Here is a 144179-nt window from a genome sequence, read left to right on the forward strand (position 1 = left end):
GGATCATGAAAATGGTATTAGAGGACTGAGCCCAATTCAATAGCAGGAATAAATGCTATCTACATGGTCCACAAGGGGTCGTGCCACAATATCACAATGCTGTGGTAATTACAATTGGTCACAGCAAAACCGTGTCGGCCATTTTTGTTTGGGTAATCAGTCAGGATACCGGCTCCCAGGGATTATTTAGAGAGAAATAATGGACAATGGAAGGTGATCGTATTTTTGGACATATAAAGGGATAAGAACCACTTCTCAAATTTAAAAAGGGGGATTATATACATATGTACAATACACATCGATAATTAGACACAGCGTATTTACAACAATTCAGTACATACTAATATTCATATTTACACAAAAGTGTATCGATATACAACAAGTATTGGTGATTGCCCGAAAATATTTCGAAGGAAATTAGTACAGAACAGGTACTTAGGTTTACAAAGATTCACAAGTGTACCACCTGTCTGTTCGTTTCTTCCAATTCATTCAGACCCCTATTGACCGTATCAAGGAGATGTATCCATTTACATTCTCTAAAGCTGAGCGTCTGGTTGAAATCACCACCCCTAGCATTGGCTGTCACTTTTTCAATAACCCACCATTTTATGCTATTTGGTTCATGTTCAAAAGAGGTGAAATGCTCCACCAACGGGGCTCCCGCAGTTTTACAACGTAACCGACTGGTATGTTGGAGGATACGGCACTTCACCCTTTGCACAAACGCTTAGTAGATCCCCCAGGAAGACCCATCATTTCGGGGTGTGGCTCCTTACTCGAACCACTGTGCAAATACATTGATGTGTTTTTAAAACCTATAGCCATCTCCACTCCTACCTACTTGCGAGACACTACTGCTACAATACAGTTAGTAGATGGACGTCCTTATGACCAAAATACATCTTTACTGCTAACTATGGACATTACTGCCCTATATACGAATATTCCACAACAGGCAGCTCTAGACTGTATTGAAATGGTTCTTAACCGCAGACCGTCCCCACATAGGGTCCCCACTGACTTCATAATTAAACTCTTGAATGTGGCTATGACCCAAAATTTGTTTGTATTTCAGGGTAATTTTTATGTCCAAACAAAAGGTGTGGCAATGGGCGCTAGCTTCGCTCCAAATCTGGCCATAATTTTTATGAGCGAATACGAGAACAACTATGTCCTAAACAGTAACAATCCTTATTTTGACAACATCTCGATGTGGGCCAGGTACATCGATGATGTGCTATTGATCTGGCAGGGCAGTAAGGACCTTTTGTCACAATTCTATGAGTGGTTAAATCGTTGCATGGTTGATATTCAATTCACGATGCAGTCGGATAACGTGACAATCAATTTCCTGGATATTCAAATTAAGGCAGATTCGGGCTGCTTGTTCACAAGTCTATATAGAAAGAGCAGTGAGCGTAATACGCTTCTAAGATATTCAAGTCATCATCCCTGCAACCTCAGAGACAATTTACCTTTTGGTCAATTTCTGAGGTTGCGGAGGAACTGCACCAAAAAAGAAGATTTCTTTGATGAATGGTCCTTACTCATTGCTAGGTTGAGTGAACGCGGGTACCCAATGGGCCTACTGAAAAAGGCACGGAAACGTGCATGGCACAATCATCGGGATAATCTGTTAATGGTCCAGGAGAAAGCACCTAAGGATGAGAGACTAGTATGTGTTACCACCTTTAATACTAAAAGCAATATGATTAAAAAAGGTGATTAATCGCCATTGGCATTTGGTAAAGGAGGCAGTTGGCAACCTGGACCCTCCTCTACATGCATTCCGAAAAGGGAGGAATATTAGAGATCACATAATAAAATCACTGCTACCCACACCGGTAAGAGTTACCCAAACCACATTATGGGGTTTCCCCCCTGTAGTGGGCCATAAGAAATGTGGCACATGTAAAGCGTGTGCTCTTACTAATGAGTGTACTACATTCACCTACAATAACCGAACGTACAACTTGAAGGAACACAGTAATTGTAATACCACAGGGGTGATCTTTGCCATCGTATGCCCCTGTGGTTTCCTGTATGTTGGTCAGACGATTGAAAGGGTGAAGTGCCGTATCCTCCAACATACGAGTCGGTTACGTTGTAAAACTGCAGGAGCCCCGTTGGTGGAGCATTTCACCTCTTTTGAACATGAACCAAATACCATAAAATGGTGGGTTATTGAAAAAGTGACAGCCAATGCTAGGGGTGGTGATTTCAACCAGACGCTCAGCCTTAGAGAATGTAAATGGATACACCTCCTTGATACGGTCAATAGGGGTCTGAATGAATTGGAAGAAACGAACAGACAGGTGGTACACTTGTGAATCTGTGTAAACCTAAGTAGCTGTTCTGTACTAATTTCCTTTGAAATATTTTCGGGCAATCACCAATACTTGTTGTATATCGGTACACTTTTGTGTAAATATGAATATTAGTATGTACTGAATTGTTGTAAATGCGCTGTGTCTAATTATCGATGTGTATTGTACATATGTATATAATCCCCCTTTTTAAATTTGAGAAGTGGTTCTTATCCTGTTATATGTCCGAAAATACGATCACCTTCCATTGTCCATTATTTCTCTCTAAATAATCCCTGGGAGCCGGTATCCTGACTGATTACCCAAACAAAAATGGCCGACACAGTTTTGCTGTGAACAATTGTAATTGCCACAGCATTGTGACATTGTGGCACGACCCCTTGTGGACCGTGTAGATAGCAGTTATTCCTGCTATTGAATTGGGCTCAGTCCTCTAATACCGTTTTCATGATCCAACATAAGATGGTCATGACGCTTTAATGTGACCTCTGTTTAATTTTGTGAAATACTTAACAATACGAACATAAGTGGGTTACGACTCTTTAAGGCGACCTCTGATTAATCTAGCGAAGGACTCGGCATATTTCTGTCTATAATTGATATGTACTAGGTTTAGTCCCCTTTCTATATCGCTGTTGTGAAGGGCAGCTTTAAAACTTACAGGGTGCTAGTCCCTTTTCTATATCCCCGCATTTAATGTCGGCTCGGTTTTCCATGGATGACCGGTAACTTTGTGCTGTCTCCGTGGACGCCTTGAAAAAGCATTTACGGTGAGTTTTTGTGTTTGGGACTCGACATAGAGCAGCATTGGGAATGAGTGTAATTGTGAAGCAATACATTAAAACATTGCTTTTCTTTTTGATACTGTTGTCTACTCGGTGCCCTGATTTTTGATTTATTGCATTTTTTGTATAGAGCTGATTAATGTATACATGCTCCTTACTTAGTTGAATTAATGAACGCTTACTGATGAACTCAGTGTATAAATTATAGAGGTCTTGGACCATTGTTTTCTAATAACGGAATACTATATGTAACATATCCCACTCTTTGCAAGTCTACCCTAGACCAGGTTTCCTGAAAGAGGCATAGTTGATGACTATCGATGAACTCACTCAAGTCAAGGAGGTCCTTTTTGCACTAAGCCCTGCTATATTCCTTGATAAGGTCTTGGGATTCTGGGGCACCTCTGGGGTCAGGGTTTCATGTAGTTGTTGTCTCCCTTCCCTAGATGTTAACTGGTGCGGGATGTTGGTCTGCTCATGGGTTCTTAAAATAATCAGGGTGTTATCAAAATCCATGCTCGTCTCAGTAGGGCAACCGGGGTTAATGCAAGTTGTTAGAAGGTCATGGCTTTTTCCAACTACCTCAACCCTGTTTTTCCACAGTTATAAGACCCCATTGTCTGATCAGTAAGGGGTGTTGGGCTTTTAGGTATAGAATTTAGTCAATCAACCAAATCCATGGAGCTAAATCTATTGCTTACTGGAATGTTGAACGACATAATATCCTCACGTCCCTGTCCCATATTATAGATAATAGCACTCTGGGCTTTCAATTCCCATTTTCTGTGTTCCTATTTCATCAACCCGCTGAGTTGGGTGGTTGAAGTAGTCCAAGGATAGTGTTTGGATGGCTCCCGTCTCCTCAGAGAATCTCCATCCCAGGATATTTTGGACCGCTCTCCTATCCCTAAAGTTTATCAAAACACAATCCCCCGGGATTCCCTTACGGGTTTGCCCCAGCCAACCAACCCCACGTACAAATAACATTTCACAGTGGTTAGGAGGGGAAGTGGTCTATATTTGTTTAACCAGTGTGTAAGTTTGTTTTTCAGTTCTGGGTATGTCTCCCCTCAACCATTTTCCAGCTCTGGCACTCCAGCTAATATGCCCACATAGGGTGTGGATGCTGGGGGCAGATCTATACGAGGGAGTGTTGAGCTCTTTTCCCTCGTCTTGGGGTGGGATGTATTCTGAATGTCTGTAGTCGTGTTTCTTTGTGACTGTTGACCTAATGGCAAATCTGAAGTATTTGCCATAGGCCTAGATTCTTGTGTATGGTCTATGGGATAAAACGGCCCATTTTGGGAACTAGCTAAGGCCTGATTTTGTTGGACGGGAGAAGCTGTCCCTGTACAAACTTGCTTATTGACAGGTTTTTCCTGTTCCCCGGGGGAGGTAATAGTGAGATTGTAGGTAGAGCTTCCAGGTTTCATGAGGAAGCAATACTACAATATGGTTGTTTGATGTGTTCAATTGTTTGGGAGAATGCATCATTTTTAGACCCCCACAAGACCATCGTTGAAGCTAGCTTCTCGACGCGTCTCATTGCCACTTCGAATTCGGATTTTATAAGGTGTTCAAATTGGACCTTGAGCTCTGTAGCCAGTTGTGTTACCCATACTAGGGGCACCAGGGGTTTAGGGCTACTTTCATTGGCCGCTTGACCGCCCACAGAGTCGTCTCCAATCACCACAGGAGTATTTTTTGCCTGTGTCCCTCTTTTATGGGCAATTGGCTTCCTAGGTCCTCCTCTCTTTTTTGCTCCCCTCCCCGTCCTGGGCCTATTGTTGGTTACCCCGGCTGAAAATTCTTGGGCACAAGCTCATTCTGGCGTAATAGGTGCCACCAGTGTTTGGGGAGAGTGGGATAGCTCTAAATCCTTGGTTGGGGAGATACTTGATATCGCCGGAGTCAATGAGAGGCGTCTCTCAGTGCGTGCGATTTCACTGGAGACGGCTCCTATTGCCTGCTGCAACATTTTATCAATAGCAGTTGGTCTAACAATCAGCGTAGGTAAAGCAGCTTTCTGCCTAGTTGTTGGCCTAGAAGGCGGAGGAGTATGTTTGCCTATAGTTGTTTAGTTTTCTAAAACCTCCCCAGCCCACAATGGATCTTGAAGCGTCTTACTACTGGGTTTGGGGGAAAGGTTAAAGTTTAGTAGAATTAGGGACTACAGCTTTACTTTACAGTATTCCCATCCCAACTTGTACCCCCAACTCAATTTGGGTATATTTCTTTCTACGTAAACAACATTAGGAGTACCTTTAGTCCTCGACCAAGGGGGTGGCCCAGCCCATCCTCAGGCAGTCTTGGACGGGCTCAGAAGGGTCCGCCCTTGGCCAGGGTGCGGCCCAGGCACATCCCGCGCCGCGGGAGCCCTGCCGATGTTTTTATGCGGGAGGCGCAAAGGCGGTGCGTGGCTCCTGCCGCGATATTTCTGGGCCCCCTGGGAGTTGAAGTCCAAGAGCGGCAAATGGCGGTGTGCGTCTCCTGCCGCGGTGGCTTAATGTGCAGGAGGTAAAGAGACCAGCGTGGGGCCAGCAAGCAACAGCACTGCAACAAAGCATATATTCAGTTTGGGTTTTTTTAGCGCAGTGGCCACATACTGAATGTGATAAAACCTGCATCACCCCATAGATACATTCCAGCAATGAGACTATCCGATATAATTTAGGGAAACACCAGGACATGTGGATTGGGTATGGCAAGCACCATAATGTACGTTATGCCCCATTTCAGAAGCAAAACACTTAATAAGCATGAATTATCGCTCTGTATAAATCCTATGCAGTTTTTACCGAGTACAATAATTATGACCCATATCACAGATGCATTCGTAATAACGGATTTAGGGCCAGATGTAGGTAATCCCCGATTACCGATTCTTAAATACCGAATCATACCGATTCAGTATTTAAGAACTGGCAATCGGGATGTAGGTATATTTACCGAATTAATTACCGAATTGGTATGATTCAGTAATTTATGAATCGGTATTTACCGAGTCTGTGACTGCCATTGTTTCCTATGGGCCTTGAGGCCCATAGGAATCAATGTCAATTACCGAATCGGTAAATACCGATTCGGTAATTGAGGGAAATATTGAAGGGTGTCACTTTGACACCCTGTTGCACCCCTCAATTGTGCATGGGTGCACATGTTGCTGACATACATGCCCTTAGGGCATGTATGTCTGCAACATGGCACTGTTTAAAATGGTTTTCTTAATTTACCACCAACTACTAATTGGTGGTAAATTAAGAATTCTTAAACCATTGTAGCACTGAAAACAGTGCTACCTACATCTGAAATTACAGAATCAGTAATTTTACCAATTCGGTATTTTACCGAATCGGTAAAATTATAGAATCGGTAAAATTACCGATTCTGTAATTTTACATGCCCCTACATACCAATGTCCAAATACCGGTCGGAAACGGCCGAAAATCGGTATTTTCGGCCGTTTCCGACCGGTATTTGGACACCTACATCTGGCTCTTAGTCTTAAGTAGCATGTCGATTGTTCGTGTTCTGTATTGCGTTCGTAACACTCTCTATAAGCAGCCACCACCGACCCCCACTGTGTGCAATCAGTTTCATTGGTCGGTTTGGCATCAAGCGGTAGTGCAGTAGAGCAAGCAATTTATGTGTGGCCGGTAGAGGCCCTTCTGCACCAGCGCCTGGCAGTGAACCATGGTGTCGGTAAACACACTGCGTTGTACACAGAGGCCTAATGAGCACTATTTATACTCACAGCGCTTGCCAGAGTACATATTTATTGCTGATGATATCCATCTATTTATAGAGCACAGACGAGTGTGCACATTTACTGCTGAATATCCTTCTATTTATAGAGCAGAGCATTGCTGCCTTTTTCATATTATTTCAGCCCACGGTTTTGGGATAATTCGGCATGAATGAGAATAATACCACATTTAGGTTTGTTAAACTTTAGGCACGGATTAGTTGTTTAAACAATATGGCGCCTTGACAAAGGGGTCACGGAAATGTTAACATTAATTATAACACTTTTTATTCGATTCTGTAATGACACTAAAGATGGAGACAGGTAACATCATTTGCCCATTTAATTGTGAAAACCGTGATATTATTACAAGATCAGAGCCGCGCCCGCCGCCCCATCCCTGTCAACACAGCATCATTATAGATCACGTTGGGACTGAAAAGGTCCGGATTGCGGCATCTGGGGACCAAGGACGCTGATGCATGAGTCATGCATCAGCGTCCTTGATACCTCTGTACTGGACCCAGTCTTTCCATATTTTGCGATGTTGACTCGGGCATTCCCTGGCAGTGCAGACCGGGCCCTCCAACCCATGCAATTGTCGAATCCTGAACGTGCAGGCCCTCTCAGCCCCGGCTACATCTCTGGAAATTTTAACAATCACTCGGTCTACGATGGATATGTAATACTTATGGGCAGAAAATATTTCAGGATCCCACTACAGTGGAGTGGTTAAGGAGGTGATTGTACATCTTTAATGTGTGTTACAGAGGTATTAAACGCAGTGGTGGCTGGTGACTTTTGAAGTTGGGAGGGTGTGAAAGTTGGGGGGGTGAGTGCTGTGCCACAAGCGAGCAAAGTGAGCAAGTCTGGCCTGAATAAATATGCCATATGTGTTATCATGATTGGTTGAATGCTCCTACAACATTAAGAATCCCATCTATCGGTGAACAAACAACTATTCTGATGCACTAAAAAGTGCATCCATTTCATACGGGACAAATTATGTGTTTTTTTAAAATACTGTATTGGGATGCCCACGTTGGGTGAGTGTTTATTCCATATGTGCTGTTGTTCAAACAAATTAATTCCATCTGCTTTTCGACACTCATTCACTACTACCATCTCAATGTGTTAGCTAGCAAGCAGTCCAAAAGAATGTAAGAATGTGACTATAATTATTAATCGAATCACGTCCAAATCATGCATTGTTTAAACGTGCCACATTCAAACATGCCAAAGCGTTGCAATGTAAAACACTCTCTAAAGTTTAACCAGCTCAATACCTAAACAATACTATCAATATTATCTGGCACCCGCATGAGTGAACGAGGCTCTGCCACTCTTCCAGCACATTTCCGACTCTCCAGGATCAAATGATGCGGCCATCGCTGACCCCCGAGATTTCCCAGCACGCACCGGATAACTACTCGACCAATGAGTATGCCACCTGAAAATCCGCCTTTTTACTAAGGGTGGAGCTCAGGCTTACTCGGTGTCTGAGGCTGGCGTGTTTAATAACCTGTGTTATTCTGACCTGCTGGCAAAGTCTTATGCTGATGGGGAACACTAAACACAAAGTAGATGGGCTCCACCTGAGCATGTCGGACACGGGATATTAAAATGGAATTGCACTTGCCTGTTGTCGAACCCTAGCCTGTCGGTAGTCACTGCTACACACACGACGATGACTGAACTGGAACACTCTAGTGACTCGTCGTCTCGTGACTCATGTACTGTAGCACAGGCACTAGCGCGCAGGGTGCGGTGACGTCAACAACAACATACAACACTAGAGGAAATGCCTGGCCAATCTACTGCATGGCTTCGCATACGCCACGGTGTGATTAGCCATGCAGTGCGACATGAGCAGCCACCACCCCACCCATGCGCGGGGGCACCATCTGTAGTCAGCGCAGTGACTCCAGCCAATCCTGGCGCAGCATTAGCAGTGCTACTGCGCCAGGATTGGCTAAGAGCAGGGGATAATCCTGCCCATAATGAGACCCGGGGGCCCGGGTCCCTGGCAATCCCTGAGTTACAATTTAGGGAGGAAGTGTAGAGTTGCCGCTTTGGTGTTCGCGCTACATCACTACGTAGCGTGAACGGCGGCCATTTTAGGTCGCGCGCGGCGAGCGCGAGAGAAAAGGTGCCGGAGCAGGGATTGTATGCAGCACGCTCGGCGCTCTCTGGGAATGCACTAAATGTTAATAAATTAACACATTCTAAGCAGCACAGCGTCCTGTCTTTATTGGGCCCAACACCATCTTCACAGTGGCGACGAGGATGGGACACAGGAAAATAAAAGGACCATTAAATAAGAAAAAAAAAACAGACACTCTGGGAAGACACCCTCAGCACAAGAAGAAGGCAACTAGACAACACCACAAGCTGGGCCACAGGAGGGGACCAGAGGAGCACAGAGAGCGTGGCAGAAGCGGCTGGGCACCAACTTCAATAAGGAGAGCTCGTGGAATCCAGGTACAAGGGCACTACACAGCCAGGGCTGCAAGGGAGGAAAACGGCGCGCCCAGGAAGGGTGAAGCAGTAGGGAGACAGATAGCCCTGGCCCAACCACTCACCAGGAAGCGCGCAAAGGGGCTACACTGCGTGGGAAGATCCCGACCGAACAGAAGCACTGCCGGAATCAGGGGGCAGAGATACAGGAGACGTGGACAGCCCCCGGCTCCATCCGGAACAGGGAGAGGAGAGCAGTGCACTAGGCAGCCCCAAGAGCCAGAGTACAGTGCCGGAAAAGCGCGAAGCCATGTGCGCACAAACATCCTCGGTGACGGCGCCGATACCATTCCTGCCCAAACCGGGAGAGCCGATGATGAAGTGGGAGGACTGGAGAGAGTACATCTCAAATTATATCGAGGTCCCGGAAGACGAGAATGAGGAGGAGTTCACGAGTAAGCAGAAAAGAAGGATTTTACTACATAATCTAGGCCCGGAAGGGCTCAGGGTATTCAAGAATCTGGTACCCAAGCCTCGGCAAAATGGAGATGATGACGTTTATGCCCATGCGATAGAAGAACTTAATGAGCACTACCGGCCGGCAGTGTGTGTGTCGATAGACCGCTACAACTTTCAGCAGTGGAAACAAGAAAATGGCGAATCGATTGACGAGTATGTGGCGGCGTTGAAGAAGCTGGCATCGACATGCAAATATGGCGCGCTCCATGACGAGTTCATCAAGGACCAAATAGTGATGCACACAACGAATAAATCGGTGCAGGACAAACTATGGGTGAGCGGAGATTCCTCATTGAAAGCAGTGATCGCGATAATGAAGAAGGCGGAACTGGCGCGGAGATGCGCAGACGCAGCCAAAAGAGAACAAGTAGTAAGGATTATGGTTAACAAGATTGATGAAGAAGAACCCAAAGGAGGGAATAAGAACGCAAATACGGCTTACAGAGGGCCCAACAAATGGCCAGCGAAGCCGGGTCCACAAGGGAAGCAATCGAAAGGAGTGAAGAATCCATGCTACCGTTGCGGCAGTTCGTCCCATGAAGCACACAACAGGAGACGCCCAGCGTTCCGCGCCAAGTGCATGTTTTGTGGGGTGATGGGACATTAGGAAAAAGTTTGTCGGAGGAAAGCGGGACGCAACACGGTGAAGTATGTAGACCAAGACCAAGAAGGCATGGAAGGAAGTTGCCAAGAGGAAGAGGACGAGGTACTATGTATAGAGGAGCAAGTTCTAAGTGTGGACACCAGGAGATCGAACAAACCGGTGCTGGACATGCTAATAGGTAGGGTGATGATAAGCATTGTGGCGGACTCAGGATCGCCGAACACGATTGTGCAAAGAACAGTGTGGACTGGGAAATTCATGCCTCAATTGGGTCCGCAGTTGGAATCGCCAGACATCAGACCAGTCACGTACCTGGAGGACCGCATCCCAATAGTGGGATTTAGACCGCTGAAATTTGAATTCAGAGGATGCAGTGCCACTTGCAAATTGTATGTAGCAGAAAAAGGCCCGTCGGTACTAGGCTGGATGGATCAAGGGGACCTGGGCATCAAGCTGGACCCCGGCGGAGAGGTCCAGGTGCTGATGACGGAGCCGGAAAAGTGGCCGGACTTAGAAAAGTGGAAATGAGACTTCCCTAAGGCGTTTGGAGGAAAAGATGGGAAATTGGAAAAGTTTTCTCACAAGATCGTCCTCAAGACAGATGCCACGCCAGTGGCACACAAGGTGAGGAATGTGCAGATCGCAGTGAGGGAAGCGGTGCAACAGGAACTGCGTGAACTGGAAAGACGTGGAATAATTGAACGCATCACGTGCGCGGAGTGGCTGGCACCCCTGGTGGTGGTCATAAAGCCCAATGGCAAGGTCCGGTTGTGCGTGGACCTGCGCGAACTAAACAAAAGTATCGTGGTGGAGAAGTTCCCGTTACCCCGCATGGAAGAAATGCTGGCGAAAACCAAACGAATGAAATGGTACTCCAAATAGCGTTACACCCAGAGAGTGGGAAGCTGACATTGTTCATAACTCCCTTCGGGTGCTACCAATTCAGCAGGATGCCGTTTGGCCTTGCGTCAGCAGTGGCCGTCTTTCAGAAATGTATGCATCGCCTCTTTAAAGACATGGAAGGGATCCAATACTTCCAAGACGACATCCTGGTAATGGGCAGGGATCAACGAGACCACGACACCAAGTTGTCCAAGGTGCTGACGGTGCTGGAGGATAAAGGACTGACAGCAGAGTGGGAGAAGTGCCGCCTAGGAATGGCCTCTGTCACCTATCTGGGACATGAAATTAGTGAACAGGGAATCACATCAAAGAAGGAAAATGTGGGAGCAATATGTGACGCTCCACCTCCTGCCAGCAAGGAAGTAGTTAGGTCCTTCCTAGGGATGGCTGAATATTATAGCAAGTTCGTACAACACTTTGCCACCAAAACCCACCACATGAGGCAGCTTACGAGGGAGAAGACGGCATTCGCATGGACGGAAGAGACACAGAAGGAGTTTGACGGTATCAAAAGGGATGTTGTCCAGGCCATACCCCTCCAAGGGTACGATCCGCTGGGCCAAACTGTGGTGACAATGGATGCCAGCGACAAGGGACTGGGAGCAGTCCTAATGCAAGATAGGGGCAGAGGAACTATGTAGACATTGAGCTTTGCATCCAGAGCCCTGACTGACACAGAAAAGAAGTTCAGTGTTATTGAAAAGGAAATGCTGGCAGTAGTCTGGGCCATGGCCAGATTTCGCCAGTTCTTATGGGGCACGAGGTTGCAACTTAAAACGGACCACAAGCCATTGGTGAGAGTTCTCACGTCCAGCCGACATGCAAGCGCCACTCCCAGGATTGCGAAAATGACCCTCAAACTGTTGGAGTATCAATATGACGTGGAATACATCCCGGGGAGCAGGAACAAGGTGGCAGTCTACCTGAGCAGAGCTGCAGCAATGGAAGCAGCAGAAGAGGAAAAGGATACGAATGAGGAGATGGTGGCACTGATGGAAGACCCGGAGAAGGTAATAAGCAATCAGGAATGGACGGATGCGTACAAGGAGGACAGGAACATCCAAGAGGTAATGGGACACATAGTCGGAGGATGGCCCGAAAAGAAACATTTAGGAGGAAACCTAAGGAAGTATTATGAAATAAGAGAGGAACTGTCCTTGGATGACAAAGGGGTGTTCGTGTACAGAGGGGATAAGGTGATATCCCCGGAGGGGCGAATCCCGAGGCTACTCGCAATCCTGCACGAGGGTCATCTCGGCATAGGAAAAACCAAACTGAGGCCCAAACAGGGATACTGGTGGCCAGGCATGGACATACAAACGGAGCGCCATGTCAGGGAGTGTGACCAATGCCAACGTGCAGACAAGACGATGACACCATTGAGGCCGGCCTTAGGAAAATTCACCACCCCGAAGAATCCATGGGAGGAACTCATATAGGGACATGTTCTGGACGATCAAGGGACCCCGAAATATCTGTGTGTCCTAGTAGACAGGTACTCAAAATGGCCTGAAGTGCACATCAAAGAGGAGATGGACACGGAGACTATACTTAGGTTCCTCACGGCTACCTTCCTCAGGGAAGGCATTCCCAAGTCCATATTGAGCGATAATGTTCCCCAATTCACCTCAGAAAAATGGCTCAAATACATGGAGAGGAACGGAATCATCTCTAAACATACGTCCATATATCACCCCGCGGGAAATGGACAAGTGGAATGGTTCAACAGAGTCCTAATGGGGTCCATTCAGGCAGCCACCATGATCGGAAAGGACTGGGAAAATGAAATCTTACATATGATTTGGGCCTATCGCATCACTCCCACGAGTACGGGGTACAGTCCCTTCCAGATTCTCAGGGGCAGAGATCCTTTCACTAAAGACAATTTGGCGTGGAAGGAGAAGGCTGTGACCAGCAAATGGTCTCCTGCTATCGTACAAGCAAATTTGGAAAAAGCTCAAACCATATACTCTGAACACTATAACAAGAGAAAAAATGTAAAGGACACGTCATTGGAAGAAGGAGAATGGGTAAGAGTCAAGTTGGCTGTGTTACAGAGGAAGGGGGACAGTAAATACAGCCGACCTCTCCAAGTCAAAGAGGTTTTCGATCGAGCAGCGCGATTGAGTGATGGGAATGTGTGGTCCCCGGATCGCATGGCTCGATGCAACAAATGGGCTCCTGAAGATTGGGAACAAGTAGCGACTGATCAGAGCACTTCAGAGAATGAGCACGTCACCCAGGAAGGAGGCAAAGAAGGTGCGGATCCAGGGTCGGAGCAAGGAGGCAGTGAGACTCCCAGGGCAGAGACAATAAGTCAAGAGAGGAGAGAGTCAACTTGCAATGAGAGGCAGTGTGTCCAAGAAGGTAGAGAGAGGGGGTCCACGATGGCTGGAGAAAGAGAAGTGACGTCCACCCCGGTAAGATGCACAAGAGGGGGGCGATTGGTGGTGAGACCCTCCAAGTTCCGGGACTATGAGATGGGTGATGGACATTGACACCCCAGGCTATGTGTACCCTAGTAGGACAACCGTGGTTACTCATTGGGACAAAAAGGGGGAGATATGTAGAGTTGCCGCTCTAGTGTTCACGCTATGTCACTACGTAGCGTGAACGGCGGCCATTTTAGGTCGCGCGCGGCGAGCGCGAGAGAAAAGGTGCCGGAGCAGGGATTGGGAGCAGGGATTGTATGCAGCACACTCGGCGCTCTCTGGGAATGCACTAAATGTTAATAAATTAACACATTCTAAGCAGCACAGCGTCCTGTCTTTATTGGGCCCAACACCATCTTCACAAGAAGCAGTACTGCGTGCGTGCATGCACGGGCCAGTCCTAAAAATGACTAGGCCTAAAATTGACATGCGCACACTGACACTCACTGCTGCAGATGCTGGCTAAGTAAATCTCCATTCTGCTGCGCTGTCACTCACTGCCGCAGCCCCGCCCCCACAGTCCTTCCGCAGCGCGTTGTCCCCGGTTCAGTCGGGCTTGTCCCGGCAGAGCTCTCTCCAGGCGAGTCATAAGTGCGTCAGTGCGCTCTCAGAAATAATTTTGAAAATGAAATAAAAGCGTGTATGAGCTGCATGACGGTCGTCCATGGCTAGTGGGGCAACGCCCCCAATGGACGCACCATTTCCCCAACAAGGATAGGTCAACTTACTTCCGGTTAGAACGCTTTGAGACACTGCAGGATTCAGAAATACTGCACTGATTTATAAAATATTCAACCGTAGTAGCCTCAAAACTCATTCATCAAAGGGCATGGGTGTAGTATTCTAATTTATCTCATATTTAGAATGGTTGCGGGTCATGGTAGAATGTACGGGGGATATGGTTCTTCTGGGCATTGGGAGTTGGTGGCTTGTTAGACGGTCGCACTGGATGCTGACTCTTCTGAGTGGTTGTTAAGCTGTTTTCAACCTTGAATAAATCTTCATTTTGGATCCTACGTATTCTCTGTCCCGTTACTACAATGGGCACGGTGGTAATTTGAGTGTAAACGTGCTGATTTACCACGTTGAGAGAAAAGGCCACCAGGCTCGTTCACATGTATACCACCTGCTATGCGGAGGCACATACAGGCCCTTGATAGCCTTCAGTTGTACCCCGGCTGTCACCAATGCCACCACTTTTTGAGAGTTCCACTGGCACATAACGTGCATTTCAACAATTTGAATCTGCTTTATCCTACTGGTCCCTGAGGGAGTGTGCGCCTTTCTTGGCAGAGCTCAGCACACTGCGCCTCTTCACACAGACCCCCGAATGAACCACCGGTGTCTGTGTAGTCATTAACCCGTTGCGTGCTGCCGTCGGCCAAAGGCCGACGGCAGCACTACCAACGTGGCCCCACCCATTTTGCAGAAGTGCCGCACTGCCGCGAAATCGCGGCCGCGGCAAAGGGGTTAAGGGGGCTGCTACGTGCCAGTATGAAAGGCATCTATACAAACTGGAGTGAGTCTATGCACCACTGGCAGAATGATGTTTGGTGAAGAAACATGACTTATTTGATCATTTGACCAGTCTGACAAGTAGCCCTGCTAGTCATGGACGTCATTTAGGGGTGGCTGCTGCGACCCTTGGCTCGCCCCTTGTAACCTCTGCCACTGCCTTTGAGACCCCTGGCCTCAGAGGTGGCACCATCTGTGCCAGGAACACAGGGGCAGCTCGTCTTTATGCACGTCGGTTGGAGCCCCACTTTCCTTGGTTTCTGTACATTTTTTATTACACTAATAGTGAATAACATTACTTCTTTATTAATAAAATTTTATTATTCACTATTAATGTAATAAAGTCGTGATTACAATTAACTAGAATATTACCTTCCCTGGCAGGAGAGGTAAGTAAAAAAAATAATTTTCAGGTAATGGTGTGTGCATGCTTGCAGATGAGAGTGTGTGTATGTGAGAGCGAGTGTGTGTATGCGTATGCATGTGTAAGAATGTGTGTGTGAGGGAAAGTAAAGGTTAAATGACATGTGATGTCAGTTCCACTACCCCTGGCATTTTGATGAATTGTCGTTCAAGTGCCTAGTATGCGCCCAAGACAAGTTGAAAAATCCATCCTATGTAGATTAACATAAAGTTCTGCGAATACTGTAGGGGACTGAAGGAAGGTGTATAGCAAGGGATAATCCCACCTCTCTTTTTAAATTTGCTGTGTCCGTTTACTTTTTGATCTGATATGAATCTTGGCAGGAGCTCATATATCGGAGAGTCAATCCATGAATCCCTGGAACAGATGACAAAGGGCCGGAGAGAGGGCCTCACGACTTGCCAAGCAGCTTGTCATCCAAGAACAGGTGTCTGCACAGCATGAGGTAGCGTGCAGTCACTATGAAAAGATGAGAGTTGTCTTTTAAGTTTACAAGCTTTGCCACTTTTGTATGCATCACATGGTGCATACTAGTATGGACATGGAATTATCTCCTCATTCCGAGCGCCAGAATGAGCGATAACATATTAATAAAACATATTTTGTCAGAAGATTTAGATATATCCCTTCACAAATTCTTTCTGGTTTCAACTTTTGAAATTTGTGAGAGCTAGAAGAGAGGTGACTTCACACTACTTGTGATGTTCCATTTCCAAGCCGGAGATTGTCACAGGAACGGAGGTAAGGCGAGATGAGCAGCATGGAGGTCACCACTGCAGCCGTTGTGGCCTGTAGGGTTTGTGAGCAGGCCGGATCGGTCTGGGCCATCAGCTCATTACTATCATCACAACCCTTCGTCTCTCCTCGAGACCGGACCAGGAAGCCATCAACAAGTCGTCAACAGGCCAACCCGCTGAGCTGACCTGCAACCAAGACAGCTATTACTGCAAGCTCCGCGCCGTCCTGGCCAGCCTCCTCATGCCCAGGAGGGGTGGAAGTACCTTCACTTCTCCTTGCTCCAGCAGATATGATTTAAGCCCAGTTCAAAGTGGCAACCCAGCCAGAGTCTGTATCCAACTCCCATCATGAACCTGCAAGACTCAACTAGAAATGAGTTCAAAGTAAGACAGGCCAGGGGTGGGGGGGCAAGAAGGGAATAGTGAGCACCACTGCCGGTGGGTGCAGCGCTGAAGCAGCGCCTTAGGAGTCTATGCAGCTTGTGCGAAGTGGCGCTTCCTTGCTACACCCCCAGGACCTCCCTGCCCCTCCACAGCCGCCGTAGTCTTATACATGTACCAGGCTGTCATCGTCAAAATGGGAGAAAAAAATGTAAACTGCTGTATATTGCTGTAAAATTGCTGCTAGAGCTTGAATTTTCAGATCCTGGGAATTTAGGAAAACGAAAAGCCAGACTTGTAAAGGTTCGATCCACAGACACTAACCTGGTAAATGTCTATAAATTCAAATAAGCACGCAGCACCTTTCCTATACCTTAGGCTGAGGTCAGGCAAATAAAGACAATTAATGGTTTTCACCACAAGGAAGCGGTGGCCAAATTATATGGCAACAATCGATAAAGTCTAAGCTAATAAAAACACGTTGACCAGCTTCAGGCTTGGTGCAGGGTCCAACGGAAACCCAAATATGAGAGATCAGAATACACCACACACTCTTTTCAATTTCTTCCACTGAGCAAAGACACTGGGGGATAGCCCCCACCACGCGATCCAAGTGGACTCATTGAGCCAGGATAGCCTTCAAAAAGAGCACTCAAAGGAGCAATCACTAATAATGTGGATTAGTGCACAAAAAAACAAATATATGGAAACGTCAACCCCAATCGATATCTACGTCCCAGAAAAATGGGCAAGGTCGAGCGCTAAGTAGCGCGCGCTGTGCAAGTATTCCATGTTATCTCCACTGGCAGGAACTTTCAAATAGCAAGTAATCACGGCCCTGTCTAGTCATCCATTTGAACCTGAGGGAACACGTAACATCCAACAGCAAAAGCTCCAGAGACTCCAGCACGTCTGTGTCAACTTTCATGTTGTAAAATACCTCATAAAAATAAGATTTCTCTGTTTGGTGCTGAAAGAATAGTAAAATAAAGTGCTGCAAAAATGCTGAAAAATCCCCATATTTGTGCCGCAATATTTCCATATTTGTGCCACAAAATATTCTAATTCATGCCACAATATCCTGGGGGACCTGATTAATAAATGCACGAGTTCCAGATTCATGACATGGAGCAATAATTACCCCTATTTTCCAAGATGGTGACAATGCATACCCAGCAAACAATCGACAGATTTCCTTGCTTGTTATCAAAGCCAAATATTCTGAATGTCTTCTCTCAAAGACCTCAAGGCATTGGCAACTAAAAATAAAATAGTTCCAATGAACGAAATGGGATTAATGTATGGGCACCTTATCTAACCTACTGTCACACTCCATTCCAATTTACAAAAAACTATAAAAAAGTTATTAACACTATTGACACCATTGCCCTTGTTAAGAGGCATTGTCCTGTTATACACCAACACATGGCTAAGAGTAAAGTTTGGGAATGGATACACAGTATTGTGAAAGATTCGGACCACCGTCGGACTAAAGCAAGTATACGTTCTATCAACGCTCTTGCTTAATATTGTAGTTGGCAAACCTATCAACATCATTAAATACAGTTTCTGTTCATCCCCCAAGAATCGGGGCCCATGCTATTAGCAGTCCTTCTATGCAGAAGATGTGCTATTATTGAGTCACACAAGAATTGGTCTCCAGCATCTGTTGAACGCTCTACACAATTATACTCTAATCATTTTGAAGTGAATCTTAAGAAACTTAAAACATTGATCATGGGAAATAAAAAATAAAAAAAACAATGGCATCTGGTTTCTGAATCTTGATCATATTAAGAGTGAATCAGAATACAAATATCTATGAGTACTGATTGACAACCGATGCTCTTTTTACCCCACAAACAATATGTCGAAAACACAGCTTCTGCCCTGCTCCATGTATTCTGCACCTTGTCGAACCAACTCAAGGGCCCGACCATGACACCTGTTTTACACATCATTCGAGCAAAACTAATTCCAACCATTCCTTATGGTTCTGTAACTCTGCTGGGAAGAGTCGTAAAACATCTGGATAATATAGGGACAAATTACAATGATGATGAGACCGCCACCAACACCCTGTCAGTGGCGGTATCACCGCCATCGTTTGCATGTTTTCTGCCCTCCATATTATAAAGACGAGCAGAAGGATGATGGTCGGAAAGCCAGACTGCCACACAACTGATAGGCTCTTTGAGACCGCCGGTGCAGTGGGAAGCCTCACATTCCCTACAGTGGTGGCGGTGCCTACCAGGCACTGCCATAGGGATTACGAATCCCTTTCCGCCCGCCTGTTCATGGTGGTTAACGTGCCATGAACAGGCATGAAGGGGACTTTGGGGGCCCGGAGCATGCCCCCCTATCACCCAGGCCCTAAGCTGTGGGCACTGGGGGGCACACATATCCCTGCACCATGTGGCAGGCACTGCATGGTGCCTGCCACGTAGTGCAGGTGTTACGAATGGGGTCTCTAGTTGGCAGAGGTAGGTACCTTTGACCAAATAGGGACCCTTGCTTCTAGTCAGGGTAAGCGGTTACACTTCTAAAATAACCTCTGCTCACCCCATTGGTAGCTTGGCACGAGCAGACAGACTTATCTCAGAGGTAGTGTGTAAAGCATTTGTGAACACATACAGTAATACAGTGACAACACTACAGATGGACACCACACAGGTTGTATTATAAAAATAAGCATTTTTATATAGACTTAACACAAGACCCCAATTCTGTAATCAAAAATAGGCTTTAAAATGGTAGAAATAGTTCAATTTAATGTAGATGGTGAATGCGTCACTTTACTCCCAAAGTGCCTTGGATGCGTCACACAATACAAAAAAAAGGGTCGCAGGGAAGGTGATGCATCAGTTCCTTGCTTCGGAGGAGGTGATGCATAGGTTCCTTACTGCAGCGCAGGGGAGGTGATGCGTCGGTTCCTTACCAGAGAGGAGGTGATGCGTCAGTTTCTTACTGTGATCCAGTGAGATGTGACAAGATGGCGCCTCGATGCGATGCGACGATCCAGTGCGATGCGAGAAAATGGCATCTTAATGCGATGCAACAATGTTGGAAGCGATGTGTGCACGCCCGATGGCTGTGCGGTGAACTTGGTAACTTCTGAGCCACGACAGGCCCTGCGACACACTTCCCCAGTGATGTGACTGCGACCTCTGCGGTGGTGACACGCTTCTCTGGTGATGCAACGCGCTTCATCGATGATGCGGCAGCAAACAGCTGCAGAGGCGACACGCTTCTTCGTGATGCCGCAGCAACTGCTGCGGCAGTGACACATTTCTCATTGCGTCGCGCTTCTAGCTCCCAGCGACTCACAGTCTTCTCAGAGAGCCCAAACAACAGTAGGCACCTCTCTGCAGGCAGAATTCCATAGCAAGGAAATTCAGGGGAGCTGGGGGTGAAGTCTTGTATCCCTGAGACTTCAGGCAGGAAGCAAGCTCAGTTCAAGCCCTTTAAGATTCTTCTTCAAGATTGCAAAAGTACACAGAAAGTTCCCTTTCTCATTTCCTTGGCAAATAAAGAAACCACTGCAGGCCAACCCCCACCAGCACAGCACTGGGGCAGTCTCCTTCTTGCAGCTTCCTTGGTTCTCCTCCTTGGCAAAGGTTCGTCTTGATTCCCAGAAGTTATCTAAAGCTCTGGGTTCTGGGTCCCCCCTTTTATACACCAAAATCCTTTGTCTCTGAAGGCAGAGAGTGTCTGTACCTAATCCAAACCGGTTCTGATCAGTCCTGGAGCACTTTGCTTACAGGACTCCTTCTCTTCCTTTGTCAGGGTGGGCCATGGTCATCAGACGCACCACAGGAGGGGGAGCCAGCATTGTGGAAGGCAGTCACAGCCCTATTCAGGTCTCAGGTGTGCCCCTCCCACCACTCTACATGCAGATGGTCTATTCAGCCCTGTACTTCCCCCCAGCCCCTCTCACTCAAAAACCAGACAAGGAATACACAACCTAGCAGAGGCGGGCTTGGATAGTTAGGCAAGAAAATCCCTACTTTCTAAAAGTGGTATTTTTAAACACAGAATGTTAAAACCAACTTCACTAAAAGAGGTATTTTATCATCCTGAGTTCAGGCATACTAAACTCAAATTTCTACCTAGTTTCCTGAGTCAGTTAGGATTATAAGATATTATAATCAAACTGCCCATTCTGGCCTATAGGGAACAGTGTCCTTGCAATAGTGAAAAACGAAAATGGCTGTAATTCACTATCAGGACATGCTACACACATCAGGGCATGTCCTACTTTTTACAATGCACCCTGCCCTTGGGCCTACCTTATGGGTGACTAATATGTAGAAAAGGGAAGGTTTAGGGCCTGGCAAGTGTATGCACTTGCCAAGTCAACATGGCAGCCCGAGGCTGCACACAGGCTCTGCATTGGCATGCCTGAGTCACATTTTACAAGCTGCTTCTGTGAGTGGGACGACCAGTGATGCAAGTCCACCAGCAGTATTTGATTTACAGGCCCTGGGCACACATGGTGCACTGTACTGGGGTCTGACAAGTAACTCAAATGAACCAATCATGGAGTCACTAATCCAATACAATACATTACAATAGGGAGCACTTGCACTGTGGCACTGAATAGCAGTGGCACAGTGCCCAAAGCATCTAGACCAGCAGAACACTTAGCAAAAACACAGGAGGCAACACCTAAAAAAATTGAAGGGAGACCCACGCCAATGGTGCCAGGTCTAACAGCAGGGATATGTTTGGTGTCGCTTTTTTACATTGCAACTGCCGTGGTGGCGGTCACATCCTAATGCCTACTGCGGGACCACTGACAGCCTGACGGGTGGTCCTGTCCGCGACAAGGTGGTGAGAGGACGGAAGTCCGCCTGCCATCCTAATCAGGCGAGACACATCGCGCACACCTGACTCCTGGAAGGACTGCAAAGCCCAGGTAGCAGCAGGGCTTGAAAGCCGACCCGCAGCCCCTCCCTTGCCTCACTGGGACATTTAAAAACAGCTCGCATCGCGCACACCTGACTCCTGGAAGGACTGCAAAGCCCAGGTAGCAGCAGGGCTTGGAAGCCGACCCGCAGCTTCTCCCTTGCCTCACTGGGACATTTCAAAACAGCTCGCATCTCCCACTTTGCGGGAGACGCATCTCGCACACCTGACTCCTGGAAGGACTGAAAGCCCAGGTAGCAGCAGGGCTTGGAAGCTGACCCGTAGCCCCTCCTTTGCCTCACTGGGACATTTAAAAACAGCTTGCGTTTCCCGCTTCGTGGGAGACACATCGCGCACACCTGACTCCTGGAAGGACTGCAAAGCCCAGGGAGCAGCAGGGCTTTGGAAGCTGACCCGCAGCCCCTCCTTTGCCTCACTAGGACATTTAAAAACAGCTTGCATCTCCCGCTTTGCGGGAGACACATCGCGCACACGCGTAGTGGGTCAAATGTGGTTGGTGTAGTGCCTAGTGCCTCTTCAATAGCAATCCAGGAGGATACTAGTTGCGCTGCATCCCTGTTGGATGCAGGAGGAAACGACAATATGGTGGCAAGGGTGAGAGGGCCCGATTCTGGGAAGCTTATTGATGCCCCGCTTGTTCTGGACGATAGTCCCAATGTAGCACTAAAGGAAACTTTGGTGAGCGTGCCTAGTGAAACTATTAAAGTTCTCTCCTGGAACTTGGCCGGGATTAAGAACAAACTGTCGTGCCCAGATTGGGGATCCTTTGCAGAGAAATGTGATCGCTGCTTATTTCAGGAGACGTGGGCGCTGGAAGATACCCAGAGGAATGGGGTCGCTACTTTCAGCACTATGGCAACCACGAAGGGCAGGGGCAGACCCTCGGGTGGATTAAGCATCTGGGTGGGTATTCACCTGGGTGCCATTGCAGTACAGATTCCAACTAGTTCTCCCGATGTGCAGTGTGTCATTTTAGTACTTCCAGATAATAGACAAACTGCTCTAATAAACATCTATTCACGGCCTACCCAGAGTGGGAAGGAGTCTGGAGCCATCGATCAACTTAGGCAGTTTATTTTAACCCTTGATCCAGGAGTCACCCTAATCATGGGAGGTGACCTTAACGGCCAGTTTGAGCCCCTTTCCGATGTAAGCTTAGACAGTCCAGATGACGAGGACCAGTACTGGTTTATTCCAGATCCTCAGATTCCGGGAGTTAGAGCATGGACACCTTTGGTGCTTCAAATTGACTCTCTTATGCTTTTGTCCTCTCTTAGGGCCTGTAATGGGAGGACTAAATCGGATAGACCAGGCCGAATGACCTTCAATAGAGAAGGCCAAAATTCTATCCTTGATTATATCCTGGTGGAAGCCCGAATGTGGGACATGGTCGAGGATTTTCAGATCCATTCTAGGAAAGACAGTGATCATAACCCTCTTGTTATGATGCTTAAACCAGGCAGTTTAGGTCTGACTAATCCGGCATCTGAGCCAAACCTACTGGACCCTCCGCTTTTGTTAATTAACAACAGGCGGAGAGTCAAATGGCCTCATATACAATGTTCCCCAGGAAAACTTGCCAACATTTACCAAATGGTTGTGCCTCTCCTAAGAGAGATGGGCGAGGTGGGGGTAATTACCCCGTACCCTGGAACAGAGGACAAGCTGCTGGAAATACATAATCAGCTAATCCTCAAACTTTCTGATGTGTTTTACCAAGAAGGAAGTAAAAAGGTAAAATCAGCTTCGGTCCATCCATGGTACAATGCTAATTGCAGGAAAGTAAAGAAAGACTTGATATCTGCCGTAAAAGCTAAGGACAGGACAAGGATAAAGCAATGCCGGCTTATCCATAAGCGGGTCATTCTTAAAGAAAAGAAAGAGCGGGAGGCGGATAACTGGGAAGATATCAGAATGGCACTCAAGACTACCCGTCGGGGGTAGCCGCGCGCTCTACAAGACTAAAGACTCGAAATTCTTTTGGCCTATTGTGAGTTGTGGGATTAGGGCGGGCAAAACAGCCACTGAACCAAATATATCTGCTGCAGCTTGGGAAGCTCATTTCTGAGCACTGTATGCACACTCAAGTGAGGAAGGCTCCGTAACCCCACTCGCAGGCCTCCTCCACGTGTACCGACTGGAGGGGGCTGGGAGATCACTGACTTGGAGGTAGAAGCTGCTATTCTTAAATTGGTACCCAACAAGGCACCCGGATTGGACAAGCTACCGGGGGATTTATTCCGGTCTGAACTGAAAATATGGGTTCCATATTTACGAGTTCTTTTTAATGCCATACTTAAAGACATGGATGCCCCGGATACCTGGCGCCGTGCCGAAATAGTCCCCATCTATAAAAAAGGCTGTCCTCTCAAACCGTCCAATTATAGACCAATCAGCCTGATTGACGTCACCCAAAAATTGATGGGAAGGATTCTTTTAGATAGAATACAGTGCTGGATGGAAGAAAACGAGATTTTAACCCCATACCAGGCCGGTTTCAGGATTTGCACATCGACCCTGGACCAGATATTTAGACTCCAGGTCTTATACTGGAAAATGGTGAGTGTGGAGGGTGGCAGCCTCTACATGATCTTCGTTGACCTGCGGTCAGCATTTGACCTGGCTCCCACGGGTAAACTATGGGGTGTACTACTGGATCTCGGTTTACCATCCTATGTTTTCAATGTGATAATTAGGCTCCATGCTGGTACCTACGCGCACGTTAGATGCGGGAAGGATGGTGAATTGTCAGCACGCATTAAGGTGAACCAGGGGGTGCGCCCTGGGTGCGTCCTGGCCCCCACCTTGTTCTCCTTATACATTAATGGGCTCATCAACCAGCTCCTTGGAGCAAAGGACATTGACGCGCAGGGGCTAGTTACGGGTCGGGTGCCCGCTTTGATGTTCGCGGACGACACCTTGTTGTCCAAGACATCAACTGGCATCCAACGAACCTTGGACAGCTTTGCTGACTTTTGTGCAACCAGGGGCCTGGAGATAAATTTAGGTAAAACTAAGTTTATGATTCTTAATCCTCCCAGGCAGACACGCCCGAATCCCATTTTGGGTGGAATTCCTCTGGAGCGAGTTAAGACCTTCGAGTATCTGGGTATCACCTTGGGAGAACATTTGGGATGGAATACCCAGATATCGAGGGCGGCACTCAAGTTCACTAAAGTGGTGGGGGGGATCCAGAAATTGCACAGAGAGTCTGTTTTCAAGCCTGCTGCTCCTGTAATCGAAATTTACAATGTACAGGCCAGATCGGCCGCATTCTATGGGGCCGAACTCTGGGGCCATCAAAAATCCACCAATCTCGTGAAGGTAGAACATGCATTCTTTAGGAACTTATTGGGTCTCCCAGTGAGTACTCCACTTGTACCCCTTCGCATGGACTTAGGGCTACTCCTCATCAAGGAGGTAACGGCATTGCGCCCCCTAATGTATCGGAGAAGACTATGGTCCGTGCCAGAACTTGTTTGTTACAAAAATGAATTCAGGGAAATTTGGGATGCTCTGAAAAGTAAGAAGATTCCGTGGCTAACCCATCTCAAGGCAACTAGTACCAGGATTGGTCTACCAGGGCTTTGGGATACTCCTGATCTAGTATGCCCAGCGATAAACAAGGCTGACTTGGTCCGCCATTTTAGGCGCCACAATTTAGCACTCTACATGCAAGTTCTGATGGGGATAGACTGACCACTGAGTTTCTGCAAGTCAAAGTGGACTATAAAAAGGAAGAATTCCTAGATCTGATCTTCCCTTCACTTGCAAGAAAGCTTTATATGCAATTTAGGTTGGGTACTCTCCCACTTAGGGTGTGCACTTGCAAATGGGACAGTAACAAGAGCACGGACTGCCCAGCTTGCAACTATCTCATGGAAAATGAAACCCATGTTCTTTTCTTCTGCCCAGAGTACCAGGCTGTACGCAAACGGTGGGTGATACCAATCTGCAGGAACCTAGGTTTCCGCCAGTGTGATCAAGCACTCAGAGTCTTAAAGTACGATACGCACCCTCCCATTATTTTCGCTGTCTCGCGTTTTTTGCACGGAATGTGGCATAGACGCAGGAAATCTATAAATGTTGTAATGGGTTATTAGGATTTCAGTTTTAGAAATGTAATGAGCTTTTCGATAATGAATTGAATGTTTAATCTAGTTTTATATTAATGGATTGAGCTTTAGTTTCATCTCTCCAAACATGTGTTTTAATGATGAGTTCAAATTTTTATTTTGTACTGGTATTTATTTTTTTAATTCCTGCTATGTATTCATTTTATTCTGCACTTTTATGGTCCCTTGCGACCTGAATAAAGTTATCGAACTAATCAGGCCAAAGATTCCAATACATATTGGAGGACCTTCCGCCTCCCAAGCCATGATTCCCCATCCTAAAATGGTCTTGAATTTAGATTAGTCAACCATACAATTGCCCATCAGGGCTTTTTTGAGGATCTGCTTTAAAGTTCGGCAAGCACAACAGGATACTTTTGTTGTGGCAAGAAATGAAGACCGCGGGTGAAAACCCTTGTTCGACAACTCTTGCAAAAAATATTCCTAGCTATGATATTAAGGAGACTGTGGGAAACACCAGTGGGCTTTGGGGCCATTAAAAGACTACTCTTGGAGAACAGGTGCGCCCGTTCCCTTTTGAAGCACAAAATTAAACTTGCAAAATGGGCCCACACCAGGACAGTGATCAACAGCGCCACTCCTTGCTCATTGCCCAACTCCATCCTGTACCCAAGTTAGTTCAAGCTCTTAAAAAAGAAATATCATGCTGTTTCTATTTGGTGGGCTCCCACCCTCTGATTTCTCCCTGAAATGGTCTAATAGTAACCCAGGAAAGTGCTGCAAGCTCTGTGATTACACCAAAGAGTCCTTTCAATATACCGTATGTACCTGTCCAGTGTTGTTAAAAAGTTCCTGTTTATACCACTGAACATTCGGATATGTAGGAACGCCATGGTGGTATACGTGTAAGGAACCAATGCCTTCCTAAGTGCCCGCTTTGCAACATTCCTGATCATTGCAGAAAAGAAATTAAGAAGGACAGGAACCAATTAAGTGTGAAATGACTTTTATCTCTAAATCTGTCTATTCTTTTATTAATCTTCTTGGTTCAGTGTGTACGCCTTGTTTTTAATATGCAATGGTTTTAGTTGATTAAACATTAATACATTTTGTACTTTTGTATAAGGTAACCAGGCAATATCGGGGGTACAGACTCTTCTCTATACACAGCAACACCACTATACTTAAGTACTGTTTTTTAGTTGTTGCTTCGCATTTGCTACAGAAACGATAATTACATAGAGAAAATACAAGCAGTTGCAATAAACAATTCGAGCATCATGCTTTTAAGGAAGTAAGCAGGACAGAAATCTCAGACATATATCCTGGCCTGCACTCCTTGGCTGCTAATTTGCTATGTGTGATAGACAGTAGAAAATTATACTAAGCACATGTGTAGCCCTTCCTCCCTTCTCTAGCAGCATCAATGGCAAGAAAGGGACCCTGGCTGTCAAAAGGTGTTCCTTCAGTGAAGGACCTTCCCAGCAGTCATCAATCATCTTCCACATCTCTGTCCACCATGGAATGTTCACTAAAGCCTAATGCTTAATGTAAATTTAGAATAGATGAGTCCACTGCCGCCAGGGAAAGGTTTTGCAGATTTTGATCACACCCTCTATGATGAGCCTTCTGTCATCCTGCCCCCTGGACCAGCATAGGGGCAAGGTGCAAACACAAACTTGGGTTAACAGGCGGCTGAGGGCCTACCATTATCACAAGAAATATCCCTCGATAGGCCTATCACTCACACACAGGAACGTCTCTCTTTTTTGCCTTATTCTTCAAGTCTTTAATCTCTACTCTCATAGACCCCATGCCGCATTAGCAAGTGTGCTCTCTTCTTTGTTTCTCTCTGTTACTTCAATACAAGTCTGGATGGAAAGTGACATTTCAAGGGTAATTCCCATGATATTTTCGAATAAGAATAATGTGGTAGCCATATGTCTAATCGCTGTACAACGTACATTGGGTCATTTTGTTTTGATTTGTGCTACTTATTCTTGATGTTATATCTGAAAGCCTAAAATGTTGCACCGGATTAGGCTCTGAGCACTGTGCTGGTTGGTTCTGTGGTCACAAACATAACTTTGTTCAGATTCCTGTTTACTTAACTTCTCCAAACCTCTCTTAAAGCCAATGGATGTTGTTCTACTCCTTTTTGAAGTGGCGAAATGAATGCCCTTTGTGACCTCCATTCACACCACAATATTTTGAGATATAAGAAAGTGCATGGCATGCAGAAAGTGAAATTTCTGACTTTCAGAATGAGTGAGGGAGAGAGTCATGCAGGCATCATACTTCAGAGATTACCTCTTTCATCTGTTTTCATCAACAGTGTGTTTAGTGTCTTAACAGGAAGCAGCTAAACGAGATATTGACACTCTGCTTTATTTTCATTATGCCTGCGCTGTCTGATCATTAAAAGTAACGTATTTCAAAATGTCTCAGCAATTCTTATAACCCTTGCCATTTTCGAAGATTTTTTAGACGATAAATGTTGACGATAGGTTAATTTTAATTTAAACACAGCCTAATGAAAATATAAAACAGCCCAATAGAGTTAAATAATTTAACAGACTGCACGTAGTTACCATTTTTCAAACTCTGTGGCATAACGTGGAAATAAAGCATATTTAATTAATTTTAACACGAGGGAACCAAACACGAGTGAAATTATCAGTAGCATAAACCCCAAATAGCTGTTATGTTGGAATATCATACACAAAATCATTTTGTATTAAATATTATTTACAAAAATATTGCCCCACTGGGTGTAGACTTTCAATAATTGACTCCAGCGGGACGATATTTTCTGAGACAATATTTAGGACAGAATATTTATATCAGACAAACCTCATGGAAACAATATTCGAGTATATGCCATATCAACTGAAAGATTTGGATAGGAAAAGGACTGGGGCAAGCGAAATAGTTTTGATTCCCTGAACAGTATTACAGCTGCTCTCAGCCACTGATGAGTTGCTGCAGCTGACCCCAAAGCTGTCCAGTTTTGTATTCACTGATTTAGATACATAGATCACAATTATATCGAGCTTTAAAAATGGTCTGACTGATTGTAAACTCAACCGATAAAACAACCAGATGTTCGCACTTTAATCTCGGTTGCTGAATATAAAAAACAAATGAAATATGCAGCTCTACCCTCCTATGTTGCTACTACCATTGAAGTTTTTGAGTACGTTTCCTTATTTCTCTCCATACAAAGGCAGCCTCCCTGTACCTAATGGTTTGACTGGATGACTTTCTTTCCCTCTTCCACACCGCTTTAATATTTACAGCAGTCTTGAAATTCCTTTCAGATTAATGTTTTGGTTCTTAATGTTGTGACATAAGACAGGCAACCATACATTAAAAGTGAATAAAGCCAAACTCGCTCAGTTAGAAGCAGGATAAAAATGCATTGGGCAGCTGCAAATATATGCTTAATTTAAGGCAGTTCCAGATGAAGAAACACGAGAAAAGACATAATATAAATTGAGTAATACCAATTGAAAGTGCTTACCCTGTGCAAGTGGGGGGTAAGGTTGTGAATCACGGAAAAGGGAACATTAAAGTAAATCATAAGCTGAAAAAACTTCCAAGGCTACTGGCTGTGACTGAAACCGATAGCCAGGAACAAACCAGTAGAAATGTTGCCAATGAAGTAATCAAATGGAACACTGGCTCAGGTAAACAACCCCTAGTGACACTGCATACAAACAAGTAAGCAATTAAAAAAGCCAAAAAAAATGGATCAACAACTAATACGAACGATTAACTAATAAAAACTACGAATGAAAGCACATGGCACCGGAATAAAAGTCCTTACTGGTACAGAAACAATTAAAAGATGCGCATGCATGTTGTATCGTTTTCTTTCTCAACTTGAAGTTCATTTAGTTTCATGTCCAAATGCCCGCCATTAGTTAAATTGCCGCAACTTCTTTCATTGCTCTTATATTTGCTGAGTGTAGTAAAGAACCACTACATTTAGGGGTTTCCAAGTATGACTTTATTTCATCATAAGTAATAGGTGCTCCCAGCTTGGCGGCAGTCACGACTCTCCGCAACGTTCTAACACACACTCCAGGAAGCAGAGTGGGCAGTACCAAGAGGGAGAGAAGGAGAGGGGTGTGAGAGGGGCAGGGAGGGAGAAGTTACAACACACCTTCCCCCCTAAAGGAAACAGAGGAGAGGAAGCTGAGAAGCTCCAGACGTGGGAGAGGGAATGACAGCGGGGGGTGCAAGGAGGAGGGGTGAAAGTAGGAGAGGTGGGAGCAGAGTGGGGAGGAGGCGGGTAGGAGAGAGAAGGACAAAGAAAGCAGGATCTAATAACAGCAACCAGAAGACAAATAACTGTGACACTAACACTAAACTAAGTGTGGAACTGACAGGAAACAGTCTAGAGCGTGTGGACCCTTTGGTCCGCTAGGATCCATAACGGGTCCTGACCTTGCCCCCCTCCCCTTAGGATGAACACCTTTTATACTACGGTAGGTGTAGCCGGTGGGGCCGGTCCCTTAAAGTCCACTTCTGCCACCCCGCCTCAGCGCCCCTATAGATAGCGGGATGAGTCTGGAGGCAGGGGTGGGAGGCAGGAAAGAGTGCAACCTCCATGTTTCCCTTAGACTCCTCTGAGTGTGAACATAATGTGCGGAAAATTCTAACTTGTAATTTTGTGCCCCTCCACAGGTCTTCATGTATCCGTCAGGAAGGGTGCATAGGCGGTACCACTGTATTAGTCCTTGGAAGTAACTGGGGCACCGACACACCCCGCCTGAACACTCAGACCTGGTAGAGCTCTCTCTCTCTCTCAATGTCATCCGCGTTGACTGGTCTGGTCCCTCTCCTACCCTCCTTACCTTTGCCGTAGGCAGAGTCCAGACCTTTTCTTACTCCGTTTCAAACAATTCCAGATCATAGTCATCAGCGTCAGCTGACCTCAGTCTCTCATCCTGCTCACTTCCTTGACTCCCCTGGAAGAACTCTGTTGTATTTCCTGGGCCACGGCATTCCCTCTTGCTGTGATTGTTATCGAGTGGACCCTTCTTCCCTGACATGCCTTTTAGTGAGATACTTTTTAGCAATTCCTGCCTTTTCCCACTCTCACCCTCCATCTCACTGCCATGATGCCATGGAAAATATTTAGCTTTATCCTCATCCTTTTCCTCCAGCCAACTTAAATCCATTACTCTTTTCTGTCCACCATAGTCCACAATTTCATCCCTTGTTTCAATAATGAACTCATCCAATGTGGAACTCTGCCTCATCTCATTGCAAATAAAGTGGTTACTCCTACATTTTATTTTCCCTCGATCGAAAGTTTCATTTTCTGTGGACTCTCCCTTTCTCTCGACTTCTCCGTTTTTCGCAAATTCACTTCCTCCGCCTTTCCTCTCGCCTTTCTTTCGTATTTCTCTTTCATCCACCCAGCTTTGGTCCGTCTCTATTTTTCTTTTTAGTACATCCTCTACTACTACTTTTCTACAACCTTTATTGCCTGCCGTGTGGGCGATCCATGTTTCACCATTGGTTGTAACCATGCCGGCCACTCTCCCTTTAACTGTTTTAATTCGCCCCTGTCTGTGGAGGTCAATAACTCTTTCTTGTTCACATTTGTGTTCATATTCCTCCATCATTTTGTTCCTGGACTCTGACGATGTGATTCTTAGCCACGTCCCTTTGTGCTTGAATAGGTTACCCTTACATTCTATCCTTTGCCGTTCATTAGTTTTAGTGATTACACTTTCTCCTTTTCTTTTGAGATCTCCTATTTCCCCACCTATTCCTTCTCTGTCATTGTTCTCATGTCTCTCAACTTCTTTTCCATACTTTTTATTATATGCAGCTTCCTCCATGTCACACGAACCCTTAGATGTCGGCGCATGAGTCTTCTGTGCTTCACTTTTAGTTCCCTGTACTCTTTGGATAAGCGCCCGTTCAATCTCATGTTCTTTTCTTCTTCCATTATCTTTTATTTTCAATTTATTTTGATCCTTCCACCCTGGTATGGTGGATCCTCTTTCCGTTATATGTAGGGCACTCCAAGTATCCTTTCCCTCGTGCATTAAATCCTTTACTGTGTAACCTATTACGTTGAAGTTCTTCTCAGAGTATGTTTTTACGGATATGTTGGTCTCCTTAAATTCTTCCCCATTTCCTTTTGCTAATTCCCTATTCCATTCTGTCTTGTTAACCAACTTATATTGCTTTCCTGGAACTGAGACCTTTTCTGTCTTCACTCCTCCTAGGGAGGTGGTACACTCCGGGTTTATTTTCCTAGTGTTAACTTCTTCTTGGCTATCCTTGATCACTTCAACCCTTTGTGCCTTTACCCACGAGACTTGTTTTCCATAACCATCCCATGCGCACGAGATGTCTTTATACACATTTCTGTGTGGCCCCTTCGTAAGCATTTTCCTCGTTTCGCAGTACTTCTTCCGTCCTTCGGTTCCTAGACTGGGAAATGCTGGTTCAGCCCTTTCCTCTGGTATGAGAGCTACATCCTCTTTCTCAACAACTGATATGTGCATCTCAACATACCCTTTCCACTCACCCCATTCTGCCATGTTCCTTTTGTTTCCCTCCATACACAGCGCTGAGGGCGGAAAATTATACCTTAGGGCTCTCTCCATGTTATTTTCTACACTATATCTGGGGATTCACGTGGAGATATGATGTCCACCTTGAGCAGATAGGTGACGGTAGAAATGCACCTTGACGAGTTCTCTGTCGCCCTGAACCAATTAATAGTAATGCATTGGCTATGTGCGCTGGGGGTTGTAAAATGTGAAGGTCAAGTTACCTACCCCACCTTCTGTTGCCCTTCTAGTTCCCCTTCTCTGGAGTCACTGAAAAAGTGTTGAACGCGCCGTCAGTAGATCTGTGGCTCTTGAGAATTCACTGTCACATATACAAGGAGTTAGGGTGTCCCTGGGAGGACGTGCCGCCTCTAGTCAGTATTGATTCTGCCACAGAGGTTCCTTGCACAACCCTCATACAGCTCCATGCACAGCTGCTGTCCAGCTTCTTATGACTACCACTTAATGTGATACGTTCCCCGCTCCTCCCAACGTTTCCAAAGCTTTATGCAACTGTGAAGTAAAGCTACTGACCCGTGGCGATCCCTTTTCTCCGAGGTTTCTCACAAGTGTACTCTCCTCATTACTCCAATAATTGCTAGAGTACTTTCGTAGTCTTAAATTTCCAGGAAGAGGGGACTAGCTCACCCAGATTACATCTTCATAACACCTTTACCTACTAGTACCAGTGGCGATCCCTTTTCTCAGATGTTTCTCACAAGTATACTCTCCTCATTACTCAGATAATTGCTAGAGTACTTTCGTATTCTTAAATTTCCAGGAAGGGTGGACTAGCTCACCCAGATTTCATCTTCATAACACCTCTATTTTCTAGTCTCAAATTTTCCTCACAAAGTCTTACCTCAACCGACAGGCTCCTTCCATGGAATAGATTCTGTCTGAGAACACTTCTCGGAGAGGTGCCGAGCACACCGTCTCCTCAGCACAGCTCACAGCAGAGGCCGTGTTCCAACCTTTTCCATTCCTCTGAAGAATTCCCCCGAATCTCAGCTGGCCCTCGTCGTCCGCTGGGCTAGGAACTGCCCTGGCTTGACCTACATGGCTATCCGCATGTCGCCTCTAACCTCTTTATCCCACGGCGGCGTGCCTCCTTTGAGAGGTTAGGTACACACCCCGGATATTCCGCCCCCTTCCGCAGCCTAAACTCCGCTGCTACACACTCAGGGACGTTTACACTTGTCCTCTTTCTTTGTCTTCGTCCTGCTTCGTGCTGTAGGGAAGTGACGCGATGCTCGGAAGAATGGCTACGATGTTCTCGGGCAGGAGTTTCTATCCTCAGGTGAGGACTTTGGCGTTTTCCTGAGCTCAATGTACTTTTTTTTTTTTTTTTTTTACTATCACCAATGTCGTCCACCGCTGAGCCCAGCACTTCACATGCGCTTGGACGGCTCACCACACAGGCTTCCGCCGCATACTTGGGTCTCACTCCTTCCCCTTACACTCGGACCTTCACCTTATCCTGTGCTCCGCTCAGCTTTTATCCTTAGTACCAACTGCTCTCCTCACGATATTTCGCCAATTTCAAAGCTCCGTATATCGGGTCTTACTCCTCTTCACCGCCTCACTCTCATTGGGACGCCCAACCTAGATCGTCACTTCATTCGCCTCAGTTGCTCAACGTAACGTACTTTCACCTACTACCTCCTAACCAAGGCTCATATTTTCACTTCAATACGCGGTGAGAACGATATCAGCAATTTCGTCTCCCGCTCCTTTCAGCTTTCCACAAAAGCTTCAGCTGCTCACCTGACGAACTTTCTTTCCTTTCATAGTTCATCCACTCGGGTCTTACTCCTTTTCAGCTTCAGAGTCTCCTTTGAACGCCCGACGCAGCTTGTTCACTCATTTCATCATCTTGTTTTCTCCAGAAACTGGTTGTACGAACCAGAAATACCAGCAGACATCAAATCAGGAAGAAACAGTTATTCCTTCACCACACAGCACCAGTTCGTTTACCCCAAACTTCACACCCGACTTCCATTTGCTTTACGGAATCGAGAATCTGACGTCCCCCGAACGGGAACACTTTAGTGGGTACAGTCTGGTTTACCGGTCTGCTCTCCAGTGAACTTCAAATTTAATCGATGAGTCCTTCATTTCAATTAACCACTCCGCTCAAGCTTAAAATTTGTCCAGGGGGGATAGACACCCAGCTGACCCTGGCTCAGCATCCCGTCCTCGTCGCCAGAAAATGTAGTAAAGAACCACTACATTTAGGGGTTTCCAAGTATGACTTTATTTCATCATAAGTAATAGGTGCTCCCAGCTTGGCGGCAGTCACGACTCTCCGCAACGTTCTAACACACACTCCAGGAAGCAGAGTGGGCAGTACCAAGAGGGAGAGAAGGAGAGGGGTGTGAGAGGGGCAGGGAGGGAGAAGTTACAACACTGAGGTACTCAGTGTAAATGTAATGTCCATTTATTTCAGCCTTCACAAAGATCTTCTTCGAGAAAAAAATGATACTAACAGGGAAGATCTGCCTGTTATGTGATCATGTTTCTGTGACGTCAGAGAAATGTCTAAAGTAGGTGTCAAATCACACAAAATGCTAGAGAACAGAGACTTCCATCTTTGTTTGGCTACAACGTGAGTCACGTAACTAGAAGCCTTCATCTTAATGGCAGCTGCCAGGACAAAATAACCTGCACTCAGAGTAAATGGACAAAGGATTCAAGGATGACTGCTCCGAAGCAACTTCTCCAATTTTTCTTGTTCAAACCACGGGGAGTAAAGGTCCAAATGGTGTACAGTTCCTACCTTCAACAGTATACAAGTAAGATACAATAGTCCACACCCTTCCCACCATGACAATGTCAAATGTCAAAGGTTCTTATATAGCGCCTTATCACCGCAAGGTCTCAAGGCGCTTGCTTTGGGAACCCGTCCTGGCTTTTTCCCTGTGAAATAACCCGTACTGGTCATCCCCAAGGTGAAAGCCAGGCATCCCGCCGCGGGGGGCCATAGTGGAGATTAAGCAAGCTATTGCCCAGAGTTGCAGAGTGTGAACCCGTGATTCGAGTAGGCACCGAAGCGAGAATTATCCAGTCTTGGACATTTGGGCTCAAGACCCTGGTCCCGGGTCTGACCTCTGCTTCAGGGTCTGCCTCCTCTAACCAGTGAGCCACCCTTCTCCACAATCAGGCTGAAAAACACATTCCCAACTTACAAGCTAGCTCTGAAACATTTCCATACTGATTGAGAGTTATTTGCAACAGGAACCATGAGAAGGTTTGAAGATGAGAAGTTATGAGTACAGATCAACCTGCGTATACAAAAAAGGGATAGTAGAAAGACTGGACATTCCACATTTGTGGCATGTAGAGGACTTCATTAGGCTTTAAAGATCGAGGGGCAGATTTACAAGCCCCTTGTGCCAATTTTGCGTCATTTTTAACATGGGAAAAGTGACCTAAAAGTGGCGCAAAGGCCTTGTAAATAAGCCTCCGAGTGTTTGGTAGTAGGCCCTCAGCTAAGGTTACAGAAATGTTTGTGTGTGAGCACGGAAACTCCACTAAGGATATGAGAACTTGCTGATTTTCGAGCTTAAGAGATAATCAGGAAGGGTTCAAATGTAACACGTTAACCTATTCACGCATCAAACATGTGCCATCTTGCTTTGATTCCTTAGAGCATGAAGTGGAGGGTAGAGCAATGTAAGTACTTAAGCTTTTTATTGTGAAGAAAAACACTCATGTATGCTTGCTTTTATACCGGGCATCCTTTGTGTGTTTTTTCCTCTAGCTTCTTGTCTTCAAACCTCCAGTTTTCGCTGACTGATTTGCTCTGCACACTTTACAAGTGCAAACCAGTGCTCAAGTGTTTGTGCTCTCTCCTTAAAACATGGTAACATTGACATATCCAATTGCCATATTTAATATACTTATAAGTCCCTTGAAAAGTGGCGCTACATGTGCCCAGGGCCTGTAAATCCAGCAGGGGGATCAGATAACTACCATTAGTGCATTTTTTACCCTTATCATATACATTGCAGAAAAAACTTATAATGAATAGCCGCCGTCGCTCTGCTAAATCTGGCTGGTTTAATGGGCCCTGTTCTTTTGCCCACCAACGTCTTAAACTAGCCCTTAGGAAGCACCCATGTGACATGACAAAGGTGAGCACAGCTAAAAAGTCTTACAAGGCCGCTGTCACAGCCAGAAAGCTTGAAATAAGGGCCAGAGCCTAGGAGGACCCGTAGTCTGCAGGGAAGCTAAAGGATTCCTGTGTGTTGTGCAGAGTAGTTAATCACCCTTGTCCCCTGATAGCGATAGGCCACAGATAGATACTTTGATCCCAGTTACTGAATGGGTTGGGCATTTTCCTAATTTTTGGCCCAAGCCCTGATAATCCAGGACCCTTTCAAAGCGAAGCACCGATTTATTACTACAAAGCAGTCATTCATTTGATTTTAGACACTCATTTGACATCAATGGCATCATTTTGGCCATTGTGAGTAACCTGTCATGGAAAGCCCTAGGCCCGGAGGGGATTCCAGTGGATTTATTTAAAAATAATCTCTTATTTTGGGGTCCCATTGTCCTGAGGGTCGTAAAGCTGCCATAGTAGGCCCACTGGTTCCACCATAGCAGGAGCAAGTTGTCATTCTCATATTTAAGAGGGGCGACAAATCCCAGCCTAGCTGTTACTGCCCTATCTCATTGTTGGAAAGCAGTTTTAAAATTTTGGGTAAGGTGGTTTTAGCAAAACTCTTAGAATGAGTTTATGAGAATAAGATTAGGTCCAGGGTGCAGCTAGGATTCTGCCTACAAGTTGGTACGGTGGAGCAAAGCCTAACCTTTACCTCATTACACAAACCTATGTATAGGTTAAGAGAGAACCAATACATCTAACTTTTATGGATCTCACCCGCGCCTTCGATTCAGTGCAATGGCCCAAGCTCTGGAATATCATGGAAGGCATGGGGTGTGATAGGGCCATTATTGATGTATTACGCTGGTTAAACTGATAAGCATCTGCTAAGAACCAATATAGAAAAAAAGATAATCTCTCTTCAAAAATAAATGATTGTGTTGGAGTACAGCAAGGGTGTGTTTTAGCGCTTTTTTGTTTTTATAGCTTACCAATGGCCTGGAAGATGGTTTGTGCAAAAGGGGTAAAGACAGGTTCTTGTCTGATTTCAGTGTTTCTATACGCAGATTGCACTATCCTTATAGCTAGAACCACCAATGGACTGCGGATGTTGCTAGATGCTTTTAATACTTTTATGTCTGATTTGGGCCTGAAGACAAACCTCTCTGACTCATTTGTTTTGACATTTGCTAAATACAGGAAGTTCACAATTTTGGGTGAAGCGATAGCCAAGGTCCCTAAATTTGCATATCTAGGAATCCCATTTGACACCACTTTTAACTGGAATTTTTTGCTAAAAATGAAGTAGCTCCAACTCCAGAAATCAGTAGGTGCAGTATTTCGGTATCTTTAAAGACTTAGGGCCAGATGTAGGTGAGGGACATTTACCGAATCTAAAATACAGAATATTAGCGATTCGGTATTTTAGAATCGGTAAAAACTATGTAGGTAAAAATTCGGTAAGTATTACCGAATCGTTAAGATTCGATATTTACCGAATCAGTATTTACCGATTCGGTATTCCCCATTCATTCCTATGGGCCTGGAGGCCCATAGGAATGAATGGGAATTACCGAATCGGTAAATACCGATTCGGTAAAAGGGGAAAACATTGAAGGGTGGCAGGGTGTCACTTTGACACCCTGTTGCACCCCTCAATTGTGTATGGGTGCACATGTGCACACATACATGCCCTAAGGGCATGTATGTCTGCCACATGGCACTGAAATAATTTGCATGAAATTGCTTTTTGTTTTTTTTCGTTATTTACCACCAACTTGTAATTGGTGGTAAATAACGAATCCTAACATGGGAAAAGCACTCATTTAAGTGCTCCCTACATTAGGAATTCGGTAATTTACCGAATCGGTATTTAAGAATTCGGTAATTTACCGATTCCTTAAATTACCGATTCGGTAAATTACCGAATCCTTAGATTAGGCCCCTACATCAGAAAAACCTAATACCCGTCGGTAACGGCCGAAATTCGGTAATTTCGGCCGTTACCGACCGGTATTAAGCTTCCTACATCTGGCCCTTAGTCATAAACCAGTCAAAGAAATTGTCCGGATCTACAAAAGTAAATGTCGGCAAGTGATCAAGTTTGGTGCTGGACTTTGGGGATATACCTATGTCAGTCCTGTACAATCGATCAATAATAGCTGCATCCGAAGGCTTCTTGCTCTCCCATAATCCTCTCCTACGATTTGTTGCTTAGCTGAGGTGAGCTTGGGTTTTGTTAAAGATTACATCAAACTGCAACCTTTATTAATATGGCTGAAAGCCTGGAGGAAACCTGAAGCCCACATCACTAAAGCAATTCTCATGGGCCGCTTAGCTCTAGAGAATGTCAGGAGAATCCCATGATTGACCTACATTAGAGAAACCTCCAATGAGTTAGGGATCCAAGGTGTGTTTTTAGACCCTGAGAATTGTTCATATTTAGTCCCTTCACACGGTAAAAAATCATTTTTTTTAAAAGTGTTTTAGGGGCCACAGGGATGCACTGCAGTCGATGGACCCTGGTCTACCTTGCTGGAATATTAGTGCAACTTTTGTGTCAGAGGAGTACCTTCAATACATTCCGAATGAAAGGCCCGGGTTTCTTCTCATGAGTCAACGTTTTAATCTTGTACTCATTTTAGTGGCTTTTACCACTCAGCGTCCCTTCTTCTCTGTCCCCGTGATGGTAGATCCTACAGAGCACCTTGCAAGTTATGTAAGCTCTTTGTAACTCACAGGGAACGTTTTAATTCCCTTGCTGCATAGTTTTAATCCCTCAACCAGCAGTGCACCAGGTGGCGTGTTTGCAGAGTGGTGATGAAAGGGAGCAGGGACTTGGCGACCTGCCGTTCTGTTTTGTTTTTGTATTAGGCGCTATTGTTTTACTTTATTCTTTAACCCCTTGCGTGCGTCTGATGGCCGCCGGCCGTCCGACGTCACGGTGGGCGTGTGCGGAGGGCGGCCATCCGAACCACGCTCACGCCATAAATCACCCGCACCGCGGCGGAATTTCCGCCGCGGTTAAAGGGTTAAAGGTTCACTACTCTGGTTTGACTGATTGGATTTTTGTTGTTTTGTTTTTATTTATTGATTTGTTCTCTTTTTTCTGACCTGGTGTGGGATCTTTTTCTGCTGTGTTTTAACTGTTTTACTGTTTGAAGGGTTGCACAAATACTTTACACATTGCCTCTAAGTTATGCCTCACTGCTCTGTGCCAAGCTACCAGGGGGTTGAGCACAGGTTAATTCGGAGTGTGTTTGTCCAGGTCTCAAATCAAAGTCAACCAAAAACCCAATTTCTCATACTTACTCATTTAGATTTTCACCTACAAAGCATTTTTTTTTTAGAGTTTATATAACGTGAACTACACCCGAGGATATCAAGTATCAAAAGAAACTGATTGTGTGGCTTCGATATTTGCTTAGTAGTGTGCCTCATATTTGTCGACTACTATTCTTTGGATCAAGCGTCTTAAAGGCGACCGACTACTACAACCTCAATATTGTGTATGTTGATTTTCACTGTCAGTCAGTCAGTCAAAACACTTTTATTTGATTATTTAAAATCATAAAAAGAGACAGGTACAAACAATTCATATCAAATAAACAGCATCCAGTTAACATTTAAAAATTTTAAAATTCTTAAAATTCATCTAAATACATCTCAAACAAGGGAACAGTGTGATAAATAGTTCATGTAATAATTCATATGATCACCCTCTAATACCTTTAAAATCAGGCAGAGGTATTCGGGGCATATAAACTCTTCTTGTTAATCCGCACACCGGCTACTAAAAAGCTTGCGACATAAAAAGTAACCAGAGCACTACTTAGCATTTGTAAATAAAGAAGGGCAGGCCTAACCTGTGTAAAACCCGCATCCCTCAGAATAGGCAACAAATATTTTTTCCTAATCTCTACGTAGTGCTTGCAAAACATAATAAAATGTAAATTGTCACACTTGCAGGGGTTAGAGTTTTCCAGAGTGCCCCATGTTGGGAAGAAGCCCAATGTAAAATGGATTAGATTAAAATGAAATCTAGTTAAAAGATACCGATGGTAGGGTCTTGTTACTAAATTAAGGTAGGGCTCTAAACCAGGAGAGGTTACTAGTACATAGTTCGCTTTTACAATGGGTTTTTTCATTTCCTGCTCCTCCCTCTCTAGTGTGAACATGTTTAACAAGGCAATTTTTGTCCAGCTCACATCCTCTCTCTTGATACAATCGGGGGAGGAAAAAAGCTCAGGTCGCCCAAGTTTTATAAAAGTTGATTTGATGTAAGCCAACCATGGGATCCTACTGGCTCTGTCCAGAGCTAAACAATCTTTTAGGATCAAGTGGTTCAATGAAATTTCCTGATTAAGCCAGGTCTTAAGCCAACAGATCAATGGGGCGATTTAAAAAAAGTCTGTAACATAGCCCAACCCCAACTCTGTGTGGATAGAAAAAGTAGGGGATTTTCACTGAATTTCACTCAGACAAGGATATGAAAGGTAAAATGACAGCATCCTGCTGGTGCCGTCAGTTTATGTGTAAAAAGTAAAATCAAAATAACAAGTAAATGCAACAAGGGGAGTGATGCATGAATTAAAAAGAATAGAGCTATGGCCAGGTCCCTGAGAAACACCGCATTTAAGTTCAGGAAAAAGGGGAGAAGGAAGGAGGCAGCACTATCTATAACTGTATTAGGCAGTATCTAAAAGCTTCCCCTTGAGAGCAAAATGTTGACAACACTTTCTGCCATCTTGGCAGAGGAAAGCAAGATGGAAATAGATAGCTAGAAGGATAGATGACTGTTGCAGCAGAGTACATTGTGGACTTTTTGCAGTCTTGTTACCGATAGCTTCATCTGTCTGTTCTAGACAGCATTGTATACAATAATACACAGAGTGGACTTTATCAGGCTGCGCTCATGATTAGATCTAATTTCTCTGCTCCATTTTTGGAAGGCTTGCCTCACTATTCTCTGTTTGTCCTGCTCATAGAGCCTATCTTGTTTACTCTTGATTTTGACTGGTATTCTTCCACTGCTGAAGTCGAGATACTACTTATATTTTTTTTAATCTCAAATGTTATTTCATGGAAGTAAATGTCTCGCTCCTAACATTTTTTAGAGTGCCTCCCCCTCACTCACCCCTTCTCTCCCTATCACCCTCCCTCTTGTTACTCCTCTGCAGCACACCAGACACCAGATTGCAGCCTTGTTGATGCCCTGGATGTTGTCCCACAATTTTCTCCTGGGCTGCTTTGTGCCCACTTTGCCAGTTCTCTCTCCATCAACCACCGCCTCTCTTCTGCTCCATGGTGGCAGCTCCTATTGTCTTTGCCATTGCAAAATGCATTTTTAACAGCCCTGCCAAGTACCACGTTTCTGGCATTAAACTAATGCATTTCAGTGCAGTAGTCCACATCTCTGCATTGGAATTCAAAGCCACGCATTTATAGTGCCTCCAGAAGCTGCCAAGCTGGAGCACTGCTAATAGCACTGAGCAAAGCAGCGCACGGTCCACACTGCTCCAGTAGAGCAGTCAGGTGATTGACAGACTTTGACTGAGCTGGAGGTTGTCACCAGTTGCCATCACTGGCTCCATTCACCTGCTGTATATTCACTTGGCATGATGGAATCACGTATTGCAACTGTGTCCCATGATTTTGCCAATGAGGATGGAGAGACAGGAGTAATAGGTGGGCCCAGGCACCGCCAAAACAAGTGGGCAGGCCAGGCAGTTATGACAACATGAAGTTTGTCTGGAGTCTGCCGCTGCTCGCATCGCTATCCATGGGCGGTATTTTGGTGGCACTGCCTGCAGCTTCTCATCAGATGCCTCAATTTAGTCCGGACCAGACCGCAGCTGCTGGAGAGAGTTTGGTGGCCCTGCAGCCTCGTGACACTGGTGGCCAATACTGTGGCTCACCAAACTGTCAGACTACTCCAGTAATTATTATCCTATATTTAATTTTTTCACTGACCAGATACTGCGCAGTGGTGTGTGCTGCCACCGGGCTGGGCAGCAGTGGCAGCCAACAGAGATGAAGACCAGTGAGGCGGGTGGAGGGGTTGCAGGGGGAGAGTGGGTTGGTGAGAAGGGTGCGGGGGAGAGCACAGCAGGGGTACTAAAAAAAACAAGATTTACCTGATGCTGTCGGCCACCTCACTCTCTTCTTTTCCCGGTCCCAGCAGTCCCTGGGACAGCATTCGATTCCCCATCAAATCCCTATGCTGCTTTTAAGGATGAGAGCAGCATGCGGGTTGGCCGGAGCGGGCTGGATTAATGCTCGCTCAGGGAGTCTGTGCTGTTTATCCAACCCGGCTGTACAATACCAAACTGACATGCGCACTTAAAAGTGCACATTTACCATACCTCCTCCCCCTTCCCATGGCCTGCCCCCAACGCTCCCTGCACACGCTGGTGTAGAGCCTAAAACCCAGGGCCTCACACCCATGAATCTCCTCGGTTTGAATAATTGAGCAGGTGAAACGTCTGTCCACCACCAGCGCAACGCCCCCCCCCCCTACTTTTGACCCTGTCTTTCCTAAAGATGACATAGTTGGGTGGGATAGCGCAGGCTATGTCAGGACTCGAGCAATCATTCAACCACGTTTCTGTTAAAACAGGCAAATAGGTTTGATCTCAGAAAGTAGAGTGTAAAGATCTAAGGCATGCTTGTTGAGAGATCTAGTATTCAGGAGTAAGCATGTGCTCGATGTAGGCAGTTTATTAGGGGAGGTGACAGGGGCATTTATAGGTAACCATCCACAGCTGGGGCACCGCCTCTTACCTCTATGCCGACTAGGAAAGACAGTGCAGCACTTCCCAGCCTTACTCCTCAGAACGAAAAGCTCAGTCGCTGTGTATTGCAGCATACTGATAGAAAAAAAGGAGCAAAGTTCCAGCCCCACCCGCCTCCGAGACGCTATAGCGTCACCGGTCCGAGTCAGCACCACTAGTCTGCCGACCTGCCGACCCGCGAGCCAACCTCCCCACAAGATGGCCGCCAAAGCTGAGAACCGGCCTACTGGTCTCCGAGTAGCCTTCAGCTCCTGATTGGCTGAAAGGATACAGGACAGTGGGAGCAGCGGAACACGGCCAAATTCACCGGAGACAGAGGAGTGAGAACTGCCATTTTGACCTGATAAGTGCACCCACTTTCCAGGCCCTAACCTTCCCTTTCTAACATGTTAGCCACCCCTAAGGTAGGCCCAAGGTACCCCTGTGGGCAGGGCGCAGAGTATGTGAAATGTAGGACGTGCCCTGATGTGTGTGGCATGTCCTGATAATGAAATACTGCCAATTTTGTTTTTCACTATTGTAAGGCTATCTGTCCACATAGGATAGAATAGGGAGTTTGCTTCTACCATCTTATAGGCATAACTGCCCATGGGAACAAGATAGGAAAATAACATTTGATATGCCTGAACTTAGAATGTTAAGATGCATCTTTTAGTGAGGGTGATTTTTACATTGTGGGTTTGAAAATACCACTTTTAGAAAGTAGGTGTTTTCTTGTCTATCTATCCAGTGTGCCTCTGCTATGGTTGTGTACTGACTGTTTGGCTTTGGAGTGACAGGGGCTGGGGATGTGCATTCTGTTCAGTCAGTCACTTGGGGGGTTGAGGTGTGTCCTGCCTTTCCAGTGTGAGTCAGGGCTGGGCTGAATAGACCTTGGCTGCATTCAGAGTAGGGAGAAAAGATTTCTTTCACACCTGAATGGGCCTGGTCTGCGAAGGTCAGTTCTGTCTCCACCCCCTGCCAGGTAGATGCACTAGAGAGGATGGAATTGGTTTTGGCTGGGTAAAGAGCGTCTCGGCCACAGAGAACAAAGAATTTTGTATCATAAAAAGAGGGGCCAGACTGTTAGATCAGTTCTGGGAATCCAGAGGAACTTTTGCCAAGGAGAAGAGCTAGAGAAATTGAGGAGGAATGCTGCCCCTCTAATGTTTGCTGTCTGGGGTTGGCCTGCAGTAGCTACTTTTTTGCCAAGGAAAGGGAAAAGGACTTTGCTGTTTGCTGTGTTCCCTGCTTGAGGAAGATATCTAAGGGCTTGAAGAAGAGCTTGCCTCCTGTTCTGAAGTATCAGGGACACAGAGACTTCACGCCCAGCTCCCCTGGATTTCCTTGCTCGAAGTTCTGACCTGCCAAGAGGTGTCTGTAGCTGTTCTGGGCCCCTGGAGGTTGTTCTGGCTGTTGGGAGCTGGAAAAGCAATGCAAAAACAAGAAGCGTGACGCATCCGTACTTGTTTACGATGCATCGGCGAAGAACCCGGCGCAGAGCCTGCCCGCGGCTTGAGAAATTGCTGCATGCTGCACCAAGTGCACTGATCTATGAAGGCCAAGATCATCACACCAATTCAGACACAAACCCTGCTGTGCGGCTGAAAGAATCCATGCATCGTCCCGGATCGTCACATCACATTGAGGCGTCAGGTCTTTTGCATTGTTGTGCACAGTAAGAAACCGCCGCATCACCTCCCATGCAGTATGAAACCAATGCATCACCTCCTCTCCGGTAATGAACTGAAACATCACCTCCCTCGCGCAGCAGTAAGGAACCGACGCATCACCTCCCCCGGAACAAGGAACCGACGCATCACCTTCCCTAATTGTAAGGAACCGACACATCACCTTCCCTGCGACTCTTTTTGTTTGTGTGCTCGACATATTCAAGGTACTTTGTGTGAAAAGTGTTGCATCTCCAATTTGCTTTGAACTGAACAATTTCTACCATTTGAAAGCCATATCTTAATTACTGTATTGTGAATTTTTGTCGTTTTAGTCTTGTTTTGTTTAGATAAAGATGACTTATTTTTCTAAACTGGTGTGGTGTTTATTTTTAGTGTTTTCATTATATTACTGTATGTGTTCACAAATGCTTTACACACTGCCTCTGAGATAAGCCTGTCTGCTTGTGCCAAGTTACCAAGGGGGTGAGCAGGGTTTATTTTAGACGTGTATCCCCCTTACCTTGACTAGGAAGAAGGGTCCCTATTTGGGCAAAGGTACCTTCCTCTACCAACTAGAGACCCCCATTTCTAACACTGACCATGGCACTAGTAAAGCCTATTTAACCCTCTTGTCATCAAAGATGTTAAACATAAAGTCAAGCATATGATCTAATTTATGGCTTGGTCCAATGCCGTCTTGCGACAGACCCAAAATAAAGCAGGAATTAGAAGACTCTGGGCCGCAGTGTGGATGATTCGGCACAGATTGCTAAATCATATAACATCATACAGCATGTATGTCAGAAAAGTGTGACATAAATATTGTGTCCTAAACATCATTTACACAATATTTATGTCAGGCAATATTCTGACAATATTATGGCATCACACCCATCACCCATGAGGTACTCTGATAGCAAAAAAAGATAATATTTTAGCAGAAGCTGAGCAAACTTTAGCAGCTGCAATTCATTGAGATCTTTGGTGTGAGTGAAATGCAAAGTATGTTCACTAAAGTAAAAGTGAGAGTAGAGATATGGGACATATAAGTCTTCTCATTATAGACAATGACTAACCCTCACTTGTAATGTATTAGTTTATGCACAGAAACCACTCCAAAAGTTTATATGATGGGGATCAATAGTTGCCACCATGGGTCAGAATTCCAGGTTCATAGCCTCATAAGCTCTCAGACAATGAACTACTAAAAATCTGGGGACTCAGAGAAAGTTGGATACAAGTGGATAGTATTAGACTTGGTTCACCTTGCAATCATAAAAGTAACCCCCTAGGAGTAAAGACCGGACCAGCCAAATCGAGTGCCCTCGAGTCCGAAACTCTCTTGCAGGTGATACGGCAAAGAAACAGTGCCAATTTACCCAATAATTCCTTCCTCAAAAGGGCAAGATTATCTGCCCAAGAAGAAAACACATTTTGAGCCAAATTGACAACCCAAAGAATGGAATATCTGAATTAATGAAGTGTAGAAATACAGCAAAGTGTCAAGCACAAAGGAGTCAGGCATTGTAAAACCCTTTTCCACCCCTGCTATTCCTTGGTATATTGAAAGAGTTATTAGCATGAATGTCTTTTTCACCAACAAAATTGATGCAACTATACTGACCTTGCCAGATACCACAACACAGCAACTACACTCACCGCTTTCTTCCATCTCCACTGGAGATACGCTAACGTCATTCCTTCCAGATAATCTATGACCTGGTCAGCATCCTCCAATAACCAACTCCATCATCAAATAATTTTCCTCATTCCTCTCAAAAAGACAACTGTACACTTAAATGCCCTCTTCTCTATTCATACTTGGTCCTAGTCAAATTTAAAGTCCCAAAGGGCTTTTTTCCATGGGACCCCCTTTACTTCTAGCCCAACATGACATCGACAGTCATCAGAATGTAATTTGCTACTGAGAAACAGTCTCAAACACTGCTTACACACAATATAACCACTGATTTGCAATATTTACCTCAAGATAATCCTGGATACAAATGGAATTCATAAGCAGCATGATGCATCTGCAAATCAAGGATTAACTAAACTGAAAGTAAATTGAGAGATTCCCCAGCACCTGTCATACAATTGAATCAGATGATGTTCTCCCACTGGCAAAGCCTCAACTGGTTGATGCCCACTGAAACAGCGAACCAAGCAGCATTCACGGTTCAGTAGGCCAGGCCCTTCTTTTCAATGCAGACACATAGATAGCTACATACAGTAGGTCCCATTGTATATTCCAACGGGACAACTTTCACCAAGCGGTTCTATACCTCTTACTGCTTCTGTCTGCCCAGGTTCTCCTGATGAGGCTGTGAGCATTTCTTTAAAGACCTGGCACTGACCAGTGACCCCTTAAATCTGACATATCATTAGACGGATGATACCCATAGGCCTTGATAATGTGGTAGTCCTTCATTCCAACAGAATGTTGGGAACATGGTGAAGAAGAGTCAGAAATTCCAGAGAAAGTCTCATTAGCATTGGGAACCAAGACTGAGCTCTTTAGAGGAGAGTCACCAGGACCACTTTTGCGTTCCACCTGCATACATGGGCTGCTGTCCTCATATTCATCTCGAACGGAGAGAATGCATAGTTGCAATTCTTTCCCTAGTCTTGACGAAGGTCATCCATTGCTAAAGTCCTGGGTCAGGGTGCCAGCCAAAATACCTCCCATTTGATAAGTCAAACATGAGGCAAAGAGATCCACTTCAAATGGACCCAGAGAGGTCCGCAACCTGCTAAAACTGATTCAACTTCCAGTCACTGAAGTGCTTCAGATATCCGGAAAGCCAGTCTGACACTACGTTGATCATCCCCAGTAAGATTTCTGCTACTAATCAAAAGCAGAAATGCCAGAAATCCATAGCTAATTCCACCAGCATCTTGGATCTCGTTCCTACCAATTGATTGATGTATTGTCCCGCTGAGATATTATCCATTTTAAGCAGAATGCAACACAAAGCTCAATCTCTCACCAGACACCTCGCTCCAAAATACCCCACCAGCAGCTTGAGGCAATTGATATGCAGTTGTAATTCCATCCCTGACCATCTTCCACTGGTAGACACACCTCAGCAACTGGTGCACCAAATCAAACCACTGGGAAGTGTTTTGATAACAAGGTGCAGGCATCTCTGAAAATGACCCTCTGGTTCCAAGTCTCGATAATGTCCAGCTACCATTAGGGTTCCATCCTGACTTATGGTGCTAGCGTAACAAGGTCTGAGTACCAAGACTTTTCCACAGATGGAGATGCCATGAGCCTCTGAAGAACCCAGTAATGCAAAGACCATGGAAAATTTGACTGAATTGATGATGACAAGAGACCTACAATTCTGGCCACTTTGCAGAGGGAGATCCTGCCTGAGAGGAGAGCCTTCCTCATCTCATTCCTTCAGGACCTCGTCTTGCATTGTAGGATGTGCAAGGATGCTGTGGTTGACATGATCACAAACCCCAGAAAAAAGATGGTCTGGGTGGGCTCCAAATCTGACTTCTCCTTGTTGATTAGGAATCCAAGCCTTTGTAAAAGATTGACTATCAATGCCAGGTGAGAAAGAAGACAGTTTTGATCTCAGTCCATCAGTGGGATGTTGTCCACATAAACAATCATCTTGAGTCCGCTGGCCATGAGAAACACCTGACACAGGAGCTTGATGTACCACCATAGTGCCGATGACAAGCCAAATGGGAGAACCACAAACTCGAAAATCTGGCTACGCCAACAAAACTAAAGAAAGCGACGGTGAGACTCGTACATCGGTACCATTGGATACGTGTCCTTCAGGTCTAACCTTACCATCCAGTCACCCTGCTGAGGGGTATCCCTCAGAAGGTGAATACCCTTTCTCTTAAATGGCAGTATACCAGCCAACTGTTGTCCTTTTTTAAGTGGATCATAAGACAAAGACCCTCTTTTTGTTTTTTGGACCAAAAACAAAATACTTAGAAACCCCCAGGGGTGAAGGGTTGACCTTATAATTGCCTCTGTGGCCTCCAATTCTGTGACCTCCATATCCACTACCATATGTGGGTGTGTTTTGTTATGTTATGTGTATTTTGTAAAGTGTGTTATAACCTGATGAGGGAATCCTAATACTGATCCTTAGAGAACTTTAGGGGCCTTGGAAGCAAGAATTGTTTAGGAGAGCCATAGAATTCCAAGAGAAAGCCCACCACAATTTGCAGGGCACATGCATTGTTTGTCAATTGGTGCCAGGTTGGTAAAAACTCTGCCAGTCTTCCCCTCATTCTTAGGTAGAAAGAAGGGTTAACCCCTTCCAGAAACCCCATTTGGGGTGCTTGCAGCTACTCTGAAGGCCCCTTGCACTCTGTATCTTCCTCACCCAGAGGGGATGAAATTCCAAAACTTGGCTCGGTCCTTAACCTGAAACTGTCATGGGTTTCTGGTGAGGCATTTGGGGCTGAAATTGTATTAAATGGACCATTGTGCCTTGTCCAGGAAGGTAAAGGTTGTGGCGAACCTACTTGTCTCTGTGAAGAAGGGCTTACATTTTGTGAGATTTGTACATGTAAGCAACAGCCTTTGAAACTTGAATTTCATCTTCATACTAGTCATGATGAATCTACAATTTTGACCTCAAAACCCTTGTCTTATTTGGAATGTTTTTCTGGAGGACTTCGCCTCCTGTGCCATCTGCAGTAACATGGTGAGAGGGCCTACCAAATCTAGGATTTTATCTTGAGAGGTTTGAAAATACCAGTGGATCTCCTTCTTTTGATTCTTCACAAACTCAGTCAAGAAAGTTGGCATTTTGCTGTCAATTTCTGGGGTCTTGGAAACCTTCCCTTTCAGAGAGGAACTTGGAAACTCACAAGTGTCTCCTCACCTTCTTATCAGGAGGCTTGCAAATTCTTTGGGAAACATGCTAGGCCACCTTCTCTGAGGGCATCTACTCTGAGGACCTGGGGTGGTTCAATCTTCATCTCAAGCATGTCAGAGTCTCTGACAAGGTATGAAGCCAGGTCCATCATTTTGGGGAGCTGAGTAGGATTGACAGTCTGCAAGGTCTACTAGGCCTGGACTTCTCATCAGGTGGGTCTGAAACCTCTGAATCCACACCAGCCTTTAAGTCGTCTTCAACAGAAAATGGGGCATGACCCCCACCCACTTCCAAGCTGAAGGGAAAAGGACTTGCTAGATGGACGTTCTTCATCCTCTGCCTCTGAAAAGCATCCTGAGGAGCATCTATTCCTCTCTTGGTTTAAGCCCTCATCTTACCCCTTAACTGTGTGGCAGAAGCCCACTCACCGTAGGGATCTGGGTCCAAAGGTATCATGTTGAGGGAGTACCTCCAAAGAAGGGGTTTGGGTTGGCAAGCGGTCAAAAAAAGTACCTGTTAGTCCAAAAGCTGTAGAGCATCTTACACTGCCTTCCTGAGAGAGGACAAAACAAAATAGGTCCCCTTGAACAAGCAACACCTTTATGGCACTTAAATCTGTCAATCATAAAATTAACAACTATATTTAAAAAACATCAGTTTATTCAAATTACAGTTTAATTATTTTTTTTGAATATCAAGTTAAAAACACAATACAAGGATAAAAATTGATAAACAGTACACTAAAAAAAACCAGAAGAAATACAATTCAATTACAAGTTAATCACATATACCAAAGATTATAACCCGCATAATCACTTGAAAGGACAGAAAAAGGTAAGACATCAGAATTGTGCAATCCAATAAGTACACTCAGTATCCTACTTCTCACCCCTAATACAACACACTACTAGATCTGTGCTAATATTAAGGTACTGGATTCTTTGAGGTGTACGAGAGAAGTCCGTCAACGCGTTTCGGTGGAAAATACTGTTCACTCCATCTTTATCAAGACAAAAAAATATTTAGCTCTGTCCTGCATGCAGGGTCATGTACAATTATTCGCCCTACAATAATCATACATAGTATTAGTACAATCAACAATCAAAGGGTACATCACAGTGCATTCTAAATATCATAAGAATACTACAGTGTCAGAGTATCGTTTTATATCCAATATATCATCATCCCCATAGTTTACTTCATGGTGAATTCAATCCACCTCTTTTGTATAAGTAAATTACCACCTCGTTTATTCCTATATGCGAGGGAGGAGGCTACCTGGGTTATCCTCTTTCTCTTGCCTCGATGTCCTTAACTCATAATTAAGTACTATAGCTACCATATTGTCCTATATGTTACACCAGTATGTGTTTTGGATCTGTGAAACTATTTTCAAGCCCGTTGGTCATGGCCCCTAGTTCCCTTTTTACATGAGATATATTGGTAATTCAGATTAAGGACTACAACATCTTCTCCTCATTTAAGATTAGGTTCCTGTATTAGTCTACGTACTATGAATCATGGAAGCGCAAATTAATCATTCCTTTGATCCTTCCCCTGCCTGTAGGTAGAGCGGCATATATGAAGTGGCGCTCCCAATTCTATATTTGTTTCTCAAGAATGTATATATCTCTGAAGAATCCACCATTCGGGGAATCTGGATCTATTTAATAGAGAAAATAATACAAATATACTGGGTTCTATCTTGATTCGATGTCTAGGCAACATCGCGCCTAATGCAAATAACATAGTGCTAGTATTTGAACATACTTCCTGTTCGATGTAATAGAGCCGAAGGTTCTCAATGTTCTCAATTATGTCGTTGAAGGCTTTTTTAATAATATAATTCAGTTATCTGGAGAAACATCCCGCATCAATCTATATTAGGGTCAAGTACATCAGAAAGATAAGTTTAGAATTATTGCGCCCTTATCCGATTTTAAATAAATAAATCAATAAATCGAAACAAAGGCACGGTATCTTGTATTTCTTACCGTGCTGGCCCAATATAATTACCAAAAGGATTGGTCGAATTTCCTTAAATGACGGTCTCTGCGTCTAGTGCTCTATGTAATTTGGCATCTACCGGTCCAAATGAAATCCTAATGGGTTTCTAGAAAAACGATAAGAAGACACAGAGCAAAGCCTTCAATTAGTTAACTTTCTGCTCCATAGTGTCAGAATACCAAGGAGCGGCGTAGTCCCTATCAGCCTCTAACTACTCTTACCTTTACCACCTTGGTCTGGCGTTCACGAGTGGGGTGCCGAGTTGAATCGCGGAGATTGCGTCCAACTCGGCGATATTTAAACCACTCCCTGCTCATGCTATTGGCTACTCATGAGAGAGGAGTCAATGGCCTTAGTATTGTTCACTTTGGAGTAAAAAACCTCCTCCTTAACCTCTTTGTAAAGGTCTTCATAAAATGTGTCTGCTATGCTACTCAGAGAGAGATGGGCCGGGCAACACATTCCCAAGCAATGCTGAGGATGGAACCTGCACTAAAACCTACAGGACAGTGAGTACCCTGACCATGCATTGCTAACCTTGCTTGACTGAACTCGCAGCCTTACAGCAACTCTAATCTGATTGGTAAATTTGAGCTAACTGGTCTCTACGGAAGAGTGTGAAAGAAGTGTTGAGCATGTTGCCTCCGCCATTCCCTGGCAGAAGAAGGACCACAGTGCGGGCAATGCTACAACCAAACTGGAAAGACGGACTGTTAGCACACTACCTCTGGCAGCCTCTGGAAAATGGCAGACCACACCATGGCCTACACTGCCCAAACTGGCAGATGCATTGAGAAACCCCAAAAGTAGACGACTGTCGCGCAAGCTGTGATGGCAAAAGCATGGATTAAATCCAAAGTAAAGTCTATAACAGAGCCAAAAAGGAAGAAAACACAATTAGGAAAGAGAGGAAGTCCTGGCAAGGACATGGCACCTGATTGGTGGACTTGACAGGAAGTGAGGAGTGTTGTAGTTGCAATGGACTCTATAAGAATTTGGGTTGGTTGACTGGGGTGTGAGCAACAGCCACAGGTTCTTGCAGGGTGAACCACAAACAGCCACTAAATTAACCTGAGCTTAACCAAGCAAAAAGCAGTCAGACTTAGCTTAGAGTCAATGTGAAAAGTATTTATAGAGCATAAAAAAACATTAATAAAATGAAAACGCAATGCAAGAGAAATCTCACACCAATTTTGGAAAATAGAGTAATTTGTAATAAATTATTTGACACCAAAATGGCATAAAATCCAATAAGTAGAACCAGAGTTTTGAATTTTTTATGTTTTTAGTAAAACAAGCACTTAAAAGATCAAAGCATCAACTGCAGACATCTAGTCGCTTGAGATCGAGTCAAAGTCGAACAATTTTGCCAAACCATATAGATCGCGGATCGGATACAAGAAGTGGATTGGGTTTGGTAAGCGCTTACCTTCAGACATAAGAAAAATTTCTAAGGAAAATGTCTTGAGAAGGGTGAATAGGCAAGCATGTTGGCCCGGCCTCTTCCCACTTTTGGATTTTGGCTATCTGTGCACCTTTAGCGCCACTTCCAAGGGTCCAGTATGGGAGAGACACCACTTGGAGTGTCAGGACTCACTCAGTTTGGGTCCAGGTGTGGGTTTAAGATGTAGGAAGATTCTTGTGTTGCTGAGGCTCTGTATAGGAGCCAAGCAAACTAGCCTTGTGAGCCCCCGAAGTGGTCCTGGGACCGTTTAAGATCCAGTCTTTGTACCAGGCAGAAGGTAGAAGAGCAGCAGGACAACAGGGCAGCAATCTAGCAGGGCAGCAGTCCTTCAGAGAAGCAGTCTAGCAGAGTGGCAATCCTTTTAGCAGCACAGCAGTCCTTGCTCCTAGAAGAGTATACCCAGGTCCAGAACAACTGAAGTGAAGAGTTGTTGTCTGTGGTCCTCTGTTTATACTCTGGAGCCCTCCTTCTAGAAGGTTAGAGAAGCTTCTAGATAGTGACTTTGAAGAACATGGTATTTCCTAACTCACCTCCCCTGGCTCCAAGCTGGCTGCAGTGACAATGTGAGGTCATTGAGCTATTTGTTTGAAGGCAGAGAATACGCTATTGAGTTTTAAGTGGGGCTGTTCTCAGCTCCAACCCCCATTCTGCCAGCAGATGACCCATTCAGGTACACCTAATCCCTCTATTGTGTGACTGTCTGGGAGGAATTCACAAAGTCCAACTGTCAGTTACACCCATCCATGTGACCCAGGTCAGGCTGTACAAACGGTCTAAAGGCAGAAAAATTGCAACTTTTTAAAAGTGGCTTTTTTACAATTGTAATCAAATACCCAACTTTACCATTAAGTAGGGTATTTCACTACAATTCCAAAAGACACCAAACATGACACACCTGCCATCTCCCAACAGGAAATTACAGCATATTAAATGTCATAAATGATCTCCAATGGGAGTGGTAGACCTCACAGTAGTGAAAACACATTTTGGAGTATCTCAACTACCAGGACATGTAAAACTTAAAAGTACATGCCCAACCTTTTAATTACACAGCACCCTGCCCCATATGCTACCTAGGACCTACCTTAGTGAGGACGTATGTAATAAAAAAGGAGTTTAAAGCTTGGCAAGGGGGCTTTAATGGCAAGTCGACTTGGCAGTTTAAACTGCATTAAGGCTGCAATGGCAGGGTGTGGCCTAACGGCTAGAGTGGTCAACCTTGAAGCTGGGGAGCCGGGCTCAACATCCTGTGATTCTGGGAAAATCATTAATCTCTGCGTGCCTAACAAAAAAAAATAATGTGTCTGTCTGTAACGAAACAGGTGCTCATTTAAAGTGGTCTGATACCTATTATCTTTGGGTCGTGTTTGCGCTATGTAAACTCCTTTAAGAAAATGGCAGGCAAGTGTCATGTTTTAAAGTGCTACTTAAGTTTGTGGTGCAATAAGTGCTGCAGGCCCACTGGTAGTAATTAAGTTACAGGCTCTGGATAAATAGTATACTACTTTACAAGGAACTTATAAGTAAATTAAATATGCCAATTGGGTAACCATGCTTGAGGAGAGTGAGCATAACACCTTAGCACTGGTTACCAGTGTTAAAGTGCACAAAGCCCTAAGGCCAACAAATATAGGTTAAACAAAATGGAGGAGATGAGGTGAAATGGTAGTGGGAACACCATCCTAAGGCTGACAGGTTTAACAGGCTCATTTAATATGTTGTCTATGGTTCTTACATTTCCGACTGGAAGAACTTTGTAGTGGTTCGTAAAGATTTAAGAAGATTAAGCATAATCCTCATCTCTTGTCCTGACATAGAATACCAGCACTCAGTATCTCACCCCCAGCATCCAATCAATCGGTTTGGTCAGCCCCAATTGCTGAAGTCACATTTACCCTTTTCCTGCTTTAAGGTCTACGGAACAGGAACAGGAGAATGTCCTCACACTTGGATCCTGTATTTTGCTGCACTGGACAGAAAACAATATTGTATAAAGTTATTAGGAATCAGTCAGAAGCTGCAGTAATGTATCTTTAGTTCTTTCAGCAGGAAATTTGCTTGAGGTCAACTTGCATTGCAAATCTTTTAGCCACCAAGTAGTAGACGATGTAGAAATCCTTCTCTGGCTTTAATACCACGAGCAACAGAAAAGATGCATGAATAACTTAAATCTAAACAATCTAAACACCATCCCTATTAGTCAGCATCAGAAATGAGGCTAAGAACCTCATGTTAGTAAAGATCTGCACTAGGACTAGCACATTCTTACTTACTAATCAACACACTTAGGCCTATCAGTGTAAAAACAAGATCATGTTATCATAGCCTATGGAACATATACGTTGTCAAACATATAGAAAAGTGTGCACACATGCAACAGTTTCGAAGTTCCAGCTCACAGCTGACCACTTTTGGCAGTTTAGAATGTTGAGACAATGAGGGACAAAAAGATGACAAGAGCTACAATAATACAGATGGGAAAGACTACAGAGAGCTTAAATGATAGATAGATCAGAATATAGACAAATGTTATGCATATGCCTGAGACATATCATATAACACATCTTTCACAAAAGGTAAAAACATAATTATATTGACAAAGCAATTTGGTACACTGCAATTCGGTATGTCACAGAAATACAATATAGCTCATTGTACAGCATGTGACGAAAAATGTGTGCATAGACCTGTCACCAATACAAGTTGCTGCATTTGCATCCTGATGGCAGATAGTCAAATTTATAAGCATTTTTGGTACTTGATTTTCGTAAGGATGACAGTAATGTGAATATTCTCTTCTCAGCTTGTCCTCAACTTGAATAAATATGTGCCATATGCCCACGGAGAGTGTCCCAGTAATGTGGATTGGACCTTGATGTCCAATGCTGCCCCTCTGGGCTATGTAAGTGAGTTTCTCCCTCTAGCTGGGGGTTTTGAATAGCACTAGATGCAAGACAGACACATGGGTGAACAGTGGAGATGGTGCTCAATGCGTATTTAAGTGAGCAAATTGATTTTGAGAATGTGTATCTTTATTTATGTTTTTATTTATGTTATCACACACTTTGGATTTTTATAGAGATTGTTTCATTGGCACAGACCTAGAAAAAAGAATGTCATCACTGTTCTTGGGAGGCATACGATGTAGTAGCTCTGTGCAAGTTTTGTGTCTGATAGGTGGGTGTATTCACTTTGGGAATTGGGTGTATACGTACACACTTGGAATTATTATTTCATCATTTTTTTAGGATTCATCAGCACGTTGATTAAATGCGGTGTAGGCAACTGATGTTTAGTTTGGTTCATTGTTTTTGGTGTGTTCCTCATACCCTTGTCCTGATGAGGCCCAGATGAAAGGGCCGAAACGCGTCGACAGCATGAATAAAGAGGAGTCCATTGAATAAAATATTTGCCATTAAAAATTTTACATACACGCTGTGGATGGATTCAGAGGTGGAAGTTTTTACCTCTTGTGTGTACAGGATTACCTAGTAGTGGATTGCTGTTAGTTATAGAGCAAACACGAAACCTCTAGTTTGGGGTAGGAAGGAATATAAGACTATGGGCCCGATGTAGGTCGGTCGGTAACGGCCGAAAATCGGTATTTTCGGCCGTTACCGACCGGTATTTGAGCTTTGGTATGTAGGGACAGAATCGGTAAATTTACCGATCGGTAAATTTACTGATTCTGTAAAATACCAAATCGGTATTTCTACCGATTAGGTAAATTTGGTATGTAGGTGGGACTCTTCTGAGTCCCACAAGCCTTACCGATTCGGTATTTTAGCATCAAATTCAATTTGATGTTAAAATACCGATTCAGGTGTGCATGCACATGTGTGCATGCACACCTGTGCCATATGACAGGCAGACCTGCCCTTAGGGCAGGTATGCCTGCCACATGGCCCCCGAACCTTTTTTGGGGGTGCTAGAGGGTGTCAAAGTGACACCCCCTGCACCCTTGTCAAAATCGGTATTTACCGATTCGGTAAATACCGACCGGTATTGCCCCATTCATTCCTATGGGCTTCAAAGCCCATAGGAATGAATGGAGCATTACCGGTCGGTATTTACCGAATCGGTAAATACAGATATTTACCGATTCGGTAAATGGAACATCTGGATGTTCCTACATACCCCCCCTTCTTATTTACCGATTCTTAATTACCGAATCGGTAAAATTCGGTAATCAAAAATCGGTAAATAAGTCCTACCTACATCGGGCCCTATGTGTATTAGTATGTACAATTGTATGTAATTGGTTTTTGTGGCTGTTGTAATTATTTATGTATGTAATTATGCCTGTACTGATATGTCATGCATGGTGTTGTGTCTACATAAATTTGAGGACAATTAAAAGAATTTACTAATTGTTCCTATTTGGAATCAGAGCTAGTATGTGCCTTAATGCGAATACATACAAATAGACAGGGGCTGTGTACCACAGAATAGGATTGAATTTACTGTGTCCTATAGTTAATTTTATCGTATTATTTCCTTCACATCACTGTTTTTGTATAGTTTGATGTGTTTGCATCCTGAGCAGCAAAAGGCAGTAGAACATAGGTCTAGATATTATTTGCCTTTGATGTGGTAGCATTTTCTAGGATTGTCCATTTCCTGCATACATTTTCCTTTCCTCGAACATTTCCCCAACATTTTTCTTCACTTAAAATATTTTTCATGGTTGACAGAACTTGAGAGACTTTCCTTAGCACAATAAAGGATTTTCAAGGCAAACAAGGTTGCTCTCCCCCTATGGAAATCTTTTCCACACTTCAAGCTTTTGTAACGTGTCACATATTAATCTAAATTTGTCATCACACTTTCACCAATATGTCCCCTATGTAGCCCAACCTGATTCCTACTGGTCGCCCAACAAGGTGTAATGTTGGTCCTAATTTGTCCGCCATTACGGGGGATCAAAAGGGACCACAGGCCAACCATTACTCACCAACCCTCTTGTAATAGTATACTCAATATCCATTGGTTCACTAACCTCCAAATCTGTTTTAATTTATTTATTCTTTGATTATAGCTAGAACAACCTCTTCACACATCTCCTCTGTCCAGGCAGAGTTAAAGGTAGGCACGTAAGTACAACATTCTCATGAAGGAGATATATAATTGACACATTGCCACAATGAGAAGGTCGGTGAGTGCAGTGAATGGCACTTCTAAGTATCCCTAATAAGGAGATTTAAGGAGCTCATTACAATTTTTGTGTGATGGTACACTGCCTTGTCATCTTTTCCTGAAATATGAATGAAGCATATACATCTAATCTCTATGTGGAGGAATCAAACACTTTGTAACTTAGGCAAAATAGCTATTAAAGGGAAATTAACTTCGACTGTATTAAAATGTAATATTAAAAGTAATATTTTCAAAGGTGTTGTTTACTCCTCCTATTATGTTGGATTTTTACACAAGTAAAACAGTCAACTGTGAGGTCCCTTAGTTTGGGAAGGTACGCTATCCTTAACTTATCACCTTCTAGTCCAACTAACCACTATGCCTCATGTGCTGTTGAGAGTTCTGCCCTTTTTGTGGTGAAGGAAAATATCAAAGTTTTGTGATTCATGTGCACACAAAAGGCATTCTCTAAAGAAAGATTTATAGACTTCAAAATGATGTATGGCCGGAAAACATGCCGAAGCTTTACATTCTTCAAAATATTTTGTTTCCTGCTCCTTTCGGGATATGTGTAGCAAAGCCAACTATCCTTTCCTTCGCCCCAACAACTTGTTGGCATTGGTAGTGAGAATGGTGTTTGGAAGTAACAATGTCCTGTACCCCCAGTCTGGGAGCTTTATGAGTTTCCTACTTGAAACTTTGTAAAGCTCTTGACAGTCAACCGATCAAACAAACTAGACCCCTTCTTTCGTGAAAGCCTTTTAGGTTTCTGCAATACTAGGAATCCATTGGCAAATTTAGAGTATTATTCAAACAGGTCAAGGAAAGGATTTAAGCTTGGCTTTTTTTCTGGTGCTGGTACTTTCTTGAGTGCTTCAAAAAGATCCATCTTTAGTCATATACCATCCTTAGTATGCCCCCATATGACATTTTACAATTTGGCATTTATTCCTCTTTAAGCTCTGTCCTGCCTCCCTCAACTTCACCTCAATATGAATTCCAAAACTCAGAATTTTGATTTGTTAGCAGACCTTCCAAGATCTTTTGCATAAGACCTGTAGGCTCTTAGGTGGTTAATGAATGAAGTAGGGAGGCTTGAGTCAAACTATAACTCAACTTGTTAGTGGACCAAGAATAAAACAATAACACTGAAATAGCTATCCTGACCAATTGTGTTAAATGTTTCAGCTTTACTGTCACAGTCACAATCGACCCGTATAAAGGAGTTTAATTATTACAGGTCTATTTGCATGCAAAGTGCTTCACCACCAAGTTAAGCTGCAAGGACAATCAGAGTTAACCACTCTGAACTTTGAATGCTCTCTATGACCCCTGGTACAACAATTAATTCAGCTCAGCCTCAAGTGGTTTCTTTGTGAAGTATGGAACAGGTTGCACCTTAAACATCAAAAAGGTATTTTAATAACCAAGGATATGTGAGAACTTCTCAAGGTAATTTTTAATATATTCTTACTTGGTGTCGTGCATTATTGCGAAATGATGTGTATGACTCAACAACGTTTCAGCTGTATATGACAGAGGAAGCGTAGAAGAACTGACATGACATGCAAGCTGTGCATTTCTAACCACCACTGAGAGACTTTTGTGTAGGCCCGGGTGGAAAACTCCGCTCTCGTCCTGGAATGTTCAGAATTCGGGCACTCTGAGCTATGTGCAGTAGTGCACACTTCCTGGATTCCACCTTCCAGCTTGAAGCGGAAATACTGTTTTCGTTTGTGTGCTCAAGCTTTGTTTTGGCGCTCACGAGCGAGCACCATGATATTCTTGGGCCACTAGAGAGCGAACAGGAAATTTTGCGTCCGCTCACACTGCTTCCGTCCATGACAACGCCAATATAGTGCCACTCGAGAATGCACCTTGAGTAGATTTTCTGCTCAAGAAGCAGCTAAATCTACTCAAAAAGAGGCTTTAAAGTAGATTTTTATCACGTTGTTTTTAGTGCAAGGAGCCCTTTTTAAACCTTTTTTTCCAACAGGAAGGAAGTGTCCCAGAGACTCCAACTTCCTGTTCTTGTCTACCATGCTACTCCCAGTGCTTTGTCCATTTCCTGGCCACAGTTAATTTGTCTTCTTTTGTAAAGGAACAATGTTCACAGTTCAGTACATTTTCTCCATGTTTGTTAAATTTACAATATTTATTTATTTTACTATGTGGCCTAGTCTGCCGATAGGCCATTCAGTCAGTAGGCCCAAGCAATTACTTGTCATGGGTGCATGAAACAACTGTTTCTGTGGTATATGTTGTTTTAAAACATCATTTAGTGCTGGGATGGCATTATATTACAGTTAAAAATGTGGTGGTTTTGTTTTTGTATTTCACCTTTTTTGTGTTTCAAAAGTGTTTATGTTGGGTAATATTGATGATTTGGGAGGATGTGGGTAGTTTTTATAGCTCAGTTAATTTTCGTTTTTGGCATTGCTGAATTAATGGTAGTGTTTTCTTCAGTGTTACCATGCCTCCTTTATCTGGCCAGTGGGTGTGCTTGCCGTAGGCCACCATTTTTCTTTGTTCTACATGCCATGTGGCCAAGTGCCATTTTGTGAAGCGTGTGTTTATTGGCCTGAATGTGTTCTTTGTCCCCATGCCTCCTAGCTCGCTGCTGTTGTTTGACCATGTAGCTAGCGGCTATTTTATGCATCCAGCCAGCGTGCCTTTGCCATAGGCTTGCATGTGTTCTTTGTCCCCCTTGCCTCCTTGCTAACTGTTGCTGTTTGACCATATGGCTGGTGGCCATTTTGTGCATCCAGCCAGTGTGCCTTTGCCATAGGCTTGCATGTGTTCTTTGTTCCCCATGCCTACTTTCTCCGTGTTGTTGTAGCCTTTATGTGCATTCAACCAGTGTGTTTTTGTAATAGGCTTGCCTGTGTTCTTTGTTCCCCATCCCTCCTTGCTCGCTGCTGTTGTCTAACCATGTGGCTGGTGGCCATTTTGTGCACCCAGCCAGTGTTCCTTTGCCATGGGCTTGCATGTGTTCTTTGTTTCCCATGCCGCCTTGCTTGCTGTTGTTGTCTGACCATGTGCCTGGTGGCCATTTTGTGCATCCAGCCAGTGTGTCTTTGCCACAGGTTTGCATGTGTTCTTTGTTCCCCTTGCCTCCTTGCTCACTGTTGTTGTTTGACTATGTGTCTGGCGGCCATTTTGTGCATCCAGCCAGTGTGCCTTTGCCATTGGCTTGCATGGGTACTTTGTTCCCCATGCCTCCTTGCTCGCTGTTGTTGTTTGGCCATGTGGCTGGTGGCCATTTTGTGCATCCAGCCAGTGTGCCTTTGCCATAGGCTTGCATGTGTTCTTTGTTCCCCATGCCTACTTGCTCCGTGTTGTTGTAGCCTTTATGTGCATTCAACCAGTGTGTTTTTGCAATAGGCTTGCATGTGTTCTTTGTTCCCCATGCCTCCTTGCTTGCTGTTGTTGTCTGACCATGTGCCTGGTGGCCATTTTGTGCATCCAGTCAGAGTGCCTTCGCCATAGGCTTGGCTGGATTTATGTGATATCAGTTTAATAATATGCTTGACGATTATTGTAGTATATGTATATTAAGACTATGATTTTGATGAACAGTGCTTCTATATTACATGCATTTTTTGCATTTTTTATTTCGCACCTCATAATAGGTTTCTTCTCATCCTTCCATCAAAACATCTGCAATAATTGATCTTCTTCTGCATTTAAATTGGTATCTTTTATTTTTTCATTTCAATGTTATTGTTATTTTTTCATTTTTTTGGGGGGTATTCATTTTTGTATTTTTTTATTTAAGTTGTTTTTTGTTTTTTGATTTTGATTGTTCTCATTTTATTTTTTTATTTTACTTTTTAAAAATGTCTTAATACATTTGTTTCTTGCATTTTGCCTTGAGTCATCCATCCTCCATTGGTGCACAGCTTTGCAACAGCATTCATTTTTTTCAGTAGAAATCCATTTCCTCCTGGACACCTTGGCTGTGGTGCCCTGCAGACCCATCAGCATCATACATTTTTTATTGATTATTCAATTTCCCCCTGGACCACATTGCCTGCCATAGGAGCACTCTAACCATAATTGTTATAAAGATTATTATTTCATTTACCCTTGCACTTCCCTGAGCGCCACAGGTGTCTCCTTTAGAATAGATGGGCATAGATCTATATGTGTATGTTGTGTTATCATTATTGGAAATTACATTTTATGATATGGTTTGGCTTCAAAGTGGTTGATTTGTTGTTACCTAGGTAACCAACCACACTAATATTGCCTTTGTCTGTAATAATTCAAACTGCAACAATGCTGCATTTCACTAAATGTTCTTCTTGCTTGTTTGCTTTTAGGTGCACAAGAGATGAACAGACAACATCACCTGCAGTAATGCCAAACATAAGTCCTGCAGTGAGTCAGTCCTCCAACCCCTATTGTTTGTGCAGCTTAGTGCCACTGCCAACGGAGAGCTTTAAGATGGCCCCAAAGAAAGTTGCTCCCAAAAAAGTGATCAGTGAGAAGAATTAGATTTCCACCAGTGGTGTGCCGACCACAACCTTTTTAGGGAGCCATGTACCTGCCAGACCAGTAGGGTGACCAGTCGTCCGTATATTTCACATATTTCATTTTGATTTGGATCTCACGTCCATTGACTGTAAAGATCCCTCTTACTGATGCCTTTTGTCCTTAAGTTTGGGCATTGCAGGGTGCAGCGTTGTTGTCTTGCAAGAAGCCTCAGCTCCCTGAAGGGGCCGCCTCACACGCATCCTCAGAGCACAAGAGCAGCCCCACCTCCCCATTGTCATTCTGTATGCCGGGTGATTGTCACATACAGAATGACAATGGGCCAGTCTGTGCTGTTAAAGCATGTGGTGGGGCTCTGCCTGTCTCGGCTAGGGCAGGGAATTCTTTGTTAACTGTACATAAAGAAAAATGTTGCACCTCACCAGATGGAAGAAATTTAAAGAATCTGATTCATGAAAAGAAGCCAGCAAAATAAGTTAAAAAGAAGGGGTTAAACTTCTTTCCAACTCTCATCATTTTAGAACTGAAGCACATTCAAGATTATATTCAACGTAGCTGTAGTTGCTGCTTTTTTTATTTTATGCAACTAACAACCATTGACAAAGCCAATAGCCCTGGCTTGTTGTAGATGTAATGCATTATGGGCCAGATGTAGGTAAATATCATTTACCGATTCTAAAATACCGAATTTTACCGATTCGGTATTGTAGAATCGGTAGATGATATGTAGCTAATGATTCGGTAAATTTTACCGAATCGGTAAAATTCGGTAAATACCGATTCGGTATTTACCGAATCAGTATTCCCCATTCATTCCTATGGGTCTGGAGGCCCATAGGAATGAATGACAATTACCGATTCGGTAAATACCGAATCGGTAAAAGGGGGTAGACTTACAAGGGTGGCAGGGTGTCACATTGATGGGAAACATCCTTTACAACGCAACTTTTACCACGCAGTGCTATTACAACGCAGGTTTTACAACGAAAACCATTACAACGCATTGCGCTGGGGGCGCTCTAGGATAGGGAATAGATTTAATTTACTATCCAACACCTTCCCTAGTGTCCACGGGGACTGGAGTTGGAATAGTAAATTAAACTATTCACTATCCAGCACCCCAAAGCGCTATGCGTTGTAATGGTATGCGCTGTAAAAACTGCGTTGTAAAAGCATGCGTGGTAAAAGCATGCGTTGTAACGTCATACGTCCCACATTGACACCCTGTTGCACCCTTGTATAGTGCATGGGTGCACATATGGCACACATACATGCGTCTGCCACATGGCACGGTTGAAAAAAGCATAACATTGCTTTTTTTAAGGTTTTCGTATTTACCACCAACTTGTAGTTGGTGGTAAATAACGAATCCTCATAAGTGAAAAGCACTCACTTGAGTGCTTACTACATTAAGAATTCGGTAATTTACCAATTCCTTAAATTACCGATTCGGTAAATTACCGAATCCTTAAATTAGGCCCCTACATCTGAAAAGCCTAATACTGGTCGGTAACGGCCGAAATTACCGAATTTCGGCTGTTACCGACCGGTATTAGGCTTCCTATATCTGGCCCTATATATCTAAATGCAATAACAGAAGTAGTAGAATACCTCGTCGGGAAGCACACTACGCTAAGCACAGATATTTAGCTTATGTGTTTTAAGCCATGCCTTTAATTACATCGGACACGCCCTTTGGAGAGACCCAAAAGTTTTTCAACCCACTTAAAGCCCTGGAAACAACACCATGTCACAGTTACCTCACGTTCTAGCACTGTGCATCATGCAAGACTCATGAATTCCAAAATATTCAGATTGCCTATGTGCAGGGGATAGTGAACCCTCCACCACCCCTTGCTTTAGGAACTACAGCAGGGGTGAAGTTCTTGATGGGACTTTTCTGTCTGCAACTCTGCATACAAAGGCTCAGCTCATAATTAATGTGAAAAGGTGGGTGCCTAAGTAAGTGAAGGAATGGGTGAGAGGCTGTATTGATTAGTGAAAGGATGAATGGATGAGTGAATGGGTGAATGGATGTTTAGTGAAAGGATGGATGAGTAAGTGGAAGGATGGATGAGAGAAAGGGTCAATAAATAAATATATGGGTGGAATGGTGGATGTATAGATAAAAGGGTGGATGGATGGGTACAAGGGTAGATGGATGAGTGAAAGGATGGATGAATGAGTGAAAGGGTGGACGATGTATGATTAAATGGGTGGATGGATGAGTGAAATGATGGATGGATTGATGAATTGATAAGTGAAAGGGTGAATGGATGGACGGATTAGTAAAAGAGTGGATGCAAGGTTGGATGGTTGAGTGAAAGGAAAGGTAGATAGGCAAAAGGATGGAAGGATGAGTGGATGAGAGAAATAATGGATGGATGATAGAAAGGATGGATGAGTGATAGGTTCAATGGATGGATTCATGAGTTGATGGGCGAGTGGGTGGTTGGGTGAAGGGATGGCTAAGTGAAAGGGGGATGGAAGAGAAAGGGAGGATAAATGGATGAGTGAAAAGCATAAATGGATGATTGACAGGATGGATGGGCGAATGGATGGATGGATGAATGAAAACAAGGATGTAAGAATGGATGATTGAAAGAATGCATAGATGAGTGAAAGGGAGCGTGAAGAGCTGAAAGGAAGGATGGATGGGTGAGTGAAATGGTAAATGGATGGACGAATGGACAGATGAGTGACTGGGTGAATGGATGGATGAGTAAGTGAAAGGATGGCTGGATGGGTGAAAGGGTAAATGGTTGGATTGATGAGTGAATGGATGGATGGGTGGAAGTGTGGAGAGATGAGTGAAAGGAGGGATTGATGATGGATGGATGAGTCAACGGGTGGATGGAGGATGGGTGAGTGAAACGATGGATGGAAGGATAGAGGATGGATACATTTGGAAATGGTTAAATAGGTTTGGCTATGGATGAGCACACAGATGGAAGGACAGAATCAATGGTGAAATACTGAAAGATGTATGAAAAAATGAATGCCACACCCCTGGGAGACTCAACCAACCATCCCAAACTGACACATGACGTCAAGCAGCAAGTGCAGAACTTGGGCTTGAAATGCTTCTTCTGCCTGCCAAAAAGCAGAAACGAATTCCTTGTACGGCACCATGGTACCACAAGAGACGTTCCGCTGTTGTGCCGCTTGGTGGCGCTGCTCCCATGCCACCAAGAAGCAGCACGAGAAGCCCTCCACCTGCCCCGAGGCCATAAGAGATGCATGAGGACATGGCTCTGTGTAGCCCTTGTGCAGAGAAAGGCAAGACAACATAATCTGCACTTACAACCAGCAGCACCGACGTGACTCGAGTCCCTTCCCCACAAATGTTTTTTCTTTTAAAATTTTGCACCCCTTCGAATATTGTGCCTGGGGCAACCGCTCCTATGCCCCTCCCATGCTACACCAATGTCTGCCAGTATGGAAGACATCTGGCTCTTACACCTTGTAGCCTTCATAGTCTTAAGTAACATTTCCTATACATTAACTTTCACATTTATGAGTCATTGTCTCTAAATATTATGTGTGTGATGTAACTCACTCCGAGACACTGCCGTACATACTACAGATGAGTAGCACTATAAAAGAAATTAAATACACATGAAAGAGGGTCTATGTGAAGATAATGGGCACCATTGGAGGGTGGTAGCAAGGCCGGACTGGCCTACTCAGCATAGGGCGCCTCCCTGGGACGCTGGAAGGCTGGGGGCGGGGGTGTTTTTTTTATTGGGGGCTTGCACTGCATAGTTCTTTGTATAGCCAGCAGTTTCAGGCAACAATAAAAGTGTCATGATAACTCTGGTGACTAACGTACCCACTGTATAGAGATGGGAGTTTTGTTTAGTGGCAGTTTTGAATCATCTAATGGAGCATAGAGAGTTAATATGCCTGCTGTAAAGAATATGTACCATGCATATCAAAGAACAGTATTTTATGTGCAGAGATCAGTGGGTTATTGCTTTTGTCACTGAGATTCTTTTGTTACTGTGCATTTCGTAAGGTACATAAGTAATGTAGCACAGTGAGCTATGAACTGCCATCAAAGAGCTGCATGCAAGCTGCATGGTACAGGTCACAAAATTATGTTATCTTCCCGGTTTTTCCTTATCCTGATAATGCTAAAAAGGGGTTTTTGGGTAGAAATAAATTCTTATCATTAAAGTGAACTGTAACTACTGTGTTATGTTCTGGATCGTGAGATTGGGCTTCTTCAAACCAAGCACTCTTACAAAATGCTACCAGTATGGTTAACGTGCACCCTACGCCTTGTAGTCCCTGTTGCCTTATGCAACATTTTCTATACACTGATTTTCACGGTATGATTCATTGTCTCTGTATGTGTGTGTGATGTAAAGTGCTCCAGAACCCTACACTGGTTTGAGAGGTGCTATAATACAAATAAAATAGATGTGCGAGAGAGGTGCTGTTGGTGATAGTGAGGGAATCATTGAAGAGCCCCGTCAAAGATTGTCATAACCTGGTGCACAATAAGGTCATCATTTACTATGCTTTCAAATCTAATACAATTGAAAATAGAATTTCTGCAAATGAACTGTGCAAATGTTTCAAACATATCAGCAGTTAGGAAACCACAAATGGACCACTTGTTTGTAATTTAGAAGTGTGCTGGAAACAGAGTTTTAATTGGATCAAAACAATCAAGACACTTTAATTGGTAATGTTCAAATGATACATATTTGCCTAAATCACATTTCTATATATTAGTATTTGTGCACTGTATAGTTTTATCAGTAAAACTGCATGTTGGCATATTGCTTCTATTTAATAGAACATGTTTTGCATGTAAAAGACAGTGCCTCCTTCTGACCTACAATAATGCCTCAACAACATATAAAGTTTCTAGTCTGTAGCACACTTCTGTGCATCAATGCGAATCTGCAGTTTACAGCTCACAGAAATGAAACAGCCCAAGCAGTATACTATTTCCTATATGCAGGTAAAATAAGAAGGGGGTGTTATGGCTAGCCAGGGCATTATATAGTAATGTCAACTTCTAGCTAACCATTCTAACCCACAATAATATCATAACACTCAATAGTGTGCAGCCATTTATTGTGAATGCAGGCTGGTTAATAACTCCTTTTTCCTGCTTCATGCTCTTACCCACACACAAGACCTGTCCGCCACGGTTCCTATCCATCACCCAGTATTGTACCAGCCCCTTACCCAATCCTCACCAGCTGAACAGGCATGCAATACCTAAAGCGATCTGACACATAAAGCTGTCCACTCAGAGGACTGCACTCTAGTCCAGCACTGCAGGTCCCAAGTAGCTACATCCAATGCGTGCCACTTTACATCTTACAATGGCACTTATGTGTCTGTTAAACCTACCTTTTGTCCCAAAGTTTTTTCCTGAATTTTGACCTTCTGTCCTGAATTTTGGTCCTGAATTTTGCCCCTGTGTCCTGAATTTTTACACTCACCATCCTGAATTTGCACCCATGTCAGTTGGTCACCCTACAGACCAATCACAGGCACAAATATGGTGACAATCACATAGAGATGCTGCAACATGCTGGGATGAAAACTCCCGCATCACAGCACCACCCCATACTAAGCAAAAGACCATGTCTGTCACTGAGGCAATCGCTACAATCATGCTCAACGCCAATGAGCAGTGACACTGAATTTGATTTGTCCCTTTCACAAAATAGTACTCAATCGTTTCAGGGAACAGGGAAAAGTGGCTACCAGATCTCCAAAAAGGAAAAGGAATGGTACTATTCCACCATCTTCTCCAAGCACCACTTCTGATGGTGATGATGATAGGGACATGGAGTGGACCTCAGCAGAGTCTGGGGGATGCCTGGAGAGGCAAATGAAAAGAAAAGTTCCTGAACGCCTTCGAATTATGGAAGGGGATGATGAAGAGGATGACATCAACAAGCTAGTCATTGTGTAAACTGGCACAGAGGAGTCTGACATCACTATTCAACCTGGCAGAGGGATGTGGCACAGGTAGCACCACCAGCTCCCATTTTTGCAAAGCCTCAGCTAAAACCTGCACCAACCCCTACCTCAGTAGAAGTATGCACTGCAGAGAGGCAATCGATGACACGCCCACCGATTTCTAGTTCTTCTTCAGACATTGGCAGTGGCACAGTAAGAAAGTACTTTTCCCCAGTTTGGGACATCTTTACAATTAGCAAACATGTGGAGAAGATTGCAATATGCACCATATGCCACATGATTGTTTGTTGTGGTAAGCCTGGTTCACATTATGGTACTGGAGGCCAAACGTTCCATATGAAGAAAAAAATCATGGGATCTGATGGGCGGAGCGCCTCAAAACAATTGCTCAACATGGTCGCGAAAGAGAGGACAGCAGGGAAACATCAGCTACAAGTCCACTCACGGTGGGAGGTGATGAGGAAGAAGAGGGTGACATCCTCACAGAAAGCAGCCCTGCCTCCAGCAGTGTGGCAGCAGAATCACCTGCCTCAGTGAGTTCACAATGGCACAAGAAGACTCAGAGTCAGAGAGAGACACCACTATATACAGTGACTGTCCCACCACGATGCACACTGAGTCTACCACCACCTAGTTCTCAAATGTGACCGCGTCAGTGGACCCAGAATAGAAAAAAATACAGACTACTATTACAGGTATGTTTAGGCAGGAGGGGCACTACGACAGTAACCACCCAATGGCATAGTTGTACAATTGGACCGCTGCACCTCCTCCCTTTTTCTTTTGTGGAAAGAGTGGGATTCTTAGAATTTGTGGCAGCCATCTGCCTAAAATGGAAGGTTCAAGATGGACCTATTTTGCCAGAGTTACTGTTCCAGCATTGCATCATGATGTGCTGCAATTGGTTAGACAAGCTTTGCAACAAAGTGTTGTTCACACTATCCACCTTAGGACAAACATGTGGACCAGTTATCAGGTGACTGTTACATGTGCATCACTGCACAATGGTTCTCTTTTGCGGGGGTAAAGCAAAAGCTATTTACAAGTCTTGGCCCTGAAAAAGGTTTTAAGAGCATTTAGTGGCATGCAACAGTGGCCATTTTTGTCATCGAGAAATCACATATAGCTGCAACAATCTTGGATGAATTTAACAGGAAGGAGTCTGAATGCCTACAACCAAGAGGACTCAGAATTGGATTTGGATTTGTTACCATAGACAATGGCAGTAACGTAGTCAAGCCCATGGCAGGCAGTGGCAATTTAAGGGCCCTGTGTTTGGAGCATTGCATCAACATGGTTGTGCAAGACTTTCTAAAAAAAAAGAAGCTACAGTCAGCAACATACTGACCACTTGCAGAAGAATCTCCACTCATTTCAGCCATTCTTTTAAAGCCCGAAAGCAGTTGTGGATTATTTTGCATGCTGATAGAGTACCAATTAAAGCCTTGTTACAGGAGGTGCCTGCACGTTGGAACTCAATCTATTATATGTTGCAACACCTGTTTGAGCAGTACAGACCAATCAATGACTATGTCTTTCAAAGAAGAGGCGATGCAATTGGGAAAGCTATGACCATGGATGCAGGACATTGGGTCCTAATAAAATGCCTGACACAGATGCTACTCCCTTTTGAGTTTTTCACACGGAAGTTAGCAAGGAGGACAATACGATGGAACAAGCTATCCCATTGTTGCATATGCTACGGGACCAGCTAAACAAGGTGGCTGAAAGGTTTGCACTCGCTGATGTGAACGAAAACCCAGAAGTGCATGCTTTGGTTGAGAAATTTATCTTTCACTTAGGTTGTAATGCAAGACTGACACATGAAATCATCTTGTTCAAAGAGTACATCTTTGCCACACTACTTTATTCAGGGCACAAAAATATTCTTCCCACTTTCATTCCTTTTTCTGAAAGGGATGTTTCAAAATGCAAGCGGTGGATTGTTAAGCAAGCAGGAAACCTGGAAGAAGAAGGGGTGGAACTCAGAGGCCCACTCCACAGTTCTGGGATGCTCCCTTTAATTTCCAGAGAGGGTAGTCCTGTTGTTTCACAGCCGCCAACACCAGCAACAAGAACACCTGCAGCAGAAACAAATGGAACACAAGAATCGTCCACAACCTCTGATTTAACATGGTTTCATATGGCATGGCTTACGCCAGGTGCAGAGGCAAAAGAGGTCTAGCAAGTGGCATCACCAATGGCCATTCACAAGATATTCCAGAAGTACCTGGATGACCCAAAAGAGGTCTATGTGGTTTAAAACCCATTGATGTATTGGTATGGGAAGATCCGCCAATGACCAGAACTCAGCAGGCTGGTAATAAATTATCTGGCTTATCTTGTAGTCAGTGTGTCTTCTGAGCGTGTGTTTAGGACAACTGACAAAGTTGTCACAGTGAGAAGGACCAGTCTCTCACCTCAAAACATGGAGAGATTGACCATGACCACAATTAGTCAACGTTTTACACAACACTATTACATTATTCCTTAAACAGCACAAGAGGATGATTGGCCAGAATCAAGTGTGTCAGCTTGCCATCTTCTGGATGAACCACCTGAGTTTGAGGACAAACTCTACTTCCGGGACTGAGCCACCATAGAACTATTTCTCATTAAACTTTTTTATTTGCAACACAAAAAGTAGCTAGTGGAACATCATGTGTGTGTCAGATTTATGCTCCCCACCAATTTTCAGTCACATATATGGCTGAATTGGACTTGGGATAGTGTGCAGTGAAGAAACCTGCACAATTCCTCAGGACATTAGAAACAATGCTTGCCTCCTTCACATGCCTATACTTTCTTTTGCCTCACTTAGCATGGCTGCCCCAGAAGTTCCCTGATTTACGAGTGCCAATACCAAATTTCAATGTGTTGCCTGCTTCAAAGATACAATTGTGTACCTACTACCTAACCTAACCGTGCTTAGATTGGAAGAGGTAACTACAGCTATTGCAACAATGAGTGAGTAATTGTGAGTGATGATTGATGATTTATGTGGTGGCAGACTGTGAGGGAGGGTGTTCAATTAGTAGTAAACTTGATTTTGATGAATTGCAATGTTGATGCCAGATGGGTGATCAGCTTAGCTGAGGGAGATTGGACTTTGCAAACTTACTCAGCAAAAATGTCCCTATACGGCCCATTCCTTTTTTCTGGTTCTTCAGAGACCACCAGATCAGTTAGTTTTGTTAACAAACACAAATCTATATAAAACACTGCTTCTCTACTTGTTCTTCAACAGCAGTGTACTTCAAGTCTATCTTGCTGTACTCAGGACTTAGACCGAGATATTCAGAGTCAGGAGGAGGATTGAAGGACTCAGGGCGGGACTACCACATCAACAGCTAGAAGAAGGAAGTTTTCAACTTCAAAGGGAACCATGACTCTGCAGCCTAATACTCAGCTATGTGGAATGGAGAGAGGAAGGTTGATTTGGGAAATGCTGCTGAGTGTGTGTGTGTTGCACTGGTGGCAAAAGTGAAACTCCGAGTCCTCTTGCTTTTTGCTCTGCCTCTTAGTATTCTTGGTGCATGTCTCATGAAGCTGATCTTCCTTTTTCTTGACTCTACAATGCAGTTTCCGTTTTACAATCTGCAGGCCTTCTCCTCTTCTGCATGAACGAAGTGTGATAGCTGAGCTCAACACTCCTGTTTACCTACCGGACTGGTTAGAACAGGCACTCAAGAGTGACCTACATTTCAGAGAAGAATACAGATGCACTGCCCAATTTGGCAATACAGCATCATTTTTCTGTTAGCAATCTTATTTTTAGAACTGGGTGTGTTCAGTTCACTCCTCCATAATCTGATTTTTCCAAGCCTAGAAGACAGAACATTTAGATATCTAATAACTATAGTTTCTGGGGCAGGACAGCTCACAATGCATTTCACTGAACAGTGTCATACTAATTTCTTCTTTTCCTTCCACAATAGATTGATGATAATGATGTGCTACTCATCGCCCTGATGAATATTGTTCGTATGTTAGTCTTTGTCACACCTTACCCCAAATTGTCTTTCCCATCCATTCATCAAACCCCTAACCCTCTTTCCTCGGGATTGTGTGATTTTTTTTAGTTGGGTATTAATTTACCCAAAAATAGATCAAATTCTTAGTGGGGCAGCACCAACTCACTGCGTTTTGTTATGTGTAAATAAAACACTAAACCTTGTCAACTACAGAGTATAGACTTTGAGTGCTTTTTACCTGAGTTGAGGATTTCATAACTTTGGTTTTAAAATTCTCACCATTGCTCAGAATAATTAACTATTGCTAATTTTTGTTTATAAAATGTGGTGTTCTTTAATGTGTCATGGTGGTAGTGGTCTGTCTTCAGTTATCCTAAAGCTATAATATAAATGTACATGTATAATCTACTAACTCTCAGTTTTTCTTTCAATTTAGTTGCCTGTGAGCCTTTCGATTAATCCTATATTTGGAGATCACCTAGGTGGGAGTGGGACCTTGCTGTGATGCCTTCCCTGTTAGCACACTATGACTATCATAAAGAAGGCACATTGGGAAACCCTCCAGTAAGGTGTTGGAAGATTGACAGAGGGAACAGCCGCCAGCCATCACTTCATATATTCAGGTGAGAGAACTATGGTGGGAAGTGAAATACTTTACTTAGTACGTAACTAACTTGCTTATATTTTAAATTGTATATCTATGTTTCTGTAGGTAATATAGAGAATGACAGCATACCCTCCTAACTGGCATACACTAGATAAAAAAAGACAGGCTGCACGAAAAGGCATCAGTGCAAAAACACACAAAAAAACTTCAGACATCAAGTGGATTATAAAAGATATGCACTTTACTGACATATAACAAATAAAACCATCCTCCCCACCCGCAAAAGCCCAACCCTATCCCACACCTTTCCCCATTCCCGACCAATGTCCAAAATAAATAAAACTCATGTCCATGTGAAATTGTCCATAAAAAAGAAAAATGTCCTGCCCAAATTCCCACCTCTCCCCCCCAATAACTCCCTCCCACCAAAACAAAAAAATAAAAAAGGGTTAATAGAGGGCATTCTCTATGAGTGTCTCAAGATGTTGAATGTGGGCCTTGAGGCATACCATCTGACGGCCCAAGTGTCCCCGCTCGTGCAGCACACAGCAGTGGTGGAACCGGTCAGAGAGGGGGGCAGCACGCACAGCTCTAAGCTGCTGTTGATACTGGTGTGACCTGTAAGCTGGAGACGCAGGTGGTTGGTTGGTGGAACTGGGCCCAGGAGTAGGGGCATGTGCCCGGCACTCATCATTCACCAGTCATTGAGAGTGTGCCCTGGTGGTCTCTAGCCTCTGCCTCAGAGCCGGACCTTGATGTCCTGCCGGGTCAGTGGTGGTAGTAGTGGACCAGCAGGAGAAGCTATAGCAAGAAAGAAGAGAAAAAAACAAATTCTAAAGAATGCTCTGTGCATCCACTTTAAAAAAAATGATATAGTGGCACAGATCAAGTACATTGCTGGTCCCCTCAGGCCATTGGAATATTTGCTGTGATTTGAAAAGTTAGTCACATGGACATGGTTTTAACAACACATGCTTCCCATAGAAGCACTGACTGGCTGAAAGGGGGCAGCATAAGATTAAAAAAACTGAGTGATTTTTTTCCTTGTAAAGGATTTCCTAAAAACCTGAAACCACACAGACCCTTGGTGTGGAAAAAAATAAAAAGAACTATGTTTAACGAGTAAGGCATCATCTACTATAGAGTGCAAGTATTCTATTCTAGTTGTGCTAAATGACTGGAAGAGTGCTACCTAGTGCATCAGGTACAAATTTGCTACTCTCTATATTCTGCAGCTGGGACAGCTGCAATGGGGAAAACATTACCTTGGATTCCAATGAGTGTGATTTTCTCCAAATGGCTAAGTTTTAATTCTACCCTAACTCCAAAGAGGCAGATGATTAATATGTCACACACGTCATGTATAACATGCGGATAACAGATATCCTGTCTGCCATTAGTAGACAGTGGAAAAAATGATGCACTGCAGTACATAGAAAGGAATGGGCACGTTCACCACAGAATATCTCACCCTCAAAACACGAAATCACATACACTTAATACCACTTTACTTCCTGGACTCATCAGCAAACACAAATTCTTTAAGCACATCCATTAGCTTTACAATAAGGAAAAGAAAAACTTTTTTCCAGAGTTTTATATAGTGTGAACTAGACCCGAAGGTATCAGAGGGCTTTACATGAAACCAGTTGCTTTACAGACGGACACATTCATGTATGGGGAGATTGAGTGATTTGCCCAGAATCACAGGATGTTGAGCATCCCTGCCGAGACTCGAAGCCGGTTCTCCAGCTTTCAGGTCGAACGCTCTAGCCCTTAGGCTAGACTTAGGGACTGATTTAGACTAGAGTTCAGCGGAGGGGTTACTCCAAAACAAACGTGACAGTTATCCCATGCACCGCACTACCGTTCGTAATACGGTGGATGGGATATCAGTTACGTTTGTGATAGTGTAAACCCCTCTGTCCAAACTCTAAAAATCAGGCCCATATCCTTAGTCTGCTGCAGCAGGGTAAGGTATGGTAGAGGTTTTGCTATAGAATTGTGGGTGGAGGGGTACATTGATGAGGTAGTTTAGGCTTAGTCACCCGGTCACTGTAGTTGAAACTGAAAGTTGATGAATGTCAATTTGAACAGGCGTAAATCCATTATGGAAGCCAAATTATGAACCACTTGTCCCGCAACATGAGGCACATTCCAAAAATGTTTTTTTCTCTCAATGTTTTTGGTAGACTGGGACAGAATTTAGGAATGAATAAAGGAGTGCAGCACCAGGAGGTGACTGAGTAGGCACTGGGATGGAAGAGAAAGACAACCTGTTTTCATTTCGGTTTGCAATCCTTTGCAAGCTTTGTAAATGTTACATTATCAGAAGTAGATGCACATTGCGCATCCAACAATGCAGTGCCGGATTGAACCATGCTGCATTAGGGTGGGGTCATGGCTCTTGGGTGGCGACTCATAAAGTGCCATGAGCAGGGAGGTCTTGGGTGAAAGATGATGGTGAGATGTGCCTCACTTAACAAATACAGTGGGTATACTAAACCAAGCAATTTGACTTTCCTTTCCCCATCTCTGTCCCTGCAGAGACTTACCCATCAGCTGCTGCTGGTGCACTGGTTCTGCTGGCCACATCAACGGTGGTCTGTTTGGCTAGAAAAAACATTACACATTTTAGATGCCAGATACACCTTCCCCTTTTTGTTTTTTTTTAAACAAAATAAATCAGCAGCACATGATTACAGTTCAGTTTGCAGTATCTCGTCTCCCATCTAAAACATCACTTTGGGCATTTTTCTGGTTGCCAATGTTAGAAAAGCCAGCAGTCAAGCCAACCGTAATGGGGGACAGAGATATGATGATGAGTCTATGAAGTGCAATGAATAGGTAGAATAAATTGGTCAATGAAGGACATATGGTTTTGGTTGGCAAATGCATTGGGAACATCCTCATATGACTTTCCTGCCATGCTGTACTGTCATCAAAACTGCTGGCATGCTGAATACAACACAGCATGGGGGGGTTCACTATAACCATGGACACTCTTGTCAATTGAGCATGAGCAAAAAATAGAAAGCCTTCTTAACAAACAAGCGTAGAAGAGCTTGTTTTGGTCTGCAAACTCTGCAATCTTCACAGTAGATTAGCTAATCTAGTGTCTTATTCTTACTGTACCAGTCCGCAGGGTATAAAGTTAGGGGAGAGGGACAGAATAACCAAGCAGAAGAAAGCTGAAGCTATAGATTGGTACATACACAGGAGGACGTCAGGTACAGAAACTAGAAATATAGAAAAAAGGAAAATGCAGGGAGTGATAACAAGAATAAACATTAAATAGAACGAAGAGCATTTAAGTCATAGTATAAGAGAAAGGAGGAAAATTAGTCTAATGGGGAGAAGTAAAAGTTAGGGAAATAAATAATATTAACAATAACTTTCTGGGGCCAGCAAAGCCATCTAGAGGAGCCGCAGCACTGGTGGGGGCTGTAGAAAATTCACCCGCCAGGGTTATAATGATGGCACCCTCTTTAGCCTGGCTCTCTGATGCCCTCTCTTGCCCTTGAGTGCTGATGTGAGAAATAAAGATAAAAAAATAGATTAGTGGTACAGTTAACCTCTCCTAGAAAATATTTTTACAGGCAAATGTAGTAACATATTGACTTTATACTTTTCTAAATCAGATTGCCTATATATATATAATGGATTTTCCGAAACCTTATCTAAGCCCTATTTCGAATTTCCTAAACCACATTTGGATCACATAATATCAGTAGTGTTACGTTACATGACCTTAACTTACCTCTGAGTGTGAGCAGCATGCTATTTGAAAAACAAATTGGATTATGGGATAGATCATAACAAAATGAAAAATAATTAATTACTAGTACTCACTAAGCCCCACAAACTGGACGTCCAGCAGGCAAGCAGGTCCCTCTCCTGGTCCAGGATATCTGCCCAGTGGTGCATCAGCTGCTGCTGGGTGCGCTGAACCCCAGTACATTAGCGAAGGCAGCAGCGCACCTTCCCCACAGCAGTCAATGCTCCCGTGGGCTGTAACCACTGGAGGGGAGGTGGCACTGCACAAAAATAAGTGCGGCCACCTCCTCCTCACTAAAAATGGCACATAGCTGCACCCCCTGGAGGCTGCAGCTTGCTGCACACCATGCACTGGCGCCGCCTCTCCCACGCTCTGCAGTGGCGCTGGGTGAAAATTAAAAAAAGAGAATGACAGAAGGAATAGAAGGTATAGAAGTTTGGAAGTTAGCGGCAGTTAGGGGAAAAAAATAAAGGAATAAAAAAGACACTGAAAATAAAAACAAGGCAAAAACGTGAAACACACCAACACAAACACACACTAAGGAAATAAATGTTAAACAAGGGGGGATAAGTTGTATAAAGTTTGTATGGCAAAGAAATAAACAGTATAAAAAATTAGGCCCAACACCATCCACAGAATAGGAAATTCAAAATGGCCGCATGTGCGGGTGCCTGCGGGGTGCCGTTTTTCCTCATGTTGCTACATGGAGCTTGCTGCTCACACCAATCAGTACGATCAGGCGGCCGAGCACAACCCCGCCCGCTCGCACAGATTTGGGCGTAGTCCACAGAGCTTTTTTTCACCCTGTGGAATTCCGCATAGCGGAACTCTGTGAACTCCTCCCACACCTTTCGTGTGGAACAAGGGTGGAAGGGCTTCTTGATGCTGGAGTACAGTATCAGCTGTGTTGGTAAATTAGCAAAATCATACTGGACCATAAATATTGGACTGAGAAACCACTAACCAATTATCAGTCTCTCAAGCAGAATGTTTACTGGAACATTTATAACTAAAACTACTAAGCAAACACTTTTATGTGAGCAGTGTAAAAAGGAGGCAAGACTTTTAAACTTATTCTTTTCCAAAACTGGCATCTTTGCATACCGGTTCAATCCCGTGTTCAATCTTACATTTCCCTGCATAAATATAAAAACAAATAAACTTTTAGGCACTTGGAAAGTCAATATTCAACATCTCGAACCTGCACCGATGATAATGTATGCTTATTTATATTCTGTTTGAGTTGCATTCTAGAGAGTGGTAGAATGCCATGTATTGGTGCAGCAAGATATGGGTAGCGAAGCACTACACTGCAGATCAAAATCACAAGGCAAAACTGTCATTTTATAGCCCTCTCTGCAACTTTAGGCAGTGGGAGTTACAGTGGAAAGGGGATCAGAGAAGTGGAACCTCTGCTACCTCGAGTCTTTTGCATGAAGAAACTTCAACTCTTAATATCCGTATGTCCCCAATTCAATTCAACTGGCAAATTAATGTTTTGTCATAAGCATTCTCTCATCACATTGATGACAAATTAATATATATTATCTAATTGTTATGAGCTATATACTGATTTGCTCTTAAGGTTGGAATCAATCATTAATTACTGACCTCACCCTGAGTAAGATTTGACCTGCCCTCCATCCTAGGATGCCAGTGGGGATTCAGAAGCATAGAAGGACCTCACCCAGAAGTTCCAAAGGGGCAGATGTATCATCATTGAATTTTGCATGTCCTTAATAGCAAATTTTACCTATTCGCTATTAAGGACTCACAAAATGCAATAATAATAATAATATTCCAAATTTGTAAAGCACGAACAATCACCCGTAAGGGTCTCCATGCGTTGGGGACCGTCAGGAAGATTAAGCAAGCTATTGGCCAGAGTCACATGGTGCTGGGCTAATCTGCCGCGGGCGCCGGGGATCGAACTGTGATCCCCAGATCCCAGCATCAGTCACCCTGGCCGCTGCGCCACACCTCTCCCTGAACCTACAATGTGTGTAGGTTTTGCAATTTAAATAGCGATTCCTACGCATTCCTTATTTGCGAGTCGCAAATAAGAAATGGCTTCCCATAGAAATGAATGGGAATTGCATGCGCAATTTGCCACTACCCAATAGGTACTCGCAAATTGCGAATGCAATTTCAAGGGTGCAAGGGTGCCAAAAGGACACCCTGTTGCACCCCTGAAATATGTATGTGTGCACATGCGGCACACATAGGGCATGTATGTGCGCCACAAGGCACTTTGAAAAATACAAAAAAGTGAATTTTTCTAGGAAATCGCAAATTACCACCAACTTTAAGTTGGTGGTAATTTGCGATTTCTTAAGGCCAGATCGCAAATTTTGGGTGCTTCCAGAATTGCATTTAAGGAATCGCAATTTGCGATTCCTTAAATGCATTCGCAAAATAGGGAATCGCAAATTTTGCTATTCCTTATTTTGCGATGGTTTTTTGGGATGATAAATCCCAAAAGTCTTTTTCCCATTGGCAAATGAGCCAATTCTGTATATCACCCCGTTCTCGAATGGGAAAACCCTTGATACATCTGGCCCTAAGTTCTCAAAAGCACCAAGACGGACATTTCAGGGGTGACACATCCTTCTGAAACTCTCTTGCACCTACCTTTTCAAAAATACGTAACCTCCCACCTCTTTAGGTTAATTCTGGATAAACTTGGTCTTCAACTTGAATTGACATTATTTCTGACCTACCTAGCTGTAATCCGGAAACCCCATTCTGTCCTATATAAACCGAGTTTCCTTTTCACGACTTTTGCACTTTTCATATGGCTCTATTTCCTCATAGAAGTGCAGTCCCATCACATCAGATGATCTGGTCTTTAACGCTGAAGGAACATCAGACTATATTTTATAGAAATGTATTTAATGTAATTTGGTACAAGAGCACTCTAGAAAGTTATAAAATAAATGCAAAAAAAATGTCATAAAGATAATACCTTTCAGGCAGTTGCATTAGGCTTGACATCAAACCCCCTTGATTCTAGGTCTAAAGGTCCACATGGAAGGAAACATGACCTTTTTAGTAGTGGGTTGTTAATAATTGCATGTTCAATGAAGATGGTTTGGACAGCAGTGTGTTTTATTACCAGGCATTCATATGAGGTGTATCATCCTCCAGTTACTCCTATTTCGAAGGCAGAGCTGAAAAACATTACTATGTACTTCTTGAGTATTAGAAAGGAAGTTCTGATTGGTTGGAATTGGTGCTGATATATCAGTGAAAGTGGTCTCAGTGAAGTGATGTATGATGTCTTTTATGAGGCTGTGAATGTTACAAACCATTGTGCAAGTTGATCTAGTATCGATGAGAGCTTCCGAAAAGCAGCAGCGGCCGGCACAGGTAAGCGAGGTGGGACGGGGCAGGGCATGGCAGGGAGGAGTCGAAAGATGAAGGAATAGGTGTTTATTTATTTATTTAATTATACCTATTCCACCGTCTGTCGACTTCCCCCTTCCCACCCTGTACCGCCAGCCCCTCCACATTCACCTGTTCCGGCCGCCACTGCCGAAAAGTAAATTTAGGAGAAAGGGGCTTCACTGCTTTTAGAGGAATTAGGTCCCATTTTATGATAGTCCCGGAAGGGAGGGTAAACTGAGGGTATGTTTTGGACCTGAATTGCAAATTGCTATTTAGAGCAGGCCTGCAATCCCATTCCTGTCCCAATTACCTTTGACAAATTGCAGCTGAAATCAGAAGTCACATTCAGGCAATGCTTATCCTGGGTCTATAGCTGAGGAATCTGCATGTACAAAGCAATGCACTTATTAGTGATATACTCCAACCCAGCACAAGATAAGCAAATATTGTTGACTTGAAAAAGCACACAGTGCCATAGTTGAGAATCTTGTCAGTACTCTTCCTGATGCATTCACACACAGGATTTTCCCCATATAAGAAACAATGATTGCACTCTGGGAAATATAAAATTTAGCAGCTTGTTATTCGAGGAGGATGATAGAGTAAGACTTAAAAAGAAAATTCCACTACACATACTTTTATGGACTATAATGAGTCATAAGGAAACAATCTGACCGAATCGCAAAACGTTCACACATTTTTCACTGATGCTATATCATGTCCTTGGTGGTAAGTTAAGACAGTACTTACTTCAAAGAATGTGTGTGCATATTTGTTGTGGTGGTGATGTGCTCTGTATTTGTACTGCATTATTGCAATTTGAAGTTTCTGTGATGTACTGCATGTTTTATGTTGCGTTAGTTTTTGTCTGTTTTGTATGGTCAGGGACTACCGACCATACCCCTCCCTGCCTTGGGCACCACCACAAATTAAACGATTAAAGCAATTGGACATGAGAGGAGTTTCCTTGGAAGGCGGGGTTCTCGCGGCCCCACAGCCGTATTTATTAAAACATGAAAACAAATTATAAATTGAAATAAACAATATTTACAAAAGCATATATGCAGAAACATGTTTGACATTAGATTACAATCAATGTAGACAGGTATCAAAGGGCTAACCTTAACAAATGTCTAATACAGGGTGTTTCATAACCAAATCTAACATCCTACTTATGATTTTTTCTGCATATCCTAGTTTTGAGCCTACGGCAAGGTCGCTAACCGGTGTCAAATTCTTAATATCCAGCTACGCCCTCACGTATGAGTGCGCATGCGCAGAGGGCCCGTTTACCAAGAGGGTACTTCCCCCCCTCCCGGTTACCCCCATACGCTCCATGAACTCCATTAACCAAAAAGGGGGCCCTTGCACTCTGCGCCGTTTAATGATGTCATAGTGCACTTGCGGGGTGGCAAACCAGCCCAAAGAAAGCGTGACTCCCCCCTCCCCAGCACCCATTCAACCAAAGCAGATGTACCGCCCCTGGAGTTCTAGGAGAGACCAGTTGCCCCTCCCCCTGGGCAACCCATTCAAGAATGGTGACGCCCCCTAAGGACCTTACATTGACTGCTCACCGATCATGACCTTACCGCCTGACCAAGGACTATCAATAAATACGACAAGTATGTTACCTGCAAATGGGAAAAAAGGTCTAAGGAAAAAAGAGTTTACATAAAACGATTACTGGACAACAATGAGCATCACTTGATACAACAGCCTATAAACGGGAAAAAAGGCCTAAGGAAAAAACTCACTTCAACACAGTTAGTGTGAAAAACGACCCTAAAATTGGTACCACAACATCTGACACACAATCACAAGAGACTGCTTTAGGGGCTGGTGGGTGGGAACATTTATTTTGCGCCTCGATGAGTCGATGGGCAAGCCTGGGGAGCGCGGGAACAAGAGGGCGCCTCCCGCGCTCCCCCGGCCTTTTAACCCCTCTGGGTGCAGACCAGGTACAACTGGTCCGCCCCCTCTGGCTCTCCCCCTTTGACCCGAGATTGCTTCCGGGTCAACATGAGAGCCAGCATCAATCGGGTGTGGGGCGCGCCCGCCACGTCATCAAGACGCGGCAGAGGGGCACACCCCACCACCATGGGTGCAGGGGGAAGGAGGGGACCGGTGCCCCGCCACACGTGCGGGGGGGCCGAGTGGCCCCCTCCTTTTCTCGTGGTCAGGGACTACCGACCATCCCCCTCCCTGCCCTGGGCACCACCACAAATTAAACGATTAAAGCAATTAGACATGAGAGGAGTTTCTTTGGAAGGCGGGGGGTCTCGCGACCCCCCCGGCCGTATTTATTAAAACATGAAAACAAATAAAAAATTGAAATAAACAATATTTACAAAAGCATTTATGCTGACATTTTTTTGACATTAGATTACAATCAATGTAGACAGGTATCAAAGGGCTAACCTTAACAAATGTCTAATACAGCGTTTTTCCTAACCGAATCTAACATCCTACTTATTACTTTTTCTGCATATCCTAGTTTTGGGCCTACGGCAAAGTCGCTAACCGGTGTCAAATCCTTATTAACCAGCTACGCACTCACATATGAGTGAGCATGCGCAGAGGGCCCGTTTACCGAGAGGGTACTTCCCCATCCCGGTTACCCCCGTACGCTCCATGAACTCCATTAACTAAAAGGGGGGCCCTTGCACTCGGCGCCGTTTAATGACGTCATGGTGCACTTGCGGGGTGGCAAACCAGCCCAAAGAAAGCGTGACTCCCCCCTCCCCAGCACCCATCCAACCAAGCAGATGTACCGCCCCTGGAGTTCTAGGAGAGACCAGTTGCCCCTCCCCCTGGGCAACCCATTCAAGAATGGTGACGCCCCCTAAGGACCTTAAATTGACCGCTCACCGATCATGACCTTACCGCCTGACCAAGGACTATCAATAAATACGACAAGTATGTTACCTGCAAACGGGAAAAAAGGTCTAAGGAAAAAAGAGTTTACACAAAACGATTACTGGACAACAATGAGCATCTCTTGATACAACAGCCTCTAAACGGGAAAAAAGGTCTAAGGAAAAAACTCACTTCAACACAGTTAGTGTCAAAAACGACCCTAAAATTGTTACCACAACATCTGACACACAATCACAAGAGACTGCTTTAGGGACTGGTGGGTGGGAACATTTATTTTGTGCCTCGATGAGGACGATGGGCAAGCCTGGGGAGCGCGGGAACAAGAGAGCGCCTCTCGCGCTCCCCCGGCCTTTTAACCCCTCTGGGGGCAGACCAGGTACAACTGGTCCGCCCCCTCTGGCTTCCCCCCTTTGACCCGAGATTGCTTCAGGGTCAACGTGGGAGCCAGCATCAATCGGGTGTGGGGCGCGCCCGCCACGTCATCAAGATGCGGCAGAGGGGCACGCCCCACCACCATGGGTGCAGGGGGAAGGAGGGGGCCTGTGCCCTGCCACACGTGCGGGGGGCCGAGTGGCCCCCTCCTTTCCTTATGGTCAGGGACTACCGACCATCCCCCTCCCTGCCCTGGGCACCACCACAAATTAAACGATTAAAGCAATTAGACATGAGAGGAGTTTCTTTGGAAGGCGGGGAGTCTCGCGACCCCCCCGGCCGTATTTATTAAAACATGAAAACAAATAAAAAATTGAAATAAACAATATTTACAAAAGCATTTATGCTGAAATTTTTTTGACATTAGATTACAATCAATGTAGACAGGTATCAAAGGGCTAACCTTAACAAATGTCTAATACAGCGTGTTTCCTAAGCGAATCTAACATCCTATTTATTACTTTTTCTACATATCCTAGTTTTGGACCTACGGCAAGGTCGCTAACCGGTGTCAAATCCTTATTAACCAGCTACGCACTCACGTATGAGTGCGCATGCGCAGAGGGCCCGTTTACCGAGAGGCTACTTCCCCATCCCGGTTACCCCCGTACGCTCCATGAACTCCATTAACTAAAAGGGGGGCCATTGCACTCGGCACCGTTTAATGACGTCATAGTGCACGGGCGGTGTGGCTAACCAGCCCAAAGAAAGCGTGACTCCCTCCTCCCCCTTACCCATCCAACCAAGCGGATGTACGGCCCCTGGAGTTCTAGGAGAGACCAGTTGCGCCTCCCCCTGGGCGACCCCATTCAAGAATGGTGACGCCCCCTAAGGACCTTAAATTGACTGCTCACCGATCATGACCTTACCGCCACATGCCAGCATAGTTGACCGACTATCTGGCCCCCCGCTATCCTCGTCCTCTGAAAGGTCATGCCTACTTAGAACCCTCCCAGCCATGCCAAAATATTACCCATAAAAAGTTTGTTGCCTGCCCTAGTCAGGTGGACCCTATCTTGCAAGAAGAAATGCTCCCCCCAGATGCACTCATGTGGTATATTCTGCAGTTGAGGTGACCAAAATAATTTCTCTATCTTGTTGTTGATCCTCTTTACCGAGTGATTCAACACCTTAACAGAGTCCCCCCCCCCTCCATCTCAGCCTAGGAATCATCTGAGACCACACTATGGTGCAGCCTTGGCGTGTTTTAGCTAACCAGTTCACTACTGAGATTATCTCTTCCATCAGGGCCCTCCTGCCCAATTTTACCAGGTCGTTGCCACCAACATGTAAGATAACCACTGTGGGCGGCGGGGTGTGCCTATCGAGCAATTCTGTAAAGAACCCCCTCAACTGGCTTAGGCAAAGACCCCCCTACCATGAAAGGAAACCTTGAAACCTCCCTGTTCCGCCCTCTGTCTATAGTTGCCTGAAAAGAAAACAGATTTAACACGCTTCACATATGAGTGACCAACTACCCATACCACTTGTGTCTCCTTCCTATGTTCCTGGGGCCGCCGTGATGAAGATGCTTGCTGTTGGTGATCCGGTAATAGTTTCTGCCCTGCGTGACAGGCTTGAGAAACTGGAATACAAGCAAACAATGAGACAGGCGTCAGCGTAACTTACTTGTTACCTCACAACATGTTTAGCCGCACATAACGTTTGTAACAGTTGGAAGACCATCTCCCAATCCTTTTCACACTGTTCACCTGCAACCCTCTAGCCGTCGCTTCAGTGGCCGCCCCTATATGAATGCGTCCCAAAATCTTTTGCATTTAGACCAGCCTTGCCAATTGTCATTGTCAAGACTCTTTGGAACTGAAACCTGGTCAATGGGGTACCATCTGCATGCATTAACAATGTTCCCTCCGCTGCGCGTCCTTGTTGTTTGATAAAGGCCTCTACATGGAACACTGGGCAGCAAGGATTAGTCCATGCATGGTGGAGTACCAGACTATCCCCCCGGGCCTCCTGATCAGTTTTTGATTTACGTTTGGTAATCAACAGCGTATCGCCCAGTATCTTTGTGTGTTCCAGCCGAAGACCCCCCAGCGTGTCCTGCTTGCTACTAGCCACCAGTTCACCCACCCATAATGCCCCATAAAAAGCCAATGAAAAGGCGGCTCTGAATAGGAGTACCTCCCCTGATGAACTACAGGTGTCAGACAAGGCATTCAATAATGATGCCAACCGTTCTAAACCTATTGGTTGTCTGGAATCTGTGGCAGTTGCATGCAGGCGCCGCCACCCCCTCAGTGCCTTCCGCACGATAAAACTATTTGTGGGATCTTTGGCCCCCTTAAGCTGCGCAAAGAAAGAAACGGCCGCCATGTGTCTGCTAGCTGTCGCTGCAGAGCGCCCCTCTTTATGTAATGCATCCAGGTACTGAGTGAAGTTCCCCTCCTCATCCCATTTCTCTGCCCAGTCCTGTCCCAAAAAGGAGCAATAAGACAGAAACACCCTTCATAAGCTGTTCTGGTCCTGGGTGCTAGGCTAGCTGCCACGAGGTTCTGTAGCTGGGGGCACCAATTTGCCAGAGTGTTGTTGGGAAGTGTGCAGGCGTCGCCTCTGCGGATGGTAGATGCTCCCAGAATACCTGCATCTCAAAGCGAAAGAGTGCGTCAGCCGCGTTATTCAGCACCCCTGGGACATGTTTGGCCCTAAACTGTACATTCAGCGCTCCCGCTCAGCGGCGCTCAAAGGTGTGGTGGCAGCATTCCCGAAGGACCGCTGAGCGTTGGGGGCAGACTGCGAGCCAGTGACATTGCGTAGAGCTCTTCTGCTACCCGTTCCCTTCTCTGGCATATAACTTTTTAATATCGCTTCCCGCCCGATAATTTTAAATATTATCTCCCTCAATCCCCTTACCTGATTTTATTTTGGGCCAGACTGCGGGTGATCTAATACCCGTTCCTCCAGCAAGGTGTGCCTCCCTGCCCCAGTCCATCACGGCTGTTGTGCCGCTTGTTGTGGAGGGCGGGCGCCATCTTTGGTGAGGACCTGGACCCCGGCGGTGACGTGCGCTGCGGTCTAGTTGGGGGTGGGGTTTAGCCTCAAATTGGCCACTGGCGAGGGGCGTTACGCGGCGCTCGAAGGTGTGGTGGCAGCATTCCCGAAGGACCACTGAGCGTTGGGGGCAGACTGCGAGCCAGTGACATTGCGTAGAGCTCTTCTGCTACCCGTTCCCTTCTCTGGCATATAACTTTTTAATAGCGCTTCCCGCCCGATAATTTTAAATATTATCCCCCTCACTCCCCTTACCTGATTTTATTTCGGGCCAGACTGCGGTGATCTAATACCCGTTCCTCCAGCAAGGTGTGCCTCCCTTCCCCGGTCCATCACGGCTGTCGTGCCGCTTGTTGTGGAGGGCGGGCGCCATCTTTGGTGAGGACCTGGACCCCGGCGGTGACGTGCGCTGCGGTCTACTTGGGGGTGGGGTTTAGCCTCAAATTGCAATGCCCCTCCGGAAGCGCAGCGGACGTGCGCAGTGGGCGCGACGATGGCGCGCCGAAGGTGCGCCTAAGGTAAGCCCATCTGCGCCCGTCCGCGGCAGACCGGGGCTAGGGGCTAGTCCCCCTGCCCGTTTGCTCAGATATTCATCTTCTGATCTACTCTCATTGCGTGCCCCTCGGCCTCTCACTATGAATATTCGGACTAGACTTGAGTCACTGGCGCTATTTTGTGACAGGGAAACTCTCCCCGCGATAGATTCTCTTCTGGTATCGGCACCTGGTCCTCTCCCCATTTTACTCCCCTCTCCAGATTCTGATCCCCTTCCCACCACAGGGCCCCTATACTCCCAACTCAAGGTGAGCTATCTTAATACTCGCTCTCTGGTCAAACACCAGCTGGAAATTTTCCCCTACTTAGACTCCTTTAAACCTGACATACTGTTGCTGACTGAGACCTGGCTCAATGAGGAGTCCTCTCCAGATATTCTTGCAGCTGTGCCCTCTGGGTACTATATTCTTCAAGCGAATAGAGCTTGTGGCAGGCCAGGAGGTGGGGTGGCAGCGATTATTAAATATCCAATTAGATTTTACACTCTGTCAACTGTTAGTATTCCTTTGGTTGACTTTCTTGTGCTGAGATTGGAATCCCCAATGACCCCCCTTACTTGTGTCCTAGCATATCGTCCCCCTCAGCCGATGCCTGATTTTCCAATGCTGTTTGGTGACATGCTCTCCCAATTAGTGATTAATCACTCCAAAATCTTAGTTTTGGGAGACTTTAATTACTGACCCACTCACGAGAAGGAGAGCTCCTGTTCTGTTATGTTCTCCGATCTTCTATCTGGAATGAACTGTAGCCAACACATAAACGCAGCGACTCATATCAAAGGTCACGTCCTAGACCAGGTCTAGACCCTGAACTTGGATATCTCTGCCCCTCTTATCTCCCCTTGTTTACGGTCACTTCCTATCCCGGTAGGGTCCTAGAGGGTAACCTCTCGGCCGGAAACTGGAGTAGAGCAGACCTCAGTGATTTTGTTAACCTTCTTAGAACTTCAACCCCTTCTCCCTCAGACTCTGACCTCATTGACACCCAAGCCTCTGCTCTCACAGGCTGGCTCGAATCAGCCAGCGACGCTGTGGCACCTCTTAAGCAGATTAAGCTCAAGCGCTTGCACGATGCCCAAAGATGGTTTACTGAAGATCTTAAAGGCTTAAAGCTCGGTCTTAGGCAAGCCGAGTGCCGCTGGCGTCGAGGCTACGCTGCTGACACGAGACTACGTTTCACGTCTCTGCTTAAAGAGTATAAAGCGGCGGTTTTACTTGCAAAGACCTCTTATTTTTCCAAAAAGATTGTGGAGTCAGCGTCTAAAACTAAAGATATTTTTTCTATTGTGGAGGAGCTGTCACATCCGGATAGGGTCACTATTAAACCTCCTCCCTCTCGTGCTCTTTGTGACTCCCTTAATCAATTCTTTGTGGAGAAAATTGCCAACATTAAAAACAGTATTTCCCTTGCGGGTCCTTCCCCTCCTTCTATGCTTAATTCTCCCTTACCCATTCTTAACCCTCAGTTATTGACTCAGTTTCCTCCTATCTCGGAGGAGGAATTCTTAGTTCTCTTAAATAAGGTTACCTCTGGGTCCCCCACTGACTGTTGTCCCCCCCTAATTCTTCGTGAGGCCTTTACAGCCTGCCCGCTTCCCCCTTTGGGGCTTCTGAATAAGTCTCTCTCTTCCGGCTCAGTCCCCAGTCTATTTAAAGTTGCAGAGGTTGTGCCTATTTTAAAGAAACCAACGGCAGACCCTTTGGTCATGAGCAACTATCGTCCCATTTCCCTTCTCCCGTACCTTGGCAAGATTCTTGAGTCTTATGTGACCAACCTCCTGAGCTCATTCATCGAGCATTCTCAATATCTCGACCCCCAACAGGCTGGGTTTAGACCCGCCCACTCAACGGAGTCGGTTATCTTGTCTGTTATGGAGGAACTACGAAGAGGAGCGGACTCTAACATCAGCCAGGTTCTCGTGCTCCTGGACTTGTCTGCCGCCTTTGACACGGTCGACCATGATATTCTGGTCGATCGTGTCAGGGAGGCCGGGGTTCGGGGCACGGCCCTTGACTGGATCCGCTCCTTTCTAAGCAATCGCCACCAGGCGGTCCGACTCTCGCAGTTCACTGCGGATAAGGTCAAACTGACCTGTGGTGTTCCGCAGGGTTCTTCCCTATCCCCTCTTCTTTTTAATTTGTATTTGGTTCCCCTTATTCGCTCTTTGCGAGGCAGCCATGTCACCGCGTTCAACTTACGCGGATGACATTCAGCTGGTTTTTAATATCGACTCTTCGGCCCAGTCCATTGCCAATTTCCAGTCAACTTTATGCCATATCAATGACTGGATGGGGGCCAACCACCTCAAACTTAACCCCGACAAGACCGAGTTGGTTCTTGTCGGGGGCGCTGCCAATCCATGGAAATCCACCTTTTGGCCTGCGAGGTTGGGTGTCCCCCCCAGCCCAGTCGATTCAGCTAAAAGTCTGGGGGTAATCATTAATAAAGATTGTAGTGATCAAGTCCACACAGAAGATGATGTAGAGATGTTTATTTGAAATCAAGTAGTTAAGATGGTAATAACGCCCCACCAGGAACATCTAGCATGATGCTCAGCCCAATGCCAACTGAACTCCTCAGCCCACAGAGCCCCAACATTCTACAATGCATCATAGCTGTAACATTCCACAAGCTGGGGTAGAGAGGGATATAACATGCAAAGTATCAACAGGATACAAGAACACTACATATTCCCCTTTTGTCCGAAATGAAAATAAACAGAGAAAGAACACAGATCAGAAAGAACCCCGATAAGAAAGAATAAAGGAAAGGTAAAACATATAGAAGAACAAAACCCATCCTCCTTTAGAATAGAAACTTGAAAAAGTTAGGAAGACAAAAAGAAGCAAGTAAACATGCAAGAACCCATCCATTCCCCCTTCAATAACAGAAGAAAGAAAAGAAAACAGTAGATAGGAAAACCAAGATTAAAAATACTAACGGCTAACCGACATACATACCTACTGGCCAGACAGGAATGTGAGACGATTAGACAAAATTATATGAACCAAGATAGCGTTAAAAGTCCAACCCTCAAATATATATGGTAAAGAACCACAACACGAGAGGAAGAACAATAAAAACAAGAGAAAACATATAAAATTGCAACATCAAAAGAAGACAAAATTACCTATCTTCCCACCAGAAAGTTAAATTTAAGCATGTAGAAAAATAACTATTACAATGAAAAAAAACACTCCCACATGAGGGATCCAGCGTCTCAAACAGAAAAACAATAAATGTAAGGCATAGAATACCCAAATTCAACCCCAACAGAGGGATAGAAAAGGCTCCTCCTATAGAGAAGTAGTATGTAGACTGCGTATATAGGAATAAAACCCAACAAAGCCCCTTAGTACTGAGAAAATGGGACTTAGACCAAAAATTAGAAACTTAGGTGGGACTAACACCCCCTAAACAGGTAGGACTGACACGACCTAAACATAGGTAAGCCCCTTAGCACTGAGAAAATGGGACTAAGACCAAAAATAGAAACATAGTTGGGACCAACACTCCCTTGCTAGGTGGGACTGACACCCCCTAAGCTTAGGTGGGACTAACACCCCTTAAACAGGTGGGACTAACACCCCCTAAACTGAGTAAATAGGATTTAATCCAATATAGTGCATAGGTGGTACTCAAACCCCCTAAAAACTTACGAATGAGTCAAAAGGAAAAAAACATTTTTGGGGAAATTCAGAAAAACCACAAACTTTAAAAATAGGATGTGGGACTTAAAACCCACCCCTTAGGATTATGGGACTATAACCCATTCCTATAAACAAAAAAAAACACACACAACGCCAGCACAAAAGATGGCATGTTACACCAAAAGCAAATTCCAAACAGTAAAGTACTCTTTTGCAAAAGTAAAAAACACAGTGTTTAAATAAATAAATGAAATAAGATGAACATTTTCCACTTAAAACACCACTACAAGGCAGCGTAACCTTTTCCTTTGTCTTATCAAGCGATCGTGTTCTAACATCAGTTTTATTAAAATAGACTTTTTACTCTATACTAAAACCGAAAACTTAAATAGCAGAATGTAAAACTCTTCGAGGAATAAAGCACCTAAGAAAGACTTTAAAATTAGACTTTGTATAGAAAGAACTCCGATGACCTTTTCAACTATGTCTTGTCAACACTAGAAGGAATTGTCTTGAAGCAGCAGAAAGTACCTTGAAACTCTAAAGTGTGTTACAGCAATATTCCCACTATTCAAACGTTTGCGAAGCATCTTGTCCAAAATAATTGGTTAGATACACAGAGTTGTCAGCCATCCATTGCGCCCGTTAAGTTTGTAGATGATCTTCGTAGCGATGTAGCGAAAAATGGCAGCACGTAATGGACGTAATGCCGGTTGGCTCAATGCAGCAGCGTGCGCCAAAACGCTTGACGGCAGCGTAGCAGTCGATGCGTCACTATGTCGATTGTCGAGAAGATGAAGAAGTCTCCAGAGTTTACACGAGACGTCAGAACTGCTCTCAGGTAAGTGCGAGCACAATTCTTTTTAAATTTAAGAGTGGCAGTTGGAAAAATGCGACACACTTGAAGGACTATTATAAAAAAAAACATTAAATATATCCAAAAACAAAAATAAAATATGACTGTTTGGCTCGAGAGTCAGTATACGATGCTTGTCGTCTTGTACTAAACTTGTGTGAATCTCGCACTGCCCCCGAAGATTAATGTTAATGAGCTTTACTTTAAAGGTCGTTGCTGCGTGCCCCCAAATTTATCTTGTGACCACAAGTCTTTACGAAGTTAGATAGTCAACAGCTAAATACTTTGGGAAATGCGAGTCAAATAAATAAATTGGCTTATTATACATGAAGAGTGTCTCTTTGCAGTTCCTAACGCCCATGAAGAATTAAATTGTTTAGACACCGAATAGCACGTATCAGCTGACGCAGAATATCTTTTCAATAATGTCCTTGCGCAGGTTTCATTTGATTTATAGCAGACACAAAGAAGGAACAAAAACGTGCTTACGCTTGTTGAGTGTTCAGGTGAGCCGCGCTTGACACGCTTGAGCAGGGCTGTCTGATCTGAAGGACACTGGTGGGGATTTAAAGCATGTTGATGTTCCCTTAGTAGCTCCTTGGTTTTTGGTTCTTTATGTTCCTTAGTTTCTTCATTTGATTCATGTTGCTCTCGTTTGTTGTTACTTCTTGCTGAAATCTGCGCCATGTCTAGTTACTGTAAACGCCAGTGGCTTTTTAGAAGTAATGTAGAGGTTTCTTTAGCCACTTGTACTTTGATTACAGCGTAGATTCTTCTAGTCTTCGTCGCCATAAATAATGTAGTGATCAAGTCCACACAGAAGATGATGTAGAGATGTTTATTTGAAATCAAGTAGTTAAGATGGTAATAACGCCCCACCAGGAATATCTAGCATGATGCTCAGCCCAATGCCAACTGAACTCCTCAGCCCACAGAGCCCCAACATTCTACAATGCATCATAGCTGTAACATTCCACAAGCTGGGGTAGAGAGGGATATAACATGCAAAGTATCAACAGGATACAAGAACACTACAAAGATCTCACACTGAAGCCCCAGATTAATGCTGTAGTCTCTTCCAGTTTTTTCAGCTGCGGAAAGTCTGTAAGATTGCTCGTTTTCTGACCACTGAGGCTCTCACTTTAGTTCTGTTAGCCTTAGTCATCTCAAGTTTGGATTACGCCAACTCTCTTTATGTTGGCATTCCGGCGTATCTAATGAAGAGGTTACAGCTTGTTCAGAACCAGGCTGCGCGCCTCATTTATCATCAACCCAGACATCAAAACGTTTGCCCTTTGTTAAAATCCCTTCACTGGCTCCCCGTGTCCGAGCGTTGCAAATTCAAGCTGGAATGTACTATTTTTAAGTCCCTTGCCGGAACGGGTCCGTCCTTTATTTCCTCACTAATACACCCCTACGTTCCCTCACGTAACCTCCGTTCTTCTCATCTTGCCTTGCTTAAAGTCCCAGTTTATAAACGCAAGAAGCATGGAGGTTTGAGATTTTCTTTTCTTGCCCCTTCCCTTTGGAACTCACTCCCCCTAGGTATTAGACTTGCTTCCTCCTATAATCATTTTAGGTCTCTTCTCAAAACTTATTTGTTCTGTAATGTGTATCACTAACACCTTTGTCCTGTGGACTGTTCTCCCCCCTGTGCTCGAGCGCCAAGAAACCGTCTGGTGTTAGTTGCGCTATAGAAATATTTTTTACATTACATTCAGTTTCATGCAAACCAGCACAATTTCCTTCAGTAGGCGGAGTACAAACTTACACCGCGACGCCTGCTGGTTGATTCGTTCAAGTACAGTCATGTTATCTGACCAGAAAATCACAGATTGATCACACAACTTATCAGGCCAAGCTGTTAATGCAACCCAGATTGAATATAGCTCCAAGAAACCGATGTTAGCTGTTAAGCCGCTCTCCTCCCACCAAACCGGCCACCGTTGGGCCACCCACTTGTTTCCAAGTATGGCGCCAAACCCCACACTGCCCGCCGCGTCAGTCCATAGACCTAACTCAGCAGACATAATGGGGGGACTGCACCACACTACTCTGTTGTTGAAACCCTCCAGAAATGCAAACCATATACGCATGTCCTGGCGAACCTCGGCCGGCAATCTAGTGCAATGGTGTTTCTCCCGCAGGCCCGTCATGGCCTGCGAGATTGAGCGGGAGAAGGGGCGTGCCATGGGTATTATTCTTAGTGCGAAATTCAGCTGGCCCACAGTCTGCTGTAGCTGCTGGAGCGTCACTTTGTCTTTAACCAAACATTGCTGGAGAGCTGCTCTAAATTTCGTGATTTTGTCTTTGGGTAACCTGAAACAACCCTCCACTGAGTCCAATTCTATACCTAAAAATTCCAATGTGGTTGCCGGACCCACCATCTTTCCAGGTGCCAGCGGGAGCCCAAAAGCCCGCATGAGCATGCAAAATTCCTGCAATGCCCACGTACACTCCTGTGAGCCCGACTTGCCCAGAAACAGAAAGTCATCCAGGTAATGCATGACATGGTGGTGTCCTGAAGTTTGCCTAAAAACTAAGAGTGGGCGTAGTGTGCGTAGTGCGGCTACACGAAGCTACTCAAAGTGGGTGAGAAGCTACGCCCACCTGCACACTTCGCGTAGCCCCACTACGCGCTGCATGCCCCCCTCCCCTACATAGCTAAATTTAATTAAATGGGCCCATATAATAAATAAAATACACTTACCTTGTCCGCGGCGTCCCGGGGCTCCCTCTGCTCGTTCACGGCGCCATCTTCTAACCAATGCGCATGCGCGGGTGGCCGCGCATGCGCATTTCTCCTGAGAAAGTAGGTAACACTACGCCCACTTTGTGGGCGTAGCGAAGTTGCCCGCCCAGGGTTACTAAAAACCCATTCCAGAAAGGAACTAAATTTCTCAAAGTAGGTGCATGAAACAGAACAACCCATGGGCATACACATATCCATATAGAATTTCCCTTGAAAAGAAAAGCCTAGCAGATGCTGGTCTAGGGGATGGACCGCAGTAGCCGAAAAGCAGATTCAATGTCCGACTTGGCCAGCAAGGCCCCAGGTCCTAGAGTCCTCAACATATCCACTGCCTTGTCAAAAGACGCATACTTAACACTACAAATGTCTTCATTTATAGCGTTGTTTAATGATGCGCCCCTAGGTGCTGATAGGTTATGAATAAGCCTGTACTCGCCCTCCTTCTTTGGGACCACGCCGAGGGGCGAGCAAACAAAATCCGATACAGGGATGTCATTAAAAGGATCCGCTATCCTACACAAGCGCAGCTCTTTAGCAATTTTAGGTACCACTACATCTGGGTTGTGCCTAACTGAGAGTTGATTCCTACATTCTGGTGTCCCGGTATATCCCACCGCTGGGATCCTAAAGCCCTGCGAAAAACCTTCTTGCAACATCCTCGCAGAGGCATGGTCTGGGTACCTGTTCAGCCAAGGAGTCATAGCCAGAACGTCAATGGGTGAATGAGCTACCAGCCGCCTCCCCCAATCCTGTTTCTTTCTTCCCCTGTTTCCAGCGGAGTTACCTTTAGAGGAGCAGGTTGTTTCTGGGTGGGAAGGGTGGCCACAAATGGAACATGCGTGCCTGAAAGTACAAGTGCCCTGTCCCCTGGTGCATGAACACTTGTTAAAATACCAGAACACCCCTTTTCACCCACCACTGCTCCCCGTCTTAGTTGCCATGTCACCCCCCTGTGCTGGCCGAAAGGGCTGCTGGGGTTTGGAGGGGTAGCTTTTGTTCCAACTTGGCCCCGCACTCCCTGGTTGCCCGACCGTAAACTGGCCATACCATGAAATGGAATCCACCCTATCTCAGGACAGTGCTTGGTCAAACTCTTTAGCCTTCCTGAAAGTCATGTCATACTCCTTCCACCCATCCCCTCCATATTTCTCACTGAAAATTGTAATCCTACTCTGGTAATATGCCATCTCTGCCTGTAAATTAGGGAAACGCTCGGCTGTAATCGCCATTAACACCGAAAAGGCTCTAATCCAGTTTATTAATGTCTCCTCCGCCCTGAATTTTGCCATTTGGCCCCGCCATTCGCTAGGCAACATCCAGTCCTTCTGCTTCCTATCATACTCCATTTCCCTGTTATCAACTAGCAAAGAAAACAAATTGACATATTTACCCGCCCAGATCAAATCCTTCACTTCTTGCGTTACATGTTGGGCAAGACTTTCCCTCCTGGAGGGTATTGTACCTTCCGCTAGTACTGGTAATGCCACCTCTTACCACTTTTCTGCGACTCGCGTTGGTTCAACAATCTTGTCTTTTCCTGAGTCGCTTGCCGGACATGTTGCTTGCGGAGTAATCGGCGTGCTTGGCCCCCCTCCGCCACCCTGAGCACTCATGATCCTTGCTACCATTTGTTGGGTCTCTGCAGAGGGGTCCTCTCCTACCTCCTTGGCGCCCACTGAAGAAGGTAACATCCCACCTATCCCTAGCCAAGGGAGTACAGCCGCTAACTGTGCTGCCAGCTCTGGAGGTACCTGACAAACCACTGGAGGTGCTGAAACTGATATGGGGGATCCCGTGCCGGGAACCGGAATAGGTGCCGGGTTAAACAAGGGTACCACCGGGACTACCGCTGGAGCCACCTGAGGCACTATGCTTGGTGCTGGTGCCGGCAAGGCCGGAGCCGGTGTTACTGGTGCACTTGTCTGGATTATGGGAGTAGGCATAGGAGCCACCGGTGGTGCAAGCCCTCCCTCAGGGACCGCCCCAGGAGGCCCCCCTCCCCCCTGTTGCTTGGGTACCAGACCGCTACCCCTCTTGGCCCTGACCCACTTGGGCAAAGCATCCAAATCCCCCCTGGGCTGCGGGGGCACTATTACTCGTTTGAGTCTCCCCGCTGGCCCCGCCTGATCCTCAAACCTCTGTCTGAGCTCCGCCACGCTCTTACCTATCTGTTCTACTTTCCCCCATCTCCTGTCCATTGCTGTCATCTTGCACATCATGCCCTGCAGCATATGCTCCATGCGTTAGCGCTTAGCGCCCCATCCACTAGCCATCCTCTTTTTGCCTTGCAACAGGTAAACCACCTACACTTTATGCCCAACCTATGAGCACGATGTGTTCCTGCACCCACCAGGGCCTGCCTGGCTTTTACCTGCACCTAATTGGAGGTACACAGACTGGCCGTAAGCACCACGCAACTGTGACCGCGACACACCAGCAGCCTGGGGTGTTGGGCAAGCGCACTCTAACGCACTCTAGCCCGGCAGCCCAACAGAAGCAGTGAAATGCAGGCCTGCCTGTGTCCTCTGATAGCGTTGTCCACTGCACCACTCCCCGTTGACTCGGCCCGCAGTGTCCCCCTCGACGACAGACTACAATGAAAAGAAAGTTAGAACACCGCACTATAAACACCTAGAAGACGAATTGCCATTTTGTAACTGCCTACACGCGCCGTTCTTAATAGCAGATCACTTGAAAAAATCAGGTGGGCACACTGGGATTTGAACCTGTGACCCTGAGGTCCAACACAGGCCACTATATGAGAGGAAGTATCCCTGACTGAACAGTACTGTCGAGCAAACCTCAGTGATACTCAAACCAAAGTGTGCTCAGTAATCAGTCAACCACCCAACACCAGCATGAAACTCCACCGATTTACCCCCAGTCCTGCTATTATTTTTAGTCTATGTTCCGCTCTTTTTAACGCCCCCCTCGCTGTGTTTTGTTATTTAACAACCCATGCGGTCTCCCATCCACTCACTAACCAGGCCCGACCCTGCTTCGCCCTTGCAATCAGCCTTCTGATTTACTAAAACAGCCTCAGCTCCGCTTCGGCTTTGAAATCGCCCCCACAGCGCCACGCTCTGCCTGGGCACGCACTGCCTTACTTCAAGATTGAATAATGTGCTCCTCCTGGTCTGCCGACTCTGCCATGCAGCACGCTCCCGCCGTGCAAATAATCTGATACGATCGCCCCCACCAGGTTGGGAGATGCGGGGGAACGCTGCCGCGCACGAAGAGGGACCTGCAATATACAACCGAGGATAGATTCCATTCCACGGGGCTTCGAGAGCAGTAACCAAGTAGGTTTACCGCCGGATGATCGCATAGCGCAAGTGACGGATACTTGCAGTCTTGGTAGATCTGAAGCCCATGAAGCGACAATTATCGCTTCAAGTGTTTTTTCCTGAATAAGGATTTAAACACACCCTTTTACGCAAGATCACAATTTTGTGGTCTTAAAATTACACGAGGGTAGGGCGCACCTTAGCGTGTACGTACCACCCCGGGCAATCCTCACGGTCCTGACGAAAACCATAGAATTTTTGTGATGGTTGAAACATGTAGACCTTTTTATCATCTAACCTTGTAATTTTGCACATAGCACACTACGCTATTTTAATACATTACACTTCTTGAAACACCGAAGCCTTCCTAATTAGGCACAGGTGTCACACTGGTTTTATTGGGGTTCAGACGCTCAAGAATAAAGTCTTGAAGTGAGTAGTACTGGCCCTTTTTAATACATCTTTCACTGTAACTTTTAAGCACATATAATAAACAAACAATAACCCGCTCCACTGTAGTCAGGTGTCGCAGCACACCCTATGGGCATTCGGCCTATGGGGTGGGACCCCGATGATGAAGCATGTCACCAACTAGGTTGGTGAGTGAGGGGTCTTCTAAAAGGAAAAGCAATGTCCGGTAACAGGTTGGGGCACTCCATGCTAACCTTGACATAAATACAAGGAAGTGGCTAATCGCCATTTTTCCTTTCCTTTTCCTACAGGGAGTACTCCTCCATTGTTGTTTTCATTTAATCCCGGGGACCAGGAGTTCTCACCTCACATAGTCTGTGTAATTTCCCTAACTCTCCCTTTTGTTCGATACATAGATTACTGCAGCGCCTCGCTCCGTAAGTTGCTCGTCCTTCTCCACCAATACGCCTGGTGATCCTGCAAGAAAAGAAAAAAACACATTTATCTTGTGCCTCGATGAGGCGATGGGCAAGCCTGGGGAGCTTGGGAACAAGAGGGCACCTCCCGCGCTCCCCCGGCCTTTTAACCCCTCTGGGGGCAGACCAGTTACAACTGGTCTGCTCCCTCTGCCTCCCCCCCCTTTGACTCGAAAGCAATTAGATTGCTTCTGGGTCAACGCGAGAGCCAGCACCAATCGGGGGTGGGGCGCGCCCGCCACGTCATCAAGAAGTGGCGGAGGGGCCCGCCCACCCCCGAAAGTGCAGGGGGAAGGAGGGGGCCAGTGCCCCGCCATACGTGAGGGGGGCCGAGTAGCCCCCCTTTCCTTTCTGATGTGCCCTGTTATGTTTTAATTGTGTTGTTATGTTGCTTTGTTAATGTTATTGTTTTGCATTCTGCTGTTTACTTTAGATAGGTCAACAAATGTTATGTTTCCAACCGAAAGCAGCACATGCCTTGGAATTTTCTGTGTCAAGCAACTATTTACCACTGTCCAATGTAGTAAAATATTGCTGCTCCAGTAGTTCAACTACTTAAGGCACAGACTGTGCCTTAACTTAGTGCTTCCAGTTCTCAACTTTCTTTGATAAGGCTAACAATTCTAGAAACTGTATGGGTGGCAATGCAGAGATTGTCAAGTGAAGTGCCAGCTTTAGCTCTGTTGGTGTGTGGTGCAACTATAATTTTTTACCCACTCCCATGGCCTCCTCCTTGGATTCCCTCACTACCACCGGGCAAAAGTGACTCTCATCTCTCTATTGCCCCTCGTTCACAAACATTTCATTTGTTTTAAAGCATTGGAACCGGCTGACTTTACTAATAAGAATGTATATCTACCCAAACAAACCCTTTTCAACAATATTAGGAATAGATAATGGAAGACTCGGGAAAAAACATAACGTCCTAACCTACTTTATGCAGTTTGCATGCAGCTCTTCGATGACATTTCGTAACAGTCACTGTTCTATATTTGGGTTGTATCTTATGAGCTGCGCCGTGTTCCAGGCAGAAGAGTAAAGCCATCTCATACTCAAAATGTAACAATGTATCTAGATTGTAGCATTTTGTAATGGAAAACTAGAATCACAGCCCATATAACTCCATATAAAAAAGAAAGGACCGATAAATCACTTGCAAAGCAATTCTGCTGACCCCGTTCAGGAAAGTTGTCATCATACCACAGCTGCCGTACTGTATGAAAAGCAGTTTAGGAGCAGTCCAATCACGAAAGCAGCCTTAAACGGATAGAAAACAGACTAATTGAGTCAATGAGTATCCCCATGGAGTGCAGAAGCTTATTTGCCCATCTGTGCCAATACAACGAAAATTCATTTGCAGATGAGCTCGAAGTGCTAGACACGTCCCAGGAGATGCCATTTGCAGGGAACTGGCTGTGTAGTTGGGCGTCTGTGCACCACGGGTGTAGACACTACAGTAAGCTTATTATTTTCAGTTTGTGCATGCCGGAGCATGTTTGCTGTGTTCTCAGCTCCGCCTTTAACCTTGATTGTTGCAGCCAATTAATTCTACTATCAGCAGCATCTACAGCCACCATTAAATAAAATACTAATTACGTTGTATTTACTTCTTATGCCCACTATACCATGTCTAACGGGTAACCAAGAAATCCCGATAAGAGCTGAATACCTTAATTAGCATCGTTTTTTTTCTTCTGAATACACTTTCTTCTGAAGGAGAAAAGTATCCATCTTCATCTGTGAAGAGGCGCTCACAGCCAGAGTGTAATTCACATCATTTTTGAGCTGCATAAGGACACCACCAGCCTCCAGGACAGCCTTTCACCTGAACATTCTTAAAAGGTTGTCCAATAACAATGTTACGACGTGTGATCCTAAATTCCATTCTTAAAGAACAACCCACAACACCGTCAAGTTCAGTGGTTTGTGATCAATAATAATAATTGAAAAAGGGATAGGAGATTGCATTTGTTTCGGGATAGGTGCTGGGCTTCGCTTTAAAATGTAAACACTCCACAGATGCTTGAATACAAACAAGCATTTGCAATGCAATAGGTCTCACATTACTGAAAGTTTGAGGTATTAGAGTTGCAAATAACAATGCAACGGCAATAGCGCTAACTTTCAGTAATGCGAGAGCAAGTGCTCCAATACCTTTCGGTCGAGTAAGCGCTATACAAAACTGAAAACACACGGATCTCTAAACAGGCACCTCAACCCACTGAGCTGTCTTAGTGGAACTGGACCCGATGATTACGCACATCTCTCCAAGGCAGGCACATTAATCCACTGAGCTGTCTTGCTGGCATTCGAAAAACACGACAAACTGGAGTTTCTTTGCCATGCACATTAACCCGCCTGGCTTTCTTGTCCGCTATAATTAGGGATGGGCGGACATCTCTGTTCCGCCCACAAAATGTGCAGAGATTTGCCCTTCCGCCCTTGTGCAAAGAAGGCGGAGATTTGAGGCAAATCTCCACACATTCGGGGCAGAACAGAAGTTGGCCGCCCGCCCGCCACCCGCCTCCCGCCCGCCTCCAGCCCTCCTTATTAAATTATATTTAAAACCCTAAAATGAAACTTAAATAAAACTTACCTTATTGCTGCTGCATCCTTCCCCATCGCGGTTTCGTCTGGAAACTGCACAGGCTCCCGCGCATGCGCAGTTTCCAGATGAAGCCGCGATGGGGAAGGATGCGGTCGCAATAAGGTAAGTTTTAGTTAAGTTTCATTTTAGGCTTTTAATGAAATATAATTTAATAAGGCGGGCGGGAGGCGGGCGGCGGGTGGGCGTCGTGTAACGGAAATATGTGGAGAGGCACGGAAATTGGTTCAATCTCCGTCCCTCTCTGCGAAAGTCCATTATGCGACTTCCGTCCACCCCTAGCTATAATCACTAGCAGCTCTTTGTGGCCAGCATCTGGCCCGGCCTCTATGGTGGGAATGTTCACGTAGCCGAGTTTATCGGTGAGAACTTCCCATGACAACACCTCTGCCTGCAAGATGTTTCAGCGTCTCCAGCACTGCGCCCTACTCCCACACTCAGCCCAGTGCCTCGTTTAACAGCGGAAAGAAATTAATACTGGGAAGTTTTCGCTTGAAGTGAGCGGAAATATAACATGTGTCCTTTTCACATGCAGGCTTCAATCCACCACCCGCTGTGACCTATTTACAGACGTCTGAGCTCTGCTAGTTCATGTGTGTATGTGGTGTGTGAAGGCAGGTGCAGGGCACGTCATAAATCGTATCTTGGGGTCATCGTTACGGGGAATGTGGTGTAAGAGAGACACAACATTTGACTGACAGATCTCATGTATCGATTCACCTCACCCCTGTCCCCACCTGAGCCACGGTCTCCGGCTGTGCTATGCCTCCTTCATTACACTAGACAACCATTATTTCCGCCGCAGGCCTGTTTGGGCCCGTTTACTGCCTGGCCTCCCGCGCTTATAAAGGCAGGTTATTCAATTCCCTTACCACCTTTCCACCTGGAAATGTTGTCTAATGCGCCTGTCCACCCTCCCGCCAGACCACCTGCTTGCATTTTGGGACCACAGGATTCTCTGGGTGCTTTTCGGGAAAACTGCAGCCTCCCGCTCCATGTATGCTATCAAGTGGTCGCAGAGCCTTTCATGTGGAGGCAGAAAATGTCCAGTGGCAAAATGAACCTACACTGGAATCCAGGCATTTCTGTGTGACCACGCCGTGTGATCCTGGTCAAATGACTTCACAGCTGCGTAATGGATTTCTGCCAAGTCTGGGCTCACGCACCCAAATTCAAGTTCAAGTTCAAGAATTTATATAGCGCACTACTCACCCAGAGGGTCTCAAGGCGCTTGGGGAGGGGGTTCATTATTTATCGAATAGCCAGGTTTTAAGTTCTTTTCTGAAGGAGATGTGGTTCTGTGTAAGGCGGAGGTGAGTGGGGAGTGAGTTCCAGGTCTTGGCCGAAAGGTAGGAGAAGGACCTACCTCCCATGGTGGATCTTTGGATACGCGGAACTGCGGCGAGGGCTTGATTGGCGGATCTTATTTGGCGGGAGGGAGTGTAGAAGGATAGTCGGGTGTTGAGGCATTCGGGTCCTACTTTGTAGAGGGCCTTGTGTGCGTGGGTGAGGAGACGGAACGTTATCCTCTTGTTGACGGGGATCCAGTGAAGATCTTTCAGGTGGCCGGTAATGTGATCTTGGCGATGGATGTCCAAAATGAGTCTCGCTGATGCGTTTTGGATGCGTTGGAGTTTTTTCTGTAATTTGGCTGTGATTCCGGTGTAGAGGGTGTTTCCGTAGTCCAGTCGACTCGTGACCATTGCGTGGGTGACAGTTTTTCTTGTCTCGGAGGGGATCCAACGGAAGATTTTTTTGAGCATATGAAGTACGTTGAAGCAAGAGGATGAGACGGCGTTGACTTGTCTGGTCATTGAGAGTGAGGAGTCTAGGATGAAGCCAAGGTTGCGTGCGTGGTCTGTGGGTATGGGTGCTGTGCCCAGAGCCGAAGGCCACCATGAGTCGTCCCAGGCAGAGGGGGATGATCCTAGGATGAGCACCTCCGTTTTGTCTAAGTTAAGTTTTAGGCGACTGTTATTCATCCATTCGGCTACTTCTTTCATCCCTTCGTGAAGATTGGTTTTGGCGGTGATAGGGTCTTTGGTGAGGGAGAGGATCAGCTGGGTGTCGTCAGCATAGGAGATGATGTTAAGGTTGTGTTGACGCGCGATGGATGCGAGAGGGCTCATGTAAACGTTGAAGAGGGTGGGACTGAGTGATGATCCTTGTGGTACACCGCAGATGACTTCGGTGGCCTCTGATTTGAAAGGGGGAAGTTGGACTCTTTGAGTTCTTCCAGTTAGGAATGAGATGATCCAGTCCAAGGCTTTTCCTTGTATGCTGATGTTGCTGAGGCGTTGTATGAGGGTGCTATGACAGACTGTGTCGAAGGCGGCGGAGAGGTCGAGTAGAATGAGGGCCACTGTTTCTCCATTGTCCAGTAGTGTTCGGATGTCGTCTGTAGCTGCGATGAGGGCGGTTTCTGTGCTGTGTTTGGCTTGAAAGCCGGACTGTGAGGGATCGAGGGAGTTGTTGGATTCAAGGAAGGCGGCGAGCTGGCTATTGACGGCTTTCTCAATGACTTTGGCAGGGAATGGGAGAAGGGATATGGGGCGGTAGTTTTTAAGTTCAGAGGGGTCAGCTGTGGGTTTCTTCAGGAGGGCGCTGACTTCGGCGTGTTTCCAGCTTTCTGGGAAGGTGGCAGAGTTGAAGGAGCAGTTGATGACATCACGGAGATGGGGTGCGATGATGGAGTCTGCTTTGTTGAAGATGTGGTGGGGACAGGGGTCGGTTGGCGAGCCAGAGTGGATGGAGTTCATTAGGCGGATGGTGTCTTCAGTGGTGATTGGGTTCCAGGCGCTGAGGTTGTTAGAAGGCGGATTAGGTTCGGAGGGGGGTGGAGAGGATTGTTTGTTGGCAATGTTCTCGAAGCTGTTATGTATGTCGGCAATTTTGTTGTAGAAGAAGGAGGATAACGAATCGCAGAGGTCTTGGGAGGGAGTGATGTCGTTTGAGGCTGCGGTGGGGTTGGTGAATTCTTTGACTATGTTGAATAGTTCCTTGCTGTTATGGGCGTTATTGTCGAGTCGATTCTTGAATGCTGATTTCTTGGTGGATCGAATCAGTTGGTGGTGTTTGCGGGTGGCTGCCTTGAAGGTGGTCATATTGTCGGTGGTTGGGTTTGTTCTCCATGTTTTCTCGAGAGTACGGCATAGCTTCTTGGATTTCTTAAGGTCATCGTTGAACCAGGGGGCCTTTTTGCTGTCCTGTTTGGTGTGATGGTTTTTCAGGGGTGCTAATTCATCAGCGCTGTGAGTGATCCATTGTTTGAGTTTGGTGGCGGCTTGGTTTGGGTCCGATGGGAGGGCGGGTGGGTTTTGGTTGAACGATGTGAGGAGTTGGTTGGTGGTGATTTTGTTCCAGTTTCTTCGAGGAATAGGTTGTGGGGGGTTGTGGGTCGAGGTGGTTTTGTAGCTGAAGTGAACACAGCTGTGGTCCGTCCAGTGGAGATCAGTGGTACGATCGAAGTAAATGTATTTGCTGGAAGTGAAGATTGGGTTGAGTGTATGTCCGGCTACATGGGTGGGGGTGTCAACAAGTTGTTTGAGTCCGAGATTGGCCAGGTTGTCAAGGAGGGTAGTGGTGTTGCCGTCGTTTTTCTTTTCCAGGTGGAAGTTGAGGTCTCCTAGTAGAATGTAGTTCTCGGAGGCGAGGGCATGTGGGCTGATGAAGTCAATGATGTCTTCGCTGAATTGTTTACGGGTTCCTGGGGGCGGGTAGATGAGGGTGCCTCTAAGTGTGGTCCTAGGGTCGGTGTGGATCTGGAAGTGGAGGTGTTCGGCGGTTGCAAGGTTATCGTCGAAGCTGGTTGTGATTTTGATGGTGTTCTTATGGACGATGGCGATGCCTCCTCCTGTTTGATTGGTGCGGTCTTTTCGGGTGATCTTGTAAGTGTCCGGGATGGCTGTGGCGATGTCGGGTGTTGATGATGCGTTCATCCAGGTTTCTGTAAGGAAGGCGACGTCCGGTGAAGCAGTGTCGAGTAGGTCCCAGAGTTCAGTTGCGTGTCTGTGGACTGAGGAGGAAGTGGCTTTCTGCTAGCATTTAACCCAAGAAGGGGTTAAATGCTAGCAGAAAGCCACTTCCTCCTCAGCATTGTGACTATATTTAAATATATATATACATTCCTCACTTGCCTCTCATAGGAATTGTGCTAGTGTGAGTTGTGAGTTGTACAGTGTGTGGTACGAACCAACAAATGTGAGTTGTGAGTAGTACAGTGAGTGGTGTGAACTGGCAAATGTGAGTTGTGAGTAGTATAGTGCGAGGTGCGAACCGGTGAGTGAGAGTAGTACAGTGTGTGGTGTGAACTGCTGAGTGTGAATTGTGCATGGGATGAGTCCTAGGCTGGATTCTCACCCCTAGTCGGGTCTGTGATATGGTTAGTGGGGGTGTATAGCAGCAGTGTGCCCAGGTCCCTACCCCTAATAATGTTAGCGGATAGTGAGAGGCGCACCAGTAGACTAGCTGCCACGAATTCTGGAGTGTGGCTACCACATCTCGATCTCGGGGTGTGTGTTACTGAGCGTGATGCACAGCAGTGAAGGGCGTCTCTGCCGGCCCTCCGATCCCTACGGGCATTAGTTACTGCTAGTGAGATGCCCAGCAGTGTGGGGTGTTCTCGGGTTGGGCTACTCGCCCATAGGCAGCGGCGGGCAGTGCTGGCATCGGCCCCCCACGCCTGAGGAACGTCAGTCCGTGTTTCTGATTTGGACAGGGGTGCAGGGGTGGAGGACGCGCTCCCACTCATATGAGCGCGAGCCTCTGTCCCGGTATGAACAGGGGGAGTGAACGAGTAGCCCACCTCTCTTTCCTTCTTTCATTTAGTTGCTTCCCTATGAAATGGATCCAAAAACAGAACAATCCAGCAAGTGGTGCGTGCGCGCGTCACAGCGAGGCATGTGCTTTCACGATAATTGAAACCACACGACGGCCGGTGCTCGTAACAGACACCAATAGGCCGTGGGCGGAGCAATGCGCCCACCTTTGGCCTTTTGCGTGCCGTCTTAGTGAAAAACACACACGGAAAGCCCAATAGCAAGCGTGTGCCATTCCTAGGTCAGCTTCTGAAAACCCCATTTTTACCTACTAAGGGCACCATTAGGATGGCGGGTGGATCGCCCGTGCCAGGCCGGTGGTAGCCACCGCCGGCCGGGCGAGGGCGATCCACCTGCCATCCGTACCGGAATGACCCCCCGCCATATTATTAAGGCTGGGGGGTCCGCGGCGGATGGAAAGACCGTCCGCCACTTTTCCGCATCGGTCGCCTTGTGACCGGGCGGAAAAGGGTTCCATATGGTGGTGGTGTCTATCAGACACCGCCAGCCAAATTAGAATGGGCTTTTTCCAATGCAATTCCGCCCCAGAAAGGCATGCAGAGTCTGCTTTGGGGGCCCATTGCGGGCCCCTAGGGACTCCGGGGGGTGCACATGGGGGGTACCTATGGTACCCCCCCAGCATTTCAAAGAACAACGTGGCAGGCACCTGTTATGTTGTGCTTTGAAATGCACAACATGTATTCTTACCATTGCGGCGGGCGGTGCTATCAGCGCCGCCCGCCACAATGGTAAAAATACAGGATGCGCCCGCCACTGTGGCATCCTAGTTTCCCCCATGGGACCCCCAAGGATAACATTGTTTAATGCTACTTGACAGCGGCAAATTATTTTCTTTAAACATGTGACAAAACAAAGGGACTCCAGCACAGAGGGATGTCTTATCCTGTAAGAGGGTGACAATTCCTTTCCCTGACAAAAGGCACACCTGTCTCATCATATCAGATGAGAAAGGCGGACACCATCCTCTCGTAGAAGGAGGCGCGCTAGAAGCCTGAAGAATCATTGGTCAAAAATATTTGACTGCACATCAGAATATTGTGTACAAGAATATCATCTGACATAAATATTGTGTACTAAATATCAGCTCATTGTTTGTAGATTTCTATTATTAACCTCAATGGATAGATATTTTTGTATGCAGTGTTTAGGACATGGTATTAATGTCATATGTTATTCTAGTGGCACACAAAATATACAGTGTGTTGAAGAGTCCTTGATCAATGGAATCTCCACCCCTCCAGCGGCATCAAATATGTTGAGGTCTGGTGTTAGCCAAGCCCTTTTTATAAAATCTAAAATTAAGATATACATACTTATAGTGCCTTTCAGCCAGCCCATTTCATCCATTGGAGTGTCATTGTGTCACTCATATTTTTCTTTTACCTATTATAGCATTTACTCTGGGGTACAGGGTCAGCCCACTCGGGCCATTGGCTAACTTCACTAAGATTGACAGCACTCTTCCTTTCACAACGAGCACATCCAGACAACCAGTAGCTCACTTTGGTTCTAGGGACTATTTTGGAAATGTGTGCTTTTTAGATCAAAAGAATATTTTTTCGTTTCCTCTTTTTTAGATTTAGCAGTGTCTGGCAGCCTCCCCAATAATAAACGCAACAAAAAAAGAAAATTGTTTGACTTGGCCCTATCTATAGGGTAATCCCAGACTTTTTGTCTTCGCCCTCCTGTTTTCTGAACCCGTTTTTGTTGGCTTGTAAGACTTCACCATTGCCAACCACTGCTAAATCTGATTTTGCTCTCTCCCTGAAACTGGGTAGAATTGGCTTCCAAAGCAGGGTATGCCCAGACATGGGTCACTTGCTCACTTTGCCACTGGATTCAAGCTAGCCTGGCTGATGTGGGGTGTTACCCCGAAACCAGTCCCAGGATGCTGGTTTCTGGTCCGGGGAAAACCTGGCTTGGCAGTTTGGGCTGGACTGATCCCATGAGGAACAGGATCAAGACAGATTTCATATGGCTGGGTCTTAACTGGGGTGCAAATGATCTAAATAATGATGATGGATTTAACCCAGATCTAATAGTGAATTGGGGATAGTGTCTAAAAAGTTTCAGTGCTCCTTCCATCATCTTATTGTGTTTGTAGAATTGTCTTTCACCCATATAATGTACTTATTAGTTCCTAGTAAAGTGGCCTTACATGTACCCAGGGCCTGTAAATTAAAATCTAACTGTGAGCCTGCCGCACTTATTGTGCCTCCCACTTCAGTAGCCTTTTAAACATGTCTCAGTCCTGCCATTGAAGACTTTGTGTGCAGTATAAGCAACCTTTTGTCAGACCTAAACCTTCCGTTTTAATACATATATGTCACCACCACTGTAGGCCCTTAACAGCCCATAGTGCAGGGTGAAGTGTATTTAAAAAGTTGGACATGAGGAGGTGTTAGATGCTATTGCGAACTTGAAGCTTCACAAAGCACCTGGCCCAGACGGTTACACCGCTGTGTTTTATAAATCCTACGCTTCCGAGATCTGCGACTTCTTAGTCACCCTTTTTAATGACATGGCCTCCTCCGGTTCCTCTGCTGGCTCCTTGGCGGAGGCGATGATTACGGTCTTGCCGAAGCCGGGGAAGGATCCAGCGCAATGCGCCTCCTTTCGCCCGATAGCGCTTCTTAATTTGGACGCCAAACTATACTCGGCGATCCTGGCGCGTAGGCTACAAGACCTTATGCCGGCGCTAATCCATCCAGACCAGTCTGGCTTCATCAAGGGGCGCCAGACGCATGATAACACTCGTCGGGTGGTGCATCTAATAGAAAAGGCAGAAAGATTTCGTATTCCGGCGGTCCTAGTGGGCCTGGATGCCGAGAAGGCCTTCGATAGGGTGGACTGGGGGTTTCTGTTTAATACCATGACTGCCTTTGGTTTCTCGGAGGCTTTCATCACTATGGTGAAGGCTAATTTCTGCTGCCCCCGGTCCCGGGTGGCGGTGAATGGTCATACGTCGGCGTTCTTTACTCACGCTCGGGGTACTAGACAGGGTTGTCCGCTGTCCCCCCTGCTGTTCGCGCTGAGCATCGAGCCGCTGGCGGTAGCGGTGCGGGAGCACGTCGGGATCAGAGGTCTGCCGTTCGCGGGGGAACAGCACAAGATTTCGCTCTTTGCAGACGACATCTTGTTCTCTATTACTGATCCGGAAACCTCGCTGCAGTTCATCAGGGAGGTCTTACTGGAGTTTGAGGCCGTGGCCGGTTTTAAGGTCAACTATAGCAAGTCCTACATCCTGAATCTTAACCTTTCGGAGGCCGAGAGGGACCGGGTACGGCCGCTGACTCCGCTGGCCTGGGCCACTGGTTCGATCGTCTACCTAGGGGTCCATCTGACTCCGACAGTGGGCGGGCTGTTCCAGGCCAATTTCCCATCTTTGTTGGCGAAGACCCGGACGGAATTGGACAGGTGGAAACCGAAATTTCTGTCATGGCTGGGCAGAATTCATGCCGTGAAAATGGTTCTCCTCCCTAAATTCTTATATTTGTTCCAGGCATTGCCTATCCCCATAGACAGCGATTTCTTTCGACGGCTCAAGACTCAAGTACTGCGCTTCATTTGGCAAGGGGGTCAGGCACGGGTCTCCTATGCGGTTCTCCGTCGGCCGAGACCTGAGGGTGGAGTCGGGCTCCCTGACCTGCAGTTATATTACAAAGCGGCGCAACTGCGAGTGTTGGTGGAGTGGTCGCAACAGACCTCCGAGAAACATTGGCTCCATATGGACCGATGCGTTGCCGGCAGGTCGATCTGGGACTTAGCCTGGAAACCGAAGAAGGACCGACCTCTCAACGCATATATATGCACTCCTACGAGCACAGTGTTGAAGGTGTGGGACTCGCTAGCGGCGGACGACCGTTGGACCACGTTCCCTTCGCCCTTTACGCCCTTGCATTACAACCCGGCCTTCCCTCCGGCGCTTCATGAAGGGCCGTTTGCGGTGTGGAGGGAGGGGGGGTGTCGGGCGTTGACCCATTTGTTCCACGGCCTGGACACCCTAACTTTCGCTAACTGTGTGAGAGATTATGGGGTCCCCCAGACTGAACGATTCCGGCATGTTCAGCTGCTTCACTGGGCCACGTCACCTGGGGTGATGGAGGCGGCTACGAGACCGCCGACTCCTTTTGAAACCTTTATATTACGCACATCCGCCATGAAGGGGGCCATTTCCTTCATATACCGGTTGTTGCTCAAATCGACGGTAGCTCCCCGACCTCGTTATATGGGGCAATGGGAAGAAATGCTGGGGCGCGATATCTCGGATGTGGAATGGTCGGCGCTTTGGCGAGACCTGACGACCTTTAACCATTCCTTGCACCTGAGGGAAGCCCACCTCAAGACGGTCATGCAATGGTATATGTGCCCGACTAGGCTTCACCGCATTTTCCCGGCGACCTCGGATAAGTGCTGGAGGGGCTGCGGGCTTTTGGGGGACTTCCGCCACATCTGGTGGGACTGCCCGGTGATCCGTCCGTACTGGGAGGAAATCCTCTCACATATAAAGGAAGTGCTGACTTATCCCATTGATGAGTCTATGGCTTGTGTTCTGCTGGGGCTGCGTGACCCTGGCCTTGTCTATCAGACCAGGGCCGATAAGAAGATTTTGTGGCTATGCCTAGGTGCTGCGAAACTCACGCTGGCTGCGGCCTGGAAAAAGAAGGATGCCCCGGCAGTGTCACTATGGCATGCACGACTTTGGAGGTTGCTCAGTTTGGAAAGAGTGGCGGACATCTTCCTTGGCCAGTATAAGAACTTCCGATATCAGTGGGGTCCCCTGGTGGACTTTCTCTCTAAGGGGTTACCCTCGGCGGTATGTCCGGCTTCATTGAGATCGATGCACCTCTTTCAAGTGTAATATGGATGTGGAATGAATGATGAGTGAATGGCGTCACTACCAGGGGGGAGGGTGGGGGTGGGATGGGGCAGTTGGTTGTCATGGTTTATGGGCTGTGGAGGGTCCGCGGGCTGCTTATTTGCACCGCTTGTATGGAACCTGGAGGTTTGGGGCCCAGCTTATTGCAGCTCTGGTTATCCTGGATGGCCTGGCCTACTGCTAGGCTTGTAGGCCACTGGTACTGTGGTCCTAATTACTATGTGGTCTCGCTCCTGGCCTGGATATGCTTGTAATATAGTCTGGGTCACTGCTGATGCATGCACAATGATTTGCCCTGTTCTGGAGTAATGTGCGGTTCCTCCGCAGCCCGATGTTTGTCTGTTTATTCTTTTTTTTTGCAAATCAAAATAAAAATTTTACAAAAAAAAAAAGTTGGACATGTACTTTTAACGTTTACATGTCCTGGCAGTGAAAAACTCTTAACTACGTTCTTCACTACTGCGATACCTACCTCTCCCGTAGGATAAAATTGGGTTACCTTATTAGATTTAATAAGGGATAATTCTCAATTGGGAGGATGTGGGAATGTCGCATTTAGTGTCAGGAAAAAATGTAATTTAAAACCTTCCTTATTGCTAAAGTCAGATTGTAAGTCACAATTCAGAATATGCTACTTTTAGAAAGTTGGCATTTTCATACCCTAAATGTTTGGTGCCTGTAGTCTATATCCTGGGTCACATGACTAGGTGTAACTGGCCAATGGTCTCTGTGTATTGCTCCCAGACAGTGACAAAAAGGGATACTAGGTGTTGGCAGAATGGGGCATCTCTAACTTGATGAGAGGATGAGCTGTCAACTACCACACTTGCGCATCACAAAGGCTCTGCTCCAGCACACTCACAAAGGGTTTGACACTAGTCTTTTGAGTTCCAGACAAGCTGGGACCCATGCAGGGGGGTAGGAAATTACAAACACCTCTGGGAGTGGAAATCTCTGAAACCATCTCCTACTTCAAAACTGGCACCAAGTATAAATATTGGACTCTCAGACCACACGCTTCAATACACCTCTGGAACAGTGAAAGAATGTTCTGGACTGTTGTGATGCTCTGCTGCAAAAATGACTTCTACTCTACTGTCCTGCTACTCTGCTGCTCATCTGCCCTGCTGCCTGAGTAAGAAGGACCTGCATCAAGTACCCAGGAACACCACAGTGACTCCAAGGTCTAGGTGACTGGCTTCCTGATCACAGCCTCAAGGACAAAAAAGGCTCTGGACACCTTGAACCCAGCATCTGGACTCTGCCTGCTGTGAGGTTTGACCCCCGCTCACAAATGATGCCATGGCTGTCCTGGACCCTTGCAAGTGGGCCCAAAGGTGCTCTACCAGAGCAGCTGTGTCCCAGCAGAATCAACGCAGTGTAACATACTGCGCTGAAGCTCTGCATCAGAACTGCTTCTCTCGAATGGATGCTCCACGCAGGACCCAGCATTGCAGCCCTGTCACTCTGGGGAGCTGCTGCTGTGTGATGCATTCTTAATGCAGGACCTTGCATCTCAGCCCTGCAGCTCCCCAGGTTCGCCACTGCATGATGCATTCTCGACACAGCCTCACAACGCAGCCCACAGCCCAACAGAACCGTCACTGCGTTCCTCATCCTCCACAAGAGATCTTACAATAACCCGTAAACAGAATTTAAGGTAAGTTGATCAGCGGGCCTAACGTGGTTTCTGTATCTTGCCCATTCTCCTTCAGAATCATCCCGAACTTGTAAATTTGTCCCAGTCCAGCACAACTAGGTAGCCACAGGTGGTGCTTTGTGATTTTAGACACTATTTTCACTTAAATATTTAAAATTGCATTCTCCAGTTCTATGAATTGGATATTTGTCATTTTAATCTCAAATAATTTATTAAATGTTACTCAATTTTTTTTAACTGGTGTCGGATTATTCCTGTGCTGTGTTTTCACTTTATTTTTGTATGAAGTGCTGCATATTTACATATTTTTCACACTGCCTCTAAGGCAGAGGTCTTCAAACTTTTTTAGGTTGAGCCCCCCCAGCTGAATTTTTTTAGATATTGGGCCCCCCTACCACCAGACAGAAATTTCGGGAATCTGGTACACTACATGATCGACTGCCACGCGCATATTACGGGCCATATCCGGCAAATAATGTTCAACACAATAAGAGTGTTTAGTAAACTGCAGGTTTGTGAGTGGGTGTGGTGAAATGACAGAGGCGTATTACACAGCTCAAAATATAATTTTCCAAGATAAAATGTGCGCAAATTCTTTTTACTAGGATGATTTGTTTTACACAGGACATAGATTAATAATAACACCACCAACATGAATGTGACGGGTGTGCCGGTGTTTAACCACATTTAGACTCTCAATCTGTGGGTGGATTTTTGCTACTGCCATCCTCAGGTTGTGCTCCACATCTAGTCTTGAACGGGGGCTTTGCATTCAAGTAGCAGTTGGATGTCACGCAAAATGTCATATGCATGATGTATAGATCCCACATATGAGCACACATAAAATACAGAATAGTAACACATAAGCAAGGGAGTAGCCAAACAATTTAAATACCTCCCACTCTGAACTACAGCTCTTATGGCACCAAGAAAGCAAAGTAAGTCATCACAACCCTCCCCATTTATCATGTACATTTTGTCATCTATTAACTCTTTCACCATTCATTCTGTCCTTCCATCTGTGCCCCTTCCATATCCAAACCTTTTCAACCATTTGCAAACCTATCCATCATCTATCCTTCCATCCATCATTTCACTCATCCATCCCCCCATCCACCCTTTCACTCATCCATCATCCATCCATCCTTTCACCCAATCCATCCTTTCACTAATCCATCCACTCTTCCACCCATCCATCCATTCACTCATCCATCCAACCATTTACCCATCCAGCCATCCTTTCACTTACTCATCCATCCACCCAGTCACTCATCGGTCCACCCATTCAACCTTTCACTCATCCATCCACCCATCCATCCTTCCTGCTCTCCACCCTCCCTTTCACTCATGTGTGCATTCTTTGACTCATCCATCTTTATGTTCTTCTTTTCACTCATCCATGCACACATTTGCCCATCCATTCTGCCAATCATTCATCCATGTTTTCACTCATCCATCTATCCATCCACCCTTTCTCTCTTCATTCCTCTTTCACTTAGCCACCCATCCTTCTATCCACCCTTCACCCATCCACCCACTCATCCATGTACTCATCCACTCATGAATCCATCCATTGACCACTCATCCCCCCTTTCACTCTTCTATCCATCCCTTTGTCCATCTACCCTCCTCAATCACTCATCCATCCTTACATCCACCCTTTCACTCATCCATCCATCTATCTATTCATTCATTCACCCTTTCACTTATCAATACATCAATCCATCCATCATTTCTCTCATCCATCCACCCAATGACTCATCCATCATCCACCCTTTCATTGATCCATCCACCATTTTACTGATCCATCCACCCTTTTACCCATCCATCTACCCTTCCAACCATACATACATCTATTTACTCTCATCCATCCTTCCGCTCATGCATCCATCCATCCTTTCTCTCATTCTCCATTCACCCTTTCACTCATTATCCATCCACCCTTTCACTCATCCATCCATCCTTTCACTCATCCATCCACCCTTTTACCCATACATCCACCATTTCACCCATACATCCACTATTCCACCCATATATCCATTTATTTATATGGTTATATAACAGAAAACGTCTGGTGGTTGGCTTTATTTGACATCTTTCACACATTTGATGATTTAAATTTGAATTTGCAGACTAATATTTTTGAACATTGACAATTCGGTGCTTACACAAAGATATTCATGAGTTGAGGACTGCAGATTAGAGTTCACCGTCCTGATTCATGGCCCAAACCTGGATTGTAACCTCTCCTTCCCTTCCTAAAATAATTGAAGGATTCCCGTCCCCCCCTTCACTCCCACCCCCTTTGAAAGGCTGGGGCCCTGGGCCAGAGCCCACTTTGCCCGTGCCTTACAACTTCTCTGGAAACTTTCTCTCCTTTCTGGGAAGAGCTAACTCTCCCAGGAGGGGGTTTATTCACGGAGTTGACAGCTTCAGCTGCAGTGGGAGGTGTGGGGTATCCTCTGCTAAAACTGAAAGCGTATCTGTTTGTTTGCTTTCGTTTTTAGCAGAGGAGACTCCTTGCCTCGCACTGCAGCTGAAGCTGTCAACTCCGTGAATTAACCCCCTCCTGGGAGAATTACCCAGACAAAGGAACGGGCACATAGTGCCCCATCGAATTCCCCTCACACCTCCCTCCAGCCATAACAGAGTTCTCCAAACAAAGGCAAGATTGGAGTGGAGTGCGCGCCCCCCCCTGGGATGGTGTCGCGCCCCCCCAGGGGGGGGGGGGGCGCCCCACATATTGAAGAACCCTGCTCTAAGGTAAGCCTGACTGCTTTTTTGCCAAGCTACCAGAGAGTTGAACACAGGTACATTTGGGGTTTGGTTGTGATGTCACCCTGAGAGTAATTGTGGTTTCTGCTTGAGTATGGTTTCACCCACACAACCAGCAACAGAATTTCCTACAACAATCATTGACAAAGCCAAACGGCTTGCAGCCATCAACAGATCTATTGGCTGTGCCAGCACTTGGTATATATGCACCTCATCATAAGACTATTAAAAACCACTTTGGGTTTGGCAATACATATTTATAATCCTCTAAAATATAGCGCTACAGAAATCAATACAAATAATTCTAATATTTAAATGGTTGAATTAGAAGGAGATTTTACTCATAGCCACCCCAGTCCCTGGTTATATTAAATGTTTATTTATACCAATGCATGACTATAGGCAGTTATCATCACACAGCTATTAAACACACCAAGATTCTTCTTGTTGTTTGTAGCAACTATCACTACTAACGTCAGATAATTTTTATTTAGGTCTTGTGTATATTCCTGATGAAGAAAGACTGCAGTGAATCTGGTAACAGTTTTTCGCTGATGTATGTCGTTACAACGCATGCTTTTTCCACGCATGCCTTTAAAACGCAAGTCGTTACAACGACTTGCGTTGTGGGGGGCTGGATAGTGAATAGTTTAATTTACTATTCCAACTCCAGTCCCCGTGGATAGGAGGGAAGGTTTTGGATAGTAAATTAAACTATTCCCTATCCTACAGCGCCCTCCAGCGCAAGTCGTTGTAACGACTTGCGTTGTAATTCCTGCATTGTAAAGGTACTGCGTGGAAAAAGTTTTGTTGTAAAGGATGTTTACCGTTTTTCGCTATACCACATTGCTAAATTCCAAGGCTAAGGTCCTAGTTCTCAGACTGCACTTTTGAATAAGTTTACACTTTTGAATGAGTTTGCTACTTTTTGGTATTCACAAACTGCACTTTTATAGTAATTTACACTTTTGACGTAACTCATGCTTTTGTAGTATGTCCATCACTATACAAAAATACACCACCATTTCAGGAGGTGAATGAAATGAAAGAAGCATTTATCAAGCGCATAGCTACCAAGGAGCATCCCAGCGCTAACAGCGGTAAACAATAGACACCACATTAAGAGAAAAGCCAAGTAGGGGGGCAAGATGGCGTCCGTACGACGGACGTGTGTGTGAGGGGCTCCTAACTTGGCTTTCCCGTTGTACTCACGGAGACGGTGCTGCAGCGATTTCGACGGTGAGCGCGGCTGGAATTTGCCTCGAAACTTTCGCTTCCGGTTTATGCTGAGGGAAGATTTGTCTTTCGGCGAGGGGGAGAGCCGCTGTATCCACAGGCAAGTAGAATGTAGAGCGGAGCGGCACGGTGCGGCGGTTGGTGAACGCCAGCTGGGTGCATGCTCAAGTAACAGTCCACCTGTGGTCGTTTGCAGCCGGCTGCCAGATGGTTTGTGTGTGAGGCCGGTCGAGAGTCTCGCAGTCAGCCTCGGAAAGCCTTAGTTAACACACGGTGAGCAGTGGAGCACAACAGAACAACAGCGGATAATTTTTATCTTTGTGGAGGAAGAAGACGTGTAACAGTAATGGATATAAAGTGCTTTGACGAAACTGTTTGGAAACATTGACGCTGCTGGTGACTGGCTGCGAGCTCGCAGACGACAGAATAAGAAAGAGCAGCCGAGACTACTCCGGTGAATGTGTGAGCTGCTGGCTGCGAGGCAAATTATTATTTGGAACTTTTTACGGCTGGAGCTCACTAATTTCACTTTATTAGGTCAGTGGGTGCTATCTATGAGGGGAGAGGTGTGGCGCCGCGGCCAGGGCGACTGACGCTGGAATCTGGGGACCACGGTTCGATCCCCGGCTCCGGCGGCAGGTTAGCCCAGCACCATGTGACTCTGGGCAATAGCTCGCTTAATCTTCCCGACGGCCCCCAGCGCCTAGAGACCCTTACGGGTGATTGTGCGCTTTACAAATGTGGACTTTTTATATTGTGTGTTCTGCTTTGAGACACTGTTTTGAGGCTTGCTATGGCACCTAAGGTTGCTTGTGGAGGGAGGGAAAACAAGAGCTACAGGGGAAGGTGTGGTAGGAACACGTGCTGCACTTGCTGCAAAAATGGCTAAAGAAATGCTCAGTGTTGAGGACTTGGAAAGTACTGGGCAGGGCAAAGACTTGGGTCAAGGCACTCCTAAGATTTCTCAAATGTTTCAACTAGTTACTGGGAAAAAAGCAGAGACTCCTGCCGCTAAATCTTATAATCCTGATGCCCAGTTAGTGGGAAGTGAAGTGTCCGCTGTACCTTTGGAGAAGAGACACGCACCACCAGCGCAAGATGAGACACCCCAGACTGTGGCTGATGGCAAAGAGTGTACTTTAACGGATGATGACAATGATACTATCAGTGAAGATGTTAATGAGCCTTTAAGCAGTAAAGATAGCGAGTTTTACTCGCTTTCAGAGCATTCAGAAGGATCTGATTTGGAAGGAGATCTCCTCTTACAGGAAGGTGGATCTGGAGATAGTACCCCTACTATTATGGATGACAGCCATAACAAAAATACCTCCCCAGGGGGTGTATCTGCAGAGGCACTTACGGTTCGGAAGAAAGATAGGGAAGGAATTGCGGGACCAGCACCTGTAGAAACGCCTGACTGGGATCTCTCTAGTAGGGAACAGTTACTAGAGAGACTGGACTTATCTGGACAAGCAAGTGGGGGTTAAGTTGAGGAGATGCCAACCCAGGTGTAGTTGGAGGAAATTTAAAGATCCATCTCAGAGCATAGGTTGGAGGCACGAGCGGAGCATTTAAAAACACACACTGCATGCAGGAAATTGCAGAATACTGTCAGATGTTTGGCAAAAACATGTAACGACTTTACTGACAGGATGGCGGAAGCCGAGGCCTGCATATCTTCACTAGAAGACCAGATGGTGACCCAAAAAGAAGCTGTCGCAGACATAAAAGCGCATAAGGACGATTTGCATGATAAGCTTGCCTACTTAGAAAACCGACTACGGCGCAATAATTTACGCATTCTTGGGGTCCCAGAAGGTCTTGAGGGGCATGATATCTGCAAATTCGTAGTTGAGTTGTTTGAGGAAGCACTCCCCGAGGTGAAAGAATGGAATTGGGTCCATGAAATTCAACGGGCGCATAGATTTCCATTTCGGCAACGACCTGGAAGGAGTGGGCAAGCAGTGCAGCAACCGCGGGCCATACTGATTTCCTTGAATAATTTTTTGGCTAGCGAGGCACTGTATGATCTGGCCATACCAGATAAGAAGAGATCTGGCAAAGGGATACAAGTTTTTGTGAGGCCTGACTATTGCCATTCCACAGTTGAAAAGAGATGGCAGTTACGGCAGCTGATTGCCCTGTTCCAAACAAAGGGCAAGTTTTTCTACTGCAACCAACTACTTTAAAGACAGTCAATAAAGGACAGACACAATCTTTACGTCTGAAGTTGCTGCTAAAGAATATCTTCGCTCTTTGGCTTGAAGGACTAGTGTACAGGCATGGATGTTATATGTATGTAATGAGATGTTTTGTTCTGTGACTATGTGCACAATTTCTTTTGTTTTGATGTCTCTAGTTGTGTATACTTAAGATTACGGGAGGGCCGAGTACCAAGTGAGCCATTCTCTGGACATCACAAGGGCGATTGGCCTATTGCCTCATTGAAGGGGGAGGGTCACATGCAGGGTGGGAGGGGGATCTGCTGGGTGGGCCATTTGTCAAAGGGTAAAAAGGGTAAAATGTCAGTTCATAGTATGTGCTGTAGAAACTTCGGTGTATATTTGTTTTTTTTTCTATTTGCTAATGGCCAGCGATATACATGCTTTAATGGCTGATAGGAGTCTACTTATATGTTCATTTAATGTTTGTGGCTGAACAATATCCTCAAGAGGAAACGCGTGATTGCTGATCTGGGGTTAATCAATCCCGATATTCTTTGTTTACAAGAAACGCACATTCCTTGGTCTAACCGTAGGATATTATCAGGGCTGGGGTTTACATTATTATCGGCATTCATGACAATCTACTATGAATAGGGGGTTGGCAATTCTGGGGCGTCGGGGTGTAATCGGTACGGGTAGAGAGAGGGAGATGGGTGATCACCGAGTGTATTTTAGGGGACCCTAAGACTACAATTTGTACAGTGTATGGGTCAAACTTAGATGAAGCAGAGATCTTGGAGTCTTTGAATGTTGAGTTAGCACTGTGGGGGACCCCTCTGTTACTATTCGGGGATTTTAATATACATGGGGATTCTCAGATATGGGAAGCTCAATTTGTTGACTACAAAGGCCGTAAGCCGAAAGTATTCAGGGCTCTGCATCAGCTGTTCCAGGGTATACGTTTTTCTCTTCTCCACATAATAAGTTTGTCAGGTTAGACTATATTTTTTTTACCCCTATTTTTAGCTGTAGGTGCAAAGATGCAGGTAATGCCCCGTATTAAGTAGGATCATGGACCCGTGGTTATGGATTTGGCTCGCTTTAACATCATGAGGGAACAGCGATCCTTCACATTTAGTAAAAAGCTTGTAAGCGACGAGGAATATATATGTCATATTCAACTTTGGGCTACACGGTTTTTAGAACATAATAGAGGAACAGCCACCCAAACAATGATTTGGGATTCTTTGAAAGCAGGACTAAGGGGTGAAACATTTAGTTACGGCTGGGCTAAACAGAAGAAACAGAAAGCATTAATAGCGGATTTACTCGCGGATTTAAGAAAGGCCGAGTGTGAGCTTATTTCAGTGATTAGTGCTAATATGGACAGTCAAACAGCACAAACCAAGGTAGCTTGCAGTAAGGCTAGGATTAATGGGGTCTGGAGTCAAGCAATAGCAACCCAGTTTAATATAAAGGTGAAAGATACGAATATGGAGAAACAACTGGTAGATGCCTAGCTCAAAGACTGCGGGGTAGGCAGGCATCTCAACGAATTGAAATCTTGGAGGATGATAGAGGTGGTACAGCTGAGACTATGGAAGGTATAATGGAGGTATTTCATTCATATTATAAAGAATTATATACTCAGGATCCTGTTGCTCAGGGTCAGATTGAGCAATACCTTTGCAAATCTGACCTATATGAGCATGGGCCTGCTGAAAGAGAGGCGCTGGAAGCTCCAATTTCTATGCAAGAACTACAGATAGCATTAGATGACCTAGCGCTAGGGAAAGCCGCTGGACCGGATAAACTTCCTTGGGAGGTTTATCGGATTCTTTTTTCTATTATAGAGGATGATATGCTTGCTACTTTTGCATCCGCTCAATGTGGAAATCCCCCTCCATCTTGGGATGATGCAAATATAGTGGTCTTTAAGAAGAAAGACAAGTCCCCTAGACTTCCTGGGTCATATAGACCTATATCACTAATAAATGCGGATGCCAAAGTGTACTCAAAAATACTTGCAACTCGGCTAGCGCAAGTCCTTCCACCACTGGTGTCTCGGCATCAGCATGCTTTCCTCCCTGGTAGGAGCACGTTTAACCATTTGCATAGGGTTATAGCGCTGCTGGATTATGCCACTACTCTACAAAAAACATAGGCATAATTTTTCTAGATGCTGAAAAAGCATTTGACCGCGTATCATGGGCATTTATATGGGCTACAATGCGTAAGATGGGGTTTGGTCCCCATTTTTTGCTAGCATTGCCGACAATGTATAAATGCCCGCGGGCTAAGATTTGTACAATGGGGCAGGAGTCATCTTTTGTATATATAACCAGAGGTACACGGCAAGGATGCCCATGCTCGCCCCTACTTCTTGCCATTCATATTAATCTATTGCTGCAAATACTGGAGACCACCAATGGTATACAGTCAATGGTAGTGGGCCAGCATCAAGTACGTGTTCTTGCTTACGCTGATGACATGGCGGTTGTAACATCTGACCCAGAGCAAGCACTAAGAGAGATTGAGCATCTGACCCAGCAGTTTGGGAAGGCTGCTGGATATAAGTTAAACATTTCAAAAACCCAGGTCGTTTGTACTGCGGGCTTTGCCCTGGAGAGGTGCGTGTTGACACAAGAAGCAAGGTACTTGAGGATAAAAATTAGGATGTCACGCCAAGAGATAGTCGATGTAAACCGGGCTGATATACTAGGGTCAGTTAAAAGACAGCTGGAAAAGGTGGAATGCCTCCACCTATCAATGGTAGGTCGACGCAATGTTTTAAAGATTTGTATACTTCCCAGGGTAATTTACTACTTTCGGACGGTACCGTTGGAGCTGACACAAGCACAATTAATGCAGCTGCAATCTGTTGCAGATAGGTTTATGTGGGGCTGGAAGAAGGCCCGACGTGCTTCAAAATATATGATGATACCATTGGCACGAGGTGGGTGGGGAGTGCTGAATTTTGCTTTTTATTACCTGGTTTGCTTTTTGCAAAATATACAATATTTGGTTATTGGGGGAGAAACAATGCTGTTTGAATCCCCAAATATCTATCAGATGTTATTAGGAGTCCAGGCGCGAGAAACCTTGCTTAAGTTTTTTGAACCAAGCTATTTCAAAAGAACGCGATTTAAAACTGTATTTGCTGCATATAAAGCTTGAAAGTGAAAATAAATCGGGTTTGTTACTATCCGCCTTTTGACTCCACAGAAATATTCCCTTTGATATTCTGGGATACAAAGATGACGACTTGGAGGGATAAGGGGATCCGTTGCCTAGGGGATATTTATAGTGCTGGGGTAATTGTTTCTTTTGCGGAACTAGCCGAACAATTTACAATATCCAAGAACGATTTTTTAAAATATTTACAGATACGGGACTTTATTCATAAACATTGTAGACATTTGCCTATTCTAACTAATGAATTTTTAGAAGCTTTGACTAAAAGGGCTAAGATTGGGATTCTTTATGATATATTATTGGCAATGCAGCATGACGACATAGAGATTCAAGATGAGAAGTGGAGGGACAGACTTGGCAATTCTGGTTTATTTGTGCAAGAATCAATAGATATGGCTAGCAAAGTTATACTGACGGCACATTTACGCACTCAACACTATAAAACCTTGTTTAATTTATACAATACACCTGCTATATTGATGACGTGGGGTGATGTTTATGACGGGAAATGCTTCAGGTGTCAGTCAGATGTAGCAGACATTGTACATATATTTTTTGATTGTATTGCGTTGAGACAATTTTTTTCATGTATTGGACAATTTCTGTCTCAAACGATAAGGGTTAATGTCTCTATCTCTAGAGAGATGATCCTATTAGGGGTGTGTGAGGACAGCGAACCTACACAATTTTGCTATCCATTTCGATATTTTATTTTTTATGGCTATGGCCGTTGCTCGACTATGTATTGCTTCTATGTGGCTGCAACCAGAGGCACCATCATATGAAATGTGGCGAGCAAAGTTCTATAATGTGTTTAACCTTGAATTTAAATTGTATCGTATTAAATCACTGAAGAAAAATCAATTAGGGATAAAAATGTGGCAGCCCATGCTACAACATATGGAGATGTCGATTTGAAAATATGCTTTATATGATATTCATTTGTTGATTTTTTATGAAATTCTGCAATGTCTCTACAACACTTTGATCAATGTATGATTTACAATTGCTATATGCTATGAACTGAACAATAAAGAAAGAAAAAAAAAAAAGAGAAAAGCCAAGTTTTTAGACGTTTATGAAAGGTCAAATTATTAGATTCCCGTTGAAGTGGAAGAGTATTCCGCATCCTGGCAGCATTGTAAAAAAAACAGCCGGCCACCACTTCTAGCCTTGTTGTTCCTGGGGACTATGGCAATATGGAGGTCGGCCGAACTCAGGCGTCTATTCGCGAGGTAAGGTAGGATAATGGAATGATCGATGAACGATCCCTTCCCTGCTAGCGTCTTGTGGACAATACACATGGCCTTAAATTTAACTCTCTCCTGAATAGTGAGCCAGTGTAGAGATTTCAGGGCTGGCTTCCCAGATTGACGGTTCAGAATCCCAAGAAGTCTCTGCGCTACACAATTTTGCACCGTCTGGAGTTTTGAGATGGTAGCACACGGGGCTCCTAAATAGAGATCATTCCCATAGTCAACCACTGGTACTGCAAACACCATTGTTTTCTATGGGAGGATGTTACAGTACCAGTGGTAGCCTTGCATAGTCCTTAACTTGCTACTGTTTTCTTTTTAGTAGTAACTTACGCAGAGTTTGTGAATACCAAAAAGTAGCACACTAACTCAAAAGTGTATACTTACTCAAATCAAAGCAAGCTTTATTTGATAAAAAGATTATCATAAAAGCACATTAAAAAATACAGAACAGTCAGGGGCCGAGGCACATGTTACTTGTAGATAAAGAAGAAACCACAGAATTAAAAAATAAATTTAAATTTTACAGTACAAATTATTACATAAGAATAGTCTTTCTACAATTAAAAACAGACTTTAAAAACAAAGTAACGGATAAGGTTATAAGCTCTTCCCCCAAAGATTGAATAACTAGGAAAGCAGGGCTACATTGTTTCAGGCCTAATGTTCTAAGCACCGGGAGTATCCACCTTCTCCTCTGGAATGTATAAAATGTACAAAAGAATAAGACATGCATAGTAGATTGTGAAGACAGGTCATCACAAGCACAATTAGGCAACTGCCTGGACCAGTCACTAATTATTGGGAAGCTAAATAACCTATGAACAATGCACACACCCTAAAACGTGTTAATAAAAATCTTTCAAAATCAAGGGTTACATATGTTAAGTACGGCTGCATCTGAAAAGTGGTCAGAATGTTTTGGTGTGCCAAGACTGAGTTTTTTTTAATCTCTGTTTTTAATCTTGTGTTTTCGAGATAATGCAAGCAACTAAGTTTAAAAACTTTCCTGTTTAATTTAGTCAGAGTGATGGGGTTATCAAAGTATTCTGGACGGCCCAATTAACACAAAAATTCTTTAATATACTTGAGCCATCCTATGTGAGAGGCCCCATCTAATGCACAGCAGTCTCTGATCACTTGGCCATTTAGGATGGTCTGTTCTGTGGTCCAGATATGAGGCAAGAGGATGATTGGTTGGATGCCGATGACATCTTCTATGTGCGATAGACCCAGTTCAGAATGACAATTAATAGTAGAAACACTAGCCGGAATAGCAAGCAGATTTCTAAGGAATCTCTTTTCGATCTTCTGCAAAGAAGTCACATCTACATATCCCCAGTTACCCGCTCCATAGGTCGCTATTGAGGCGCATTTCGCTTTGTAAATGTGGAGCAGTTCTGTGGAGGGGCGTCTGCCTAGTTTTCTGCCAAAATTGTTCTGGGCTGCTAGGGCCTTGGAAAACAACAATCTCCTTAGATTTACGGCCTGTGACCATGAGCCTGTATGGTCAAAAAGAACCCCCAGATATGAAAAAGTATTAGCACAGGTTAGGTGATTCTTCTCTAGGAAGAAAGTGTGGCACTTATTGCTCCCATGACCACATTTTAATATAAAAGTTTTAGATGCATTAACTGTGAGGCCCAAATTGGACATAAAATTTACAAAACTAGATAAAACCCTCTGGAGGCTATTTGGGGTGCTGGGCATAAGCACTGCGTTGTCAGCATACATGAGCACAGGGAGAGGACGGTTCCCTACCCCCGGGAGGTCCTGGCACTCCTCTCTCAAGGTCGGATCTAGGTTGTTAATATACAAGGTAAATAGGAAGGGTGCCAGGACACAACCCTGCCTTACACCTCTTCCTACAGTAAAATGGTTGGTACACTCGCCCCTCCATGCCAAATCGCACCCTAGCTTTGGCCTTGATATAAAATTCTCGTATTAAGGAGATTAAAGATGTTTCTACTCCCAGGTTCTCCAAAACCGGCCAGTATTTGTTGTGGATGACGCAGTCAAAAGCTGTGGACAAATCCACAAATGCTAGGTAAAGAGGGCCCCTTTTGGCCTTAGTATATTTGGTGAAAATTTGTTCTAAATTTAAGCACTGGTCTATCGCTCCCAGGCCCTTTCGGAAGCCATATTGGATATTGCTGATAATGGAATGGTCATCTGCCCAAGCCTGTAATCTAGATAAGATTACTCTTCCAATTATTTTAACCATGGAGTCTATAGGCAAGATGGGGCAATAGCATGCTGGATTATGCCTATCCCCCTTTTTAAAAATCGGGACCAAGATCGATTCGCTCCAGGTAGAAATAAGGCTAGTCAATATGCATGCATTGATGACTTGAGTTAAAATAGGTCCCCAGAAGCCTATGTTGTATTTAAAAAGGTCCACAGGGATGCCATCCGGCCCTGGAGCTTTACCACTTTTGCTCGATCTAATCGCCTCCTCAGTCTCATTAAGATCCAGTTGAAGATGCGAGTGGTGATTAACAATCTGGGGTTCTATCCTGTCCCCCACCAAGTCTCTAATACTTGGTTCAGTGGAAGGGATAAAATATAATTTGGAATAGGGGTGTACCCAATCCCCCCTGGAGACCGCTATCTCTATGCTTGCCCTCCCTGCATCAACTAGAAACAGAACATTGACCACTTTCCAGAACGCTGAGGAGTCTTTCAATTCAGATGCAGCTCGAAGATCGTTCCATGCCTCCTCCCTTAGCCTGTTTTTCCTTTCAAAGCGTGTCCATAAGCCCTTCTCGCTTCTTTTATTTCATCATTATTTTTAGGCTTACTATGAAGTGTAGATTTAAGACTGGAGTGGGCTCTAGTACAACTATGATCAAACAACCCTTTCTTTTGTAGGGGTTTCTTGTTTGAATTTACGTGTAGAGAATTACCTATGAATTTAGATAGGACGGAAAACTCTCCACTATTACTGACGCGGAATGGCCTTCTCCTGTGCATTTATTGATTGCTTCGCTGCAGTTAGATGTAACCTTATTCATAAATGAGTCTGGGTCTATTTTTTTCCAGCTCAGCGCGTAGCCATTTTGTCTCGTCAGAGTGACGTCATTTACACAATAAGTAGAGGGGTCCTTCCCTTTGACTGGTTTGCAATTCAGCTTGACTCCAATGCTCTACTGGAAGTGATTGCTAAGGGAGATGTCATAAGTTTGAAAACTTGTGAGTCTAGAGGCGTGTCTTGATGAAATTAAAATAAAGTCAATAGTGGAGGAAAGTCCACGTCCATTAAACGTTGGAATGAATGGAACCAATAAACTACATAAGTTATTTGCAAAACCCATGTCGCCTGTGAGCATTATATCATTTAAAATCTCACCTGGGCCAGACTGGTCAAAGTGAGGGAGACTAATCTCACTAGTATATCCAAGACCACAGACACCAGTGTCCCAGTGCTAACAGAGACTGATATTAAAATCTCCACCCCCATATTATAAGAATATCTTTGGGGGAGGCCTCCTGGATCTTAATAACATGTATGGATATAGCCCCCAACAATTCTGCCTGGTCTTCGCGTGGAGCATTGTTGTGAAAATTCACTATCAGTAGACCAGTTCTGTCCAGGTCCGCCCCTATTATTTGAAAGTAGCAATCAACGACCAAGGTTATGATGTTTAACAGGTTTGTATGGTATGCTACATAGGTGTAAAGTCCCCCCATTGCTCTCCCATGCGTTGATGCTACTGCAGGAGAGTGAAAGGTCTTAAACCCATTAATGTGGATCACATCTTACGCCCATGTTTCTTGCAGACATAAAATATCAAACCTGAGTACAAACTCTGTCCACTGTGCGTTCACAATCTTAGATTTTAAACCTGTAATGTTCCAAAACAAGGAGTTACAAGTACAGTCTTTAAAATTTTCCTTTGCATCCCTTGTGCTTGATCCTAATGCTGTAACAACAGCCGCTTTGGGAGACGCTATTATACCGTTATCTAAGCTAAGCTCGGAAGGGGCAACTGGGATTGGACTTTTACCTGCAGGTTCGACAGTTATGCTGGTTAGGGACAGGTGAATATCGTTCCTATAATTCTCATTTATGGCCTTCTCTGAGATTAAAGATGTACTTGCCATGACGTTTATGGAGCCCAAATCATTTGCTCCCTGAGCTAATGGTCTCATATCTATGGTGGCGACCCTGCTCGGTGAGTTCGGTCCCTCTCTGTTCTTAGTGTGCCAATCTACCTGCTAAGTGGGAGAAGAGATCATAACGATTTTGAACTGGGATATTATATAATGTGTGCCTCATTGGGTATTCCCTATCGTATGGGTATGAACATGTAAGATAAAGAGGTTGATAGAAGAAACCCAGGGGGATCACGTTGATGTCATGCAAGGTAATAGGGAACGATGTGTTGAAAAAGCTCTATTGACTTAAAAGTCAATATCACGCAGTCCCCTGGCATAGACTTCTGGCCCTTCCCTAACCAGCTAACTCTTCTGGCCATTTTAAAGTTATGGAAAAGATTGTCTGTGGGGCCAGTTTTGGAGCCTAACCAAAATAGTGATTTGGTCCTTAATGTATCCCAATGTTCTACAACCCCAACAGGTAATCACTGTACATTAGCCAGGATGACAGTTTATGGGTTCACAGCGGAAGGAAGGTACAAGACTATCTTAGATAGATCAAAAACTTGGTTATAATCAGGGGCTGAGACATTTGATGCTGGGCGATTAGAAGTTCCTGAATTATTTTTCTGTTGCTGGTCTGACCTGGGGGCAATGTCAGGACAAAGGAAAGTTCCATTGTTTGATAGATTTGGAACAGATTTTAAAATCCCCTGCGAGACGTCTGCGGGTGGGCCCATTAATTTAGTGCCTAAATTTATATTAGTGAATGTCTGATTATGTCTTGTTAAGGTCGCACTAGTACTGGAGATTGTAGCATCCTTTACAGTTGGGTTGTTTACGTGCCCTTCCAAAACAGGGTCCCTATGATGCGATACGTTATGCCTTGTAGAAGATGACTGGTGAGTTTCTAGGTGAGTGTACAGTGTGGCTTTCAGGACGCCGACTCTTCTAACAAGGTCAGATAAAGTGTCTCGCAGATACGAGTCCAAAATGTTAAACTTGCTGTTTAATACCACCAATTCCTTTGGAGTGTTATATGACGGGCCCTTATTAGTGTTGCTCCTGCGGCTTCGTAACTCCATCACTGGTTTCATCTTTTTGATCATTTTGTCCCGCATAGTGCCGGGTTCAGAGTTATTAGTGATGGCTTTGACCTTTGGCTGGTTATGGGGAATATTAGTTGAGTTCGCTTTAGGATTTATAGTGTTCCGCAGGCGTTTGATCGGTGGTTGTGGGTCACCATCTTGGTCTGGCTCACAAATAGAGATATGATCCGAGAGGTTCAAAACACACCCATTGATGTTAACACTGAGTTCAAAGATTTCAGGGATGTTTGATGGGAAAGTGCAAGTCTCCTTCCCAGTATCACCCACTTCTTCTGAGACGGATCGTTCAGTGTTTATAGCCTCCTCTTCAGATAAAATCTGCCGCTCTAAGGCTCCCAAGGCTCCGGTCCGATATTTCAGGAGAGTCTGGTGGCTCCTCCCCCCACCCTCCTTATTGGGATTTTTTTGACACATAGTTGTCCTTTTCCCCATAACTAGATGTATGCTGCCAAGAAGATCAATGTCAGTTAGCTACAGGAAAAAAATAATAAATGAAAGGCCCGGCCGCACAGAATCACCTGTTCGTTTCGGCAGTTGCTATGTGGGTCAAGTCAAGTGCCCCCTCCACCATGCGGCCAAGAGCTGTGGCCCAGCCCAGCCTACTTCAGCCTATGACGCGCTAAGACGGGCCCGTCTTGGCCCGGACGGGCACGCCTGTTTGCGTCCCGTGCTGCGCGACCGCCGCGTCGGTTTTCACGTCCCTCCAGGGACTCAGGACAAAGTGCAGGTGCTATTTGGACCAGGGGGCCAGGTACAAAGATGCAGGCTTCAATTTGCGGTCTCCTGACCTGGCAGTCCCGCCGCGCCGGTTTTCACGTCCCTCCAGGGACAAAGTGCAGGTGCTGTTTGGGCCAGGGGGCCAGGTACAAAGATGCGGGCTTCAATTTGCGTCTCTCTTACTCAAAAGTGTAAGTCACCTTTGTGAATTAGGCCCAATGTGTGGATGTTACATGCGTAGGTCTAGCCAAATATCTGCACTGTTTGAACTAGCATGTATTAAATGGCATAGCAAGGCCTGCAATGCTGATTTAGACGACACATTGTATTCTATTGTTGCACTTCCTTTTGGATACGGTCAAAGTTGGAGAATGATTAGGTGGCCCACATAGTGGATAGTGAAAATTATCATTTAGGCAAAACCCTTCAAGCTGGTCAATGCTTTAACTGGTGTTGTAAAGTCAAAACAGACCTGAGGCATTAAAAGCGCCAGTCCAATGTTAGAAATGTACTTGAACACCCTGGTCTCATGGAGTCAATGGATGTGAAAAACAAAAAAATACTCTCCACTGTTGTCTTCACCAATTATGAAAGTGTCCTTTATGACACCGCTACCCAGTAAAGTAGATACATTAGCTAAGAAAACCTTAAGGGTCTGACAAACAGAGTCATTTGTGTGTTAAATCTTATTTACATGTGCAAAGGGCTCAATTTACAATTGAGAAATATTCACAAAAAGTGACCTTGCACTTGTAAATCCTTTTACTTACACACAATATTACTCCCTAATCATGTAATATTTCCTGTTAGTGAATTTCATTCCAGCAGGGTTAGGGCACTCCAGTACTGAGTTTCATAATCATACGGTAAGCTTGGGAACACCACGAATAGCCTCAAACTCCCACTCTGGAAATAGTTGGCACTACCCTGGGCAGATGTACATAGTTTAGTGTAATGAAAGTGGCTTCTACTTGAGGAAAAACCCACACCAATGTAAAAAAAATACACCATCATTTCAGGAGGTGGAAACACTTCCCTACAGGCAGATACAAGGAATTCATAAACAGTGTCCTGAAGTATGCTTGGCAACATACGACTGGTGCAGCTTTTCAGGTGTACTTCAGGAAAGTTTTGTGAATTCCATAAAGTCCTCAAACTGCTCTCATGCAAAAATATAACTTAGCAAGGACACATTAACAACTTTTTTATGCAAAATAGGAAGTGGTGGCTGTTTGAGGAAGGACGTTGAGGCTCAATCCCACCAATTATCATACTGTAAAGAGGGCTATCTTTAATGAACTATCCAGCAGCTCTGCAGACAGCTCATTGAACAGAACTCTTACTGATACGTGCTATGTTAGGTGCAGATTTCTGTGCGCCCCTACAAAACATGTTTAGTTCATATCTGTGATGTGGGAGCAGGTTTTGGACAGCTCTTCAACTGAAAGGGTATACATGGATGCTGGTTTCCTTACCCTGTGCTCACTAAAAAGCACAGTATGTCAAGGGTAGCACAAAGGGTATTCTTTCATGTTGTTGATACAGCACGTCCTTTTCCCTTCCTCCTCATTGTTTTAGTTGCATTTCCAGTTAGACATGTCTGATCCTATGTTTTCATCTCTTTCACCTCTTGCTGTGTCAGACCCACTGACCGCAGATGAGATGGGACCTTTATTGAGAATGTCAGTTAGGAAATCTGGCCTGTCTGCTTCCCTCTACCGTGCATAAGAACAAATTGTGCCGCAGGTATACTGCTTGCCCCTGTTGGACATTGTATTAGGAAATGGTATGTCGCAGGCACTCCAGCTGGGATCTGCCTGGAACATGGAATGTCCCCCAAAATCTAACTGACAACAGACGCAGAGCTGCTGGCTGTCGAGTTCTGGAACTTGTTCTCTGAACAGGTCCAAATAGCACTAATGCTCTCTCAGCAGTGATTGGCGTTTCATTAGTTAAAGCTCCCGGTTTGTCCTTGATTACAGTCTCTTCTGCACAAGTGAAGGTGCCTGGTTGCTGGAAGTATGGCATGCCAAAAGCAAACACATTTCTCAACTATGAAAAGACTGAGTTGGAATAGGGCTATTTCTAGGCCTCTTCTGTGAGTTTTAGTAGACGCACATGGCAGAATTTACAAATGAGAGGTATTAACAAAAAGTCACCTCGCACTTGTAAATCTGTCTACTTACACACAATGTGTCCCAACTATACAAGGACTGAGCTGGAATAGTAAGTAAGTAGCCAATAATTAAATTTACAAGTTAAAGGATTGGCAAAACGTGACCTTTCACCTTGAATAGTAAGCAGTAGTATTTGGGCTGTTTCTAGGTCTCTTCTGTGAGTTTTAGTAAAAGCATAGAAATAAGGGCACTTCTTGAATGCATGGACAGATCGAGAGCTTAGACTGTATGAATGGTGAATACATTCTATGGCTGAGGTAACAGCCAGATGAGCAGTGTACAAAAGCTTCATGCATGAAGACCTGTGACAGTGGGGTAGTTAACTGCAGATCAGAATCATGCATTATCTGTTCCTTTCGTGGATGGTGGGGAAAATGACAAGCATATAGCATTTTCTCAATCTGTTATGATTGGGTTGTGAACCAAAGAGCAGCATTGTGACATTGATAGTTCTGTAATGTTGATACAGCAAGCCGCACAACAACATCAGGATTTATTTAGACTTTTTTTATAATGGTGTGGTGCGGAGTGATAACCATACAACAAGATCATATGTATGCCTGTTTTTGCTATGCAAGTGGCGGATGAAACAAAATAACCACCTATATGTTGCAGGGAAATATCTGATAAGGTGTGGGCCAGACTTAAATCACATTTCACATGCTACCATGTTTGGCTAGTCAACGTGGGCCTTGCATTTCTAAGGGGTGCTAAACTTCAACTGAAGGTTTAGAGTGTTTAGTTGGTGCATGGTACTACTGTTCTACATAATCAATTGAGTTTGGCCTGGAGAGTCGTTCAGGCAAATTGCATGCATGTCTGTCTCTGGATATTGCTGGATCATGACTAACTTGTACTGGTGGTCAATGTCTTGACAGATGACTTAAGAACAGCTGGCGCGAGATGATGTTGTTAAGAAGCATTTAAACCTTGACCGTACTGGGTTCTTTTCTGACAAAGACCCATTTACTATATTGCTTTTGGAAAGACATTCAAAGAAGACTGTACGTTAGATTTCATTGGGCATGGTAAAGTGCCAGCTTGCCAAGAGTTGCTTTATTAGGCAAATGTGCTTAATTCAAAATATCTACCTTTATTTTGACAATAAAACAGGGTGCAGTAAAAGTATCAATGTGAGACTTTATTTTTTCAGCTCCCGATAAGCCTTAACCTTTCAAAATAAAGGACGCGAAAGTAGTTCAGATATGACCTCACAATCTTAAATACATTTTTCTCAATTACTGTGAAACTATTGTCTTCACTGTATATGTAAAAGTCTTTAAATCAGGATACCAATGCATTGATGCCAGAATTTAAAGACTATGAGTATTTAGCTCTCCCTGAGTAGGATATCTGCATGCCCACAGCCCATTGCAAATCTGCCAAGACACTAACAGGGAAAGGAAGGAAAGTTGCCACAACTGCAATTAATGTTGAAAAGGAACTGTATGCTTCTGTGGATCAGTTATTTTCCTTCACTTTGAGCTATGACTCCGTAGAAGTTTGCTTTCGAGAGTTCTCCATCTGAGCAGTTGATTCATTTCACTGTTGATTGAATAAAATGGGCACATATCTTAGTGCTATGGTGAAGCTCCACACTTCTTGAAAGACTCTTAAAATTTGCCAATAACGGATGCAAAGGGTGACGAGTGCCACTTACAGCATTGAATGCTGAAGAGTCTTAGCTCAACGACTTTCTATTTGTAGGTAACAAGCTCGGTGACACTCTTAAAGTCACACCTAAAGCGAATTGTTCAGTATATGCAATGCAGGAACTACATGTTTTCGTTATATAATTACAGAAATGGAGAAACGATCAACAGTTTATTTTGCATTCGTATTTGTTGAAGCAAATCCATTTGAAACAGAAAGGCTGAACCTAGCTGTAAAGCAGAACATAAAAGCGTTGGTTGGTCAGTGTGTACGTATTATAGAACGGGTAAGTAGTACTGCCGTCCCTAGAGGACAAACCATCTTGGAGATACAAAGGACTTAAACATGCAGGCTTTGTGGCACCTTCAAGGAGGATTTTTTGCATTTGGTCTGCATATGTCCAGCATTAAAAAAAGCACACTTCTCACTGTTAAAACGCATTTTCAACAAGAGGTAGATTCGTTCCTGCTGAACGACAATAATGAGGAGCCTTGACCCAACTGACCCTCAGCTAAATTGTAAACTTTTGAAATGTTTCCAATCACATGACAAATTACTTAACCCGTTCTGAGCTCCCGTCAGCCGACGGGAGCACTACCTCGCGGGTGCTGCCGTCGGCCAATGGCCGACGGAGCCCCGCCCACTTTGTAGAACGCCCGCATCGTGGCGGAAAAACTGCTGCGGTTAAGGCGTTAAAAAGGGTACCAAAGGCACTACACCAGCATGAGAAAGTGGGTTAGCATAACAATCAAACAACTCGATGACTAATAATAGAAGACAGCTATAGGATTCTTTTAAAAACCTGTAACTCTGGTATTTTGCATAAATCGAAACAAAATCCAACTTGTCGCTTTTACGCACAATGGCACTTTATAATAACTTAGTTGAAAGACAATGACTATTTTATTTGAAGAAAAATGAAACAACAACACCTGACTTGCTAAATGATTTTAGAACATTTCATATCCTGGAAATTAAAAAGTGAACTTTTAAGAAATTGACAAACCAGAAAAGTAACTATGAAGTATTATATTCCAAATGGTTGTATTATCTTGTATTAGCTGAAAATATTATGATGTTTTTTTTAACTTATAACAATAACATCAAATTGAATTGAATTTGGTAAGAGAGCAGAGCTGATGAAAAATGGGACAAAGTCTGTGACAGTTCAGTGCAATAAATGATATTCCATATTTAAACTGTGGTACAAAGGCTCCTAAGGAATTGAAGAGCAGGGGTCAGAGAGCCATGGATCACAAGCTGTGCTGGTTTTAGGCCTAAGGAGCATTAATGGCAGGCTTGAAATTGCAGAGGGAGGAACTGATGGAGCAGGGGAGAGGCAAAAAATGTTGTGTACCCCTTATAAAGTCATTCTCTCATAACTGTAACATTTATTATTAGCGTGAAGCATGAAAACTAATCAACCAAGAGCACATAGAATAAACACCACAGGTGGGTACCTAATTGCTATTTTTGCACAATATAATTTGTTAATAAATCAAAGGGTCATACTAATATAGAGCTGTGGTATTGTAGAAGTAATCGGATAAAAGTGTGTATTTGTGCTTATGATAGAAGCACATGAAATCGGTAAGTAAACTGATGCATACCTGTATGCTTTTTGCTAGGTAATCACTAACAGGGAAAATTAAAATGATGGGAGGTAAACAGAAGGGCTAAAATTCTATATCTAACGTCTGTTGTGTTTATTTTCATATTAGTTCCTATTGAGGTCTGTGCGGCCTAGTTCGCAAATGGCTGTTTAAGCGAGACTCCCAGGGAGAAATGGCCCCTAAGCATGCGCGAAGTATGCTAGCGATGAGTGAATGGCCTGGGCTCTGAATGAAAGATGTCAAGGTCAGCTTGGCCTATGAACAGGAGACATGCCAAAGGATGCTTGCATTTAAAAGCCTGGGAAAGAAGTGTGCTATAACTTCATGATGTACAAAAGATACAAGGATGGAATGACAATTGCAAAGTGGGCAATTTTGGCCTTGAGAGAGTATGTGAGGATGACATAGCAAAACTAGAACTGGTTTGGACAAGGAGGACATGAGGTGATCATCACCACCCCTGTAATGGACCAATGAGAAATGAGTGTGGACCCTGAAAGTTAAAATTTGTAGTTAGATAGTTAGGGAAAAAGGGTATAAAAGAGCTTGCGTGAAAAGGTAAAAAAGTTGGTTCCGTGGATTTTATTTCGCACCACAGCATGCTGTCAGTTTGAACGATTTTTGGTGCAAAAAGACTTTGAATTGTTTTTGGACTTTAAATATTTGATGGCGCAAAGAGATCGAATGTGAAGTCCTATCTTGGGAGGTAGACATCGAGGAGGCTAGAAAGACAGTCACCTTGGGAACCTGTTCGATATAGTTCTGTCAGCGCCTATGGGAGACTGGTAATATGCTTTTTTAATTTTTCAATTTCTTCAATGTATTAATAAATGCTAAATTGCGCTTGAAATGTATTTTCTTTCCTTTTTGAATTTAGATACAATTTCTATAAAATATAAACTCGAGTCTGTTATTATTTATTACAAAAGTCATGACAAATTAAACTTTTTAAATTATGGGAATATTGTGATTGAGCTGGTCTTAATCACCATCAACTAACTTCTACTAGCTGGTCCATTGACCAAATAGCGGAGTACCTTGATATTTCTTGCCTTATGCTTAAAGGAAAAAATTGAAATGTACATAGATGTATATAATGTATAAATTTTAGAATTAGGATAATGAGGTACCCCGCTATCCAGTAGCTTGCCTTCTTTTCCACTGATTTAGGAGTAGTGTACTGTGTGGATACGTGACTCACGGTGCTATGGGCCCCACCGATGAGTAAAAGAGTTAGCTCCTAGGATAGGTGGGATGAGAGTGGAGGGTTGTTTGGGATTCAGATTTCTTGGTAGCAGAGGTCTGGTTGCTATAGGTTAGTTTGGTGATTAGTAATGGTTATTTTTGATTAGTTGAATGTATATAAAACTCATATATTCAAAGGTTTATGTCTAACACTTTGTGTTGAGTCTGTATTACGTTATGAGTAGTCAGAATTTTTAAGCTTCCGGGAAGTATGAAGTTGGTTGCCCTGTATGCAGGCAGGGGAAAATGTGTGGCAAGAGAAGTTGCACAGTACATTGTCTAGTTTCAAAGTTGATAACACAGGAATGTGTTATGTTAGGGAAGTCTAGTATGAGTCAGGTTGAATGAAAAGCATTAGGTATTCTTGTGAAACTCTGGCCTTAATTCTCAGAAGCTGTAGTCTCTACATGTGTTTTATCCCCAGAGAAACGGGTTTGTCTTCTGCATGATAGAAGGGTAAGGTAGAGGGAAGTGCTACTTAATCGGCGAAACAAAATTCTGTGGTAGGGAAGAGGTAAGCGCTGCCTACTGGAAATACAGAAAACTTGTGTGTCTGGATAAACTATCACTTTGGTTTTAGTGAAATAGACAATGGAAATGTTTTTTGTGTCGTAACTAACTGATTTAAGTTGTATAAAATATATAAATAAAGTGCCAATAAATGTTGTAAAGGAGGGTCAGCAGAAGCAGGAGTAGAGCTGACATCAGCAAGAGTCACGCTGGGATAGGTCCACGTGACTAAGAAGTTTGCAAATCTGATTAGTGCATTAGCGAGAACTACGCTGGAATAGGTCCGTGTGATTGTGACAAGGAAATAGTCACCAGAAGGGGGGAAATACTCGCTCCACTGAAAACGCCAGCATCATACATGTTGATGAAATATGGCTATCATACTTACATTGGGCTAGAAAATTGGGCGAAGTATACCAAAAATGATGAAGTATTAGCATTCCCAGAAATAGGTTCATTTAGTGCCACAGTATTAAGAAATTTGAGAGAAAAGATTATGAGACTTGAACCGAGACCTAGACCAACACAATTTGAAGCATTGATGGAATGGGAAGATGAGATGCATGAAAGAGAAAGAGAGAGATTCAACAATGTAAAATAAAATTGATGTGGTCTAAGAGACTTATGGGGAACGATTCACGAGAGTAGAATGAGAAGATGGAGAAATGCTGATATATGGGATGGAAAGTATCCCATGCGAGCAGTTGATGAGACTGTAGGGACAAAATGTACAGAGAAAAGGAAAAATGTATTACCAGAAAAGGGTGGTTGTGGAATTAGTGATACAGAAGACGAGGTGCTGGAGGATATTCTAAATATAAGTCCCCCTCAATACCAACCAACTTCTGCAGTGGTAACACCAAATGCAGCGCCAATGGAGATTGGATTGAAAGGAACCCCAAAAGGATATTCTGAAGAAAAAGTACCCGAGAAAAACTAGAGCTAAAACAAGTTGAAAACCCTAGTACTTCTGAATTACCAAGACAACAAATGAATTAGCAGAGAACATCCAAGAATTAACCAGAAATATAGAAGCTGTAACCGTACCAGTAACTATAGGTCCTAAAATACCAGTTTTTGAAAATCAAAGAATAAATAAACCTTCGTTAACCATTCCTTTAAATCCTAGTCTACAGAAAGTAAAAGAAAAGATTTATCCTGCCTTAAATGAAACAAAGAATACAGTTAGAACTACTCCACCTGATTTAACTATGAATCAAAGTCCAATATGTAGAATTCCCAATTGGAGCAGAATCAGCATCTGAGACTTCAGAGAGAAGTATAGAAGAAATAGATTTGACAAAAACTCCAATAGGGTCAACAGCAGAAGAATTAAATGATGGGATTAAAACCTTACACAATAAACATTTAGAACCTAAACTTTTAGATGTAGTTAGATTAAAAATAGACATGGAGGAACTGATTATTGGAACGATTGGAACTGAAAGACTAAAAACATATCAGGACGACAAACTAATGTTCAAGTGCAAAAGTATAACTTGGAGAGCTAAGAATCTACAAGATAAATTAGAAGAAACAGCAAATGAATTGGCAATAGAATTTGCAAAAATAAAATTATTACAGAGACCTTACAGAGTAGATTTTACTGAAAAGGATATAGATAACTTGAATACAACAGGAAAATTGACCCAGATAAAGGAATTAATTGTATTACTGAGAAAATGGGGAGATGTAGACCGATGGAGAACCAGATGGTTAAAGAAAAAGGAAGAAACGAATGATAAAACATCCTTACATTCCCAGTTAAAGAAAAAGAGCTAGTAGTGACTGAATTTCCCATGAGAGAAATACCGAGAGGAGGTTATGTACATGTACATGGACTAGACAGGATATTTTGTCATTTACAAATGATTTCCCAAAATTACGAGAAAAACCTGTATAATGGTATAGACAAGTGAATAGGTTTGTAAAAGTTTCAAAACTGTTGTGGGAAGATCTAGATGGATTATTTGATATAGTTGTACCTGCAGATTTGTGGACAGAATGATAAATTACCATAGATTGGCCAAAAGAAGAATATCCCAGAGATGCTAAAACAGGTGCTCCAGGTCCGGAAGTAATGAGGAAATATGATCAAGTTATACCATTTTTGAAAAATAAAATTCCTCCTAAAAAAACAGATTGGGTAAAAATTGATAGAACTCTTCAAGAACCTAAAGATTCTGAACATTCTTACTATGAAAGTTTGCTTCTAGTTATTAAACAGTACAGCGGATATGAAGCCTTGAGTGAGAAGGATATGAGTCATATTGTGTATAGGTTTGTGTTTGGTTTGAGACCTGAAATAGGTGGCATGATAAAGCACCACATGATGTGTTGGCAATCCGGTTCAGTGGATGATGTGTTAAGATATGCAAAGTATTGTAGTGATGAAATTGACGCAATACAGCGGAAACTTAAAGAAAAGGCTATGTGAGCACCAGTAAAAGTTGCAGAACAACAGGAAGCGCAGATAAATAATCAAAATATTGAAGTGAGTCCAGCAAAAATGAAGGGCAATATGAATAAAGGGAAAGGACAAATAAATATAGATGAAGCTAAAAAGAAATGGCAATGTCATAATTGCGGCAAGATAGGGTATTGGAAGAACGAGTGTAAGTTACCCCCAAAGGTTAACCCTGAAAATAAATCATTGAATCCACAGGTGCAGCATGAAGTAAATCAGCAGTCACCCCCACAGCAACAGGTAGTCACTCAACAGAGTCAGGGGCCATTACCACCTCTCTCACAGAGTGTTAATATTCAGAAATACAGTGCAGAGACAGGATTCTACGGAGGAGAGCAAATAAAAAGATCGCGGAGTGCAGCTGCTGTTCTGCAGTTTTGGCTGAGATCGGATGGAAATGATACGTTTGAAGAAAGATACCACCTTATTCTGGGATTTTCAGCAAAATTATAGCGCCAAGACACCCACGGGTATACGCCGCGCTTTATAAATTTTTAAAATAAATAAATAAATAAATAAATGAGTCCGATGAGAGTTATTGACGGTGCCTAGGGAGGAAGTGGAGTGCGTGATTGGTGCAACTCTGGAGGTAGATCAGTCTGGTCCTTTTGTGAATGGAAAAGTGAATGGGGTAAATATTACTTTCCTAGTGGACACATGTGCTACCCGTTCTACAGTTAGATCAGTAGAAATTCAAACCTTCCTCTCTCAGGTGAACATATCCAAGGTGTAGACGTGACAAATAGACAGATTAAAACCCCTCTCACACAACCCTAGAGGTGGAAATTGGAAGAGATGCATCACTTCGTAGTATGTGACAGCAGTCCTGTTAATTTGCTTGGTCGCAACATACTCTGCAAAATGAATTGTGCCATTTACTTTTCACCAGATGGCATTGCTTTCCAGACAGCAGATGATGATATTCTGTATAAGATGACAATGTCGATAATAGATTCAGAAAAGAATGAAATGTTTCCTGTGTTTGACAAAGAGAAAATGCCAACGGAATTAAAAGAAGTGGTGTGGGACTTTACAGGAGAATAGATAGGTCTAATGAAAGGTGTAAGTCCTGTAAAAATTACTGTAAAAGAAGGAGCTATTTACCCAAATACCCCACCGTATAAATTAACACCAGAAATAATTGAAGGAGTAACCCCTGAAATTGATAAAATGATTGAGCAAGGAATCGTGAAAGAAATAATGAGTAGCCCACGTAACTCATCTATAATGGGACTGAAAAAGTCAAATGGAACTTTTAGGATAGTGCAGGATTTACGGACAGTAAATAAAATTGTTGTCCCACGTTGTCTAATTGTACCAAATCCAGCTGTGATATTGTATCAAATTCCACATGATGCCGAATGGTACACAGTCATTGATTTGTGTAATGCTTTCTTTACAGTTCCATTACATCCTGAAAGTCAGCCAATTTTTGCATTCAGGTTTGGTGAGCGTATTTTGGCATGGTGCCGAATTCCGCCAGGGTATACTGAAAGTTCTTCAATTTATAATCAGATATTGAAGAAATCATTGGATAGTCTAAAAATGCCTGAAAAATCTGTTTCGGTTTGGTATATTGATGACCTATTAGTGGCATTAAGGACCAAAGAAGCTTGCATTTCTGATACTGTAGCATTGTTGAATCATTTGGCAGAAGGAGGACATAATCAAAATTATCAGAGGAATGAACCCTCCAACGACACAGAAGCAAGTGAGAATGTTTCTGGGAACGGTTGGTTATTGTCTACAGTGGATAAGTGGATTTTCATTGATTGCAAAACCCTTACAACGCTTAACAAAAGGAGATGTAAAATACCCTATAGTGCTGTATGAAAAGGAAATGGAAGCATTTGAGCAGTTGAAAACCAGCTTGTGTGAAGCACCAGCATTAGGCATGCCTGACTATGAAAAAGAATTTGAATTGTATTGCAGTGAAAGAGATGGATGTGCATTATCAGTTTTGATTGAGAGGCATGGGAGAATGAGAAGACCAATTGCATATTTTTCAGCTGTTTTGGATCCAGTAGCCAGAGCGTTGCCTGGATGTCTGAAAGCTGTTGCTGCAACATGTGTGAGTTTGGAACAGAGTGAAGGTATAGTGATGGGTTATCCAGATAAGGTATAGGTGCCACTGTCAGTTGAAATACTTCTCACTAGAACAAAAATACAGTACATGACAAACAGTCGTTTGACCAGATATGAGAAAGTGATTCTAGGTGCAGGACAATGTGACGGTTGCAAGGTGTGTAAATGTGAATCCTTCAACTTTGCTACCTGATACATTGGATGTAGAAGTAAAAAATGACATTGATCATAAATGTCTAGATGTGCTTGAGTAGTGTACCAAACCAAGACCTGGCATTAAGGATGAAACTTTGGAAGAATCCGACTGTGTGCTGTTTGTGGTTGGTTCATGCTTGAGAACAGATGAAGGTGTTTTGAGTACTGCATATACTGTATGTACCGTGGCAGATGTCATGGAAGCATCTTGTTTGAAAGGAATACGTTCCACCCAAGTGGCTGAGCTGATTGCATTGATTAGCGCATGCAAATTGGGAAAAGATGTCCGAATTACCATGGTGATTGATAGTCAATATGGATTCAGGGTTGTCCATGATTATGGGCAACTGTGGTCACAAAGAGGATATATGACTTCTGTGGGATAACCCATCAGAAATGGTGAATTTGTACAAATTTTGCTTGAGGCGATACAGCTGCCATAAAAAGTTGCCATTGTAAATTGTGCTGCGCATAAAAATGGAGATGATTATGTCACTGAAGGTAACAGGTTTTCCGATGCAATAGCCCAATATTGTGCAAATAACTCTGCATCTATCAATCAGGAAAGAGAGAAAGAACATGTTTCAAGACCTTTGATGCTTACTAACACAGTTGAGACTTGGCAGGAAGTGAGACAATTGCTAGAAGGGGCAAGTGATGAGGAAAAAGATACATGGATAAAGGCAGGTTGCAGACAAAGAGAGGAAGATGAAATTTGGGTATACAGAGATGAAAGACCAGTAATGCCTGATAGCCGGATCTCTAACATGGCCCGAATATATCATGGTCAAGCCCACATTGGTAGAGATGCGATGATAAACTTTTCATACAAACTTGGTATAATCCCAAGTTCTGCATGATTTCTGAGAGTGTATGTCAAAGATGTCTAGTGTGCCAACAACTGAATCCAAAATGAAAAACTGTTGTAAGTGTGGGAACCATAGGATGGGAGGAAGGTCCTTTCACGAGAATGCAGTTAGACTTCAAAGATATGCCACCATGCAATCGTTTGAGATATGTACTTGTGATCATTTGTTTATTTTCACGATGGGTTGAGGCATTACCTACCAGAAGGAACAATAGAGTTACTGTAGCAAAGCTTCTTCTAAGGGAAATCATTCCTCAATTTGGTTTTCCACTGACAATTGAAACAGACAGAGGAAGTCACTTCCAAAATGAACTCATGCAATTGATATGTGAAGCACTGGACATTCTTCAAAATTTGCATTGTGCTTACAGACCAGAGGCTTCTGGGGTAGTCGAACAAGTAAATGGAACAATCAGGTGGACTAGCGGCTCCCGAATTTGAACTTTATGCGTATAGCGCACAAGCACAATATTTGCATTATTGGCACCATCCAATTCCATTCCAACCACATGTGGCCATTGAAATAGACATTGCTGCGCCCACTCCGCTCAATGCCACTGTTTACCACCCGTACAGACGATCTCCAAAGGACATTAGCACAGTCGAAGCTACACGGTGGGCATGGACGAAAATAGCTAGAAGGGCTAGCATCACAGAATTATATGCACCGTTGATGCCACTGGGGGGGAACCCATTGTTGGGACCACTAACGGACAGAGCAGTGACAAAACGGGCAAGCAAACAAGGGTTGAAAGTGGCTAGCAATCTCTATCCAGATGACGAATTCCTGTCACTACAAAAGATGTGTGAGCCGAATGGGCTTTCGGCTTCTGACATGCTACTAGATTACCAACTGAGAGCACCATGCAAAGCAAGATATCCACAGTTTCCAGAAGCCCCGGGCGCTTTGCCGGCATTGGAAAATATATTGCCCAACAACTCTCCCGGTAAATTGATTACACGTATCTATAGTATAACACAGGACACTTCACCGGTAATTACGGGTACGTCCAAAACTGAGTGGGAAAAGAAAACAGGCCCAATAATTACTGATATGTAATGGACATTCTGCTGCTCACAGCTTGAAAACCTATCACCTAATTACAGGTTAAGACTCATACACTTCAATTATTTGCACAGAACATATCGTACACCTAAGCAGTTATGTAGTATGGGTCTTCAGCTTGATGCAAAATGTTGGAGATGTGGGGCGTTGGAGGCAAAGTTCTTCCATTCAACTTGGGAATGTGGACGAATAGCGAATTATTGGGAAGAAGTACTAAAATATATAGGAAACATCATAGATGTGAATCTGCAGGTAGACCCGCTCATGGCACTCTTGGGCTTTGTCATGGAGGTACCTAGAGGCTCGCGTAAGCTAACTGCCCTATTGTTGCTGCTGGCTAAACGTCAGATAGCGATGCACTGGAAGAGACTAGTCCCGCCCACTGTGTCAGGTTGGATACGGTCAGCTATCTATTGTAAGGATCAATTGACAAATTATTGGGACCTTTTGCCTAGCAGGTCTAGGCCTGCTGATATTTGGGAACCTTTTGTAGTGTGGCTGGGACAAGATGCCTCTGTGCTGTGTGCAGACTGAATAGAGTTCACATTGGGCGATGGATGACTGGGATCGGAACTCCTGCAGTTGAATGATATGCAAAGTGACATTTAATGGATAATACGGTGTACATCGGATGTGTTCCAGTTCTATTGGGCAATTCACGAAGACATTTTGTAATGCAGTTTTGGTGTAATGGCAGGTTGCATTGGGGTGTAGTTTTGTTGGTATTGTTTTAAGGCCATATAGAGAAACTGTTATTCTGTACTTGACTATGATTCACAAAAGCCATTTATAGTAGTGTGGAAATTCCTTAATCGCCGCCGGACC

The sequence above is a fragment of the Lissotriton helveticus genome, chromosome 8 (genome assembly GCF_964261635.1).
Source record: "Lissotriton helveticus chromosome 8, aLisHel1.1, whole genome shotgun sequence".
Taxonomy (NCBI): domain Eukaryota; kingdom Metazoa; phylum Chordata; class Amphibia; order Caudata; family Salamandridae; genus Lissotriton; species Lissotriton helveticus.